Below are 107,500 nucleotides of genomic sequence, written 5' to 3' on the forward strand. Positions count from 1 at the left end.
ATCTAAAAGAAGACAAAAACATATCAAATATAATTTACACAATGGAAGCCTTTTGATTTAATAAATAAGCTCAAAATAAGTGTTACCGTTGAATATTTGTGGGAAAAATCTGATGCTACCCCAAGAATGCAAAGTCACACTGGAAACGATGACAGGCTTGCAGCCCTCTGTCTTCCTGGAGTGAGGTGCCTGATCAGTAGCAGTGAGTTGACAGAAGTTGGTGTCTGTTGGTGACACTGATACTCTGTCCACTTGAGTAGAGTCTAAGAAGCTGGAATGCAGGCACACTGGACGAGCTTGTTCTAAAAAATACAGAAAAAGGAACATTTTATTTGTGTTAAGGCCTAAAAACTACAAATAAGTTATACAATGAACAATATTGAAATACCTTATAGGTGCTGCAGGCCACATAACCAGAATCCAGAGCAATCTCACACTCGCATGATGGTGAGGAAAGACATGAGCTCTGCAATGAGGTTTGAATGTCCCAGTTGGGACACTGAAGAACTCAGAAGACAGCAATACCTGCACAGAGAGACAGAGTAGAAAAAGCATAGATTTGTAATCCATAATGTGAATTAAAACTCAAAAAGTGTCAACAAGTATAATCATTTGAGTGTGGAATTATTTATGCAATAAACAGGATTTTAATTAATTAATTGAATTAAAAACACTGACATTTTTTTTTATCAAAGATAAAGAATCATACCTCTCTCTGCTCTGAGGATCACTGAGCATCTCTGACAGGAAATACAGTTTCCTCAGTATGAGTCATCATTGATGGTCTCAGAGGTGTGTAGTGTGGTAGCATGATGATGGTCTCCAGATCAGGCAGGAGGTCAGGTGATGGGTGTGTCATCTTCTCCATTGAAGACACACTGGTATGGCAATTCATAACACAGCAGTCTCCTTGTGGCATGTAGTTATCTGTGCAGTCCAGCACTGATGGATCAGGTTTGGCTCAGCAGTTCATGAAGATGGTGTTAAGATGTTGTTGTTTCAGCTGAGGATGGTGAAGTTTGAAGGTTTTGCCACAAAGGAGACAGGACTGTGTGTGCCCTATCTGAAAAAAATACATCTACAAAACATAAAGTGCTTTTAACACCACCCACCCCCCCATACCCACCCAGCTCAGCCCCGCAAGTGTCTATGTAATGCTGGTATGGGGTGTCGGTTACTAAGTCTAATTAGTGCATCAGAAAGCGGGGGCTACACCTAAAGCCCACACTTTTTGATGTCTTTGTTTATTATCAGCTTTTTCCAGCTGCTCAGAGAATTCTGACTTGGCCTTTATCCACCCAAACCCAAACCCACCCAGATAAAGGCCAAGTCAGAAAATGGATGCAGAAACTTTCCATGTACTTCTAAATCAGTTTTTATACAAATTCTGTAAGCTGTAAAAATGTTTTTCTCTACATAATGTATAATTATAGACATCTCTGTTAGCCTGAAGATAGTTTAAAACTTTAAACATTTTTTACCTGTAAAACATGATAAGCAAAACCTCATTCATCCCAAAAACATTTGATTCTACAAAATTTACTATAATCAAGAAAATATAATTGTCTGTATTTATTCACGTGACCCATAATAAATACCTGCATTTATCTGGGATTTATTTATTTACTATTTCATATTTGAAAGCATCTTGGAGGGGAAGATCTCGTTTGTTGAGATACATACGTCAGAGTAAAAAAAGTATCAAAAAAGGAGATGACAATAAACATCCATGAAAAAATGTATAAGTAGATTTAGTCATTTAAAACATGAGAATAAAAAATAAATTATGTCCGTTTAATGCAGTATATTTCAGATCTGAGGTGCATGATAACAGAAAGCAGATCTCCCGGCTCTGCATGAAGTTCAGCAATGATTTGGTGAAATGATTAATAACATTGCAATAAGAAAGGGTCTTCTGACAGACAGAGTAGGGAAGACAATTTTTTCCAATGAAAAATATTTTTCATGCTCTACAATCAGTAAACTCTGTAACAAACATGATCTGTAATTGTTTCAAAACTCACCAGACGACTTCATGATTGGCTCGAGGACAGGACACAAAAGACAGGGTTGTGGTAACTGTAATATGATCTCAGAACACCTGAATACAGACATTTCTGTGGCTGAGAAATAAAAATGAGGTCAAGCAGGGTGTTCTTGTCTGTAGTGGCAGAAGTGATCAGCTGTGAATACCCTCTCGACTGAAACTGCTCCAGAATCTGTTTTCTTCCACTCTGCAACTGGTTCTCATTAAAATCTCCACACACAATGATTGGGTGACAGTCCATGATTTCAAGTGAATCTAAAAGACTTACCAGGTTTTGCATGAATGGTGTCAAACTGTAGTCAGGGGGTCTGTACACAACAGCAATGAGCGCAGGGAATGGAGCCTGAACCTTCAACACTAAAAACTCAAGATCAGTGACATTATGCAGATACTGTTTTACCTGAACCTGAAAATGATTCCTCAAATACACAACAACTCCCCCACCACTTCTGCTGGCCATGTGAGGAAAGTTTGTGTAGGACACATGTCTGTTGCGTTTGAACATGGTGTAGCCATCCAAATGAAGACTGTCTGCAACAAAGGAGCCTTGAAGGTGAGACTCAGTGAGACACAAAACATCTGCTAAACACATTTCATGATGACTCTTGATGTCACTGATGTGAGATGGCAAACCCTCCGTATTGTGATGGATCAGTGTAAGAGTGTCAAGTCTGCTGGCTGTTTCTCTGACCTGAAGAAGAGGCATCATTTCCTCAACGCTGGCTTGTCTCATGGTTTGGAGTGCTGCAGTTACCTCGGGATTGGAGTAAATCTTTTTCTCATCCAAGTCCTGCAAATAGAGTCCACTGAGAGACGTCACCCTGCTGAGAGCAACATAAGCCATACCTGGTTCAAAAATGTTCTTCATTGAAACTACAGCTGTCTGTGTTGTAAGACCCTGAGTTTTGTGAATTGTGCAAGCGAATGCTAGCTTTACAGGAAACTGTCTGCGTACTGCTCCTTTAAACTTCAGACTCTCCTCTGCTCTCTCAATGTAAACCAGATCATCAGATGCTGCATTAGCACTGCGGTTGTGTCTCATAGGCTGCCGGTTGTCCATCCTGAGCCCCAGTTTAATTATGTGTCCATCATTTTCAGATCTCACCACCTTTACCAGTATACCAAAAGCACCGTTGACCAAACCGTTTAGTGTGTCCAAGTTTCTGGTCAGCATGACTCGAGCTCCTTCAGCGACGTTCAGGGTGTCGGGTAAATCATTTCTCCCACCTGTAAATGGTTTGTCTCTTCGTTCCATTCTGCCTGTACGTTTATCCTTCTGGAAATCGTCTGCAGTGATGATTATGATGTTTGAATGAAGCTTCTTCAGGGTATCTGTGTTATGGGATTCCACATTCTTGTTGGTGGCATAAATGTGTAAGACCTCAGTTGGACATTCTTCTGGTGCAGTCACAGCCTGTGACAACAAATCTCTGTCGCACTGAGAAAGCTCATCTGTCTTTTCTTTGACTCTAATCCTGTTCAACATCTCTGCAAAGGCCACATCATCTTTCTGACGCATGATCTCGGTTAGAGTGATCATCTGAAAATGTTCCTGCCATAGGTCAATCTGTTCTGGATCGTAAACGCAGAGAGGTTTAGACTGTCGCACTGGTGGCAGCTGGTAAAAATCTCCAACAGCTAAAACTGACATTCCACCAAAAGGTCTCTGAGTGCCTTTGATTTGTTTCAGTCTTGCATCCACATAGGCAAAAAGGGGTTTTGAAACCATTGAAATCTCATCAATAACAATAATTTCTGCATTCATCAGCTCAGATCTGACTTCATCCAGTTGGTTACCAAGTCCTTGAATGGGTGGTTTCAGACTCCTGGGTAGTTTCAGTAGAGAATGTAATGTAGAGCCATTGATAGAAAAAGCTGCTGTCCCGGTAAATGAAGTAAGTAAAACAGTTGGATTTGATATGTCAGCTTCTTCTGCATTAGCAGGCAGTCTGCTCAGGATCTTTGATGCTTCAGAGTGAATACATTTAATCAGATGTGACTTTCCAGTTCCTGCACCACCGTTGATATAGAAGAAAAATGGATCTGGGTTCAAACCACAAACTCGCTGAATACACCAGTCTCTTATAGTATAGAACACGCAGGCCTGCTTCTGGTTCAGATTCTGATACATTACACGTACCACGGCTGGATCGACTGCAGGTTGTTCTCTGATGGCTCTGATCTCTGTTACAGCATCAGACTGACGACTGTAGTCGGGGACATTCTCCTGTTCGTTCTCATCATCAGAATGTCTCTCAGGAAGATTCTCATCACATTGCAGCCTCACAACTTCAGATTCAGGAGCCAGATTACACCATTCATCGATCACAACATCCCTATTTTGTTCAAACTCTTCCAGTGCACTCTCAATATCCTCAGAGTTCTTCTCATACTTGTCTTTATTTCTCTTCACAATCCGTTTCACAGACTCACTGTGGTCTGAACATGGAAGTCGCACAAAACCTGAGTTGTAGAAGGACTGATAGGTTTGGAAACATTGTGGTTTCAGTTCCTGCTCTGATCTGTGTGGAAGGTAAAGTCTCAACAGTCGACCATAATATTGCTCAGGATCTTTTTCCTGTGAACAGTGGTAATACCTGATTATAGCTGGTTTATCATTCTTACGCCTTTGTACAAATCCAAGCTGGTTTAGAAGAGGAAGCACATCTTTTCCTTCATTTGGACCACTCACCAACCGGCACAGGGCAGCAAAATCAGCCAGCGACATTTCCTCATATTCTGGGGTCTCAGGTCTGCATTTGTATTTATCACTCAAACTTGTCATCCAAATATTACAGCTGTCATGTGTTGTGCTTTCCAGGAAGCTCATGGGCCGACTCATTTTTACTGGGTTATCATCTGTTGGTACAAATACAACACTGCGGGAACATTTTTTCATTTTTAGGCCACAGACTCGAGTCACACACTCCTGTGCGCTGATCTCTCTCTTTTTTGAGTAAGCCTGCATCACAGCTCTCATTTCATCACATTCATTGACGGTGTTCTTATCAGAGTTATCGATAACTGTCTTCAGGTATTCAGAGAGGCCAGATTCTTTCTTCGTTATATATTTACAGAGGTATTCTACACATGAATAGGCATTCAAAATGAATGAGACATCTAAATTAGAGTTCCAGGCTTCAAGCAGGTCTGAGTTGTAATTGTTGATCCAACAGTCCTTTGGGTCACGTTTCAGAATCAGAGCTGTTTTCTTGTTTATGTTCTGGAGGCACTGTTCATACTCATTCATTGTCAAGTTGCATCGTGACAGAATCTGCTCTATGGTGAGCAAAGCAGCTTCAGGTTCCTTCAGCAGGTTCATCAAAGGTCTGAGTTTGGCTTTTGCAACTTCAGTGTCTGAATCCTCATCCTGTCTCACAATCATTGTTCTTGTGGCTGGTGGTTTGGGAAACCCAAATCTACAACCAGAGTTCACACTCTTAAAGCATGTTTTTGTGTGGTTTTTGCTGTGCTTTTGTAGTTCAGTGACTTTTTTGTGCAGTTCAGGTTGCTTTTCTGGATCAGGGAGTTGAGCTGAGATGTATCTGTCCACAAAGTCACAGACAGTTTGGTCGTCATCCACATCTACTTCTACCTTTTCTTGAATCCACAGCAACATGTGTATATGTGGACTACCTCTGTGCTGGAACTCAACTCTGTAAAAGTAATCAATGATCTCACCAAGGGGCTGTGCAGGAGAAAAAAGCAAATCTCTGAACAAAGCCTCAACACGTTTATCAAACATTCGCATGGTAGTTACTGGATTTGATCTTAGAATTTCACACTTTTCTGACCAGTCCAGGGCTTCAAAATCAACCTCTTCACCTTGCTGTCTCTTTATTGCTTGAATCACTTCAGGCCATCTCATCTCAGCAGCAGAGAAAGTGACAAAGAACTGAGGTGTTCCTATTTGACGAATCATACTGAATAAATCTTTGGTAGTTTTCTGCCAGTAAGCTGGAGTTCCTCTGAGTGGCTGCATAAATCTGATTGCATCTTTATTTCTTACCAGCTTCTCTACTTCTGTCTTACTTTGTAACATTCCTGATGTGATTTTGCGTCCATCTTTGGTCATAGTTTTACCTTTCCTTAGCTGTATTGTCATGCTGGAATTAGCCAAATGTATTTCAGTGACAAACTGTGAGAAAAACAGGTAATTTGTGTCTTTAGCAAATCTTGCATCAGTGTTGAAAAGCCTTGACTTGAAGTAAGCACTTGGTGTGAGTTTAAGAAGTCTCTTTTCATCCAGTGTATTCTGACCAGTAGGAAACTGCACAGGAAATGCCATGGCTTCCAAATGAGGAGTTCTGAAGAAGCTAACAGGATTGTTTCTTTCTGCAGGAGCCACACAATATGTGTTATCACTGAAACAGAGAATCTCTTCTGAAATGTCTAAAGGCTGCAGACAACTTTCTAGAGCAAAACCTCCATTGTTCAAATCACTTTCTGGTTCCTCTGGATTTTGTTCCTCTGGTTGTTCATCACAGGATGCCATATTAATATCTTGTTCTATTTCAGACTCGTTTTCGCACAAAAGGGCATCTTTTTCATAGTTGTCAATTTCCATTAAATCTTCTTCATTATAATCATCACTTGCCATGCTGGCTTCATCACTGCTGTCATCATCAGGTAACGTTGGATCACAAAGCAATGCATCATCTCTAATAACAATATCTGTGTACTGTGGGTGAATCTGTTTCAGTTTACGCAGGGCTTCAATGAGTTTAGACCAGGTGACAGTCTGGAACAGCTGATGGCCTTTGTAGCACAGTCGTCTTTTCAGCTTTATCCTGATTATCTGTGAATGGTTTCTGAGCCTCGGTAGAGAGTCAACTGTTTGTTGAACTTCAGATGGTACACACACCACATTACCACGTATGAGTCTCTGTCTGCCCTTTGGAAGTGGAATAATCTTAGCAAAAGGTATGCATTTGGCAATCAGATGTCTCTCCAGAATGTTGAGATCACAAAGTTCAGCTGGAATATCCTGCAGTTCTAAACCGTTAACAGCAGCAAGCCTGGGCATGCATCCACTTTTGAGGGAACTGTGACATGTGTGACAGATATACTCTTTTTTTCTCTCAACAGGAAAGCTGCAGTGATCATGACATGCTTCATCACACACATGAACAAATTTACCAGTTAGGCACTGATGAGCTACAGTTTGGTGTTTTGAGTAATTTTGTCTTTTGCAGATTTTCACCTGATTAGGAAAAGAAGCTTTTAGACAAACAGTACAAACATAAGATGGTGCTGACTTAATGTTTGATCTGAAACGAGATATGGCCTCATTCATTAAAGTGTTCTCTGGATGACACTGTAAAGTCTCAGCTGGTCGATGCATCTGGCGATATTTCCGTTTTATATTCATTGCACATCTGATATTATGCATCTGTCTGAAAGAAAAACCGTTCCAATATTTTACTCTCATTCGTTCTCTCATATTGTCCTTGTGTTGTTGCTGAAATTGTTTTTCTTCTCCATACCGCTTTGTCATATAAGATCGTTTTTTCTGTTTAAAATCTTCGCTTTTTTTATATAGGTTATATACATATGACCTCATGTAAGCTTTATGTTTTTCTCTGAATTCAACAGAAGTTCTATATGTTCTTCTTATACGTTCTTTCTGCTTTTCTCGGAATATAGAAGACTCTCTATATGTTCTTCTTATACGTTCTTTCTGCTTTTCTCGGAATATAGAAGACTCTCTATATGTTCTTCTTATACGTTCTTTCTGCTTTTCTCGGAATATAGAAGACTCTCTATATGTTCTTCTTATACGTTCTTTCTGCTTTTCTCGGAATATAGAAGACTCTCTATATGTTCTTCTTATACGTTCTTTCTGCTTTTCTCGGAATATAGAAGACTCTCTATATGTTCTTCTTATACGTTCTTTCTGCTTTTCTCGGAATATAGGATTGTCTTTGTATGTCCTTATGACACATTCCCTTTTTTTCTCTCTAATTTTAGCACTTTCTCTATACAGCCTTTTCATTTGCTCCTTCTGTTTTTCCTTAAAATCATCTCTTTCTTTATAGATCTTTCTCAAATGTTCTGTCTGTTTCTCTCTATATGTAGCATTTACTTTATACAGATTATTTTTGTATACTCTCTTTTTCTGTCTGTGATTTGGATCATTAGACTTTCTACTGGAATTTCTTTTCTTTGCCTTAAAGCTTTCATCAAAAGTGTACATCTCCCTTTCCTTCCTTTTCTGATTTTCCTTTCTTTGTGGTAATTTCTGTTGGGCCACTGACCTTCTCCTCATTTTTTGTGCTTCCTGTTTATTACGTTTCAAAATTTTATGTGGCACTTCCTGTGTGGCCTTAGTTGAACAGGAGGCAGTGTTTGAATCATTCTGAGGAACAGCATCTGATACTACCTGAGTTTCTCTCACAGAAGATGCAGATGTTTCTTTCTGTAAATAATCAGAAGCACGATTCTTGTTTTCAGTAGCAGCTGTCTCATCTGAAGAATCCACCCTGGATGATGTCACTTCAGTGATTACAGTCTCCGTAACAGTTTTCCGTGTCTGCTCAGTGGTTGTTTGGGAATTTAATTCATGGACAGGTTCATTTAAAGCTGCGGCTGGAACACTTGCAGCGGTTCGTCTGTATTCGGTGGTTTGATCAGCATCTCTTTGGTAAGGAGCGTTTTGACTGTGAAACTCGATTGGCTGTAGCTCATAGGTACAGGTTGGTGCGATGCTAAACTTTCGGTACAAGCATTTGATCCTGTCAATCATGTCGTTAAGACGTGTGAATTTTAACATAACTGCAGTTCCACCACTTACACTTAGCGACAATGGCATTCCTGTAGACTTACGTGGGTGAGGATCAAAATATGCGTATCCACCTGAAGTCAGCCTGGAAACTGCAATGGCTGTTCCTCCCATGACTAGCAAAGCATAGCAAATGTCTGAAGCCAAACACTGTAGTCCCTGTTCAAGGCTCGGAAGATGATCTGTACCGTCAAATGTGCCATAAAGAGCAAACTGAGACATGTCGACTTGATACTCGTGTCTGCGGCTGATGATCACAGTGGGAAGTTCATCACAGGCTAGAAACACGCTGTTCACAAACCTCTTTCTGGCATCTGAATACACGGCATGGCCTTTGTCCAACACACGGTTAAGATCTGCTCTGGTAATGAATTCATCCTCGTGTAAGAATGACAGGAAAACCAAACTGTTCGCCATGCATTGCTGATTCCGGTACTTTCCATACTTAGCATTGGCCTGGCTTCGGGATGCACAGATGCTACTCACTCGTGGACGACTTTCACTGTTTGTAACCTGTACATGAGACGGTCCTGCAGCTTCTCCATCATGCTGCGTTTGCACAGTTAGCTGGGGTTCAGTCTGGATTACCTGCTGTACTTTAGCATTTGGCACCGATGATGAGCAAACACCTCTCTTTACCACATCTGCATAAGACACTGCGGCTGTCTGAACGCTGAGCTGCACTTCTGGACTGGGAATACTTGTAACAGACACCTTTACCTGCTCACCGGTCTGAGAAAGATTTACCTGTTCCTTCTCCTTTTGCCATCTAAGCTTCTGGGACTGTGACCTTTGACCTTTCCTTGGCATTTTGTGCAAGTACAAACTGGACCTTATATGTATTTATACACAAATGTATACAAAAATCAACCTGTAAACACTGAAAAACTCCTCAAGTTTCTATTAAATGGATAAATGTAAAACTATACAAATGGTAAAGTGTTCTTATAACTGTTTAATTGATGTAAAAGGCTGACTTAAATACAAACTCAATATAAAAGTTATTGAAAGATCTTTAAAAAGTTTTATTGTAGCTTTTTCAAAAACTGTATATTATACTTTTTTTTTTTTAACCAGACTGGTTAATGAATAGGTCTATACTTCTGTGAAGTAATATGCAGAATAAATCTCAACAATCAATCAACAGGCTATAATAAAACTCTTAGTTTTAAAGTAGACTTTGTGTAAATCTTTCAGATATCTAAAATCTAAAGCAAATATAAGGAGCTGTGGTGGTGTAGTGATCAGATGACAGGCGATGAGGATTCTTCAGCTGGATGTTCTGCAGCAGTCAGGAAACAGGAAGTCTGGGTTCTCAGGGCAGCCTCTAGATGACAATTGTAACTGAATACTTACACTGAGTGACAAAAAAAGGGTTTGTCCTTAAATAATAATAGTTTAAACTTGTAGTCAAATGTTATAGCCAGTGAAACAGACTTGAAAAATGTATTTGAATCTAATTTAATATTTATCTAAATAGAGCAGTCTGAATGTATATATTACAAAATAACCAGATTGTCTTATTACAAATAAACCTTTAAGAGGTGTATATTTTATATAATTTCTCAAAGTAATTGCACCTGTAAGCCAAACTATCACTGTTTATTTCAAAGTGTAATGCAAAATTAAAATGACAAATGTAGGGCTCTGTAAGTAGTTTCTACAGTGAGTTCTACTGTACTGTATATTCAACTTTTTACTTGTAATTTCCAAAAAAATGAGTGGATATGAGAGAGTTTAACGACAGGAAAGATGGAGCAGTGAGAGCAGAGATCTCTCAGATTTCTGAAAACAGATCGTCGAAGTTGCGGTAACTTCAATTTCCAAAAACTTGGTTTGTTGTCAACCTTGGTTTGTTGTCAAACTTGGTTTCTTGTCAAACTAGGGCTTATGCTTGTCAAAATTAGATAGAGTTCATGGCGGAGAAATGATAGAAGATAGAATCCCTTGTCAAAAAAGATGGAGCAGGGAGAGGGAGAGTGATAGGACAGACTGAAATTGCTTGTTAATGGCTTGTCAAAGATAGAGGGAGAGGGTTTTCTGCAGCAGGTCACCTGTAAGACAAAAAGGGACTGGAATTAGGCATATTTCCAATAAACATGGCTTTCCAGTATTTTTCAAACTATAAGTCACACTTGAAATCCTTTAGTTTTCTCAAAAATCAACAGTTTACCTTATGTATTAATTCTGGCTGTGCTTACTGACCTCAACCCAATTTTATGTGCTACACGGCGCTCAAACATCTGTCAAAATGTTTTAGGTATGACTTTGGAAAGCTACAAAGCTGCAGCGCTTGATGGATTGTTGGAGCATTACAGCTACAGTAGTCAGGAGCCTCGCCGAGTAATTCGTATTGTCCTTAAACATAATATTATGGTGTGTGTATGAGGACCTGGCATCTGTTTACAAACATGCGTACGAAGCAGATTTCAAAACCGATCAATCCATGAAGAATTTGATAGATTTGTGGAAGAGGACTGAAAAGAGAAAGTGAGTGTACTGTTCTGTGTTACCAGTGAAAAATGTTGAGAGTTATTGTGAATGAGTTGAATAGTTTGAGTTGTCTGAATATTTGGTTAGCTGCATACACCTTATAATCCGAAAAATACAGTACATACAGGGCTTTACATATTGAAGAGTTCCACAGTACATTATTGGACTGAACTGATTGAAAATGCTCAAAAATGGTGGTGGAAGTGTTCTAAAGAAATTTTTACATTCTATTAACACAATAAAAACAAACAGTGTCTATAAACCAAGATGTGCTGCTACAATAACCTACTGTAAATATCATATGGTCCAACAAAACCCACACATTGAGGTTAGAGCAGACAGTTTCAGACCACCTGCTTAAAATTTATGCCACATCACAGGTTATTTAATCCCCAAAGTACCTGTGACAACAGTACATGATAATATCTGGGCACACAGAAACAGGGATTTGAGATCCGTTAACATAAAAGTAAACAATACTTTACTCAGAATGACTTTTGACAAAATGAGAAATTTGGAGATGGATGGTTCCTACAAAGCAGTTTCTACATATTTCAGTCACATGTTTAATGCACAGCCATAAGCACTCCACTAAATCTAGGACGCACTTATAATGGTCGATTTAAAGGCCTAATTAAAAATGTAGTATGACGATAATTTCTTTGTAGATCATTTAATCATAAAATACAGAAATGAGTGCTGTATCTGTGCTTTTGATTTTTTCCAGTCATCAACAAAATCTTTAATTAAAAGACTAATTCAAAGAGCAGTTTTCAGACAGTGACTTAATTTAATGAAGAGAAAGAAGCTTTGGAAATCCACAAGGCCCTACTTGAAGACTTAATTGTACCTAAACTGCTGTTCATGAGCTGCTCTAATGTGAAAAAATATGCGCTGCTACAATAACCTACCGACCTCTGTAGGTCTGGAAATGTTTACACAGACTTTTCTAGGATTTGATGACTTTTGATGATCACCAATAGCTGTGCTCACTCACAGCACTACACTGAATCTCCTATAATGAGAAACATTTCTCACCATTGCACCTCAGACACCTTTACTTACCAGACTTGAGACGATCAGATCAGCAGTCTAGAGAAAGGAAACAATTCATCAGATCACTGTTTGATGATTCAGACTGTTGAGCCTCTTCCCACACAATCCAATTTACTGTGACAAAAATTAACTAGTAAAATTCTTAATTTATTTAAGGCTTTATGAGCTTACTGTAGTCTAAAGAGGAGATAAATGAACTGCAGCGTCTCACATGGCTATAGCAAGTGTAATAAAGGCATTCATTACTACAGAAGTAAAAAGAATAGGCACCAATATTTGTTGGCACAAGTGCAGGATATACCAAATATTTCCTAAACAGAAGCTTTGTGGCTCCAACATTTTCTACAACAGGTCAGTACTAGTAAAGTGTGAAAGCCAAAACTTTTCAAAATGTTAGATACAAAGTAATTATATAAATCAGAAGCAACAGAAAACCTCATCATGTCTGATATGAATATACCTTTAAATATTGACATGTTACAATAGCAGAGGTGCACCATGTTTTGTAATTAAAATTAAATGTCTTAAATTTTTACACTAAAAAGCCCTTTCATTATACCTGTTGCTAGGAATATTTATGTATTTTGCAGTCACCTTTTTGGCAACTTTTCTATTAAATTTTAAAACACATATTCACCAAATAAGTGATAAACTAATTAGACACACTGGCTGTAATGTACCTAACAATGTCCACTCACACCTCTGGTTCTCTTAGTTTTTCATTATTGCTTAACTGTACAAAACACTTCTACAGTGTTCTGACTTTAATGTAACACATCAGCAGAATTTGAGAGACAATATGAATCAATCACTGTGCAGCTCTTAAGTGTTTGAGCAACCACTTATACCGACTCCCCTAAAACACTTTCATTGTTTTGTCTGCTACTTAAATCCACAAACATAAGGAGAAAATGAACAACTGACATTTAGCTGTATGTTTGGATTTGATAAGCCATAAGAAATTGAAATCATACATAAATGGGCTATTAAACTTCAGGGACATTTTCAGGGACAGTCAGAGGTCCCGTGTGAGGACTTTGCTGCTACGTGTAATAAATCCTGACTTTGTGTTTTTGCCAATCAGTAAATGGAAACATATCACAAAAAGTCAAACTACTGTATGTAAGTTGCCACATGTGCTACGCAATGCCAGGTTCATACTGCTTCAGTTACAATCACTGTTTACTTACCAGCAAAGGCAAAACCAAAGATCTCTTTCACTCTGTGTAACAAAAGACAAAGCACAAAAATACAGAATGAGACAACTCAAATCAGCATCACAGTCAATACTGCATCACTCTGTGTAGTCCAAAAGATTCAGTACACTTCTTTGTTTACCACAGCAACAAACAACTCACCTTTTTCTACACCTTATTAAAGATTACTGTCTTCATTAAGGTAAAATGTGGTTTCATCCATTTGTAATAAGCCACACACGTTTCTCAGTTATGTGATAGCTCTATTAGTTTGGTGCTATTAGATAACACAGTAGATTTAATAAGCAATGATTTGCTACACCTAGCTCTGCACACTTTATCAAATTCTGACATCACAATTTCAAAGCATGAACAATCATAAATGAAAGCTTGGATGTTATTTTTGTAGGCTTCAACATTTGAGTTCTTCTGCATTCAAATTCTGCTTCCTAAAAATATTATCACCTGCACACAGTATCATTTAATATGCTGTTGTTTTAAATATCTACATATCATATTTATAATATTAATGGTGCACTGCTGCATTTTATTTATTTGAAGGTGGACTTTTTTATATTTCGTTAGTTTTTCACAAAGTGAGAAGTTAAACAGAGCTGCAGGTGTAGGTTTCATTAAAAAAAAAAAAACAACCTGCACAAACAAGTGTTTGTTAAACAGTTCTTAAAATTTAACTAAAAAACTAAAATTAACTAATTAAAAAAAACTTCTTGTTAAGAGATGTTATTATTCTTATATTATGTGTTTCATCCTCACTCTCTCTCTCCCTTCTGTTAATTAACCCACAGCACAAAAACACACCGGTACAGGCACGTGACTCTTTTTCTCCCGGCTTTCAGTCAGAAGCTGTGTCCCAAAATGTCGGCTGCATCCTCCGGAGGCCGCATTTGAAGGCCGATTATGTCACAGCCAGTCGACGAAGGCTGTCTCAAATGCGGCCGACAAATGAGTCCTTCATTTCCCCGAATAAACTTTTAACATATTTTTAGGCGAGAAAGTAGCGGTGTAAATTACAAATATCTGCTTGGTTTATCAAGACATCGCATATTTGCAAAAGTGTGCCGACGTTTTCAGAGACGTCTGTCACCCACCGGCTCGATGGCAAGCCGGGAGGGGGGTTCAGACCCCCGCTCTTTCGCTACTCAGGTTAAACATGATATACAAGTCACTCTGATAACTTAAAAATGTAATTGTTTGCCTTTTTCTGTGTTTTATTTGTTCTGGAGTAAATCGGTTTGGCTGAGATCAAAGTTATTAGATTATTAGATTAAATAAAGCTTTATTAATCCATCCGGTGGGTCCTCCGGGATTTTCACACAGCTCAATAAACGTTAAACGGTCGAGAATTTACGCCAGTGTCCTGTTATATTTTAAATAGCAAGGAGCAGACGGCCGAGTTTATTAAACTCCAGCGAGACAGCGGTGACGCAAATCTGAAGGCTAGACCGTCCAGTTTCACAGCCTTCTCGGTCCACGTAGACCGCGAAAGCTGGGTCCTCCGAAAGATGCAGCCGACGTTTTGGGACACAGCTAATGGCGGTAAAATGGCTCCTTTGAAGTTGCCGACCCTGCTGCTTCAGCAGCTAATCAGTGGTTCTAAAATGACGGCTCATTACCTCACAACCGAAAGAATGAGGCCGTTTTTAACTGACTGATTTGTGAAGAGAACTAATTTCAGCTTCCCTAACAGACTCAGAAACACTAACACACCGAATGAACCAAATACAACACAATAACTGTAATAAACAATCAAATGAACCATATTAATTTCACACTGGGCCTATAGCAGCTAGGCTAGGCGTTAGCACTTAGGGCTAGCATACCAAACACTCCTTTTAAATAGTAAAATTACAACGTTTCACTAAAAAAGCAGCCATTGTGTTACTTTAACATGACTTATACTTCGACTGGCTTCATAAGTCACTAACAACAACTGGGTAAATCCCTCATACAGCTTATAGACATTTCATTTCAGATAAGAGAGACAGAGAAGCAGCACTTACCGGCACGGATTGAGCTGAGAGTGGACGGAGATTCAGGAGTCAGGCGGAGACGTAAAAAAGGAGGCATTCACGAGTAGTGGGAAAAGTGGGAAACTCCGCAATTACACAAAATTGGCATGGAAAACGTGAAAATATATGTAAATTTAAATATTATTATACTAGATTTTTTTGCAACAAAAAACAACTTTTAATTTAATTCTATAAGTTTAATAAATGTTTCAAATGGGATTCTTTGAATTTGAAATAATGGTTAAAAGACATAAATAAACACAAGGTCATTATGTTAAAATGTACTTTATTATGATAGATTTATTTAACTGACTGCAGTAATAAGAACAGTCTTCTTCTGAACACCAACACCAAGGAGCTGGTGTTGGTGATCGCCTAAGCATCCTCACAGTAGGAGCTGCAGAGGCTCATCTCACTCCACTGCAGGACTCAAGAGGTTCAGGAGGTCCCTTAACCCCACTGCCATGAGACTTTTTAACAGCGACTCCTGACATGTTCATTGCACATTTGTTTCTTTTACTCCAATACATATTGGTTGTAATCATATGAATTCTGAATTGCTTTAAAGCTGAAGCTGTCTGCTAAAACTAGCTGAAAAAGCTGAAAAGTTGCAGAAAAGGGTGGCCTTTTGTTGTGGGCAGTCTGAGGTACACCTGTGCACTACTCATGATGTCAGATCAGCATCCTGATGTGGCACACCTGTGAGGTGGGATGGATTACCTCAATATAGCAGATGTGCCCACTACCACACATTTGGACTGATTTGTGACCACTGTTTGGGAGGGATGGTTATATTGTGTATCTGGAATGAATTTTAGGTCTCTACGTCCATCCCATGAGGAATGGGAGCAGTAACAAAGGTGTTGCGTTTATATTTTTGTTGAGTGTATATTTGGCAGAAATACTATATTTGGCACAAATCTTATAAAATAGCAGAAATAGTATGATTTAGCACAATAGTAATAACTTAAACAGAAAAATTGGAAAAGCAAAATGGACAGGTGAAAAAATGCTGAACATGCTGAGGGTCCCTCAAATATACTTGTTAAATGAAAAAAATCAGCAAAAAAATCTATAACAGCCACACAATCACAAATATGTACACATAAGGAAACACACATGCACAGAGAGACACACACACAACATCCAATTCAGTCACCCAGTCTAAATATATTGAATTTGAATCTTAGAATGAGATCATCCCATCTCTCTCTCTCTCTCTCTCTCTCTCTCTCTCTCTCTCTCTGTCACACACACACACACACGCACACTCACACACACACAGGGAGAGAGAAGTAAGTTTCTAGGTCAGCCTGGGAGCTGCTGAATTTGAATCCACCAATCAGAGAGCCTATGGACTTTTTCCCGCCAAAACAGGTGCTTCTGTTTACACACGCAGCACAGAGAGGCACAGGATTATTGCAGTCTATTTCTCATAGTGACGACTCCCCTCAAACAAATGACCATAATTTCCTAACTGTAGGGGCTAGAAGGGTCATTCTTACACCGTTTTGTTCAGAAGAGATGGGGGAATCTTCAAGTGTTGACAATTTATCATTAAAATATGAATTTTTAGAGATATATGACATGGATGACTTGTTGACTTAGAAGCCACGAATTCCCCAATATGCAAATTTGAATGCCTGGAGCCCACATACATGATTGGCTGGCTGGGAAGCTGTGCAGGCCCTGATTTGTGGATTTGAATTCCTCAACCCTCAGATATGATTGGCTGGCTTAGAAGCCATGAAGGCCCCAATATGCAAATTTGAATGCCTCAGGACACATATGTGATTGGCTGGGAAACCGTGCAGGCCCTGATTTGAAAATTTGAATGTCTAAGTCCTCACAGAGGATTGGCTGCCTGGGGACCTGGCAGAAATATATAGAAATAGTATGATTAAGCATAAATACTACATTTAGTAGAAATACTATGTTTTAGCACAAATACTATAAAAAGCAAAAATACTATAATTTAGAAGAAAAACTATATTAGGCACAAATCTTATAAAAAGCAGAAATACTATAATTTAGCAGAAATACTATGTTAGGCACAAATCCTATAAAAAGCAGAAATACTATAATTTAGCAGAAATACTATATTAGGCATAAATTCTATGAAAAGCAGAAATAGTATGATTTAGCAGAAATACTGTATTTAGCACAAGTACCAAAAAGTACCAGATTTAGCAGAATAGTAATAACTTATTGAAACACAAATGCACAGAGGGACACACAAACACAGGCTCTAATCCAGTCAACCAGTCTAACTATATTCAATTTAAATCCTACAATGACATGCTGCCAAATAAGGGCAGGGTCCTCTCTCTCCCACTAAACACATACACACACACACACGCAACACACAGGGAGAGAGAAGTAAGTTTCTAGGTCAGCCTGGGAGCTGCTGAATTTGAATCCACCAATCAGAGAGCCTGTGGACTTTTTCCCGCCAAAACAGCTGCTTCTGTTTACACACGCAGCACAGAGAGGCACAGGATTATTGCAGTCTATTTCTCATAGTGACGACTCCCCTCAAACAAATGACCATAATTTCCTAACTGTAGGGGCTAGAAGGGTCATTCTTACACCGTTTTGTTCAGAAGAGATGGGGGAATCTTCAAGTGTTGACAATTTATCATTAAAATATGAATTTTTAGAGATATATGACATGGATGACTTGTTGACTTAGAAGCCACGAATTCCCCAATATGCAAATTTGAATGCCTGGAGCCCACATACATGATTGGCTGGCTGGGAAGCTGTGCAGGCCCTGATTTGTGGATTTGAATTCCTCAACCCTCAGATATGATTGGCTGGCTTAGAAGCCATGAAGGCCCCAATATGCAAATTTGAATGCCTCAGGACACATATGTGATTGGCTGGGAAACCGTGCAGGCCCTGATTTGAAAATTTGAATGTCTAAGTCCTCACAGAGGATTGGCTGCCTGGGGACCTGGCAGAAATATATAGAAATAGTATGATTAAGCATAAATACTACATTTAGTAGAAATACTATGTTTTAGCACAAATACTATAAAAAGCAGAAATACTATAATTTAGAAGAAAAACTATATTAGGCACAAATCTTATAAAAAGCAGAAATACTATAATTTAGCAGAAATACCATATTAAGCACAAATCATATAAAAAGCAGAAATACTATATTAAGCACAAATTCTATAAAAAGCAGAAATACTATATTAAGCACAAATCCTATTAAAAGCAGAAATACTATATTAAGCACAAATCTTATGAAATAGCAGAAACAGTATGATTTAGCACAATAGTAATAAGTTAAACAGAAAAATTGGAAAAGCAAAATGGACAGCTGAAAAAATGCTGAACATGCTGAGGGTCCCTCAAATATACTTGTTAAATGAAAAAATCAGCAAAAAAATGCACAGGGAGAGAGAAGTAAGTTTCTAGGTCAGCCTGGGAGCTGCTGAATTTGAATCCACCAATCAGAGAGCCTGTGTACTTTTTCCCGCCAAAACATGTGCCTCTTTTTACACACGCAGCACAGAGAGGCACAGGATTATTGCAGCCTATTTCTCATAGTGAGGACTCCCCTCAAACAAATGACCATAATTTCCGAACCGTAGGGGCTAGAAGGGTCATTCTTACACCGTTTTGTTCAGAAGAGATGGGGGAATCTTCCAGTGTTAACAATTTATCATTAAAATGTGAATTTTTAGAGATATACGACATGGATGACTTGTTGACTTAGAAGCCACGAATTCCCCCAATATGCAAATTTGAATGCCTGAGGCCACATATATGATTGGCTGCCTGGGAAGCCGTGCAGGCCCTGATTTGTGGATTTGAATTCCTCAGCCCTCAGATATGATTGGCTGGCTTAGAAGCCATGAAGGCCCCAATATGCAAATTTGAATGCCTCAGGACACATATATGATTGGCTGGGAAACCGTGCAGGCCCTGATTTGAAAATTTGAATGTCTAAGTCCTCACAGAGGATTGGCTGCCTGGGGACCTGGCAGAAATATATAGAAATACTATGATTAAGCATAAATACTACATTTAGTAGAAATACTATGTTTTAGCACAAATAGTATAAAAAGCAGAAATATTATAATTTAGCACAAATAGTATAAAAAGCAGAAATATTATAATTTAGCACAAATAGTATAAAAAGCAGAAATACTACATTTAGTAGAAATACTATGTTTTAGCACAAATAGTATAATAAAGCAGAAATACTATAATTTTGCAGAAATACTGTATTTAGCACAAGTACCGAAAAGTACCAGAAATACTATGATTTAGCAGAATAGCAATAACTTACAAAATTACGAATATGGAGGCATATTGAAACAGAAATGCAGAGAGGGACACACAAACACAGGCTCTAATCCAGTCAATCAGTCTAACTATATTCAATTTAAATCCTACAATGACATGCTGCCAAATAAGGGCAGGGTCCTCTCTCTCCCACTAAACACACACACACACACACACACACACACACACACACACACACACACACACACACACACACAGAGGGAGAGAGCTGCCGAATTTAAATCCACCAATCAGAGTGGCTGTTTACGTTTTCCCGCCAAAAAAGGTGCATCTTTTTACACACGCAGCAGAGAGAGGCACAGGATTATTGCAGTCTATTTCTCATAGTGACGACTCCCCTCAAACAAATGACCATAATTTCCTAACCGTAGGGGCTAGAACGGTCATTCTTACACCGTTTTGTTCAGAAGACATGGGGGAATCTTCCAGTGTTTACAATTTATCATTAAAATATGAATTATTAAAGATATTTGACTTCTAATGCACCATAACTGAGTAGAGCGAAGCAAAAACTGCCTTGACTTGCCCTTAAACAACGCTTTGTAACTTGAAATCTGTTTGGAGTATCAATATCATTCTTTCACCGTAAGAGACAGCAGGCTTTGGTGAACAATCATGGAAATTTTCAGGTCTCTGTGGAAATCCAACAAAAAGTTATGACGAGAGAAAAAAGTGGTTCATTTCCAGACTTTGAAATCTGAAGAAATCTGAGCGAAGGACGAATTTCCTACCCTCAAACAAGTCCAACTCATTTCAGAACGGTAATAGTTGAGAAAGAAATTCTTGAATTGTGAGCGTCAGGAGTGTCTGAAGATATGCCGGGACAAGCCTCATGTCTTAACTTTGCTTCGTTAAGGAGATATGACGATTCGAATATGCCTCTCATTCCAGAAATGCAGCGGTGATTTTGAACAAACTCTCCATTGACTTTATATGGAGAGTTTTCTGACATTGTGTTAGTCTGAGGAGATTTGCAAAAGTTCTATGAATACCACAACAATGATAGTGACATTTTCTGAAAGCCAGCAAAAATACCTACGTTTTGATGTATAATTTGTGGAAGTTGAGTGAAAATTGAGCAAGTAGCAAACAGTTGTTCGGACATGAAGAGAAGACTGCAAAACCTTCAGTGACACACTGGAAGCCAAGAGCATAGCAACCATAACAACGCATGTATTTTGTGAAAAATCACAATTTTGCAACTCAAAACTTTAAGAGGCATAAAAGTAAAACAGTAAAAGATTTGAAAAAGCTGAATCATACCTGAATAGCCCAATAATTTGTGAACATTTTAAAATTTGAATGGTTGTTCTAGGTGAAAGTATGAGGAAGTAGTTAAGTTTCAAAAACAAGCAAATTTTAGCAGAATTGCTGAAGTTTCCCATTCATTTCAATGGGACAAATTAAAGGAAAAAAGTGGAATATTTTAAAAAGTATAATAGTTAAAAATAGCAAAAGTCATAGCCGGAAAGAGCAAAAATAGCTGAATAGTTTAAAATTTGAACGGTGAAAATCGGCTGAAAATTGTGGAAGTAGTTCTACGGCAAAAAGTGTACGGAAGCAACTTGAAGAATAATAATAATAAAGATAATAAAGAATAAAGAGAAACAGGAACTCAATAGTGTGGATGCTTAAAGCATCCACACAATAATAAAGATTAGAAGAACAATACTGTGAATGCTTTTCAAGCATTCACACTAATAATAATAAAGATTAGAATAACAATACTGTGAATGCTTTTCAAGCATTCACACTAATAATAAAGATTAGAATAACAATACTGTGAATGCTTTTCAAGCATTCACACTAATAATAATAATAAAGATTCGAATAACAATACTGTGAATGCTTTTCAAGCATTCACACTAATAATAACCACTGCAGCCAAGAAGAGTGCCTGACGAGCCCAGTTGTAAGTAAGCTATTAAGACTCGACTGTACACCGTGTTCGTGTTTTCCTCCGAAAACAATAAGTTCCGTTGGAGCAGTCTTTCAACGCCTCTCTCTGTCTCTCGCAAGACCCACACAACAAAGTAAAGCTATTTTTCGGCTATGAGCCGACAGGGACCCCGCCGTATTAGTCAGAGGTCCCTTTACTACAGTTCGGAGTCGCGGACCTTCAGTAACAGTAATAAATCACACAGCAATAGTACATTCACGTTGTTGTAAAAAGCACGATAATATATTAAGTAATCCAAAGTATTCAGAATACGTTACTCTCATTGAGTAACGTAACGGAATACGTTACAGAATACATTTTGGGGCATGTATTCTGTATTCTGTAACGGAATACATTTTAAAAGTAACCTTCCCAACACTGTATGTATATATATATATATATATATATATATATATATATATATATATATATATATATATATATATATATATATATATGGGAAATAATAATATGGGAAATAAGGGAATATACTCAGGTGTGTTCTTCATTTTCTAATTTCCTAGCAGTCATAACGGACTGCCACTGTGTATGAATCTGAGCACTCTTCTGATAGTGAACAAAAAAGCTGATGTAAGTGGTCACACACTGCAGCAAAAATAATAAAGTGCAGCTGAAACACATTGTCAGCGCAACATTTATGTATTACCTTTTCGGTCAGTTTCAGTTTCGAATCTGTCAGTTATGGGAGAAATCAAAGTGAACCAAACTACTATATTTACAGGCAATTAAACCACCAAATGTTCAACAGAAGTGCGGGAAGAGCAGAGTTGGTGATAATTCTCTGTAAATCTTTTTTTGGTTTTTTTGCCTGTCCCTTTTGACACTGTAGCAATCAGAATTATTGTCTGAAGGCCAAGGAAAATGCCAAACAGATTTATTATCCCAAGTGGATCATTACGGATGCCAGGAAATGATTTTCCAGGCGACTCAATAATAATAAAAATAATAATAATAATAACAACATATATATATCAGACACAAACATCCTCCACTGGAACCACTAAGCATCCAAGGTATGGACATTGATGCTGTGGATAGCTACAGGTATCTTGGTGTTCATCTGAACAATAAAGTTGATTGGACTCACAATTCAGATACCCTCTACAGGAAAGGGCAGAGTAGGCTGTACCTGCTGCAGAGGTTCAGGTCACTTAGAGTGAAGGGCCCACTCCTGAAGACCTACTATAACGCTGTGGTGGCCTCGGCCATTTTTTACGGTGTGGTCTGCTGGGGTGGCAGCATCTTTGCTGGAGACAGGAGAAGACTGAACAGGCTGATCTGCAGCGCCAGCTCTGTTCTAGGATGCCCTCTGGACCCAATGGAGGTGGTGAGTGACAGGAGAATGGTGGCTGTCATCCCTGTTGGAAAAGATCTCCCACCCCATGCAGGAGACTCTGACAGCACTGAGCAGCTCCTTCAGTGGCAGGCTGCGGATCTGGGACAGAGAGATTTTGCATGTCTTTCCTCCCTGCTGCTGTCAGACTCTACAACATGGTCTCTACTAGAGCAGGGCGATATGGCCAAAAATATTTATCACGATATATATTTGAAAATTTGCGATAACGATATAACCGACGATATAATTGATGCGAGACAAAATACAACTCCACAACATTACTAGCGCAAAAAGACAACCTTCCATTTATTTTCACTTAAACAAGAAGCTGGTTTTTATGTACATTAAAGCTTTATAAAAATGTAACAGTGCAAATGCAAATTCCTTGCTGAAAGTTTAACCAAAAGGCATTTCCAGTAGAAATGGGCTGACACATCCTGAGCATAACCATGTATAATATCCACTGAAGTTAAAAAGAGGTGCTTTGCAACATTAAACTGCAGTGTGCAGTACGTATTTTTCGGACCATAAGGTGCACAGGATTATAAGGCACATTAAGCGAAACAAAGCAGTCAGATAAATCAAACTTTATTAAACTCATTCTTCTTGCTTCCTCCACTTCTGTACCATTGATTCATTAATGGTGAATTCTCTGGCAGCTGTTCTATTCCCATGTTGTTGCAGTATATTAATGACTAACCTCGTATTGTGGATGGATTATCTCAGTTGTTCTCCTGACTGAAGTTTGGTCCGTTTACAGCATCCTGCCATGCGATTGCATTTGTCTCTAACTATCAGGAACTTTAACGTTAACTTTTATAAGTGGAAAAGTGTTAGTGTTCGTCCTCCAGCTTCACTGTTTATGTTATGCTAACATAGCTGTGTCGCTAGCGATCAGGTAGCACATCATTATATACCAGCTAGCCCAACTTCAGTAACCTTACAAACGTCACTGCTGTTTAGTTTCCTGTCTTCATTTATGTTGGAAGTGATAGCAGAGCTGTACGTTTGATTTTTTTCAGAAATCTCTCAGTCAGAACATGCAATATCATGCTTAGGTAACTAGCGAAACTAGCGAGCTAACTTCCGCTAGCTTCCTGCTAACGTCTAACTCCGTTAAATGTAATAACTTTTGTTTTCATGGATGCCTGGAAGTTAAACTTTATAGTTACACCTGGTAAAGCAGCAATGCTGATCGTTTTATTAAAGATGAAAGAATTTAGACAGTTTTTAACTCTAAGTGATGCTGCAGTGTTGTTTGACCTGAAGCATACGGAGTTTAGGACCCAGATTACTCCCAGATTTAAGAGCATCTTAGTCCGACAAATATGACAATAACAACGGCCGCTTGCATGTTCTGCAAAAAAATGTGCTTTGTTGTGTATCTGACGGACAAACACCAAACCAGTTCCACATCACGGAAGTTTCACCATTTTTACAAACCAATTCTGGTTCATCTGTTTCACTCAACAATCGGCCATGTGCGTATGAAAACAAAGGCACTGCGCATGCGCGTTTTACTCCCATTCTATCGCGATATTTCATTTTCCTATCGTTGCCTAACATTATACCGGTATTACCGTGAACGGTATAATATGGCCCAGCCCTAGTCTCTACAGATGACCACACACGTGCAGACAGACACACATACACATCCAATACACAATAGTAACTTTTGCCCTGTCCTCCTGATGTGCAATAGTACCAAGTGCAATTTTCCCAATATAACAAAGTATTTTATTCAATTTGTATAGTACTGATTCTATTACATATAGTATTTTATTCTATTTTGTATAGTATATTATTTTATTTTATCTTATTCTACTGTATTTTTTTCTATTCTATTTTTTACTGCTCTTAACTTGTACTTTTTGCTGTGACCAAAACATTTCCCACACGTGGAACTAATAAAGGTTTATCTTATCTTATAACCCTATGGCAGTGCATATGGGAAATGACAACTCTGGAGTGAATAATGGCCCAATTTTATTGGCCAGGCATCTGCGCCGATATGCTCCGGTGGTGAGTGTCCTGCCCGGAGTGTCAGCTGGTTAACCAGCCATTCCAAAAGTGCTTTTATGCCTTTTACCATTAATGGATGTCCGGTTTTAGTGCATTGGCATGGACCTCATTGTGCCATTTCACCGGCGAGCACGTGGATATCACTTTGTATTAGTTCTGATGGATTATGGCTGTTTCAGGTCATCTCGTGAGTCGGCATCCCAAAAGAGATAATGCCTGACCAGAGCACATCGTTCATGCCGTGCACACTTAAACAGCTGTACGAATTATTGGGCATTAGATTTGTCGTACCAGCATCTGCCACCCTCAGACTGACTGGCTGGTGGAGGAGCTGAATCAGACATAATGTGTAAGTTCATTCACAAGGATGAACGCAATTGGGATCACTGGTTACACCCTCTGTTGTTTGCTGCGCGAGGTGCCCCAGCCCATCACATGATTTTCTCCCTTTAAATCCCTTAGTCCCACACTTCGGAGATTTTGTAGTCCTCTGCATTTAACCCATCCACTTAGTGAAGCAGTGGGCAGCTACCAATCCAGCACCTGGGGGAAAAAAAATTGGGCTCATCCAGGATTTGAACCCAGGACCTCTCACACCCAAGGCGACAATCATACCCCTAGACCAGCGAGCCAAGCTGCCATCTGGTTGACTTGTTGTTCAGCAGGAAGCCACAGTGGGTGTTGGACTCGAAAACTAGGCAGAAATTCTAAGCCCAGCTAAAACAAGAGAATCAATATGTTCTGGACCTGAAAGCAAAGCTGCACACTTTGGGGAGGTTGTAAAGAGAAAAGACGGGTGTGGCAACATAAGCATTTGTTCAATACGTGTCTTTGTGTCTCTGGTCCATGTCTGTGAAGGTTCAGAATCAGAAAGACTTTATTTATCCTCAAGTGGCAATTAACATACAACAGAGCAGCAGGACAGGGTATAAACAGGCAATAAGAATGAGATAATAAATACACAGAATATACAGTATATACACTGTTGGGGGAAAACTCTGTAAAAGACCCAGGAGAAATAAAGACACAATGAGACAAAGTTACTTTCTTTATCAAACGTGTACACGGGTGAGCTGCGAAGAACAACTCACCCCATGCACAGTGGCTTGGTAATTTTTATAGGCACAGAGCACAGAGACAGTGAGAACAGGATAACAAATAATAAACAGATAAAATAAAACAACTCCATATATGGTGCTAGTCTCGTCAGCAGAGAGCTAGGGAAGATAAAACAATCTAAAACAATATGTCCCAGAAACAAGATGTGTTTGCTGGGAAAGTCTAAAAAGATAATTCTAAACTAATCTAACCATAGGCAAAGGGCAGACAAAAGGCATCTTTGTACATTTAAAAGAAGGTAAAGAAACATAGAATCATTTTTCCTGTAACATACACAGTTTTAAAATTACACAGTTTTAAAATTAAAGTGACTCAAAGGTGAATAAATAACTGTAAGTGAGTAAAAGTGAGTCGGCAAAAGTGTCGGCAGTATAAAAAGAGTGTAGAGTAGTTTATGTTTATGGGTCTGGGAAAGGGCAGCATGGTGGTACAGTGGTTAGCACTGTTGCCGCACAGCAAGAAGGTCCTGAGTTCAATTCCACCATCAGGCCGGGGTCTTTCTGTGTGGAGTTTGCATGTTCTCCCCGTGTTTGCGTGGGTTCTCTCTGGGTACTCCGGCTTCCTCCCACTGTCCAAAGACATGCACTTAGTGGGGATAGGTTAATTGGATAATCCAAATTGCCCATAGGTGTGAATATGTGAGTGCGAATGGTTGTCTGTCTCTGTGTGTTAGCCCTGCGACAGACTGGCGACCTGTCCAGGGTGTACCCCGCCTCTCGCCCTATGACAGCTGGGATAGGCTCCAGCGCCCCCCGCGACCCTGAAAAGGATAAGCGGACGCGAATGGATGGATGGATGGATGGTATGGGAAATGTTCTTATCGGCTGGAGTTAAAAAGCAGAGTGGCTTTGGGGACAAAGGTGGCTCTCCTCTTCTCAGTCCTGCAGAAAATGCAGCAGAGGCGTAGCCCAGAGGGGAGCCATTGAAATGCGGGGTGAAAAATGTGAGAGGGGTCACTGATGATTTTGGCTGCCTGTCTAAGGCCCTGTTGGCTGAAAACCTGTGCCATAGTTCTGACAGTCCAATGATTTTAGAGCGCACTGATGCAGTGTGCTGCAGTCTGTTCCTGTTCTGAAGGCTGAGGGAGTGGAACCAGCAGGTGAGAGAGAAGGTCATGATGCTTTCCAGGAAGGCATAGTAAAAATCCAATCCAATCCAATCCAATTTTATTTATAAAGCACTTTAAAATACCCAGCACAGGAACAAAGTGCTGTACAGAAAATAAGTTAAAACAATAGAATAACAAAAAACAGCAAATTAAATAAATAAAACACATAAGACATAAAATTAAAACAGCCCTATGTTAAAGCAAAAACAAGATAAAACAGCATCGAATCACCTAAAAACAACTAAAATAAAAATAAAAAACCAACATCTCACGTGGTGTCAAAGGCCAAGGTAAAGAGGTGGGTTTTCAAGAGTGACTTAAAAACAGATAAAGAAGTGGCCTGTCTAATCTCTAAAGGAAGCTCGTTCCACCGTTTGGGAGCTGCTACAGCAAAAGCACGATCTCCTCTAAGTTTACGCCCAGTCCTGGGTATCTTCAGGAGCAGCTGATCAGCTGACCTGAGAGAGCGGGTGGGTGTATAAGGCTGTAGCAGCTCAGAGAGATAAGATGGAGCTAGGCCATGGAGAGCTTTAAAAGTAAATAAAAGAATTTTAAAATGAATCCTAAAAGAAATGGGCAGCCAGTGAAGTGAAGCTAAAACAGGGGAAATGTGCTCAAACTTTCGAGTGCCAGTTAAAAGACGAGCTGCTGCATTTTGCACCCTCTGTAGATGACTAATATATAATGCACTGACCCCTATATAAAGTGCATTACAGTAATCCAGCCGAGTGCTAACAAAGGCGTGGATCACTGTCTCAAAGTGCTGCCGTGAAAGAATTGGCTTTATTTTTGCCAGCTAAAAAGTCATCATGATGGGTGTGCTGACTCCAAAGGAGTTGAGTTTCCTAAGGAGGTATAGTCGTTGGTGGCACCTCCTGACAAGGCTGGACTGGGACAAAAAATCGGCCCGGGCATTTTGACTAGAGACCGGCCCACCAGGATAAAGATTGAAAATGTGACGTCATTCACCGCAAAGGATTCTGGGAACTTGTGGCAAGAGGTACTAGCGAACTCCGTTACACAGCGATAAAAAGAAACCCAAAAAATGGCAAGAAGCTGTTGTATTATTAACTGCCGGTTGCATGACAGCCACGGGAAGCCGACGGGTAAAGAGATCGTTTTTTTTAATCGGATTACGTCGTTGAAGAGAAATTTAAGCCATGTTTCCGAAGTAAGAGCCGACGGATGGTCTGGATATACCAAATATAACGTCCCAGAACACTCCAGCTCACAGGTTAGTCTGCTCCAAGCATTCCCACAAAGGTCAGAGTTTTGTAGTAGTTAATACGTCATTTTTCTTAACATAATTGGTGATATAGGTTACAAGCAAGTCTGGCGCTGAACAGAAATTGTCGCGCTATGCTCCTTTGTTTATTGTGCATAAATAGTGAATTGTCCTGACACAGTATTGCGTTTCGCTTCTGTTATTATGGCACATTGACAAAAACATATACTTTTATTCACAGGATAAAACAGTTGCTTTGTATCACTAATTGTCCAGTGCGATTACAACATACAATATTATTGTCACTGCTACATTTCTGTAATGAACCAGAAATTATTTCCACTACTAATTAATTACCGTTGAGCTCCAAGGTTATATTAATAAACTGTTAACGAATGTGTATTTATGACGACGATTTGTGAGACTGGTAAACTTACCTTTGTTCGTACGATGGTCTTTCGTTCTACACGGTGCATTTCAAGGTCCTGCACCCATCCGTCGGTAAACTGTACCTGGGCTTGTTGCAGTGACCTGAAGTTACTAAACTTCATGAGTGTATGCACTCACTCCAAGAAGCGTATAATTATAAATCTGAGCGTGGTGAAAGTTGGGCAGCACGCTAACGTCTTTTGTCCACTCTGTGTGCTCGTAAGGGTCTGACCCTTTCACTCCTTTGATTTTTCCTCGTATCTTTTCTTTGTCTTTTCGTCGAGTCTGTCTTTGTACGGACCGGCATTGTTCTCCTTTTGTTTTATACATTCCTTCTTTTGTGCGGCAAAGAAAAAACAAGAAGGTATTGGAACCGGAGAATGAACGTTTAGCGGTGCTGCAAATGCTTGCATTTGATGCGGTACTTGGATTGTTTTGCCACTAGTTCCCGGCATGCAATGCGCGAAAATCACGTGATTGCTAAACAAGGGGGAGGGTAAATCCGTCTCCTCGGCTGTAATTGGTCCAGCCCAGAGTCGATCATGACCAATTACCCAATCCAACACCTTTCATTATATATACCCTTCCTAAAAAAAAAAAATCCATCGGCCCATAAAAACAAAAAAATCGCCAGCGGCCCACCGGGCAAATGCCCGGTATGCCCGATGGCCAGTCCAGCTATGCCTCCTGAGAATCTTCTCTGTGTTGGCAGAGAATTTCAGGAGGTTGTCAAAGATGGTTCCCAGGTATTTGTACTCCTCAACTACCTCCACTGGCTTCCCATGGATGGTGGTGGTGACTGAAGCAGCCAGATCCCTCTGCCTATACCGGAGAAGATCACCACCATCTCTTTGGTTTTGCTCACATTCAGTTCAAGTTTGGAGCTGTCACCACTCTACAAACTCCTGCAGAGCGGGCCCGTGGTGTTGTGAGGGGCCTGACAGCAGTGACAGCATATTTCATCAGCATATTTCTCAGTCATCCAGGTCATTGTGGTTTAAGGAGCTTGGAAAGAAAAAAGCGTATGGACTTAAGTCTTTAAGACTTAAGACTTTAAGTTGCTTGAAGACGTCTCACCTCTCATCCAAGAAGCTTCTTCAGTTCTAGCGTCACATGGTGGAGAGTCCCAGATTTAAGACCTGTGGGAGTATACCCCCAAGAGGGACATGGACCCCCTATTGATCCTCTACCTCTACCTAATCACACAAGCCAAAATGTGAATAGATGATCTATAATCCAGATCATTATAGATCTGGATAAATAGATCTATAAACCTATATATTCTATATAACCTATGTAGCATAATATGTATGCGTTATATATTATATATTAATATATAACGCATATCAATATATAATATGCGTTATATATTGATTTCATAAATCAATTATAGTTCATAAACTGCTACGTCAGCAGCATTTTAAAGTCACCGATGGCCCAGATTTGAACTGCTTTTCCAGAGTATCAAGAGTCAAAAGAGAAACTAAGAGTGCTCTCATGTGTGTACTTTGTTCTACCAAATCTAATCAGTTGAGTTTATAAAGTCAGTGAACTTTTCTGTTGTTTCAGCATTTCACCTAGAATGTGGCGATAAGTAGCTAATTTGTCTGATATGAAATATTATCATAAGACCCTTATGAAAAGGACACCGAGGGAACAGTTTACCCTGCCCGGGATAGGGTTACCAGGGCCCCGCCCTGGAGCCAGGCCCGGGGAGGGTGCCCGAGGGCGAGCGTCTGGTGGCCGGGCCTTAGTCCATGGGGCCCGGCCGGGCACAGCCCGAAGAGGAGACATGGGCCCATCCTCCCGCAGGCCCACCACCCGCAGGAGGCGCCATAGGGGTCGGGTGCATTGTGTGCCGGGTGGCGGCCAGGAGCGGAGGCCCTGGCGGACTGACCCCCGGCTGCCAAGACTGGCAATAGGGACATGGAATGTCACCTCTCTGGTGGGGAAGGAGCCTGAGTTAGTGCGTGAGGTTGAGAGGTACCGGTTAGATATAGTCGAGCTCACCTCTACGCATGGCTTGGGCTCTGGAACCAGTCTCCTGGAGAGGGGCTGGACTCTGTCTCAGTCTGGAGTTGCCCCTGGTGAGAGGCGGCGGGCTGGGGTGGGTATTCTAATATCCCCTCGGCTTGCTGCCGGTACGTTGGGGTTTTTCCCGGTGGACGAGAGGGTTTGTTCCCTGCGCCTTAGGGTCGGGGAACGGGTCCTGACTGTCATCTGCGCTTATGCGCCGAGTGGCAGTTCAGAGTACCCAGCCTTCTTAGAGTCCCTGGGGGGGGGTGCTGGAGGGTGCTCCACCTGGAGACTCTGTTGTCCTGCTGGGAGACTTCAATGCTCACGTGGGTAACGACAGCGAGACCTGGAGGGGCGTGATTGGGAGGAACGGCCTCCCTGATCTGAACCCGAGCGGTGCTTTGTTATTGGACTTCTGTGCTAATCACAGTTTGGCCATAACGAACACCCTGTTCGAACATAAGAGTGTCCATAAGTGCACGTGGCACCAGGACGCTCTAGGCTGTAGGTCGATGATCGATTTTGTAATCGTATCAGCAGACCTGCGACCATATGTTCTGGACACTCGGGTAAAGAGAGGGGCTGAGCTGTCAACTGATCACCACCTGGTGGTGAGTTGGATCAGGTGGCGGGGGAGGACGCTGGACAGACCTGGTGCACCTAAACGCGTAGTGAGGGTGTGCTGGGAACGTCTAGCAGAGGCCCCAGTCCGCGAGATCTTCAACGCACACCTCCGGCAGAGCTTCAACAGCATTCCGAGGGAGACTGGGGACATTGAGTCCGAACGGACCATGTTCAGCGTCTCCATAGCCGAAGCTGCTGCATTGAGCTGCGGCCGCAAGGTGGTTGGTGCCTGCCGTGGTGGTAATCCCCGAACCAAATGGTGGACACCAGAGGTGAAGGGAGCCACCAGGCTGAAGAAGGAGTCCTATCGGGCTTGGTTAGCCTGTGGGACTCCGGAGGCAGCCGACAGGTATCGACAGGCCAAGCAGAATGCGGCTCGGGCAGTGGCTGAAGCAAAAACTCGGGTGTGGGAGGAGTTCGGAGAGGCCATGGAAAAAGACTTTCGGACTGCCTCGAAGAGATTCTGGCAAACCGTCAGGCGTCTCAGGAGGGGAAAGCGGTGCTCTACCTGCACTGTGTATAGTGCTGGCGGAGCGCTGCTGACGTCGACTGAGAAAATTGTCAGGCGGTGGAAGGAATACTTCGAGGACCTCCTTAATCCCACTGACACGTCTTCCGAGGAGGAAGCAGAGTCTGGGGATGAGGGGAATGACCCGCCAATTTCCGGGGGCGAGGTCACTGAGGCAGTTAAACAACTCCTTGGTGGCAGAGCCCCTGGTGTTGATGAGGTCCGCCCCGAGTTCCTGAAGGCTCTGGACGTTGTAGGGCTGTCCTGGTTGACACGCCTCTGCAATGTTGCGTGGAGATCAGGGGCAGTACCTGTGGACTGGCAGACCGGGGTGGTGGTCCCCATCTTTAAGAAGGGGGACCGGAGGGTGTGTTCCAACTACAGGGGGATCACACTCCTCAGCCTCCCTGGGAAAGTCTATGCCAGGGTGCTGGAAAGGAGAGTTCGTCCGTTAGTCGAACCTCGGATACAGGAGGAACAATGCGGTTTTCGTCCTGGTCGCGGAACACTGGACCAGCTCTTTATCCTCTCCAGGATACTTGAGGGTGCATGGGAGTTTGCCCAACCAGTCTACATGTGTTTTGTGGACTTGGAGAAGGCATTCGACCGTGTCCCTCGGGGTGTCCTGTGGGAGGTGTTGCGGGAATATGGGGTGTCTGGCCCATTGCTACGGGCCATTCGATCCCTATACAACCGTTGCAAGAGCTTGGTTCGCATTGCCGGCAATAAGTCGGACTCGTTCCCGGTGGGTGATGGGCTCCGCCAGGGCTGCCCTTTGTCTCCGGTTCTGTTCATAATTTTTATGGACAGGATTTCTAGGCGCAGCCAAGTGGCGGAGGGCTTTCGCTTTGGTGGCCTCAGAATCTCATCTCTGATTTTTGCAGATGATGTGGTTCTGTTGGCTTCATCGGGTGAGGGCCTCCAGCTCGCACTGGAACGGTTCGCAGCCGAGTGTGAAGCAGCGGGAATGAGGATCAGCACCTCCAAATCTGAGGCCATGGTTCTCAGCCGGAAAAGGGTGGAGTGCCCACTCCGGGTCGGGGATGAGTTCCTGCCCCAAGTGGAGGAGTTCAAGTATCTCGGGGTCTTGTTCGCGAGTGATGGGAGAAGGGAGCCGGAGATCGACAGACGGATTGGGGCTGCAGCTGCAGTAATGCGGACGCTGCACCGGTCCGTCGTGGTGAAGAGGGAGCTGAGTGTAAAAGCGAAGCTCTCAATTTACCGGTCGATCTACATCCCTACCCTCACCTATGGCCACGAGCTGTGGGTAGTGACCGAAAGAACGAGATTGGGGATACAAGCGGCAGAAATGAGCTTCCTCCGAAGGGTGGCTGGCGTCTCCCTTAGAGACAGGGTGAGAAGTTCGGCCATCCGGGAGGGGCTCAGAGTAGAGCAGCTGCTGCTCCACATCGAAAGGAGCCAGCTGAGGTGGTTCGGGCATCTGACAAGGATGCCCCCTGGGCGCCTCCTGGGTGAGGTGTTCCAGGCATGTCCCACCGGGAGGAGGCCCCGGGGCAGACCCAGGACACGCTGGAGAGATTATATCTCTCGGCTGGCCTGGGAACGCCTTGGTATTCCCCCGGATAAGCTGGAGGAGGTGGCTGGGGAGAGGGAGGTCTGGGCCTCTTTGCTTAGGCTGCTGCCCCCGCGACCCGGCCCCGGATAAAGCGGATGAAGATGGATGGATGGATGAAATATTATCTTATGAAACAGTTAAGGTTGTCGTCAATTTGTGTAAATCTAAAGGGTCTAACTCATGATTTTGCGTCTTTAACTCAGTGTTTTTTGTTTGTGAACTTTTGAATCTTGGTTAATCCTTGTTGTAGTATTCCTAGAGTGAATTATGTTTCCTAGTTTAGTTTTCTTACATTTATGTGTTTTCTGATTATTGCGCTTATCTCTGTGGTTTTGGTTTAGTTCCCTTAGTGTTTCCTGATTTATTTTCACAGCACCTTGTTTCATGTGCATCATATTTAGTTTTGCTTCCTTGGTCAGATTTGTTCCAGCTCCGTTTCCACCTGTTACCCATCCTCTCATTATCCTGTGTATTTAAGTCATCAGTCTTTCTCTGTTTCCTGTCATGTCATTGTCATCTGGCTTTGTATGCATGCTCCTTGTGCCTTAATGTTCCCTAGTACATGTATGTCCAAGTTACCATGTTTCTGAGTTTTCAGATCATGCCAAGGTGTTAAGTTTGGGAGTTTCAACTGTCAATAACGATGCCGTTTAAGTTTAGCAGCTGAGCAGCAGATTACGTTTAATTATGCCATCACTCTTTTTTCCTGCCCTGGACCTGGAAATCACAGGGACACATCGCACATCAATGCCTGTCTGTTGTGGCACCTCAAGTATTTCTTGCACAATTTCCTTTAAGCCTTTAGTCTAATAAGTTTCTATATTTATTTACAAAGCTTAATAGTGTTTGCAAAAAGACTAGCAAGAACAATGGCAGGTGGTTAGATCTATGGTTATTAGTAAAATAACTATTCAATGTTTCAATAAAGAAAAACTTGAATAAAATAGTGTGAGTCATCATGAAAATTCAGAGCCAACACGGTGCGTCTCTGAACAAATGCATTTTTTATAACTCATCTGTTTTGATGAAAAAATACAAAACTTTATCCTTGCAAGAATTAATCGATAACACTCCACCCAAGAAAGCAATGGGGATTGTCAAGGGGGTTATCGCAATTTTTATATAGGGTCTATGGTATTCACACAGCATCAAATCCAAGTAAACGAAAAGCTACCACTACACACAGCATCATACTGGTTATATGTGTCTGAGGTGGGAGCAAGAAAGTAAAAACAGGAAGAAAACACTTTGCAATCTAAGAGTGGAGTGACAGGAAACATGCTGCATTGCTTTACACTGAGCGAAGAAAAAATTCTAAGCAGAGCACAGGGTTAATACCAAGCATGGACTTAAAAGGTAGCGTGTGTCAGAAGGTCAATTGTCTTCCCGATACAGCACTTGTTTTGGTTTCAGTGGTTCTGGACCACACCACAGTGAAATTACAATTCCACTGCAACTTGTTGTGCAGCACCAAACTCTCCTTTTTTTGAAAGATTTTCAAAGCACCACATCCACATCTGTGATAGAATTTTTCAACACAAGACCAAAACAATATAATTTAATAATTTTAAAAAAGGAATCTCTTGGAGAAATGACTCACAAAGAGTAAAGTTACAAAGCAAACTGTTCATTTCATTGTCTTTATTCATATATAAACTGCTTACTTTAAATACAGACTGAGTGATCAAAAATCGAACAAATGTATTTTTGGTGACTTGTGAATTTCCATATGAAGAGTCAAAAAGCTTCTGTGTTGCCGTGGGAGGAACACTCGCCATCTCCAAAGGTCTCTGCTGGATGTGGATGTGGATGGATGACAGGACAATAGAAAAAAAATCAAAGACAAGATGGTCAGAATAGCAAAGATGATGTGAAACAAAGAGTAACATGTAACACATACACTATCTGGGCCTGTAGTTATCAACCACCTCTGAAGTTGAAATGGGACTAAAAATACTATAAGCTCAGATATTTATGAGTCATGCTACGCCCACTCCCCACAGGGAGCTCTCATTTGAAAGAAAATGATGTTACTGTTTTACAATTTTCAGAGCAATAAGATGAAATTAATGACAATGTCTAGTAGGTTTTCCTCTGTGGTGCCAGTATGAAATCACATCTGAAATAATGGAGGCCCCGTTCCCTGATAATGACCTTGGAAGTTAAGAGCATATTTTATTCTTGGGCACTTCTATGAAAACTCATAAAAACCTGCATGTTTCTCAAGGCAGCAATTACGTGCAAGTGCATAGAAATGCTAGAGGCATCTTAATGTTAGATCTGCAAAAAGAAATGTCATGTGTCATTTGACATGATCACAAGATGGCGGGCGTGATCACAGCAGGATTGGCGTCCTCGCGGTGGTGCGGTGATGTTTGATGTTAAAACTCCAAACAATTTCAATTATAGACCTTGTTTGGGCAAATAAATAAACTAAGGTTGACATTTATAAGAGACGAAATGGCAAAGATGAAGAAAGTTGAAGAAGATCTGGAGGAGATTAAACATTCACTTAACTCGCTGACGTCGGAAATTGAAAAAGTAAATAAGCAACAAGGAATACTAATGTCGATGATGGACCAAATCAAAGAACTAAAAAACCCAATTAAGGAGAAAGACAAGACAATCCAGTTTTTGGAAAGGAAGGTGGACGATCTAGAACAGCAGGCTCGACTTGAGGAAGTGATTATTACGGGTCTGGAAACTAAACACAGGAGTTATGCGAGAGTCACCGAGTCTGGGACCGGTGCAAAAAGAGGAGAAGACGAGCCCTCGACGGAGGAGCTACAGTCGTTGGAACGGGAGGTTGTGGAATTCTTTTCGAATAAAAAACTTCCCCTGCATAGTAATAATATATCTGCATGCTATACCCTTCCTAGGAGGCACACTAATGCTCCTCCAGCAATTGTAGTGAGATTTGTAAACCGTAAACACAAAGTTGACTTGCTGAGGCAGTCCAGCCTTTTGAGAGGAAGCGGAGTATATTTGAATGAACATCTTATAAAAAGAAATGCAGATATTGCTAGACAAGCTCGCATTTTACGGAAGGAGCAAAAGATTCAAGCAACCTGGACCAGGAACTGTAAGGTGATGATCAAACTGAATGGAACGCCAGAAGAAGCCAAGGTTATAACGATTAAGGATCTTGGGGAATTGGACATTTATACGAGATAACATTACCAAGATAGGCAGACGGTTACGACCAATCATGACTATGAGCTTAAAAACAATTAGTTCATCCTTTACAAGAACAGATGCTACTTCGGGTGGAAAAGGACAAAAGGAAATTGTAAATTGTACATAGAGATCAACGGACTTTAAAATTTGTCGATAAATGAATGTGCGATTGCTAAGGATCCCTTTCTTTTTTTCTTTTTTTTTGAGGGTAATATGTAGCCCAGCTAGAAAAAAAGAGCAGTGGAAAGTAGTTTTTTTTCGTGTATAATGTAAACAATTTAGTCATTTCTTTTTTCTTTTAAGTTTAAAGGAAGATGTGGACAAATAAGATTATCTGTTGTCATTTAACTTGGCCAATCAGCAATGAGCTCCCAGTGACCCTTGCTGTTGACCTTGATCACATGATTTCCTGTGTTGCCATTTTGTTCCTGTTCATACAATGCCATGTGCCAGAGAAACTAATGTTCCCGAAGTCGAATCGCTAGGAGTTAAAAGCAAGTCTGCTGCAGTTGATTTTGGTTGTTCAGAGTTTCACCCTGTCAATGGTCAGGTTTTTTTGTTATCTGGTAAAAGGATGACTCGACAGATGGACCCAGTCTGAAGCAAGCCCCGTCGAGGAGCAGTGATTCCACAGTTCCAGTTAACTGGATGGCGAGCCAACCAGAAATTGAATAGGATTTGCCAAGGTTTTATTGAAGCCAAAGTTTCGTTCCCATTGAAGCTTCAGATACCTGCAGGACTACAAACTTTCTTCCTTCATCGGAGTGTGGTAGGACAAACATTAAACAAACTGAACGGGCCCCAACGATCCATCAGTGACCAGACATTATCCACTCATACAATTGACTCAGAGAAAGCTGTATGCGCGCACTTTTATTTAGTTTGTTATTTTGGGGGAAATATTTTGTATTTTATTTTATTGCTTTCATTACATTGTTGCAGCTGCTGTGTGTCAAATATAACAAATTTGTGAACAGTCTATTGTGATGTGGTCTCTCCTTATTGGTGTTTATACCTTGGGCTCCTGCCGATCCTAGTCGTAAGTCCGGTTACAAATAGATAGTTTTAGAATAATTATGCATAATGCTTGACGACTCAGATCATAAATCATATGATTTTTAAGTAGGTATTGACCCTGAAAGGAATGTGCTTAATACAATTAATGTCACATGTGACTATTATACAGAGGAGCAATTCAAGGATACGGTTGAAATAGTTAATACATTTTCTTTAACTCATATTAATTGCAGAAGTCTTTATAGAAGTTTTGCTTCGATTAAAGATTTCCTGTATAGTCTGAGAGGCAGGTTTCAAATAATTGCTCTGTCTGAAACATGGTTAGATGAGAAGAGGGGTTGTCATTTCTGTATCGAAGGGTACGATTTATACTTTGTAAATAGAATTAAGAAAAAGGCAGGAAGAATGGCACTTTTTCTTAATTGTGATTTGAAATGTAAAAAAGTTGAATGTGTGTCTGTGGCTATAGACGATTTAATGGAATCTGTGACAGTGGAATTGGATATAGAAAGAAGTAGTAATATAATTGTAACGTGTATATATAGGAAACCGGGGTCACAGATTGAGTTATTTACAGAGGCAGTAGAAGACTAATTGAGTAAAGCTAAGGGAAATAAGACTATGTTTGTGTGGTGATTAGAATATTGATCTTTGTAAAGAGGCAAATGATAAGGCTGCGTTAGATTTTTTTGAATTATTACTTGGTAAAGGATTTTATCCTTTAATTATAAAGCCGAGTAGAATAACAGATAAATCAGAAACACTAATTGATCATATTTTCATTAATAGCTTGGAGAGTAATATTATGAGTGGCCTCATCATAAATGATATAAGTGATCATCTACCAGTCTTTTTTACTTTTGATTTAAATATGAAAAGAAAGGAAGAAGTTGGTTTCGTGAGTCATAGAAGGTTAAGAAATAACGAGGCAATCAACAAGTTTAGACAAGATCTCATGGAAGTGGACTGGAAGGAAGTTTATGTTAATGAGGTCAACGTTGCATATGGAGCTTTTTTAAATACTTACTTGGCCTTGTATGATAAACATTGTCCATTGGTATCATTTAAGTATAAGAAAAAGAATAAGAATTTGAAACCTTGGATAACTAAGGGTCTTGCAAATGCATGTAAAAAGAAAAATAATTTATATAGGGATTATATAACACAGAGAACTAAGAATGCGGAAATTAAATATAAAGTTTATAAAAATAAGTTGGTATTAATATTGAGGAAAGCTAAGAAAGACTACTATAATAAACTTTTTCAGGAAAACAAGAATAATATTAAGGGCATTTGGAATATTTTTAAAGAAGTATTGGGTAACAAGAACACACCCTTAGATCGACCTAATTATTTCATTAAGAATAATCAAGTTGTCGAAGACGAGACTGAAATAGTAAACTAATTCAATTCCATCCATCCATCCATTCGCTTCCACTTATCCTTTTCAGGGTCGCGGGGGGCGCTGGAGCCTATCCCAGCTGTCATAGGGCGAGAGGCAGGGTACACCCTGGACAGGTCGCCAGTCTGTCGCAGGGCCAACACACAGGGACAGACAACCATTTGCACTCACATTCATTCGCACATTCACACCTAGTGACAATTTGGATTATCCAGTTAACCTATCCCCACAATTCAATTCTTTTTTTGTAAATGTTGGACCCACTTTAGCAAATTTAATTAGAAAAAATGACGATCCAGAATATGAGGAAGCCTGGAAAGGAGAAAGTAGAGTGTTTAATTCTATATTCTTGGCTGATACTTCCATAAAAGAAATAGTAGCAATTGTAGAAAATTGTAAAACTAAAAAAAAATCTACTGACTGTGATGGTATAGACATGGTTGTAATTAAAAAGACTTTAGATTGTATAATTATTCCTCTTTGCTATATTTTTAATCTTTCGTTACAATCAGGAGTATTTCCTGATCGAATGAAAGTGGCAAAAGTGATACCCTTATATAAATCAGGAGATAAGCATAGTTTTAACAATTATAGGCCAGTGTCTCTTTTTTCAGTTTTCAAAAGTGCTTGAAAAACTTTTTGCGCAAAGACTTGATAGTTTTATTGAAAAATATCAACTAATAAATGAAAATCAATTTGGATTTCGTAAAAATAGATCAACGGCATTAGCATTGTTGACTTTCATTGACGATTCATCTGCAACCAATAATAATAAATATAAAGTGGGGGTATTTGTTGATTTAAAAAAAGCTTTTGATACGTTACAACATTCTATTTTGATTTCTAAATTGTATAATTATGGTGTGAGAGGAGTGGCATTGACTTGGTTAAGGAGTTATTTAGAAAATAGGTCGCAATATGTACATTATCTCGGTAACACCTCTGAAAGATTGAAGATTGTATTTGGCGTTCCTCAAGTTTCTATTTTGGGACCTAAACTTTTAAATTTATATATTAATGATATCTGTGACGTATCAAAAAGGTTAAATTCTATTTTATTTGCAGATGACACAAATTTTTATTGCTCTGGAGAGAATTTGAAAGATTTGGTTGAAATTATGATTTCTGAGATGTTAAGATTAAAAATATGGTTTGATGTAAATAAATTATCTTTGAATCTGACAAAAACGAAATTCATGATATTCGGCGGAAGAAGTTATTATGTCCATTGATGGAGAATTGATTGAAAGAGTTACTGATTTTCGCTTTTTGGGTGTAATAGTACATGAAAATTTGACGTGGAAATCGCATATTGAGTATATTAGAAAGAAGATGGTTAAAAACATTTATATTTTGGGAAATGTAAGAGATTTATTAGACTATAAAACAATGCACATTTTATATTTCTCATTGTTTTTCTCATATTTTAGTTACTGTATTGAAGTCTGGGGGAATACATATGAGAATACTATAAAACCTCTAAACTTATTAAAGAAGAAAGTGATACGAATGATTCATAATGTTAAATATAGAGAACATACAAATAAATTATTTATAAAATCGAAATTATTAAAATTAGGAGATTTAGTGAAATTACGGACACTATTAATTATGTTTAAGGCTAAAAAGAATATTTTGCCCTTTAAGTTACAAAGAGTATTTTTATTGTGCTCAGGGGGAGAAGATAGCAGAAGGAAATTTTATTTTAAGCATCAGCTAGCTAGGACTACACAAAGATTAATGAGTCCAACGGTTAGGGGTATACGACTGTGGAACTCACTTCATTATAATTTAAAGAATTGTATAAATTTACATTATTTTAAAAAGTGTTACATGCTTAAAACGATAACTCGATATGAAGAATGTGAATGAAATTGGAGTTCATTGAAAAAGGATCCATTATAATTTTTTGTTTTATTTATTTTAATTTTATTTTTCTCCTTGTTACTATGTGGAGTGGTATATTCTGATTGTAAATTTGTTGTTTGGTTTGAGTTAGGACTGGAGATAAATGTTAATCTTAGTTTGTTCCCTGATTTTTGGTGCCCACTTGTAATATAAGTTGGATTGTAGATAGGGGGCAGGGTTTAATAAGAGTATTTTCTTCTTCCTGCTCCTTTTCACACATGGTTGTAGTGCTTTATTGATAGAAAGTGTGGTTGGTTTGTTTGAACTGTTGTACCAAGTGTGAAATAAATAAATAAATGAAAAAAATGAAATGAAATGTAAAGCGCTTTGAGGGCCCCGAAAAGCGCTATATAAATGCAATCCCTTATGTTTGTCATCTTGGCCCCTGACACAGTTGCACACTGACACCTACTAAAAAGGTATTTAGCAGCTGTCAGCAGGTGTAATGGTTGCCACATTTACCATTTTAGGGCTAGATTTACTAACCAACTGCGGCACCACAAACGGGTCTAAAAGAAGTATTGACAGTATTTACAAAGATAGCACAGTGACAAGATTTTGTGAAAGAGGTGTTTGTAACTGACCCTGCTTTAGATCTATTTCTGGGAGTTCCTCTCAAAACATACAAAATATAGCAGTAGACTATTTAAATAAAACACACAAACGGATTTACTAACATTGATACATACAACACAGCACAAAATGTACTGCTAGTTACGCTATTATTGCTCAGTGGTGCATTTTCAATAAAAAATGTGACCTGCTGTTTCGTTAAAAACCTTCCTTGAAGAAAATTGGTCTTGAGGTTTGCTGGTAAACATTGTAGCATTTTCTTAATTAGCAGAAGTTGAAGAAGTTAGAAGTTGTCTGTGTTTGTGCATGTAGCAATACAGTTTATGCACGCAGCATTCACTATTATACAAATTTGGCAACTTGTGGCTCCATAAATCAAGATCATGAGCACCAACCACTGTTAAGAAGGCTTTGCTTTGACCAAGTCCATCTTGTATTTACAGTCTGTGTTGTTAAAAAGTAAGGTTTTGTTACATATGCATTGCTCAGAAGCTCCACCTGCTTGCTGTTCAAATCTTTTGGTTGTAAGGTGTTTACAGTCAGCTGTCTGTAAGAAAAACTAACTCAGCTTCTTAACTGAAGGGTTGCACCAAGTCCAAGTATGAGACTAAAAACAGGATTATTTTGAACTGTGAATCACAAAAAACTACTTTCAGAAAATAAAATATAAGAAAATAAAATGACATTTCAAATAAGCATAACAGAACCGCTTTAAAAAGGTTTCTACGATGGATTTGACTAACATGCATGTGGAAAAAAATGGCTCTGATATCAAAACAATGTGATGCAACTACTGTTTACTATTTCAAATGTTCCCCCAGTTCCTACATGTAGCTGTCCATCTACACACCTGAGACTGCCGCACATCTGCTTCAGTCAGTCTCCTTTTTCAGGTATTTCTTCATGAGTGAAGCCACGTCTCCCCCCTCGCTGCCCTCTGCTTCCAATCTCTCACCCTGCGGCCTCTCAAACCTGCGTCTTGGCCCACCACCCTGGGAGCTTCGTCCTGATCCACCTGAGCTAGAGGACTCCGATTCAGAGCTTTTCCTGCTGTGGCTCGAGGGAGGCAGCTCTCCAAAGTGGACGCTTAGTGCTCTCCTACCTCCTCTGACTGAGCTGGCCAGGCTGCTGGTTGACTGAGCTCTCCTGATTGCAGGCAAGATGTCTGAGGCCGCGTCGTCACGGTCCAAAGGCAGACGCCGATTTTGGAAGACCATGGGTTCTGAACCTAGGGATCCTTCACCTACGTCCTCTGGAATGAGGCTCCCCACCATGCACTGCCGTGCTGCCAGAGGGGAGCGCTGGATGGGAGTTGTGACAGAGTGCAGCGACTTCTCTTCCTCTGGGATGGAGACGGAAGGAGCATGATGACGAGCAGCAAGTGAGGAGAGGTGTGGCAATGAGGGAAGCGATGAGAGAGAATCACCTGAGTTAAAGCGAGAGACTTTGCCTCCAGCTGCAGAGAGAGTTTTGGTAGAACGTGGCAGGAGTGGGGAGGATGGTTTCAGGATGCTGGGACCAGGTCTGGGCTCCTGGACATCTTCTGGACTGAGAGAGAGGGCCGAGGCTCTCCGTCTGAGAGTCGATGCGCCGGTTGTTTGATAAATTGCCAAAGAGACAGTACTGCCAGTTTCATCTCCTGCATCACCGCCAGCTCTGCGTTTACGAAGTCCTTCCAACAATTCAGACAGAGCTGTGGAGGATGGGGCTCGACCAAGAGATCTGCTAGCAACGCCTCCAGCCTCAGAGCCCTCATCATCAGGATTCACACAAGAACTAGAGAGTGATAAAAGAAGCAGTTTAAACCACAAACCAGCCCATACGTTTGGCTAACATACACATACACATAGAACTAAATATTGTCTCATTTCATCTATTGGGTGTTTATTATCAAAAACATTCTCTGTCCAACTAAACAGCCTAAACAGGGCTGAGCATTATATCAAATCAATTTGATCCATTCAACATTTTTGCTTTTTGAAAAACTCTGAGCACAACATGAAAGCATTAAGCTGAATGTCCACACATCATCTTTGTGATTCTGAAGAATTCAAATATTTTCTGTGGTAGAGCACAAATCAGGAGATTTCAAAGGTACTTTTTGTAATTGACCAAAACTGTAAGAAACAATATATTTGATTGAAATGTTACTTCATAAGATGTGCAGTTAGTGGGGATAGGTTAATTGGAAACCCTAAATTGCTCATAGGTGTGAATGAGAGTGCGAATGGTTGTCTATGTCCAGGGTGTACCCTGCCTCTCGCTTTAAGACAGCTGGGATAGGCTCCAGACAACCACCAGCACTCTTCAGTGGGAGAAACATTTCCTCATTCATCCAAGTGACTTCAACTTTTTGGGATTTACTTACTTGAATGATGGAGCATGCATCAAGACAGTAGTTAATAGTAGTGTCACACAGTACTTGAAACACTTATCGTAGCTAGTTAGCTCATCAAAATCAAGCTAAGTGATTTATCATTGCAGCTTGAAGTACCTTGTGTTAGCAGACTTACTGTAAGCTGTAGGTGCTGATGGTGTCAGCAACAGACTGACGGCCCCCCTGGCTGCTGTGAAGTGAGCTTCCACCGCGGGAGCCTCCTCTAGACACTCCTGACCATGTGTGAATGCCTTCTCCCCCAACAGAGCCGACACTGGACACAGAGTCACTGCAGGACCAAAGCAAACCTCAGAAATCTGCTACAGCCAAATTGAATGAAATTAGATCTTTACCTTTTCAGCTGCTATAAACATGCAAGCACAATAAAAAAGGAAATATGCGACTGCAGCTCCATAAACAGCTGATGATTCCACTGTAAGCCAAGATAGCATTACAGCAGGGGTGGAGCAGCAAGTAATGACTCATAAGATTGGCACACTGCAAACTTTCATGGCGCACTTTATCACAGGACTGTTTTTTGCTTACATGCTTACAAAAGGAAATGAAAAATTCTCATTGGTCTATGGTAAAAACATGCTCTAAGGCATGCCATCAGTTAAGTTAGTGTCCTGTGGATTTTGGATGTTAGTAGTCATGTACAAAACCCTTCTGTCATGGCCTTGAGTCAGAGACCCAAAGTTTATGTTTTGGACATTCAGCAATATTCTCAAGTTAACTCCCTGGTTTTGGTTCGTATTGTTGTGATCCTTTCCTGTGTGGTATTTGTCATGGTCTTGGGTCGGTGACCCAGTGTTTTTTTTCTTGTTTTTATTTATATTTTTTGATTTAGTATTATTCATGGTTCTGTTTTTGCTTCCCCTGTGTCCTTGTTCCTTGGATAGTCTGTCATGTCTCTCGTGCATGTTAAGTTCTGTCTCCGTGTTTATTAATTTGTTCCCCTGTCGTGTCTCACGCGCCGTCTTGCTCCTCCTGTGTTCCTTGTCTTCAGTCAGGCCACATCTTAGTATGTGTCTCTTGCTTCCTGTTTTAGTTTGATAGTCCGTTGTCCTGTGTTCAGTGTATTCAGTTTTGATTCCTCTCTGTCTGATTAGTCCCAGCTGTCTTCTCACCCGTTTCCCATCCCGTGGTTATCCTGTGTGTGTGTATTTAAGTCTTCAGTTTTGCCCTGTTTATTCTGGTGTTCTCCACCTTGGCTGTGTTTTTCTCGTGTGTTTTCCATGTTCCCTAGTTATGTCTAGTTGTGAGTTTCCAGTGAGTTGCCAGTTTCTTAGTACTAGTTTATCTTTTGTTTCTTTTTGTGTTTCTTTGTACTTTGATTTTTAGTTCGCTTTCTCAGCTAAATAAAAAAAAGTCTGTTTTGGAGTCCTGTGTTTCAGTCCTACCGTTGCCTGCCAATGAGCCCAACATGACACTTTCATATCTCAATCGCCTTGAAGGATAACTAAATACTTTTGACTATTATAAGTATCAATAACAATACTATACTCACCAAATGTAACGTACGGTTACATTGTAACCTTGGTTCTCTGAGTGAGAGACTATCTCTCCACTCCATTACATATTCCATATGTATGGGGTATGATACATAGAAGTATGGATACTTCTTGAAGACACTCCGGCTAGCCGGGCCACGCCCCACAGATTACATGTAAAGCAAGCTGTGCAGGCGTGAAACCAGTGATAGTTTGATAAGATAAGATAACCTTTATTAGTCCCACACGTGGGAAATTTGTCAGAATGCTTCTCCGAGCGGCCTACAAAAATAGAAGAATCTGAAGAAAGCGTGTTGCTAGGACTGATCGGAGGCAAATTTAATTTCAAAAGACTACCCAACCCTTCATAAAAGTGTGATTTTGTGCAAACTGTGCAAAAAGGAGTTTGCATACCACCAAAGCACCTCAACCTTACCATCTAAATGCAAAACATGTTGCAGCGAGCACGGAAACTGTGGGAGCTGTTAGCACTAGCAGTCCCAGTTCGAGTACCAACAAAAGGTGTCGGCCCAACCTAAGTTTAGACTGAAGACCAGAGGCGATTGTGCCTTTGCTTCAGCTGCACCCAACCTTTGGAATAGCCTTCCTGCTTCTATTCGTGCCACAGACTCTATCCAATCCTTTAAATCAAGATTGAAAGCATACTTATTTAACCTGGCTTTTCTGACCAGTTAATACCCTTTTTAAACTTTTTATTAAATGTATTATTTTATTATTAATTTTACTGCTGTTTTTATCTTCTTAGTAGATATTTTGTATTCACGATCTGACCTTCCTCCTGTATTGAGGTTTGATACCTATTCTACTTAACTCTTCCGGTCTATTAGTGCCTCCATTCTGCCTGTGCTAGTGCCCGATCTGTACTCTGTTATTGACTTATGTTGTTTCTCCATATTACTGTGAAGCACTTTGGTGTGCCTTCGGGTTTTAAAATGTGCTATATAAATAAAACTATATTGGATTGGATTCTGTTAGTAATTCTAATTATCTCGGAGTCACTGCACATATTCTTGATGTCACTGATGGGACATGGAATCTACAGGCTTTTGCCCTGACTGTGCAGAAGACAAACATCAGAAACTATTCCAAAAACTGCGCTGAGTAGTTTCTCTCTTTTGCAAAAGAATGGGGAATTCAACAAAAGGTAACCACAATTGGGACAGAGAGTGCACGAACCATGGTGGCTGCAGCACCTCCCATTCCATCACATGCTTTGTGTTGCTCACATATTGCAAACAACCCTCACTGTTAGCCCTGCTGATAGTGGTTTTAGTGATGCATTAGCAAAATGTTGCAAGATAGTGGGTCACTTTAAACACAGCCCTGCTGATACAGAGGAATTACACCAGGAGGAAACAAGACTTGGGCAACAGAAAGAACCACTCATACAACATGTTTCCACAGGGTGGAATTAAATGCTGGATATGTTTTCTCGTCTTCTAAAGAATCAAGAGGCTGTTTTTGCTGTTTTAGACAAACAAAAGCACAAGCTAGTCATTTTAACTCCATCAAAGCTGGTAAAACTCCAAAAGCTGGCTACTGTCATTGAGCCATGCAGTTAAATAAAAATATTTTTTAACTTATTGTTACTCTTTCTTCAAAAAGCTCTTTAGTTGACAGTTATTGTGTAGATTAAAAATTACTTTCTTGAACTGTCTACTACAGGTTTGTGACTCAGCTTCTTGGAGATGAGACATATGTCTCATATTCAATTGTTTTAACTTCTTTCTGCCACCTGCATCACACCATGGAGGTCTCTGATCATGACTCAAACTACATGGTGACTGCCTTCACAAAGGACCTATCCCAACGTGTAGCTACACTCAACCACCAGTGGCTCAAGACAGCTACTGTGCTTGACCCACGCTTTAAGAATTTAAAGTGTCTTGCGAGGGGCGAGCGAGAAGAGGTTTGGACCAGCCTTGAGGCCCTGTTGCAGGAACAGTGTAAAGATGCCACCACAAAGGCGCCAGTAAAGACAAAGAGCCTCCTCTTGTCTTCATTGGCTTCAGATTCTGATTCAGATGAGGAAGCCCTGTGTAACAGGGGCCCTGAGTTTGTACAGAGCAGAACCCACCATCAGCGAGCAAACTGCAGTTGTGGTCCAGCCGAGCAGGCACCCACCCACAACTGTCTGTCCTGGCCCGCAAGTATTAAACTAGTCCTGCCACTTCTGTCCCATGTGACAGACTGTTATCACTTGCAGGTCACATAGTAACATAGTAACAAAAAAAGAGAGCTGCCTTGAGCTCTGAAAATGTGAACAGGCTAGTTTGTCTAAGTAACTGGCTGAAAGAGATGGACAATAAATAAGCATGGAGGTATTGTGAGTCCAATGGGTTTGTTATTTTTTGCACTAAAATGTTCCATGATCACATTGTTTTAGCCTAATGTACAAAATAATTTTGGCTAAGGTTACTCAGAGTTTAAAGGTGAAGCTGGTCAAATGACCTTTTATCTTTCTGCCTTATTTTTCTAACAAGAAAAACTGCACTTTATGTAGACTTTTTATTATTTTTATTTAAAGACAATACCATTCTGAAAATGTACTTAAAGTACTTAAAATAGCACTTTATTTTGAAGTCTTCCCAGTTTTGGCCAGGGATATTATTTTTGCTTCTCTGTCTTGAATTGAAATGCAGTTTAAATGCTCACCCCCCCCCCGAATGATGGCTACTGCTGATGGGCACCCAGAACCTGCTCCGGGAAAGAGGGGCTGGCTGCCATGTTCAAGCGGGAAAACCACATGAAGGTGGCAGTTGGGGACCATGTCACTGCCGCACAAATGGCAGAGAGGGAGGCACCCCTCCACCCTCACTGGTTGAGTGGGCCCGCACACCTGAGGGGAGAGGAACTTCTACTGAGGCATAAACCTGCTGGATTGCCTGTACCTCACAGTGGGACAACTGGGACTTGGACAGGGGCCTGCCCGAGATCCCGGGATGCAAAGAAATGAACAGTTGGTCCATTGCCGAATCGGCCGGGTACATGTGATGTACAGCGCCAGAGTTCAAATCATTTTAGAGGCAGCAGATGCTGAGCTGCCTCTCGGTCCAAGCCTTCCATCAGAACTGAGTGCAGCTTAACCGACTGGGAGAGGTGGAAGTCCATTTTCCAGTCATGGATTGGCCTTCCCAGAACACAGATCTCAACATTATTAAAGCAACGTAGGATTATCTCAACAGAGAATGGACAAAAGGAAGCCAAAATCCAAACAACCACTTTAAATATCCTTCAAGATGTCTGGAAAACTATTCCTCAAGATATCTTAAACAAAGTAGTGAAAGCTGCCTAAGAGAGTTGTACAATTGTTCAAACTCTGTCTTTTCCTTACATGCTTTACTTTCACGTCTCTTTCAATACACAGCTAATACACAGCTTTTGTAAACTAGGGGACAGGTCCTTGAGCTCGAGTCCTCTATCAGAGCCTATGACTCAATGCCTTGCACAAGGATTCGGGAATGTTGTATGATATTAACAGGACCCTAAGAGCCTCGTTTAGGAATCCAATGGAGGTGAAGGAAAACACAAGAGGCAAACTTCAAGCCAAATGCACAAGTCATAATCAAGTGAGGGGTTCACCAAGGAGAGATGCTCTGTCCCCATTGCAACCCCCTCAGCCAGATCATTAACAAGACTGGCTATGTATACTGACTATGAAATACAGCAATCATTAGCCTACTTTAGTAATCTCAGAGGGAAAATTCGTTGTCATAGAAGCATATATACAAGACACAACAAAGAAATCGCATAAAATGAAGGTTCCCCTGGGGGACTTGTGTTTTGTTATTGTACTTCTGTACTAACCACAGTTTGTCAATGACAAACATCATGTTAGAGCATAAAGGTGTTTATAAGCACATAAGGCATCTGAGGTTGCAGGTTGATGATTGATTTTATAATTGTAACATCAGATCTGCAGCCATCTGTCTTGGGCACTTGGGTGAAGAGAGGTGCTGAGCTGACAACTGATTCTGGTGGTAATGCCAGAACCAGATGGTGGACACCACAGATGAAGAGAGGTTTCAGGCTAAAGGAGTCACCACGAGTAGGAAGGGAATTCCACACACACCGTCTACAGCTTTGGTGGAACACTGCTTACCTCAACTGAGGCTATATTCAGGCAGTGAAAAGTACACACAAAGTGAGGAGGATCTCCTCAATACCATAGTTGTGCCTTCTATTGTGGAAGCAGAGTAGTCCGCAGTGATGCAAATGCACCAATCTGTTGGGGTGAAGAGAGAGCTGAGCATAAAAGCAAAGTTGTCAATTAAAGAGTTAATTAACATCCCTACGCTCACCTATAGTCATGACCTTTGGGCAGTGAGCGAAAGAATGAAGTCACAGACACAAGTAGCCTTCGAAGAGTGGCTGGACTGTCCCTTAGAGAGAGGGTGAGGAGCTTGGTCATACGAGAGGGACTCGGAGTAGAGCCGCTGCTCCTTCATATCAAAAGGAGTAAGATGAGGTATTTTGGGCATCTGACTAAGATAGACGCCTCATAGGTGAGTTATTCTGAGCATGTCCGGTAGTGGGCCCCTGGGGGAAACCAGAATTTGCACGAGAGAGATTATATCTCATAGCTGGCTTGGGAACTTCTTGGTGTCCCCATAGATGAGCAGGAGAAGGTAGCTGGGGTGAGGGAAGTCTGGGCTTCTCTGCTTAGACTGCTTCCCCCCACCATCCAGATAAGCAGCAGAAAATGGATGGACACACACACACACACACACACACACACACGCACACACACACACACACACACGCACACACACACACACACACACACACACACACACGCACACACACACACACACACACACACACACACACACACAAACAGCTAAAACAAAACTCAACCCTAACCTTGGTGACCTGATGGTCGTTAGTAAATTAATATCCAATTTACACATCTATGTAATGACTTTCATCATTTGGGTTAAGGTGTAGCTGACTTAATTGTGCATTGACTTTGGTGATATGCATGGATATGATGGAAATCAAGGCCAAAGCTAGTTGAAGTCTATGTCTTTTTTATCCTGTTATTTATTATCACAACAATATGCATAATAAGAACACTTCAAGCTCGGATATTTTTAGGTCATACACATATACACAGCCACACACACAGCCAAGAGTTTCTTACAGGTCTTTCTTTTGAGTAAAGGACTCCACAGCAGTGTGAACACTGGATTGAAGGGCAGATTGGTGAAAGTTGAGTTCAGACATACAAATATCATCACTGAACCTGAGAGGAGCTACCTCAGTGAGGGCAAATTACCTTTCAGTGTCGCTGTCATCACTCGATTCTACTTCCTCTAGGGCAGCCTGAAGATCAACGATGCGCCGGATGGACGTCTCCAGGTCCGCCTGTAATGCCTGTCTGACAGTGCTGAGCTCTTCAACCTTCATTTCCTGTACAGAAAAAGAGGAAGATGCAGGGATGAATAAGATGGTCATCTTCTAACAGACCTGTTTGCTGTGCCCCAGCACACATCAGCAGTATTTATTAGCAAACTATTACATATGCAAGCTGACATCCAGAGAAAAAAAGTGATTTCTTAAATCGTTCCATCATTTTCTTACTGACTCTGTCTCTCATATCCTGTCACATATGTATGCACCTACACACAACCAAAAGCTTTCAGGCTTTTGCCTTTGTTGGTTTTGAGCCACAACTGTCATAGAAACACATAAGCATGTACGAGTGTGTGTATGTGTGCACCCCCATAACCTTGAAGAGACAATGAGGATTAATCACAGTCAGAGAGAGGAAGCCGAATGAGGGAGAGATGACGTTGGGTATGGTAATGGAGAAGTGTGTGTCTGTCTGTGTACATGCACATGTGTGTGTGCCTGTGTGCATGCTGTTGTGTGTATGATTAAATCCATTTATATGGGGCTGTGTCTAAGTCTCCATTGCTGGTTGGTAGGTTGTTTAAGGGCATTCTTGTGTCTGTCTGTGTGTGTGTGAATGTGTTGCTTTGTGCGAATAACTTAAGTCCTGGAGCTCCTTCTCATTTTCTTGGCTCAGCTCAGAGGTCACAAAGAAATGTGCAGTTAGTGAGAACAAGAACATGACTGAATGTGTAACTGTAAGTAGCAGCTTTAAAGTCTGCTCGGCTGCTCAGATCTTCATCTAACTCAATTGTGCATTCACACTAGAGTAGAAATAGGAAAGCTCCTCCCTTCCCCCCCCCCCCCCCCCCCCCCCCCCCCCATGTAAAGCTTTTATTAGTTCTTTAACATTTTTAGTTTTTTCAGTCATCTGTGACACCGACTCCGCCGTGACATACGTCATATTCTGAGTTGAGGGTCCATTTGCTTGTCATTGCTCCTCGGAGTCGCTGAGTGGCAAGAGTTCTCCTATGGGTGACTGAGGATGAAATTGTGAAATTTCCAGTGCCATTACTAAAAACTAATGTCTTCCTAGTTCCTTTCTCTCTGTTTGAGGCATTGGCTGAGTCCATCTCATTTGCAATGAATGGGTTGCTTATTAAGTCCGCCTTGCACGCATTTAGAGATGGAGACATCAGCTCCAATTTTAATACTTTGTTCACTGTCGCTACCAAGTTCTCCAATTTTGCCATCATTTTCTCCAATTTTGTTTTTCCAGCTGGACTTTGTGGAGCTGCTATGGAGTTTGTTTCTGCGAAGGCTTCAGTTTTCAGACCTGGAGGCTATATCTGTCATGGTCCTGAGTCTATGACCCAGCATTTTGAGTCTCTGTTAGATTTAAGAGATATTTATGTTTAAGTTTGAGTTTAGTACTTCCTAGTGCCTCTGAGTTTTATTATCTATATTTTTGGTTCTTGGTTACTGTTTGATTTCGTTCATGTCCTAGTGTTGTTTCTGTGTCTTGCTGTCTGGGTCTCCAGTGCCAGTCAGTCTTGTCTCCATGTTTGTTTACCTTTTTGTCTACATTCAGCTCGTATGTCTCAGTCCTGAGCTGTGTCCCAATTCAGGGTCTGCACGCTTGAAGTACGCACACTACGCGTACTACGTACGGTGCGTACTATAAGTACGAGAAGTGCGGAAGTGAGAGGCTTGTGAAATGGGACGGTATACGCTTCGTCGCGCTGATGATACTAACTGCGAGACACGTTACATACAGCTTTGTTTGACAGAAATGAAGGAGAAAAATGTTTTGTTGGTCATTCATTTTTGTCATGACATCACTTTGATTAGTTGAGTATCTGAGGCTGAGACCAGAGGACTGTAAAACATGATTGTTGGGCTTCATTTCTGTGCTGAACAGTCATTTAAGATTAGTTAGTAAATAAGAATTAGTTAATGTTGTTCATGAGACTAAAGTCATCTCACTGTGGTAATGTAAATATAATATGGCCAATATTATAGTATTGTCAGATTATTATGATATATATGTATATATATATATATATACACACACACACATATATCACTGACTTTCAGCTTGTTGTGTTTGTGGATATATGACTGACTTTAATTATTAAACATTCGCACATAAATAAGTGACGTCATATTCAGTACTTTTGACAGTTCACTCTTCGGCCGCTCCATCTTATTAGGGAAATTCCACATACATAAATGTAAATTTCAAAACTCGACCCCATCATTTAATTTGTTTTTGATTGAAATTGAATATTACTTAAACTCTCTTAAATTAACTTCCAATAAAAAAGGTTTATCATTGATTGAAATTCATTCAGAAATGTTTAACGAATGAGCTGTCACAACTTTCAAGTACAAAGTTGTTATGAAGTCTGTCACATTCCCCCCCTTTTTTTCTTTTCTATCCTTTATTTATTTATCCTTCTTATTTCATTGTACTGTATATTGTTACTCTTATTTGCCTTGTATGTCTACTGTACAAACTGAACTGGAATGACTGACTGTTCGCTTTATAAGTTCAAGTTTTATATACTATATTAGTGTTTCTAATTTCCTCAGGTACTTTACTTTTCACCATAATGTATTTTGCTCATCAGCCTAATTAAACATTTTTCCTTTTGTTTACCACAATCCACATCTGTGTGTCTGCATTTGGGTCCTCATGCTCCTATTCACTACACATGATAATGTCCCCCTTTCATACAGACAGTGAAAAGGCTATTGAGAAATCACCAGCCTTTGACGTGATAATCATTCAGCCTTTTGAACAGACTAATTCTGTTGCTTGCTTTGTTATTTTCTTCAGTGGTTTGAGGGTCTGATCCTATCTAAGCTGTCTAAGAACTCTGAATCAAGAAAATGCAAATCGAATTCCAAGTTGTTACATTATTTCAAGCCCACAGAGCCCAAAAGCCTGAGAACAAAGTTCAATGTAATCAACAAACTCTGATTACATTGATTTAATTAATTTGATGTGTCCATAACCTAAAATATATTTTTGTTTGTTTGCTTTGGCCCCTTTTTCTGTTCAGTTTTTCTTCCCACCTCTGTATCTAGATGTGGACAGTAACAAAGTACAAATACCTTGTTACTGTACTTAAGTACAATTTTTAAGAATCTTTACTTTCCTTGAGTAGTTATTTTTTGTGTACTTTTTACTTTTACTCCCTACATTTTTAAACAAATATCTGTACTTTCTACTTCTTACATTTTCAAAACAGGCTCATTACTTCTGGTTAAATGCATTTGGGTTGAATTATTATTTCGTCACTGTGACGAGACATCAAACCCATGTAAGCTCAAACAGTAACACAGGAAAGGGATTCCTGTTTGTTTATTAATCACCAGGATGATGCATAAAAAGAGATTACATGTGCCAAAGGGGTTAAAAGTGGGACAGTGTTTTGTTTTTGTTTTGTTTTTTTGTTTATTTACTGACACAACACTGGAATGACTGCAAGTTTCCATAAGTTGCGGTTGCGGTACCTTGGCAACTAGCTCGCCCTACTGAAGAGAAGAGAGCATAAAGGGAGTGACTTTTTTTTAAGTGGCATGTTTGTTTAAATAAATTGTTTCTATCTGTTCAACAAACATCAGCAAACACACAAACTGTGTGCAGTTTGTCAAAGAGTGTGTTGCTAGCTAAAGCTTCAGAGCTAACTTCGCTCAGAGATGGAGTGTACATTTGTACATGTGACATTATGTTCTTTCATATTGTGAAATATGCTGCAAAACAAAATGAGGTAGACTAACTGCTATGTAAAGGCTGCATAAGAATACTCTGGAGTTTAGTGCAGGATAAACAGGTTAGTTTACTGTACTGTGATGGATTTAAAGTAAAGAACAGTGTGACTGGTGCACAGTGGCTATGGTTTCATGGTCAGAGTGTAGCAGAGATAGGATGGGGCCTAATTATTTAAGACCTTGTATGTGACAAGCAGGATTTTGACTTCAATACTGAATTTAACATAGTGCCAATGAAGGAAAGTCAACATAGAAGAAATATGCTCTCTCTTTCTAGTCCCTGTCAGTACTCTTGCTGGAGCATTTTGTATTAACTGAAGGCCTTTCAGGGAGTTTTTAGGACATCCTGATAATAACAAATTACTGTAGTCTAAAGTAGAAGCAATAAATGCATATTGAGTAACTCCAGTTAGTATTGCCCGGCTCTGTAGAATTCTGTTGTTTTCCAGCCTTGCTTTGGAGTAACCCTCGTCTCTGTGATTAGGTTTTCTGGATCTGCCTGTATCGTGACCCCTGAATTAAGAAGCAGAAGGTTAGAGGCCATCAAGGTCTTTATGTCTTTAAGACATTCCTGCAGTTTAACTAATTGGTGTGTTTTATCTGGCTTCATGGATAGATAAAGTTGTGTCATTTGCATAGCAATAAAAAATTATGCTATGTCTTCTAATGATGCTGCCTAAGGGAAGCATGTATAGTGTAAATAGAATTGGTCCTAGCACTGAACCCTGTGGAACTCCATAATTAACCTCAGTGTGTGAAGAGGACTCTCCATTTACATGAACAAATTGGAGTCTATTAGATAGATATGATACAAACCACTGCAGTGCAGTACCTGTAATACCTACAGCATGTTCTAATCGCTCTAATAGGATATTATGGTCAACAGTATCGAATGCTGCACTGAGGTCTAGCAGGACAAGCACAGAGATGAGTCCACTGTCAGAGGCCATAAGAAGATCATTTGTAACCTTCACTAAAGCGGTTTCTGTGCTGTGATGAGCTCTGAAACCTGACTGAAACTCTTCAAATAAACCATTCCTCTGCAGATGATCTGTTAGCTGTGTGACAACTACTCTTTCAAGGATTTTTGATATGAAAGGAAGGTTGGAGATTGGCCTATAATTAGAGATAGGTTGATCATTTTCAAGATTCAAGCATTAATTAATAGTAGGACTTTTTTGAGCAGTCTTGTAGGAATGGGTCCAAAAAGACATGTTGATGGTTTGGAGGAAAAAGACTAAATGAATATCCATGGTACTGAAAGTAGCTCAGAATCAGAATCAGATTCTGTAGATAATGTTAATATTAAATCTGTGAGATAATTATGAGTGATTTTTTCTCTAATGGCTAAAATTTTATTTCGCAAGGTCATTACTAGTTAAGGTTCAAGAAATAGTTGGCTCAACAGAGCTTTGACTTTTTGTCAGCCTGGCTACAGTGCTAAAGAGAAACCTAAAGTTGTTCTCATTTCTTCAATCAGTGATGAAAAGTAAGAGGTTCTGGCTTTACGGAGGGCTTTCTTATAAAGCAACACGCTGTTTTTTTTGTGGTTGTGGTGTTTGCTCACACTTTTATTCCACAGCATTGTGCCGAAATCCCAGTGCTGTCCAAACCGTGCTGCTATGATTGCACTCTGTAGTAATGACACTGTATGTCAATGTTGTAGCCTGGAGGAAGTGTTTCCTGCCAGGACTTTAAAATCATGTGTCACAGCCTGTGTTGTGAAACTCCTGTTGAGGTTTATATTTAGCAGCCTACGTGCTGTCCATGTAGTCGTGATCTATCTGCAAGCAGCAGGGATACCAGAGAAATCTATGGAAATATGCTTTTATTAGCTATTCTTTTATCTTCCTTTGTTTTAATGAAACAGAGTTCACATTAACACAATCTGAAAGAATACGATACATAGAATCAGACCAGGAGTGACATGTTTAGCCGCATGTTCTCCTTAAATTGCTGGCTGTCTGAGTGGTGTCCCAGAAACGATGTGGGCTTCATAGATAATTGGCAAACCTTCTGGAGGAAACCTGGTCTTGTTAGGAGAGACGGCATCCATCCCACTTTGGATGGAGCGGCTCTCATTTCTCGAAATATGGACAAATTTATTAAACCCCCCAAAATATGACTATCCAGAGTTGGGACCAGGAAGCAGAGTTGCAGTCTTACACACCTCTCTGCAGCTTCTCTCCTCCTGCTACCCCCCCAAAAACCCATCTCCATAGAGACTGTGTCAGCTTCCAAAAAGACAAAAAACAAACTAAAAACCAGCAACAAAAATCACAAAGAAAGAACAATACAGTATCCACATGTGAACCAAAGAGTAAAACAGTGAAATGTGGATTATTAAATATTAGGTCTCTCTCCTCCAAGTCTCTGTTAGTACATGACTTAATAATTGATCAACAAATCAATTTACTCTGCCTTACAGAAACCTGGTTGCAGCAGGATGATTATGTTAGTTTAAATGAATCAACACCCCCGAGTCATTCTAACTACCAGAAATCTCGAAGTACAGGCCGAGGGGGAGGTGTGGCAGCAATTTTTCACACCAGCCTATTAATTAACGAAAGACCAAGACAGACTTTTAATTCATTTGAAAGCCTGATGCTTAACCTCGTCCACCCCAGCTGTAAAACTCAGAAACCAGTCTTACTTGTTATCATCTATCGTCCACCTGGGCCTTACACAGAGTTTGTCTGATTTCTCAGACTTTATATCTAATTTAGTGCTCAGCTCAGATAAAATAATTATTGTGGGTGATTTTAACATCCATGTAGATGCTAAAAATGACAGCCTCAACATGGCATTTAATCTGTTATTAGACTCAATTGGCTTCTCTCAAAATGCAAAAGAACCCACCCACCACTTTAATCACTCTCTAGATCTTGTTTTAACATATGGCATAGAAACTGAACATTTAACAGTGTTTCCTGAAAACCCTCTCCTGTCTGATCATTTCCTGATAACATTTACATTTACAGTAATTGATTACACAGCAGTGGAGAGTAGACTTTATCACAGTAGATGTCTTTCTGAAAGCACTGTAACTAAGTTTAAGAATATAATCCACCCACTGTTATCATCTTCAATGCCCTGTACCAACATAGAGCAGAGCAGCTATCTGAACGCTACTCCAACAGAGGTCGATTATCTTGTTAATAATTTCACCTCCTCACTGCGTACGACTCTGGATACTGTAGCTCCTGTGAAAACTAAGGTCTCTAATCAGAAGTACCTGACTCCATGGTATAATTCTCAAACACGTAGCCTAAAGCAGATGACTCGTAAGCTGGAGAGGAAATGGCGTGTCACAAATTTAGAGGATCATCATTTAGCCTGGAGAAATAGTTTGTTGCTTTATAAGAAAGTCCTCCGCAAAGCCAGAACATCTTACTATTCATCACTGATTGAAGAAAATAAGAACAACCCCAGGTTTCTCTTCAGCACTGTAGCCAGGCTGACAAAAAGTCAGAGCTCTTTTGAGCCAACCATCCCTCTAACGTTAACTAGTAATGACTTCATGAACTTCTTCACAAATAAAATTTTTATCATTAGAGAAAAAATTACCAATAATCATCCCACAGATGTAATACTATCTACAGCTACTCTTAGTACCATCGATGTTAAGTTAGACTCTTTTTCTCTAATTGATCTTTCTGAGTTAACTTCAATAATTACTTCCTCCAAACCATCAACGTGTCTTTTAGACCCCATTCCTACAAAACTGCTCAAAGAAGTCCTGCCATTAATTAATTCTTCGATCTTAAATATGATCAACCTATCTCTAATGATCGGCTATGTACCACAGGCCTTCAAGCTGGCTGTAGTTAAACCTTTACTCAAAAAGCCATCTCTAGACCCAGCAGTCTTAGCTAATTATAGGCCAATCTCCAACCTTCCTTTCATATCAAAAATCCTTGAAAGAGTAGTTGTCAAACAGCTAACAGATCATCTGCAGAGGAATGGTTTATTTGAAGAGTTTCAGTCAGGTTTCAGAGCTCATCACAGCACAGAAACAGCTTTAGTGAAGGTTACAAATGATCTTCTTATGGCCTCTGACAGTGGACTCATCTCTGTGCTTGTCCTGCTAGACCTTAGTGCAGCATTCGATACTGTTGACCATAATATTCTATTAGAGCGATTAGAACATGCTGTAGGTATTACAGGTACTGCACTGCAGTGGTTTGTATCATATCTATCTAATAGACTCCAATTTGTGCATGTAAATGGAGAGTCCTCTTCACACACTGAGGTTAATTATGGAGTTCCACAGGGTTCAGTGCTAGGACCAATTCTGTTTACATTATACATGCTTCCCTTAGGCAGCATCATTAGAAGACATAGAATAAATTTTCACTGCTATGCAGATGACACCCAGCTCTATCTGTCCATGAAGCCAGATAACACACACCAATTAGTTAAAGTGCAGGAATGTCTTAAAGACATAAAGACCTGGATGGCCACTAACTTTCTGCTTCTTAATTCAGATAAAACTGAGGTTATTGTACTCGGCCCAGATTCTTACTCTGGATGGCATTGCCTTGGCCTCCAGTCAGTGTTGCCAACTCCTCAGTAAGGAAAATCGCTATTGGCTGTCCTAGAAGTCGCTAAATGACGTCATCGCCTAATTTGCATAATTGGTCATGCTAATCTAATTGTAACCTATGTTGTTGGAGAGAGAAATAACATCGTGGAAGAGACATAAAGTGAGTAAAAAACGTCCTAAATGCATTTAGAGTTTATTTAGAACTACAAATTAAATTTCTTTTAGCAATTATTGTTTTTTTTTAATGTCATAATTCCAACCCTGCTCCTTTACCCGGGCTTGGACCGGCACTCTGGTGGAGTTACTTTGTGTGTGTGTGTTTATAAGTAGTTTTAAACCTTGTGATCCACAAAACAGCATAAGAGAAAAAGAGTAAAAGAAGAACTGACTGCGTTACAGCACCCGCTGCTTGTTGAGAGTAAAAGCGATACGTGTTTTCACGTCTTTTTTAGCGACTTTTTTCCCATCCATCCATCCATCCATCCATCCATCCATCCAAATCGCTAAGGGGTCTGAAAACTCGCTAAATATAGCGACAAAGTCGCTAAGTTGGCAACACTGCCTCCAGTAACTCTGTGAGGAACCTTGGAGTCATTTGTGACCAGGACATGTCCTTCAACACACATATTAAACAAATATGTAAGACTGCGTTCTTCCATTTGCGCAACATCTCTAAAGTTAGAAATATCCTGTCTCAGAGTGACGCTGAAAAACTAGTTCATGCATTTATTACTTCCAGGCTGGACTACTGTAATTCATTATTATCAGGATGTCCTAAAAACTCGCTGAAAAGCCTTCAGCTAATCCAAAATGCTGCAGCAAGAGTCCTGACAGGGACTAGAAAGAGAGAGCATATTTCTCCTGTTTTGGCTTCCCTTCATTGGCTTCCTGTTAAATCCAGAATTGAATTCAAAATCCTGCTCCTCACATACAAGGTCTTAAATAATCAGGCCCCATCTTATCTTAATGACCTTGTAGTACCATATCACCCTATTAGAGCACTTCGCTCTCGCTCTGCAGGCCTACTTGTTGTTCCTAGAGTATTTAAAAGTAGAATGGGAGGGAGAACCTTCAGTTTTCAGGCCCCTCTTCTGTGGAACCAGCTTCCAGTTTGGATTCGGGAGACAGACACTATCTCTACTTTCAAGATTAGGCTTAAAACTTTCCTTTTTGCTAAAGCATGTAGTTAGGGCTGGACCAGGTGACCCTGAATCCTCTCTTAGTTATGCTGCAATAGACATAGGCTGCCGGGGATTCCCATGATGCATTGAGTTTTTCCTTTCCAGTCACCTTTCTCACTCACTATGTGTTAATAGACCTCTCTGCATTGAATCATATCTGTTATTAACCTCTGTGTCTCTTCCACAGCATGTCTTTCATCCTGTCTTCCTTCTCTCACCCGCAGCAGATGGCCGCCCCTCCCTGAGCCTGGTTCTGCCGGGGGTTTCTTCCTTTTAAAAGGGAGTTTTTCCTTCCCACTGTCGCCAAAGTGCTTGCTCATAGGGGGTCACATGATTGTTGGGTTTTTCTCTGAATCTATGAAGCGCCTTGAGGCAACTTTTGTTGTGATTTGGCGCTATATAAATAAAATTGAATTGAATAGAATAGGATACGTGTTTAAATGTGCTATATGAATAAAATCACTAGACCTGCACATTTAACTCTGCCAAGAAGGGTATGCTTTTGGTAGCATTTTGTCCACCAGTGTCATTCTGTCTGTAAACACAACAGCTCGAAAAGTTCCATTAAAATTTTCTTCCATACACCGATGACTTCAAGGTCAACATGATTTATTCATGGAAAACTGTCAAAAAGCCTTTTAAGTTAGAATCTACAATTCTTACAAGTGTGATGTGTATTCTCAATGTATAGAAAATACCCTATAAAGTTTAAATTTCATGTCACGTTTGACTTTTGACCTCACTTTTACATTTCAACACTTTTCTTTGAAGCTGACCCCAAAATGTGTTATATCTCTAAAGAAAGTATTGTCCACACTGACAATGAGCTGCGTAGTTAGTTAGAAATACACTACAGCATAATATTATATAATAAGCTAAGTTATTCATGTCTGTTTATTTACATATCCATACATTTTATCCATTACCTGCTCCTACATAATGTTTCTGTACACAAACCTCTGTCATGCTATCCTTATCTGATTTTTACAGCAATACAAACTTCTTGAAGTACATTTAAAAATAACAGAGAAGCCTAAATGAATAAATGCAAAATGCAATACTGTTCCTTTAACCGGGGATGCTGCTCAGAGAATGAGCTGCCCTAGTGGAGGTTTGCACTTTGGTGGTGCTTCTTGTTTATTTTTATTTTCAGGTTAGTTACACCAAAATTTCAGACTTGGCATTAATAACACGTCCTTCACAGTCCCAAACAAACACAGTCTTTGCCCCAGATTTAGTTTGCTGCAAAAATTGCTCACTCAATTTCTGATACAGGATTAGTCAGCAGACAATACAAGGAAACTTTTTATGATAACTGATATGGTGACATGTTGTAATAACCATTGCTAATAAACAGAAAACTGAATATGTTGTGAACTAATAATATGTTGGCACTCACTAATGATTATTGTACATTAATGTGTTTAAATGCAGTGGTCAAACACATGTAGATATACATGGTGAGTGTTAAACCTGAAATGAATTATTTCATTAAAGTGAAAAAGAGTCTTACTAAAATCAGCTTCGACTTTACATACTACTGGACCGATTATTATTTTATTGCTTGCCAACAGTAAAATAACCATCGCTCATGATATCGGTTATTACAAGGTGTGATTACCAGCTCCATGCGTCTGCGGCTGCTCTCCTGCTCTGCCTGGCTCAGCTCCTCCATCTCCAGTCTCATGTCCTGCACACGCTGCTGGTAATAGCGGGCATTCTCTCTCTCCCGAGCCTCGGCCTGTGCGCTCTGCTCCAGCTCCTCTCCCAGACGAACCACGCTGTCCCTCAACCGCAGCACCAGCACCTAAGGGAGACGTAGGAGCTGCAGGCATGTTCTCGCATGGTAACAAGTGTAGATGAATCATCCGAGCTTACCTCAAACCTCTTCACTTGCCCTCTCTGAAACTCTAATTTATTTTCCAGGTCACGTACACGTGCCTCTTGTTTACTGACAATGCTGCGCCCCACAGTGGACGATTCCAGGAACTGCACCCTCGATACACACTGCTGGAGCTGAGTTGCAAGCCAAAAACATTTAGAGGATCAACGTGCAGATATATCAGAAAGCGTGAACGTGCTCCACCTGAAGCTGGCATGTGTATTCAGACTTGCAACAAGCAGGTTAAATGTTCCATGAATCCATCACAACCTCATCCCAGCTAATTTCAAAAGCACAATTGGTTCATAAACCCCCGAGTAATCCTTTTCATTTCTGACTGTCAAAGCAAAGATACCTCTTCTTGGAGAGACTGTTTCTGTTTCTTCACCTCCTCCAGTTCAGCTTGCAGTTCTCTGATCTGAGCAATATCACTGGAGGACTGAAGGGGACAAAGCAAGAGGAAGTCACCTGAAGTGAATCATGACTTAGGTCATCAACAGGATTTGAAAGATTTCAGCTAAAAAGCAGTACCTGCGCAATGAGCGCTTTGTGTTTCTTCATAAGTTCATTTAGGTCTTCCTGATCCTCTTCGAGCCTCTTCAACAGGTCCACCTTCTCCTGCTGCAGCAGAGCTAAGTTTTCATCCACCTGCACTCAGGAAGACAAAAACATAAGTGGAAGACTACTCCACACTCTTCATTTTTACTATTTAATCTAAAGAGTGTTTTCTGTACCCAAAATAAGAAGACAGAAAGTGATGAAATCACAAGTGACCCTGTCAAGTTTGCTTAGAATTAGTTATGTTTTTATTTAATTTCAAGTAATGTGCAGTTTTAGTATTATGTAAACGAAGTTAAGACAAGAAGACAAACAGTCTGTGTCTAAAGTTATGATGTCTGATTAAATATGCAATATTTACATTCAGGACCGTAAGTATCAAGCACATCAGAACACACTCACATCACCATGTTTTATTTTCCAGTTGCAAACACACACAGAGTGTGCAAAGCAAGTGAGATCACTAGAGTTGTACATTGTTTTTTCAGAGCTTAACAAGTCAGTAGACACAACAAAGAGTGCTTTCGCTTCTTTACCTTCCATGGGTCGCATGCCTGCCAATGCACAATAAAATAAAACTCTCACCACACTCTTCTGCTTGCAGATGTTTTCTAGCTCAGCCTGATTGTTGTCCAGCTCCTGGGAGAGAGTCGCCTGAATGCTCTCAGCCTCAAGTCGCCTTGCTTCGCTCTCCTCAAGCTAAATGGAGACATGGGAAGTGTTTCTCCAGCAGAGCAGCAGGTGACACTAGAGGTTTGTCAAGGTAAAGGTGAATGTAAAAGTGGATGTACCTGGAAGTGCAGATGCTCTATCTGGTCTTTACTGCTGTTGGGTAGGTTCTGCCCTGAGCTTTCCATAGTAGCAAGAAGAAGCTGGGCATCAGCCAGGAGGGCGTGAGTTCTCTTCAGATCTCTCCTTAGCTTCTTCTCTACATCAAAGTCTCTGTGCCCCACCTGTAAAGTGTGACACCTTAGAATAAAGCTCTTCTAAATGAATAACTGAATTAGTAAAAGTAACTCTATCCTATCTTTGATAGGTTCCAGGCACACATTCATTGAAGTCACAGGACATCACCGTGAACTCAAAATTAGAAGTGACATTCAGATTATTCAAATAGGGTGATTTTTACTAGTTTTGCACACTCACAAGTAGTTTTCATTGGGCATCATTCATATTCTATGTGTGTTTTTGTGCTTCTCTTTCAATCAGGGTCACTGCGAGTTGATCCTTCGGTTTCCTCTGTTTTAATTCAAATCTGCTTAATGTCTTAATACTACTATGCTGGTGATGCACTGTTTAACTTTTCATTTAACAACCTTAAATAACCTTAGAAAGTATCAAGTACAACTGCAATTGTAAGAATGTTCCAATGTTCCCTCTAAGCTGCGCGTGCAATTGCGCACTGCTGGCACGTCTCTGTGCACAGAAAATCTGTGTTGTGCACACACACACACAAAAAAAATCTAACCTGAATTGAAATTAAAATTAATACGTTAACAATTCTGTTTTGCAGTGTTAGTCAGTAAGTGACTGGCTGCTCCAGTATGGGATTAGAACGATGCCACCTAATCCCATAGTCCAGCCAATGATGCGATTCACACTCGTATATACGCAGCTAATCAACGTGGTTGACAGGCTATGACAGCATCCTTATGTGCCGACACCGGTGTTTTAGCGAGCAAAGCGGCGTGGCTGATGTGGAGTGAAGCCACTTAATGACAACGTGTACAACCACTGGAGATGTGAGCAGGACAGACGGAACAATTGACGGGAAAAGTGTGGACTTTATACCAGTTTTTAAATTGTGTTGATAGGCCACGTAAAACCAGAGTTGTCAAATCTTGTGTAGTTAGTGTGTAGCGTAGTCAATAGTTTTGTTGTGTGTGTCAGAACAATGAGGCGACTGCTGAATGTTACAGGTGTTACAGCAGTGATACATCTCCTGTTGTCAGGCCTGCAGGTATCAGGCTGTTGTTCTCCTTCATCTCATAGTGGACAGAAATTATTTTTTTGAGTGGCACAAATAATTTGTGTGGCATCAAATTTGATGCAGAACAGCTGATTGTTCTGTAAATAGTTTTAAATATTTAATTTAAAAAAACGCCTTGGCTGCATTTTTAGGTAAACAGCTGCAAAAAACTTTGTTGTTTGCATAACTCAGTTACTTTTTTGAAGAAGTAACTATATAATTAATTGCCCAACATTGGTGATTATATACTGTATTTTGCATGCAGAGAGTTACAGGACTCTCTCCCAGACCACAGACTCATACACATAATACAAGTCAGAGCAAAAAATAAATAAATACTACACAGGTCATGAACAAGATTTTTTTTACATTTTCATTGTAAGTGGGTTAAAGCATTTAATTAAAAGTAGTCTAACATAAATGTAAACGCTGTAATTTGATTATTTTAATAAACAATGTAACTTGGATGAATTCGATGCTGGCGTGACCACAGTGCACACATCTGCTGTTGCTCACAGTGGTCCAAGTGTCCGCTCAGGGAGTTTGTGTGTTCGCTCAGACACATGAAAAATTAGAGGGAACATTGATTGGGACACTGTAAAATATAAATATTGCAATGCAATGTCTGGATGCATGCTCAATCATCCAGGTAAAGAAATCCCAAAAATGATTCTGTTCATCTCGACATTATGTTTTCAATGGGAGAAATCTTTAGTCACATTTTACATATATGTTAAAAGGTAGATTTTCTCAAACTGAGAAAATTTAAGAAAAATGTAAGAAAAATATGAACTCCTTATGAAGTTGATGGCAGTAACACATCTCAAAAAAGTTTGGAAAGGAAATGGATGTGGTACTAAAGCAAAACAGCTGGAGGACGATTTTGCAACTAATCGGGTTGACTGGCAGCAGCTCAGTAACATGACTGGGTATAAAAAGAACATCTTAGTGAGGCAGAGTTACTTAGAAGTAAGCTTGGGAAGAGGCTCACCAGTCTGCAAAAAAAGTGCACACACAGTGCATACAAACAGTGGAACAAACAACCTGTGGCTTCTTCTCTGCATTTGGACAGCACAGTGAGCTATGTTCACAGACAGTGATTTCTCCAAGTCTTCCTGAGCTATGCACTATTTTCTATCACAGAATTGTGCCGCTTTTGTGATGGAAAGTAGTGCATGGCTCAGGCCTCAGCGCCATCTCCCATTAAGAATGACTGAAGTTGGGTAACCTAAGAGGCTAGCAACTTTTTTCTTTTTTCTCGTGGTTTGGGCATGCGCATCATGTATAAACCACCTTGGCCAAAATGTGTGATGTAGAGAAGATGGAGTGTAAAAAAGGTGTAACTCATTTAGTACATTAGCAAGGAAAAATGTAACCATGATGATCTCAATTTGTCTGCTCTAATAAAAGAGGCAACTGGACCAGATGCAGGCTCAGCAGCACTTTCAGATTCACACATTCTATGAGACACTCATTCCCACATTCAGAGACCAATTCCACTGTAGATATTAACAGTAAGCCATGTCGCACACTGCTCAAGTCTTTCGATTCAGCTAGTTATTTTTTATGGATATTTTTAATATACTTTTAAAAAAAATCAAGATTTAGGCCTGTGTTTCTGAGGTCATGAACAATTGTTTATTTTAGGTTTTTTTTCCAGAGATATATGGTCCTCACACGACAGCCAGTGCAAACATATGACTTTTAAAATACAATGCTGGACATTAAACAGAATACAAAGTATTCCAAATAAGCTCAACCTTAAACATATGCAGCAGTAATATTAATCATTTCACACTGATGGGTAACATTATTATTTTTACTTTTGATCTCTGCACAATTTTCCAGTAATAGAGCTGTATGTGTACATGTAGTTGTTACCATGATGTCTGTAAATTTTTTTTTTTTTTGGAATGTATTAGATATTTGTTTAACCATAGTAGTAATAATATTTTACAATTCTTCAGCCAGGAAGGAATGCAGAAAGGTGAAGATGTCAATGTAGAGTGCAGACAAGCAGTGTGTGTGTGTGTGTGTGTGTGTGTGTGTGTGTGTGTGTGTGTGTGTGTGTGTGTGTGTGTGTGCGTGTGTTTTACCTGGTCACACAGAGTTGCAATGAGTCCTTCCAAGTCGTGCTTCTCATGAATCACCATCTGTTTCTCCTCATACTCCTGCTCCAGTTGCATTTCCAGCTGCCTCAGCTACACACACAGACACACGATGAATTTGTAAGTGTCAGGCGGTTCTGATTCAGTTTGTGATATTCATGGGGAGCTTGTTGGGATTAAGTAGCATCCCTGCTTTTTGTAGATGATTTGTTGGCTTCATCAGAGCATGGCCTTAGGCATACAGTGGTGCAGTTTATAGCCAAGTGTGATGTTTTGTGACTTTAGTATACCTTACAGTTTCCAGGAGCAACTAGTGATCCTGTAATAAAGGGTATCTATGATAAATGTTTAGCCACTAAGAGCTTTGTTTACTCGCTTTTAAAGCTAATGCTGCTGGAATAGGGCTTACAAAAATTTCAGAAGCTTCTTCTGCCCTGCCTATAGGAGCTGAGTTTAGTTTGTGTGGAAGAAGTTTTTATCATCTCTCCCAAAAGTCTTAATATGATGCTGAGGATAAGGCTTTTCTTACCAGGAATGATGATGTCAGCGCCTAAAGCAGAATTACTGCTCTGTAATATTTATGTGATAATCTTTCCCATGTGACTTGACTAATACTATACCGGCTGCCACAGAAACTGTGGCATCTGTTGGGATTTTCCCACACAAACATCTTTAGGGTTTACAGAGAATTTGTAAAAAAAAAAAAAAAATCCCGTGAGCAGCAGTTCTCTATATGAAAATGTCTTGATGATGTCAGAAATCAGAGGAGAATGGTCAGACATTTTAACTACTTCACTTTGCACAGCATGATCAGTAATCAGGGAATGTCACAGTCCCGCGTTAGCGAGGAGGGAAAACCACTGGTGTCTGCAGTGCATTATAACTGCTGTTGTACAACTCTAGTGATCTCACTGAAAGAGCCTGTTTCTGTGGAAAACGTTCATTTTAAAGAATCTCTCATTTTAAGATCTGCTGGCAAAACTTCAACAAACTGTCTTGTATGTGATGAGCTTTATCCAACCTTAAAGTCATGTGGTTTTGCTGTTATTAAAAAATAAAACAAATTAAAAAATATGTGTTTTTTAAGCATGTACAGTGGGGCAAAAAAGTATTTAGTCAGCCACCGATTGTGCAAGTTCCCCCACCTAAAATGATGACAGAGGTCAGTAATTTGCACCAGAGGTACACTTCAACTGTGAGAGACAGAATGTGAAAAAAAAATCCATGAATCCACATGGTAGGATTTGTAAAGAATTTATTCGTAAATTAGGGTGGAAAATAAGTATTTGGTCAATAACAAAAATACAACTCAATACTTTGTAACATAACCTTTGTTGGCAATAACAGAGGTCAAACGTTTACTATAGGTCTTTACCAGGTTTGCACACACAGTAGCTGGTATTTTGGCCCATTCCTCCATGCAGATCTTCTCGAGAGCAGTGATGTTTTGGGGCTGTCGCCGAGCAACACGGACTTCCAACTCCCGCCACAGATTTTCTATGGGGTTGAGGTCTGGAGACTGGCTAGGCCACTCCAGGACTTTCAAATGCTTCTTACGGAGCCACTCCTTTGTTGCCCGGGCGGTGTGTTTTGGATCATTGTCATGTTGGAAGACCCAGCCTCGTTTCATCTTCAAAGTTCTCACTGATGGAAGGAGGTTTTGGCTCAAAATCTCACGATACATGGCCCCATTCATTCTGTCCTTAACACGGTCGTCCTGTCCCCTTGGCAGAAAAACAGCCCCATAGCATGATGTTTCCACCCCCATGCTTCACAGTAGGTATGGTGTTCTTGGGATGCAACTCAGTATTCTTCTTCCTCCAAACACGACGAGTTGAGTTTATACCAAAAAGTTCTACTTTGGTTTCATCTGACCACATGACATTCTCCCAATCCTCTGCTGTATCATCCATGTGCTCTCTGGCAAACTTCAGACGGGCCTGGACATGCACTGGCTTCAGCAGCGGAACACGTCTGGCACTGCGGGATTTGATTCCCTGCCGTTGTAGTGTGTTACTGATGGTGACCTTTGTTACTTTGGTCCCAGCTCTCTGCAGGTCATTCACCAGGTCCCCCCGTGTGGTTCTGGGATCTTTGCTCACCGTTCTCATGATCATTTTGACCCCACGGGATGAGATCTTGCGTGGAGCCCCAGATCGAGGGAGATTATCAGTGGTCTTGTATGTCTTCCATTTTCTGATGATTGCTCCCACAGTTGATTTTTTTCACACCAAGCTGCTTGCCTATTGTAGATTCACTCTTCCCAGTCTGGTGCAGGTCTACAATACTTTTCCTGGTGTCCTTCGAAAGCTCTTTTGTCTTGGCCTTGGCGGAGTTTGGAGTCTGACTGTTTGAGGCTGTGGACAGGTGTCTTTTATACAGATGATGAGTTCAAACAGGTGCCATTCATACAGGTAACGAGTGGGGGACAGAAAAGCGTCTTACAGAAGACGTTACAGGTCTGTGAGAGCCAGAGATTTTCCTTGTTTGAGGTGACCAAATACTTATTTTCCACCCTGATTTACGAATAACTTCTTTACAAATCCTACCATGTGGATTCATGGATTTTTTTTTCACATTCTGTCTCTCACAGTTGAAGTGTACCTCTGGTGCAAATTACTGACCTCTGTCATCATTTTAAGTGGGGGAACTTGCACAATCGGTGGCTGACTAAATACTTTTTTGCCCCACTGTATGTTAAAATGATTGGTTGTGAAACAGTCAGTTTGTAAGTGTATTTGTTAAACCCACTCGTCTCTGAGAGGACTTGTGGACATCCTCTAACTCCTCGTCTTTATCTTCCAACTCCTTTTGATGGATCTGCTTCATCCTTTCCACCTCTATCTCAAACCGCATGTGGCTCTAAAGGACACGGACAAAGACAATGGTGAGGGAAGAAGCAGCAGGGACAGCAATATATTCTGTGTGTGCTGTATCACCTGTTGCTGCTGCTGTATTTTGGCAGTGAGCTTGGTGATTTCCTCTGCTTTCTCATTGACCTGGCTCTCCAGGAGGCGAAGCTGCTTCTTGAGGGCAGGCAGTGACTCTGAGGCAAGGTCAACAGGTAGGCTGAGGTCACGGATCTGAGCACACAGGTCCTCCTTCTGCTTCTGCAGACGGCTAACCTCTGCCTGGCTTTCCTGCACACATCCACACAACACTGGAGTTTCTCACTTTAAGACATTTCATTCTCATGCTCCTTTACAGATTTCATCTTTGTCCACTGGTCAGTGCAGCATCTTGGAAGTTGGCACAGGTTAGTCAGCATGAGCTAGCTCAAGGAGGTTTGGTAGGTTTTGCAATTTGGGATATGATCCAGAACACAATATCATGTAGGAACACAAACACGAAAAATCAAAATGCTGCTAAACCAACTAAACTAAACTATTTCTAACCTTTGGGACCGATGTAACTTTTCTTTGCCACAGCATAGTGATATCACCCTGAAAGTGAGAGTCAGATGCTTTGTAACTTTATCCTTAATCATTTGTTCTTTACTTTTATTTACATGTTCATAATGAAGACAGACATATACATGACAAGCTAATTGTTTCCTCAGCAGCAGGTCAGCCTTCATTCTGTACACATGTAGTGTCCAGGATCAACATTTGGGTCAGATGTGACGTTAACTCCACACAGTTCCTGTAACATAGCTGTCTCAGAGTCATCAACCTACAGTATGGTCTGTCTGATTTGATCAGAGCAACAGCCTATCATGAATTACATGTGACAGCTGTCATTTCCACATTACATTTGAGACTCTGTTCCAGGTTAACCTGTTGAATCAGTCTGTTTTTCTGTTGCACACTTTTGGATACTACTCCATAAAATCACATGTAAATCCACTAAATAATTCTGAAGACTATTTAATATTACATAGAGTCTACAGGTGTATGCAACAAAAGTGGCATCACCATCTGTTTGTGTATTTTGAATCTTCAGTGTAAGCACAGCTGATGCCATTATTTTTTAATGTTGCTTTGTGTTGTTTGTTAAGTCACAAACAACACAGTCCAGAGGTCGGTTTTAGAGGCTATCCAGTCAGGTGAGTTATTAAAAAGCTTAATTGGATTTTAGAGCTGTATAAAAGGGGCGACAAAGACCAAATCAGGATGATTTTTAATGTTGTTAAGCTTTTTAATATGGTACATTTGAGGTTTGATGCTTTTGGCATCTGCACAATTACTGAAGTAACCACAAACACATCATTACATGACATTACTGTGAAATAGCAGAAATCTTTTAATCAGTTCATATAAAAATCTACACACAGTCAACACAGAAGCCAACCCACCTGTTGGCTGCAGCGCAATTTGTATATTTCAGCTCCCAGCGCTGTGTTTTCCTGAAAGGCTTTGTCCTTCTGCTCTCGCTCACACTCAGCTTCCTCCAGAGCCTGAGTCAGCTTGTTATCAAACCTGTATGAACGCATACAAACAGCAGGAGGATTTTGTATTCACTATGATTACACATCATATTTGTAAAGAAGTATATATCGACAATTTTTGGCAGTGTATCACTTTTTGACACATCTCATTTGTTTGATGGCGGGAAAAGTGAAATTAACTTTATTAATTGAACAGGGGGATGTTCTGTGTTCTAGTAGTTGCAATTTCAGCAGAAAAGAAAAGAGACAAAGTCTTGATTCATAGTTAAATCTCCCTAGAATATTAAAGAAAAAGGGGGGAAAGCTAGAAGTTTTTTCCAACAGAAGAAAATAAAACAATAACAATAATATCAGAGGGTCAGAGGAAAATATTTTCTTGGAAGATATAATTATTATTAGTAATAGTAGTAGTAGTAAATAAACTCAGACAAATAATTCCACACAGGCACTCGAAGGAACCGACATTCAGAAACACACGACACAAGATAAAACTAAGGATTATACCAGAAATGCAGAAAAATACAAAGATACACAGCTGCATATTGATATGACAAATCATAATCTTAGCTGATATGAAAGAAAGTTATACAGCGTGGGGTTAAAACAAACCTTCTCTGCTTGCGGTCCAATTCATGTATGCGGCTCTGCAGACTGTCGGTAAGGACCCGGGCATCCTGAAGGTCAGAGGTCAAATGACGACAGTGACGTTTCACCTCTGTCACACTCCTCCTGGACTGCTCCAGCTGGGCCTGCAATGTCGCCACCTTCACAAAAACAGAGTAACATTACAAATCATAACTTTAGTAATAATAAGTAACTTCAGAAACTAATCACCCATCAGTGCTCTGTTCACCTTTCAGCATCCTGTCTCACCTTGGCATCGAGCTCTTGTCGAGTTTGTCTTTCTGTCTCAAGTTTTTCCTCTGTCTGTTTCAGTCGTCTGCAAACAAATTCCATCTCTGTCTGGCAACACTCCAGCTGCATGACCAGTTCAGTTTCTGCAAGATGTGGAGGAATGGATATGACTTTGTTGGAGTCACTTTATACGTTGTGACATTTCTCTATTTTAACACTAGATTTCATGTGTGATAAAATAAGATATTTATGAATAATTTGATTCATTTTTTGAGTTTTGCAGATTGTTCTTTTGGTGAGTTCAAATCAAATGGTAAATGGAATGGTACTTATATAACACCTGTTAGTCAATATGAACACTCAAACTCCTTTCTACTATACAGTGGGGCAAAAAAGTATTTAGTCAGCCACCGATTGTGCAAATTCCCCCACTTAAAATGATGACAGAGGTCAGTAATTTGCACCAGAGGTACACTTCAACTGTGAGAGACAGAATATGAAAAAAAAATCCATGAATTCACATGGTAGGATTTGTAAAGAATTTACAAATCCTACCATGGACAACTCTTTACCTGTCACTGCTCCTCTCTGACTCTCCTTAGCCTGAGCTTTCTGCTTCTCCTCCTCCAGCTGCTTCTGCAGGGTCTCCGTGGTCACTTTACACTGATCTAGGCGAGCCTATAGTTAAAAAAGTACCGAGGTAAGTAACAGGACTTGTAAACTGAGTAACAAGTAACAGGATTTTTTTGTCTTACCTGCAGGTCTTTGTTCTCCCTGCTGAGTCGAAGTCTCTCTGCCCTCTCCACATCCAGAGCCTGGCCCACGGCATCGCCGCGGAAACGTTCATCACTCAGTTCAGATGTCACAGCTGTAACCTGCACATAGATCACAACATGAGTTTGTTTGTGTGCATGTGTGTGTGTGTGTGTGTGTGTGTGTGTGTGTGTGTGTGTGTGTGTGTGTGTGTGTGTGTATAGGTGTGTCTGTGTGAGAATACAAACCTTGGTTTCCAGGCTGTCTGCAGTCTGCCTCAGCTCATTTCTCTCCTTCTCTGATTTCTCTAGGCGTCGTCTCAGAACTGATATTTCATCCTGACAAAAATGGCAAAATAGAAAACTCACTGTGACTGAAACATCATTGTGATTATTATCACTGTACACTCGTTCACTGAAACCAAAATCCACCTATTAGATGCTGGCACTGCTACAGCTCACTGAACTTCCATTATGAACACTACGCAGCCTTATAATTGTTCTTCTTGTCTCGAGTGCACAAAAATATAGCTTCAAAAACAATTCAGACAACGTTGGTACTTTGTCATTTAAGATGGACTGCTTAATTACTTTGCATGAAATTAAAACCACAGGCATGTACGTTTAAGTCAACGATTATAGCAATAGAAGCTCGAGTTATAAATTGTTGCGTCTATTCTAACTAAGAGAGAACCCACAGCAATTTTTGCTCACAACGACAAGATGTAATTATGTTTACTGAGCCTTGAGGCACGGCTAGGCAGTTTTCATATGTAAAATTGATAAATGTACACATTTATAAGACTGGAATAATCAACCAGCCTATGAGTGTTGCAGTTTCTCAATCATAACCACCACTTGCTTGAGGCTTCATAAGAGGACTTCACTAACCAGCAGTGTTGGGACTAACGCGTTATTAAGTAACGCGTTACAGTAACTACGTTATTATTGTGGTAACGAGCACGGTAACTAGTTATTATGCCAAAATCAGGAACGCGTTAGTCGTTACTGGGATTTAGATAGGGTCGTTACTCGTTACTTCGTGTGGTGGCTATCCGGTTGTTCAGTCTGACGTCACTAGCCGTGTCTGGGTCTAAAATCCCCTGCAGGTCCATATATCAAACGATCACTATGGCATTACTGAGAGTTGAAAAACTGTCTAAAGTCTTTCATCTTTAATAAAATGATCAGCGTTCTGCTCTACCAGGTGTAACAATTGAGTTTAACATCCAGGCATCCATGAAAACGGAATTTATGACATTTAACGGAGTTAGAAGTTAGCAAGGAGTTAGCTCGCTAGCTTCTATCTAAATACAATATAGCATGTCCTGACTGCGGGGTTTTGGAAACAAATTAAAACGTACAGCTCTGCTATCACTTCCAACATAAATGAAGACAGAAAACTAAACAGCAGTGACGTTTGTAGGGTTACTGAAGTTGGGCTAGCTGGTATATAATGATGTGCTACGTGACCGCTAGCGACACAGCTATGTTAGCATAATATAAACAAACTAACTTTTTTCCACTCGATAAAAGTTAACGTGAGTGTTCTCGGTGGTCAGGAACAAATGTAATCGCATGGCAGGATGCTGTAAAAGGACCAAACTTCAGCCAGGAGAACAACTGAGATAATCCATCCACAATACGAGGTTAGTCATTCATTTACTGCTGCATGGGCTGGGCTGTAGTTACATCCTAAGGTTTTAAAAACTGAGCTTAAATAAATGATTAGCGGTAATAAAAGCCGAGGGAGGTCAACAGTGATCCCTGACTGTTTTAGGAGCTTTTTGAGATCAAATAGAAGAAAATACGTAACATTAAACATGTTAACAACACAAAAGCCATATTAAACGCAGACTACTTTAGACCCGGAAGTAGGATTCGTCGCGTCATCACTGAACAACCAGATCGCGGAGCTTCCACAGATTCAGTAACATTAGCAAGTGGTGGAAGCCAGCAGGTGGATGAAGGAAAGGGGACGCAGAAGGAAAAGAGACCCGAGGCGGCCGCCGGTCCAAGTGTGAACTGAACTTCAGGTAAGAAGTTATGACCTGCAGTCTCTCTGGGTCAGATATGAACCAAGTTTAGGTGGAGTTTATTTTCGTTATTCTGACTTTTTCCGTACTGCGTGCTAGCTAGCATGACGGAGTTTCTATACAGCTGGGTGGTGCTATGAAGTTAATGATGTTTAACTTATTTTGTTCATAAGTTATTAGAGTTGTCAACCGTCCTGTCTGGTATTCAGAGAAAATATTACGTGTTTCTTATTGAGGTGAAAAGAAACAGTTTGTCCCGTAATTCAGCTACAACGAAAAAGGCACAAAGCTGGAGTTATTCTGTGTCTTTGCTGCACAGCTGCCTCTTCTTCTCTCATTCTCCCCCTCCCTCTCCCGTTTCTACTTCAATCATGAAAACTGATCAATGATCAGCTGATCGGCTCTCTTGTTTGTTTATCGCTCACTTTGCGCCGAAAGAGGAAACCAGCGGATGTTGCGCTAAACAACAGCTGCACTTTTAAGCTTGATCAGCTGTTGTTAGAATTTATTTAATATTACTTTCTACTATCAGCTGATGCTTGCTGGAGCCACAGCTGCAAAAAAGCTGCTGGTCATGATATGGTTTGGTTATCTGGTGAGAGGGAAACATGAAGATGAAACCAGGAGATGTCCTTACTGGATCATCAGAGCTGAACAGGTGATGGAGAAACAGGTTTACCTTTTAGGTGACATGAATGAGTTGAAGGGAAGTTATGAACTGTTTCTGAGAGACAAATAACCCCAGGATCCTTTTTTAGGTAGCTGACAGCTGGTAACTGTGCAGGGGCGGGTCTAGCAAAGTTTTGCCAGGGGGGCATGTAGGGCATTAACAGGGAGAGGTGGGCGCAAAGAAATACTTTTCTTTCTTATTCTCATTTCAAATGTCTAGCTTTTAAAAAATAATTATCTGAATCTTACAACAAACGATTGATAGATTGATGCATATATACCATCAAAACAGTGTACATCACTGTCACAATAGTGTTTATTTTCATTCAAAGGCTTTATGATTTTTCCTATAATGGTGGGCTAGTCAAAATGCCCGGGCCAATTTTCTGTCCCAGTCCAGCTCTGTGTGCAGCTCATCTGCAGTCTGGTGTTACCTACATCTTCCTATTCAGAAGGCAGAATTTCCGAGTTCTGAGTACAATCGAAAGCACCACGACTGCAGTTTTTGTGTTGGATGTAAAAGGCGCACATGACGCTGTGACGTAGGCTAGAATCATGGAAGCAGTCAATGACGGTCCAGGCGTGGGATTTCTCTTGTGGAAATATGCACATTATCGTTTCCTTTCTATTGGTAGGTGGCACAGTGCACTGTGGCAAGTAAGCAAGCTAGAAGACTGCAAAGTTATGGAAGAAACACATTAACAAGAGAATTCTGAGTAAAACCAAAGTTACTTTCCCTAGTAACTAGTTACTTTGAAAGTAACGAGTAACTTGAAGTAACTGAGTTACTTTTGAGAGAAGTAACTAGTAATGTAACTAAGTTACTATTTTAAAGTAACTTACCCAACACTGCTAACCAGTGACTCCAAAGTGGCAATGTTCATCATTACATACAGTCTGTACAGACCCTGGATATTTCACTTTACTCTCACAGTGGTGTGTACCTTTTACTAGGCCAAATGGTCATGGCACTTTATGCTGAAAATATAATCTGCTCCTGGGCAGTGACGATGAAGACAAAAGTCCGACATGGCAAAAAGCACCACCTACTGATCAGTCCTGGAAATTGCTGGGAAAAGTCGATTCACCCACACAGAGCAGGACATGACTTTACCTTGTGTAATCTTCTCTTAATGTTCTCAAAAACATTGTTTTGGTCTCATATACTATATTTCAATGTATGTTTGCACATGTTTCAATACATTGGTGCACTCCTTCCCCTTTTTTTCCTATCAAAATATAAAATAATTAATAGTGAGGCAAGATTTTTGCAAGTACTTTCTGCTCACTTGCCATTTCATTGCATTACAGTTAAATAAGACTAACATATAAGAAAAAATACAATAACACATTAACACAGCTCTAAGCAAATCCACAGTGGTGTTAAGGACATCGCCTTGTAAGAGTCCCACATAGTTTCCACCTTGTGGTATTCTGCGAACATTTAGTGAAGCACCGATACAGTGTATAGGATATTCCATCCAGGACGCTACAATACATGAAGACATTTGTCACTTTGTGCATTACAGTGTCATCTGAATGTTGCCAAAAAATGCTTTGCTACCTTCCAACAAACGCATTATCTAACCCTCTGTCTTTCCCTGATAAGAATGAGCTAGAAAGTTTACAGCAGAAACTATTGTACTTTGCAATGTTAATAAGTTGATATTCTAAGATTTGTAAGCTATTTACCAGATTAAGATGCTTTTATATTTGTCCATTTAACTCCTAAAGCTAAAAGATTAATGCTAATACATATATATACATTTAAGAAACATATTACTAAAATACACATGTATACGTTTGCCTTAATTTGGAGACATTGAGCAAGAAAATCAATCACTCAGTCTTCATTTGTTTCATCTAAATCTCTGCAAAAAAGCAAATACATTTTTTCACAAAGTGTTTGAACACCTTCTGATAATTGTGATCATGTACCTCTTTGGCCCTGAGCCTCTCATTATCCATGTTGACATCAAGGAGAGGACGCACACTGCAGAAAAGTTTCCACCAACTCCACTTGGACACGACCCTGAGAGCCCGAAGGTTCCTCTGCAGACAACTCAATGCCATCTGCTGCACCTGGAGACAGACGGGCACATGCACACGCACACACACACACACAAACACACACACACACACACAATGTGTGAGTTTAACCTACAGCTGAGCTCAGTCTCCTTTTAAAGCGACAGATAAAACCATTAAATGCCATTGCAACAAAATGTAAAAAAATATAAATAAAAAAGTTTCATTGAGACCTGAATCAACACATTCATTTTAAAGTGATATTACCTTAAACTGAAATACTATTATACTAGTACAATAATTTATGCAATAACTAGTGAAAATGTATGATTACTTGCTAAGGTCAAAGGTCAAGGAGTGCAAAGCATCCATAAAAAAAGAAACACATAAAAACTGTAAAAGATAAAGCAGACACAAAGAGACTCAAAGTGATCACAAGGAGATGCAAAACAACCACACAAATCATAAAACACTTCCAGTAATGCAAAATGACCGACAAGACACACAAACAGCTACTAAAAAAGGAAAAAACACCAAGAGAGATAAAAAAAAATTAAAACACATGAAGAGCAAAGAAAACAAATAAACAGCTCCCATCTAAAACCACCATGCAAAGCATAACACCGCTACATAAATGCAAAATGACCACAAAGAAGTACAACCTATGAAAAGAAAAAACACAAAAAGAAAGTGCAAAAAAAGGCACCACAAAAAGTTTGAAAACAACAAAAGTTGTAAAGTTAAAGGAAATGCTAACAGCTGCATTTAAAATACATGATGTACAATTTTTTCTACTGGTAAAGTCAAAGCTCCTGTTTGTGTTCATGTATATATTAAAAATATCTCACTGGGCACTTATGGCTACCAATTGGAAATTTGGCGGTTCGATTAGTCAGTAGTAGGAATCGAGAACCTGTTCTTATAGAGAACAGTAGTCCAGTTCTTTGGAATTGTTAGTCAGCTTACTTATTGATGACACTTATTGGTTCTTGCGCTCGCACTACAATCAGTTGATTTAAGTTCATGAGTCGGAGGAAGAAAATAGTGCCGCAGTCTACACTGTAGATAAGGACATTACTTTTATTTATATTGCACAAAAGGACAAGCGTGCAATGTTCAAACTGCATCCAGGACAGAAACAGACACATTATGTTTGCGCTATAAGCGCTTTGGGGTCCTTGGGGACTGAGTAAAGCGCTATACAAATACAGGCCAGGCCATGTTGCTAAGTGCTAACATGCGCAGACAGCATACTAACACTAAGTTAGCCAAGAGCCCAGAATGATATTAAAGCTGAGTGAATGCCAACCCAAGCCCAGCACCCAGTCCTGTTGGCTTTGTGTTCTACTCAGAGAGGTTTTGTGTAATTTCTTTGATATGCTCTTTAGCGATGGTGGTGACACTCAAAGGGGAGCCAATGAGAAATTCGTATCAATTCCATCAATTCCCAGTCAGCAGTGCAGAAGGCAAGCTCACAGAGACATAAGTACCTTGAGTTTGCGATATTTCTGACGGGCAAGATGTCCCAAACAGGCAGCCTGTAGGTGGACCAGCCAACCAGTGACCTGCTTCTCCCTCTGCTGCTCCAGATAGCACAACACACCTCGCTTCATAAACACCTAACGCACAACGGGGGGAAAAAATGTATGAGCCATATCAGCACGAAATAAATTCAGCTGTTCGAGTACAAACATGTTCTTACCCGGCTGGCACCCACGAGGATGCTCTTTTTATCCACATCCAATTCAACCAGCAGCTCTTCCACTGCCTGACACATAAGCAAACACAAAAAAGATGTTTACATGACATGATGCTGAACAAGAAAGGGAGCTGCTGCCATGTGCCATCTGACCTTTCTCTCATCGTGGCTGACAAACACTGAAGCGTAACGTTTCATGACTGAAGGAGCGAGAGCCTGGAAATGACACCTGAAATCCCCCAGAGTCATGTGCTCTGAATAACCTGCAGACAAACATGGCCACAGATTGATTTTTTAATTTGCATCAGGAATATTTGGAAAAAGGGCGAGAACATACATATATATATATATATATATATATATACAGGTATGTGTGTGTGTCTCTGTGTGTGAAAAAAAACCCACTCGGGGGGTCTTGATCCTTCAAGTTTTACTCTCTCTCTCAGCTATGATCCTATCTCTCAGGTCAGTCACTCTCGCACTCAACACCTTCAACGCACCTGTTGTTCTTGGGTACCAAGCCCCAAGAACAACAGTTGTGTGGGGATAATGACTTCTCCCCCCTGACGTGATGTCAGGTTTTGTGTTCACCTTGTCAGTCTCTAGTTGTGATAGGAGTTGTTTCTTCCAGATATCGGAATACCAAGCTGCTAGTTGTTTTGCCATTAATGTATATGTTGGGTGTCATAGATTCCAAATAATAGATGTGATTTACTCTGAAAGATAACATATTTTACTTGCAGAATATTTGCCTTTTAAACATGTACAACAGAACAATAACCCTAACCCTAGAATGGTCACTAATAGCTTTGTACTTGGTTTACACACAGTGTTACAGCTTGAAATATTAATGCATGAGCATGCATACCTATGCGGTATAGCTGCAGAGCTGACAGGATCTGTGTGGAGTGCAGTTGCACCCTGAGGGCTGGGATGTCAAAACTTCCATTGTCAGTCTTTGCACTGACACACTGCAGAAACACTGGCCTGGCTCGACGGATCAGATTGATAAGAGCATCCTGCATGGTGGGAAAAGCAGCAAAGAGGGAAGGAATCCAGTTACACTACAGAAATAGATGAGGATTTGATAGTGAATGCTCTGGAAACTTACTGCCTGGAGTTTTACTGCAATACACTGGGAGTGTCTGCGTATCGCTGCCATTCCCCCACTGAATGTCTTCCTGATGGTGCCATTCCTCTGCAAAGAGCGCTGGCTGCCACCCTCTAGTCCCCCCAGAGCCCGACACAGGGGGGGCAGAGAAATTCTTGGGGTGAACATGGCTTTCACAACCCCTCTGGGGAGGGCAGAGACACACTATCACAGGATGTCAAAAACATGTTTTTAACATCACTACAAGTGTGTAGCTGGTATGTGCTGTGAGTAAATGAATCATGCATGGATGAACCACACTTGTTCATACCTACTAATTAACAGTTGTTAATTACTTCATCAACGGTATATGGGCAGTCTGTTCCATGAAGTCATATAAAAACTTTCTGGGCAAGGAATTCCCAAAGTCCTGGAGCAGTGCTTCATGCTTCCTGAGATGAATATCTGTGCTCACTGCTACTTTTTAAAATGGTTTCTTAGCAAGAAAGTGTCCAGATGGAGAAGTTATTAAAAACATTCCCCTTCTCTAGATTTTCTTTCTTCTGTGCTGCCAAAACACCTGAATTTGTTTCCCTAAGGTTAATAAAAACTTTTCTTATCTCAGTTTAATCTAATTTAAACACAGTACAACTATGTGCATATGTTCAGTTTAAACACCAATATTAAAAGGAGACAGTAGCTTCTGAAAGAGGAAAGGAAACCTGTTCCTTTTACAGGGTCACAATAATTAGTTTTAGTTGGATATACAGACTTTTGACCATTTAATGACATCTAACACACCCTTTAACTGTTTGTAAGGCTTTCACCACTCTTTTAGTAAAATATTTTCCCAGGGCCATTTGCCAACTGGAGCCTACTAGAAGATATTCATTTAGACACGGCATCCTTGTGGGGCAGCCCCCAGGCCTCTGACTTACACAGTGGAGTTTTGGAGCAGACAGATGGTGTTCAGAGCAGATGGGTTGTTCTGGATGAGGCTGAACCATCCAGCCAGATCGTATCGGACAGGATCAGACCCCATCAGGTGCTTCACCTCACACTGCAGCAGCTGCTCACACTGTCGCACTGCAAGGACAAACAAACACAATTAATTCATCTTCTTTAAGTTATATGGCGCTCAAGTTTTCACTAGCAGTGTATTTTTTTACCCATGTTGCTGTAATACTGGCACACTCTTTCCACGGCCCTGTTTTCACAAGAGGCTGGCGTCACCATCTCCTCATCCAGAACCCATAAAAGACCTCTGCGGTCTTCATCTGCTGCGCGGACCTGAAACAAACACACACACACACGTACGTTTCAAGCATACATTGGGTTAAAGCATGATGATTTTCTATTGGTCAGATGGAGGATACAATGAAAAGTGAAGTATTTTTATGCTAAAAGTCACAGTACATGTCATTTCTTGAACAAGATAAATGCTGGCAAACGAGCACTGTTCTTCTGGCTTCTTTTAAGGGGAGTAGTAAGGACAGACTGTAATAATAATGACAAGGAGGAAAAGTATTGGTGCGCCTCTCAGGCTACATAACCTCCAGTTGTAGGTGCTGCTGGTGAAACTATTCCCTCTGTTAATAATCGAACCCAACTCAGACAAGTTTGTCAACTTTTGATAAACTGTTATTTGGGTTGTTGCAGCAGGGCAGGGGATGATTTTAAGTAAAACTAGAAGTCTCACAAGCCTCGTAGTCTCATGCGTTCAAGACAGAAGTTATTTCTGGAGTCTCTAGAGCTGTTATCATATAACATTATACGTCAGAAATTTAAATGAGACAACTTTAAGATTCCTGCGTAAAGTTGGAAACATCAAACTCCTGGTAAGATGTCATGGCTGTTATCCTCATGCTCACATTTACGTCTTTTTACGTCACATTGCTGCGTACCTGTGGAGGTGGCTGGTCAATGGCAGAGACCACCTCAGCCGGGCTGGTCTCTGGACATTCAAACTCCACGTGGATCTTCTCCTGCAGCAGACAAAACAAAGTCGTTCCGGCAAATGTATTTTTCTCACCTATGTACTTTTCTCACTCAGTAATAATCGGTTTAACTCATTTTTGTGTGTCATTTTCATCAAATCGGAACATATTTGTTGTAGATCTAACAATTGTATTGGTTTAATCTCAGTGAAATTGCCTCTTTTGTTAATCTTTCATCTTTGACAGACATGCATCACGACTGTGAAGATATCCCAAAGATATTAGCATACTCAGTGAAAACCAGTTAGGGCTTAAGTTCAGGGGGTAAAACTGGTACTCTTTTGTTAAAGCTGGTTTTAGTAAAGGCTGAGCAGAAAGGATCCTGGACACATTCCAGTGTGGCTGACATTTTAAAATTGCTGTGTGTGAATCCCATTCTGGCCACTTGCACATGTGAGAAACAGATCTCTTCTGGTCTGCAATTCTGTTTTTTAATGTGTGTAATTGTTATACAGATTGTTATTTTATTGATTTTCTTGTGTTTTAAAGCTCCAAAGAGGGATTGGCTATGAAAACTCTCACTCGGACCGTAAGTGCTGTTGCCTGTAAGCTGAACATGAACCAGTGCTGTATACTGGTACACAAGAGAGGGCAGCAAAACAGAGGCAAAAGTTATGGCATCAGGTTCTCAAACACAATAATTGGGTCACAAGATAACAGACTAAAACATAAACAAGTAAAACAAAGATGACAGAGTCTGTTAAAGGCAGAGAGTCTGTTCCAGTTAAGGATGGGAATCGTAGTAAGTTTGCCTGCCTGTCGATACATCTTATCGGTTCTTGCACTCTTGGTACAATCAGCTGATTTCAGCTTGTGTGTCGGAGTAGGAAAATAGTGGTGCACTTTTATTTTTAAATACGGTGCTGTTTGGTCTGTGTAGAATAATAACTTGGTAATCAACGCCTGTATTTACAGTATTTTATCTGAAAATTTTTTTTTTTTTTTGCGAATTTTTCAAAGGAAAGGCCCATGTGATTTCTGTCATCATTTGCTGTATTTTCCTTTATTGTTTTAGATGAGTTATTGATTAAACTGAATCTCTTTAAGGTTTTGTCAATAGAATGATTCATTGAAAAACTTGAAACTTGAAAAACAGTGCATGTGATTCAACGTTCTGATCGGTGTCTCAATGTTAGAGTCAAAACCAGCAATTCCAACCTCATGACCTCAATAAAGAAGTCAGAGGGATATTATAAGCAATTAGGATCTTCCTGGGATCATGAATGTCTACATAAAACTTTATTTATCCTGTATGTACTCATTATTTTTACAGCATCGATCTTCTTTCAAGTCCTTCCTTTTGGGAAGCACCTTCAGCAGATCATCTGCCTCCATCTCACCCTGTCCCAGCGTCCTCTATCACACCGAACCTCTGTATGTCCTCTTTCACTACGTCCATGGATCTTCTCTGTCATCTTCCTCTTTTGCTCCTGCCTAGCAGCTCCATCTTCATCATCCTTTGTCTAATATATCCACTATCTCTCATCAGCATATGCTCCATTCATCTCAGCCTCACCTCTCTGAATCTGAACTCCTGATTTTTAGTCCTGTCCATCTCACTCCCTTCCAATGAACTGAACATCTTCAGCTCTGCCACCTCATTTGCAAACCATACATCACAGCAGGTCTCACTACCATCTACCATCTCACTACTACAAACTTTCCATTTAGCTCTTGCTGCTATCCTTCTGTCACAAATCATCCCTGACACTTGCCTTCACCCATTCCACCCTGCTTGGGCTCTTCACCTTTCTTGTGCACTGTTTGTTGCTTTGGGTGGTTGATCTCACATATTTAAACTCATCTGCCTTCAGTATCTCTGCTTCTTGCATTTTCACCTGTCCGTCTGTCTCCCTCTCATTCACACACACATATTCTGTCTTCCTTTAACTGACTTTCATTACTCTTCTCTCCAGAGCATACCTCCACCTCTTCAGGCTCTCTTCCACCTGCTCCTTACTCTTGCTGGAGATGCTAATGTCATCTGCAGACATTATAGGTCACAGATACCTGTCGCCACCTTGAACCCATCTGTCACTTGTACCAGGCACCTCATCACTGCCTCTCCATCCTCATACATGTCCTGGACCACCCTCACATACTTGTCTGTACCTCCTGACTTCCTCACATTGTCACAGTTCCTCTATCATGTCTGATATCCTCTGTACTTCATCAATGCTCTCAAAGCAAACATCACATCTGTAGTGTTTTTTCTCAGCATGAGGTCATACTGCTGCTCACTGACCATCACCTCTCTTGTTGACCTAGCTTCAACAAGTCTTTACTACATCTTCATGGTATGGCTCATCAACTTTATCCCTCTGCAGTTACTACAACTCTGCACACTAGTCTTGTTCTTCACAATCTGTACTAGTACACCTCTTCTCCACTCCCCAGGCATCCCCTCACTCTTCACGATTTTGTTAAACAGACTAGTCAAAAAGTCCACTGCCCTCTCTCCCAGACATCCCTATACCTGCACAGGTATGTCATTTGGACCAACCTATTCTCTTCACATTTTCCCAAACGTCCTTCTTACTAATCGTCTGCACTTCCTGATTCACTAACTGTCCCCATCAATCCTCCTGTCTCGTTTTCTACATTCATCAGCACCTAAAAGTGCTCCGTCCATCTTCTCAATACTCTTTTCAGGCTTTAGAAACTGAGTTTTTATGTGTAAGTGTGCATTACTCACAGAAGATGATCACTCAGCTTGAAAGATGTAACTGTACACTGAGTTACCTGAGCGTATCTCTCGAGTGTATGTGTGAACGTATGTGAGTGGTAATGCTCCAGCAGCCTCTCTTGTAGGTAATTGTGGCAGAACTCGGACCAGCTGGCTCCTCTCTCCTCTGCTGAGTGTCGTGGGTTCCTCAGGCCTGGCGTGTCCACCACCATCACAGAGGCTAGCATCAGCTGCTGACTGCTCAGCGCCCTGCCCACAAAACACAGCCTGATTGAGTTTTACAGTTCTTTATATGTTTGTTCTTCATTCACATATCTGATGCATGAATATACAGTAGAGGGAAGGATGATCATGTGATAAGGCCCCCCTCAGTAGCGTGGTAATTACACAAAACAACAGGCGGCTGCTATAAGCACATGAAGCTGGAAACAGAAGTACAGATCAATGCGTCAGACTGTCTGCAAACCTTGTAAATGGTACACACAGATGTAGCTTGAGAAAAAGAAAGCAACATTAGCTCCTCTTATTTATTTCCCCTCATTTTCAACTCCAGGTGTTCAAACATTTGGACTTCTGTGTTCGAAGCCTTCCTTATAATCTCATATCGAGCCATTAGGCAACCCCTCAATGAAACGAGCAGTCAGTTTTAATGTTCTTTAAAAGCCAGCTGTCTTCTTACTGGCTGCTCTCAAAAATAGAAGGTTTTGAACAGTGGGCATTAGTGGTCCTGAGCCTGAAATCATCATATTAGGGATATCCCTTCGTTGTCACATCATACAGAGTAGAAGAGTAGAAAAGTGATCAGAAATTGAGTTTTCAGACTCAGATTGATTGCAGGGTAATTTGGGCCATGTTTAATATAGTCTTCAATCACTGTAGCAGAAAATATATTAAAGATAATAAGAAAAAGCACAGTAAGCCATCGTAAAGCAAAGTCTAAAGTCATGAAGCCTTGTTAGGCAGCAGTTATGAAGGCAGACTGAGAGCTTGTGATGAGGCTGTGGATCGTGTATTTAATGAGATGCATCCAGACCTGTTGATGAGTGACACGATGGCAGTGAAGAGCTCTTCATAAAGTCCAGCAGCCATTCCATTGAGGCACTGAGCAGCTGTTAGCCTCGGACCTGCGCACAACAAAGTGAATAAGGACACACTTTTCTACTCGCGTTGTTTAATGTTCTCCTTTATCCTTAAAGGCTTTATCAGGATAAATCCACTCCTACAGCACGTTGTCCTTTCTCTAAAAATGCAACTCAAAGAAAATCTGGAACCTCTGAGAGGTTAAAGCAGGTATCTTTTATCCCTGCTTTTTGGGGCCTCTGAGCTTTTTTTTAGAAGTTAAGCAGGGCTATGATAGCCCTTTGGCTAAGTCTTGAGAGGCTTCGTGTCAGCTCTCACACTAGAAAGTCAACCAAATGCTACAAGTAAAATATAGGTAGGCACCCATTCAAAATTCAGAGCAACTGAATGTGACTTCAGCTCTGTGCGTCTCCAATATCACAGGTCACCACTTCATTTAATTTTATTTGTCACTGATGACCTTTTGGTGACATTTGTCACAGTCTGAGCAACAAACTGCTCCTGTGTTGTTGGGTAGATTATTCACGGACTAATCAGCTCTGCTGATCGTATCTTTTGGCTGAAGGAAAGATGCTTGGGTGGTGGAAAGGCAATGAGGCTTACATGAGTAGCTTTAATTCTGTGAATTCTTTGCAGTGCTGATTTGTTATATTGTACTGACCACCAAAGATCCCATTCTATAAACACCAGTTCATATGCCAGATGGTGCCACACATTAGCTCTTGTAACAAGATGCTTGAAGTTGTCACTGGATCAGAAAATGGTAAAGTTCCCTCTAAACAATCAAAACTGTTGGAGAATAGTGAGCTGTGTTTAGTTGGAGTCCGCACTGATGGCCTTTATTGTTCAACATAGCAGTAAGCTGAATAATGAAATATCAAACAAATTATAAATGAAAAATTGTAACCACTAAAATATATTAATGAAGCAATCTCCCTATTCACTTCCATGAGCTTTGTTTTGTTTTTTTTGTAATGATCAGCAGAGATTGAAAGCACTGATAGTGTGCAACAGGATCCTCAAACACTCTCTAAACTTTCCGCTGCTGTTTTTCACATGCTGGCTTTAGTGTGTGCGCATCTCACCTTCCTCCGATTCTGCGGCACCGCTCCTCTCTCTGCTGCCCCCGGTGGCCCTCTGCAGAAGCTGTTGAAGGTGATGTTTGAATACTGCTGTGTGCAGATCATCACCTTCACATCCAAGCACACTGCTTGCCCTCTCAGCACTGTCAAAGTTCATAAACTGCCTCCTGCCCACTGCACAACCAAAGGGAAAACTCAAAGAGGATGTGATTATGACAGCATGCACTGAACATTAGTGATGGTCGGCTCAGCAATGAGTGAGAAATTTAAAGTAACTGGATCGGAGGTGGAGTGTTAGCTCGACACTATCAGGCTTTCCTAAAGAGAATCACTCTGTGTCTTGGGGTCAGTGTCTTGTCCAAGCCAGGGATCGAACGAGCAACCTTCCCATGGTTCTACCTCCTGAGCTACAGACAGGAGGTGTGTGTGTATGAGAGTGTGTAGTAACACTGTGTGACTCACAGTGAATCACTATGTTACCTTTACAGGCCCCAGCAGCTCCCAGATGGTAAATACCAGCCAGAACATGCCATATCGCCTTCTGCTCGCCGGGTGAGAAGCCCAGTGTTTCCATGGCACTCAGCAGCTTTGTGAAAGCAATGGATGCACGCTGTTTCTCCTCCACCTAAGAACAGTAAGAAAGGGAGAGGGGACAGTCTGTCTTTTCTGTTTTTGACAGCCAGATAATTAAATGAGGTGAGGGAACAGCTGAGTCACATCTTTCCATCTTATCTCCAATCACAGTCTAACTCTTTTCCCATGTGGTTTGACCACTTCACTTTCTATGTTTTGGCTCATTTTTCCATTTATATTACCTCAGAGCCTCATACTCACACAAGCATGCTGGGCAAAGGGACACCCAGAACTTTGAACTGAAGCAGAAGTGTTGGTCAATCTTCTAAATTAGAATTGTTCATTCACTGACTTCTGTCATTGTGTCAAATGCAGCGACCCCATCCAAATACGGTTAGTGAATGCTTGTGTCCCTATTTAGTTTTTCTCAGCTACCACACAAAGTACAGATTTATGATCTACAGGGATACAAAAGGGTTAGTTTTGTTGACTACCTTTGTGTTCCTCAGCAGCATTATCATATAGTACGAGTAGACATGAGCAGCCACATTGTGAGTGGGTGAAACCCCCAGCTGGGGCTATTCGCCAGCACTCATTTCAACTAGAATGATTATTAATAGAACCACGGTTCTCTCAGGAGAGCTATTTCTCACTCTGTGCAGTCTACGCAAGCACAACACCGCCCAGAGCCGGTGAGTTCCAAGCTGCAAGCTCAGCCTCAGGATATTTGTGGAGAAATAAAATTAATATTATTTATTATAATTATTGGTTTGATTTACTTTACTTGTTTTCCCATCTAGACAGTGCTGCACTTTATTTATTTGTTTTCTGTAGGAGGGGAAGGAATATTTATGATTTCTTATTTCATGTTGAAGAACTTTGTTTCAGAAATTTAAACCTTTTTGAGGAAAATGCTGCATCTGCATCTCTTTGCCTTCTATTAACATTTCCTGTAGGTTTAAATATCTTGGGTAAATTCAGTACTTTCTCTTTCCTTTAATATCCACAGAGCAGTTCTTTACAGTTTATTAAACAGGGACTGGACCAGCACGCTAATGGTTCCCAATGCAAAGCAACACAAAGTAGTTCCATACATCAGAACACTTTCTGAACAGTAGCTGTCTCTGAGGCTGTGACCACAGCTGCAGCTGTGCTGTGACTATTCTGGCTCTGGCTGTTACACAGTGTACAGAACAGGTCACAGAAAAGCCCCCAAAAAGTGCAAAATATACAACATTTAAATTAGTTACTCGCTCTGCTGTAAAGACTTGATGGCATTAATGAAAAACACATGTTTGAAGCAGCATTCACGCAGCAGTGCCATCAGTTGTCATATATTACAGCGGTTCCAGAAAAATTCGGTCTAAAGTCTGAAAGTGATTTCCATTTTAGAGGAAAAGGGAAAAACACAACTTTCTCCTGACTTCCTTTGTTTCTTCTTCTGATAATCAGCAAATACGCAAGGTCACTGTGAACGCTCCTCTTCCACAGAACATCGTAAAATGTGAAGCTTAGGGAAGAAAACCTTACCCACGTTATTCATTTTCATTGAGTTTTCCTAGCCAGATATTACAAATGAATATTTCCCAGTTGCCACTGAATATAGCATTACACCTGTGTTCATGCAAAACAGAACTGCCCTGTGCTGGACTTCTCCACTTACGGTTATGTTGCCTGTTATACCATGACGTGTGATATAGTGGTAAAAAGAGGCCCTTCTGATGCACTTACTGTACCTTGGCGGGATGAACAATACCAAAGGAGTTGAATTCAGAGAGCTGGTGTAGCTGCAGTTCGATCCTAATATAGAATCAGAAATGGGAAAATAGGTTGTTATGTGGCAAATCAGTAGCTCTATAAAGGAAGAATCTGCAACAAACACCTTCAGCTGCTGCTGCTTCAGCAGGACCACAACTAGAACATAAGAAGTTATGAGGGCTTAAAGATTTGGGGAAAATGTGGACAAATTTAAAAAGTGACAGATTTGAGTCCAACCCTACGATATCTACTTTGAGGGCCAGTAACGTTTCATAATGTGAAGGTAAATTTCCTGTTGCGTCATTAAATATGTTGAATAAATAGTGCATTTCTTAAACAAATCTGCCTATTAACCTTTACTGGAGATTACCTCATCTCTGCGCTGAGTCCTGCCAGCATCTGAGAGAAGACCAGGAAGTTACTTTCTCCCTGAATTTTCTGGCACACTTTCCATTTGTCCAACATCAAGGTCTGAATGATGGAGAAGCAGGACAAAAAGGAGGAAAAGGAACAGAAGTCACGAATCCCAATTTACACAGCCATGTTTGACTAACTTACATGGGTTTGTGTCTGGGCTACATGCCTGTAGGTGTCCAGCGGCGGCTTGTCCAGCATGGTTAAAATCCAATGAGAAAACCATAGCAAATCGAGACGACGCATCACTGTGCTTAGAGCTCACGCAGCCAAAAGACCTCAGGATAGTGAACATAGCCTGAACACGCTCCACTAGTGAAAGAAATAGCAATAATCACAGTAGGGAAGTGTGGAAAGCTGAGGAAAACAAGCTGAAGCAAACATTTCAGCAAAATGAACCTACAGGCTCGCTAAAAACAGGACACCCTCTATTACATCGAAGGTTTTACTTCTCAGGACAGACTAAAAATAATCCTTCCTCGGCAGATTTTAAAATTACTTGAATGAGAGTAACACATGACATATCGCACATAGTTATAGTCATAGTTTATTTAACAAAACACTACTTGCACCTCACAATTTAATAGCTTACATTAGCCGTATTAACTTGAAGTAATCTTTATTGTGTGATACCGTCAGTCTCTCACAGAGAAATTTTGATCCACAAACTCCCTGAAAGGTTATTTTTCATCATTTTTCTTACATGTTGATGTGTATAACGTTCATTGAATATAGTTTTGGGATTCATTTAAGATTCATAGTTGTAGCGACTCACTCACAGTCACTGAAATGACAGACTAGTACCAGTTTCAAGTTTTAGTGCTGATCATTAACACTTTAAAAACCTAAACAGTTTTCATTTTTACAACGCACGCTCACCACTCATGTTCTCTCCTGCTGTGCCAGCTTGTTTGATAAGAGCATGTGTGAAGGTCTGACATGCCGTGGTCTTGCCCGTCCCGCTGCGTCCCAATGCACACACACTGTGATCCCTTCTGGTGCCAACCATAGACATGTAGACCCGTTTGACCAGGGCAGCCAGGGCAGGAGGAGCATCCCACACAGACTCCCCTCGCCGTGACTTTGGGGTCTAATAGAGAAAAAAAGAAGATAAACATAAAATGTTGCACATACTTAATAAGCTTTGTAGTTTCATAGGGTTACTGATCTGTAAATGTGTGTAAATTTTACCTTGCTGTGGGTCTGTAACGGGGGCCAGAAGTTGACCAGGTTTGGTCCTGCATGTGTCAGTGGAAGATTTGCTTTAGCTCGACTGGTCAGAGTGTGCAGAGCTCCACATTCATTCACGCTCTGCAGGTCACTCAGATCCTCACACAGGTCGAGCTCTGGTGGATTACACTGTGGAGGAACAGCATCTCCATTAATTGGTTCAAATGTGAAAGAGTTAGTCTCAGATTTCACACAGATTACACCCTGGGAAAACAGTTTTCTTCTGTCTTAGTGGAGATGCTTTATAGAGTTATTAAAAAATGCTGCCTTTTTAAAACTTTGATATCACTAATGTTATTGTTCTGGATTAAGATAAGATGACAAACCAAAATATGTTTATGTCTATACAAATTCCCAAACTATTTCAATTCAGCATCCTGAATGAAACAAAATGCTAATTAACCAAAAACTAAGATCATTTCAGTTTTTCAGTTTTGTTTATATAAATTAAATTATTATTTGAAATTATTCTTTCTTTCTCAGGATGTACCAAACTGTAGATTTTGCCGCTCCTAACATTGTAGCAGTTTCTTGGATGGGTTTTTTTTGTTTTTCGGTTTTCACCTGCATGGAGAGCTCCTTTTGTGCTGGTCCTGAGTCCTGTGACTCAGTGGTTTTGGTTTTTAATATTCTTTGATTCAGTTAGTGTCTGGTTGTATTTTAGTGATTTTTAGATCTTGGATTTTGTTTCTTTGCCTCCCCTGTGTTACATGTTTTCTTGTCTAGTCTCCCCGGTCTCTATGTCGTGCATCTCCTGGTCAAGTCTACATCTCCATGCCAGTCTTGTGTCTCATGTCCTGTGTTCAGTGTTTTGAGTTTTGCTTCCCCTTTGTCTCGTCATGTTTGGTTGCTCTCCTGCTGTTTCTCATTTCCTCGTTTGTTTTTCATAAATTTAGTTTATGGATTATTTCCCAGCAACTAAAGCTGCCACTTTAAGTATAAAGTGTCACACAGCCACACATGACAACTTTGGACACATGTTGTCTGTTTCACAGCAAAATCTTCCAAATGCAAGCACCACACCTCAAATCAACCCCAGCACTATTATCTGTTTAATTAAAAATGACATAACAAAGGAATTGCCCACACCTGCCCATGAAATAGGCTTTGACTCAATTGTCCAATTTTGGTCCTTTTCAAAAGTGGCACATGTTAAGGAGCTGAAACTCCAAAACTCTTCATCCAATTTGAATAAATTGTAATCTTATGTCCCTTGAGACCTCCAGTAATTCTCCAGAACCACAAACTTCACTTGGTTCTTTTCAGGAACACCGTCTGAACCTCATCATGCTGAACGTATTCTAGTTCTCATTGGATTTGTGTTTTGGCTGCGGGAAATTGTTTCTTTACTGATCTTTTCCTGCCTTATGTCACTAGACTTGATATGACTGCGCTATGCTGTTGCTGCTGACTCCAGTAAATTCCACAAGACATGCTGTGTAAGTAAATACAAACAACAACAGTTTAGATGCACCTCTGCAAAGCACAGATGTGCTCTCTTATGTATATGTATTTAGGGAGAAGAGGTTTTTTTAACCTCTTACCTTAACATTCAAGACTGGTGAATGTCTTGAATGTTTTCCACTAGTTTTCCATTTGTGAGTAACATAAAATTATTTTTGTCAATGTAGAATGATGGACACCAGACTGTTTGGATATGACCTTATAACCCTTCCAAGAAGCCTTTTCTGTCTTACCACAAATGTGAGTAGCAAACTGTTAAATGAATGATGACAAGGTCCTGTCATATGTCATATGTCCTGTGTTTTAGTTCATCTGAGGTTGCATGTACCCCAATTTAAAACCTACTGAGGACCAGATGATTTTGTATTCTTCCTGATATAATAATAATGGATTGCATTTATGTAGCACTTTTCTAGACACTCAAAGCACATTATAATTCCACTCTCACATTCACACACTGGTAGAGGCAAGCTACAGTTGTAGCCACAGCTGCCATATCGCAGGTGAAGTGTCTTGCCCAAGGACACAACGACCAGGACGGACAAAGCTGGGGATCGAGCCGGCAACCTTCCGGTTACAAGATGAGCTTCCCAAACCAAAAAAAGGGCACAATGAAAAGTGCTTCATATAATGTTTGCAGTTTTTTTTTTAAATCATATCCCTAAAAGACCTTATCCTTAAATTTCACATCACTGTAACATCACTGTAACAGGACTGGTATAAAAAGCTTTAACTTTAAGAAAATGTGTGCTAAATCTCCAAAATTTAATGGAGATTTATGCATTACTCTGTGCTGATACGTTTAAATGTTGACCTTTTTGTCATATGAAATTCTCATCTGGTTTGTTTCTTAAAGAAAGGGTTGTTGAAAGGTTTGCATTAGAAACAAAGGACAAGTTGATGTGCAAACTCTTACATGATTTGGACAGTAATAGAACCAGAAGGACACTTCTAGTCTGATCTACCTTCTCAACTTCATACTCGGAGACATCATGCACTGAGCCGTCCGTCTCAAGCCGGACCCTCACCCGGCCCTCGGACAGCTCTGGTGTGCCTTCATCTGGCTTCAGCTGAGTAGCTGAAAAGAGGAGAAATGAAGTTATGTCTTTGAAAGCACACATACAGACACCCTGTGAACTGAGGTGTGGAAATATCAAGGATCTTCAAGGCTACAATCAAGACTTGTTTTTTGTGTGAATGAGTCAGCAGTTATAGATCCATCCATGTGTAACTGTGGTTTCTGTTAGGGGTTAAATGTTCTTCAAAATGTACTTATAGCTAGCATGCATACTGTAGTGTGTGCGTGTGTGTTGTTTTCAATGCATACCACGGATGAAATCATCCTTGTCGACGTACCACACAGTTCCAGCTTCATACCACACATCCCTAACCTGAGAGAAAGCAGCATGAGAGGAACAAAGAGAAGAACAGTAACTACTTTTTGGCTGCACAGTTTCTATAATGCATGATCATTTAGTGTGCCACAGCATTGAATACCATTGTTTTCAGAGTTTACTTCTAGTGAAGTCACATTTAAAGTGTTGTGTTTTTCTTTATTTTCTGCTACATTTTCAAATAATCCCTGTGAGCTCAAAGCTCAGCTTTCAGACATAGAAACAGAAGACTATAGAATAAATGGGGACAACAATAAAACATATAAGTGTAAATAAGGAAAATTATCCATCCGTCTTCTTCCACTTATCTGGGGCCGGGTCCCAGGGGCAGCAGACTAAGCAGAGAAACCCAGATCTCCCTCTCCCTGGCCACCTCATCCAGCATGTCCAGGGGAACACCAAGGGGTTCCCAGGCCAGCCAAGAGATATAATCTCTCCAGCGTGTCCTGAGTCTGCCCCGGGTCCTCACACAGGAGGTGCCCAGGAGGCATCCCTGTCAGAAGCCCGAACCACCTCAACCTGCTCCTTTCAATGTGGAGGAGCAGCGGCTCTACTCTGAGCCCCTCTCAGATGGCCGAATTCCTCACCATATCTCCTGGGAGAAGCCAGCAACCTTTCTGAGGAAGTTTATTTCATCCATTTGTATCCGCGATCTCGTTCTTTCCGTCACTACCATAGTTTGTAACCATAGTTAAAGTAGATCACCTGGTAAATTGAGAGCTTTGCTTTTCCATTCAGCTCTCTTCATCACGACGGATCAACCATATGTACATTTTTTATAATTACTTATATAACTGTCACACTAGTTTCTTTCCTTTTGTTTAGGCTTTTCATCATATGTTGGACAGAACGACAGTGGATTAGGTAGTGAATTGTATTGTCTGAGATTTAAAGATCTTAAAATGACTTAAATGTAACTTTTGTTTGTCTCCGTAAACATTTTGATTCCCACTATGCACATAGGTCAAACTACTAAAGTATGCAAATACAAAAAACCCCTAAAAGAACCTTTAGTTTTGGATTACTTTGTTGTTTCTCTATTGAATGGAATGGTAATATTTAATATCTACATAAATGGGTACTGTCACACCAGACAGTACGAAAGGTGGACGTAGCTACCACGACGTCACCTGTTGGTTTCAAATACTGTTCTGAAGATTTAAGATGAATGTTTATGCTGTTGCCATCATGGTTGCAAGAATCCAGTGGTGAGCTCCAATGATCCATTTTGCTTTTAATGGTTCTTAGCTGAGAGACGTGACCCAGAAATATCCATGTGGCAGCCATAAGAAGATCTAATCAAATTCTCTGAATACTAAGGAAAGGAGCTTCAATGCTTCCTTTATTGCTTCCTTTAGCTAAGGAGGACCATTCGTTATGAAAGGAGATTAAAAATCACCGCCTCATAATTCATTGTGATGGATCATCCCACAATTCACAAAAACCATCGAAATAATGACCAAAATGTTAATTGTAACTGCATTTTCCATTTTATGCCATAACTGATGTAGTTTGAGTTTTTAACAACAGTTTGTTACACTCACATCTGAAATCTGATCATCACACTGCTGGAATAAAAACTACTTCTTGTTGAGTCTTTGCTTTGCATGAACAATATATTATATAATAATTATTATTATGGAGGGCATATTATTTTGTTCATAGAAATAAACAGTTTGAAGGAAAGCAGCTGCACTGGATCACAGCAGGTAAATATAAGAAAATCTGATCTTTTCATTTCATATGCTACTAGATATTATTGTGATTATTGCGATAGCAGGGTGATCTGCAAACAATGTGCTGTATGTCAATAGGGGAGCACTGCAGGATTACTAAGGAAAAATAATGCAGCATTAACTCAGGTTTCTCTTTAAAAACACCACAACAATTCAGATAAATTTGAGGAGACTAGCGCTTTTGTAGAGATGTGGCAAAGAAAAGTCACTCGCTGTGTGCACACTGCTGAGAAAAAGATGCTTGCAACTGACAAGTCATTAGCCACTGAGCAAACTGAAAACATCACAGCTAATCCTCCTGTGTCAAACACAGTATCATCAAAAACATATAAACTAAAACCCTACAAATTAGGTTTATTTTTATTCAGTATGATCCACAACGAGTAGAACAATGAACTAATCGCCATAGGTGTCGCCATCTAATGGCCTCCAGACAGAATGCAAGTTTAAGGCACTTCCCCGCTGGCTTTACTTTTCCAACCACAAAGCTACATCCACTTTTTTCACTGTCTATGTCTCGTGAATGTCTCAACTAAGGCAGATGAGGGATCTGAATGCAGGGCATAAAGTAGATACGTTTTTATTGGAATTTAAATGTTAGTTTTAAAAGGAAACGGTGTCACAAAAAGGGGAAAAAATCCATTAAAAATATTATTTTAATGTAGAAGAGTTTCCAAGTATTCTGCAGGCCTCAGACTATCTGTAAGACCGGATGACAAAAGCATACATACCTCCTTCCTGGCATTCTCTGTCACAGTTGTCTCTGTTTGCATTCCCTCTGGCTCCTGCCTCTCCTCCATCCCCTTCTCTTTCTCCTTCCCTTGCCCAAATTCCTCTATCCTCTCCTTCTTTGTATGCTCCTCCATATTTTTGCTCTTCTTTTCAGTCCTTCTGTCCCACTGTTGCAGCTGCTGCTTTGGGGGCTCTGGTGTTACGTCTGGTCTGGTTTCAGGTTTACCCCTGGAGTCAGGAGTCACTATGTGGCACTGAGATGAGGACCTGCCATCTGGCTGTGCTGAGTTACGTCCTTGAGGTTGGCTGTTGTCGCTGTTGTCGCTGAATTGCTCTGTCCGCAGGGACATTTCTGCCTCGAGGATTGGAGGAGTCTGATCTGGGAGTAGAAACTGTTGCACCAGGTTGTCACTCAGTTTGTTTGGCTGTAGTGGGAAGAAAAAAGTAACAGGCCTCCTTTGACTGTTAACTGAAGGTTATGCATGCGTTGTACTTGTGTGTAGTAGTGCTACTGGAAATAGTGGGTGATGTGTCACAGTCTGCTGGTGCTTTTGTTGTGTCTTCTGTTTATGTTGTTACTTTCTTTTATTTCTTCTGTTAGACTGTTCCATAATTTCACTCCCGCTATTGAGATAGACATACTTTTTAAAGTTGTTCTAGCACTTTGTATTTTAAAAGTATAATGTGTGGTTTCCAACAGACCTTTTGGTCAATGATCACACCAAGAATTTTTTTTTGATACTTTTCTTTTGGTTTCCAAATAACATAAATTTGGTTTTATCTAGATTCAATGATAACTTATTTATATCAAACCACTTTAATATCGTTAATTCCTGTGTGATCATCTCCAAAACCTGTGGCAACTTCACTCCTGAACAAAATATATTTGTGTCATCTGCAAATATTACAAACTTTAGAATCTGCGATACTCTGCAAATATCATTTATGTACATAATAAACATTTTTGGAGCCAATACTGAACCTTGATGTACTCCACAAGCAATATCCATCAAATTAGATTTATATTCATTTATTTGTACATATTGTTGCCTATTCCCTACATAGCTTTTTAACTAGTCCAAACCACTCCCCTAAACCTGTACCTTTCCAGTTTTTTTAATCATGAAATTTTTAATAGAATTTCATGATTAACAGTATCAAATGCCTTCTTTAGATCTAAGAAAACTCCAAGTGTGTACCTCTTATTATCCATACATTCTGTTATCTCTTCCATTAAATCTCTCAATGCCAAAGCTAGCAATAGATAGAGAAAATCAGTTTTATCCAAAGAAGCCCATCTGGCCCTTCTCTGGCTGTCATTACATTACTGACATTGTTTTCTCCAGCCTAGAGAAGGCCATTCCAGAGGCATCTGAGTGAGAGGGTGCCACTTTATTAGGCACACCTGTGGCCTAATTAAATGACTAGTCACGTTTTTAGTTGCAGACCAACTCTGGTATTGGCAACACTAAGATCTTTAAGATTCAATAAGATATTGAGAGATGGAAATGAATGACTTACTGGCCTTTCTTCTTTGACCTCTGGCTCTTTATGTTTGGTCTCTTTCTCTGAATCTCTGACGAGCTGCTTGAGGAAACCACCTGGCAGAACTGACAGAGGCGGATGTGGTACCGTTGTGACAATTGGCTTGTTTTCCTCCTTTATCTGTAGTTTGGTCCATTGATGATTCAGGCAGAACAAACAAAATAGAAAGTCATTGTATGGTTTGGATGCAGTGTGCAGTCCATTGGGCATGCACATCAGGCATGCACTGCATGCTCAGCGGAGAGTTAAACAAGTCAGATGCATACGTTGACAATGTATGACAAATGTGTTGGAAAGCGAAAGAGATTTCTTACAGTTCTTATCAAACACTTTATTTTGACCAACACTCAAACATGAGTTCATCAAAACTGCTCCACAGGGTTTAGAATAAGTCCAAAAAGGGGAGGCAGTGTGTGGCACAGTGGACATAAATGAATGTGAGTCCTTTAAAGGCCTTTTTGTAATTAGCTTCCTTCAGCACTTTTAGCACCATGCAGGGTCATAAACAGCTATGAGGTACCAGAGGCGTTGGAGGGTTTTTCAAATAAGAGAATGTGTGACAATCTAAACGGCTGTTAATTTGAGTAGGATAGAATAGAATAGGCCTTTATTGTCATTGTACATGTACGACAAAATTGTGGGTGCTCCGCACCAACTGTATGGAATAAAAATAGAAATAGTAAGACAGCAGGAATAAATAACAGACAAGAGGAGTATATACAAAAAGAGGAATAAAAACAAAACTGGAGGAAAACACACAATAGGAAAGTACACATCAGAGGACAGGTGCTTGAAAGTAGTGAAAAGACTGGAATTCTAAAAAAGTTATGGCCTACTGGACTTGTGATTGGGATTTGTTTACAGAGTTAGATTGATGCCTGAGATGTGAGGATTTGGAATTGGTGTAGAGATGAGGAGTGAACCCGAGGCACAGAGAGGCAGGGCCTTCGAGTACGCTGTTTTTTCCCTCGTGCTATTTTCATGTAGGTGAAGCAATCATTCTGTAATTTATAGACAGGTGCTCTGCAAAAGAGGGAAGCTGTATGTCTGGTCTCACACCAAAGGCATTTTGGTAAACGTGGTGCCACTATGCTGAATTGTTAAACTCCACAAATCTGTCAAAAACATATTAATTGCAAAATTTAGACTGGGATACACATTAGTGTGCTTGACAAAGCTTTTTATGAGATTCAAAATTGGACGACTAACCAGTGAAAATGTGCCAGCTTTGTAAAACCCTGCAGTTGGCATGAACTTGTGACTGCATTAGAATAGATTTGAGCAGAGGTTCCATGGATGGTTTAAACCTAAATCTTCTCTTTAAAGATAAGAAACCCTCTAGTTCTACTTCTAAACTAAATAAAACTCAATATTAGCTTCATGTCAAGCTAATCCAAGAGTAAAACCCCCCAGACAGTTACAGTAAGTTCAGAAGATGTCACAACTGTTTCTCTGTCTGAAATAATACAGCTACATTCAGCTACAATAATAGAGGTACAGTTTATGAGCTTCAACAGAAAAGCCGAGCATCAGCTGCTCAGGCATTAGAGTGATTTTGTACACTTGTTCCTGTTTTGGGGGTTTATTTGACACAGAAGCATGGACAAGTAAATGGTCATTTCTTTATTAAACCTTTAAGAAATTAAGCAGGTAAAAGGCCTCAAGTTGATTTCAAATGCAGCTTTTAAAAGTTTTTCCTGCATGGAGCAAGAACATTAGGAGGGACAGAATCTGAGAAAAAATTTATTTTGATGTTGCCCAGTATTCAATATCATTTGCAAACTTGCACAGTAATTAAGGGACTGTGCTTAAAATGACAGCGATTCTTAATCTAATTATGTATACTGTAATAACATATCAGTCACATGAAACATGTTACTGTGTAAGAATATTTGCTTTGGTTAAAACCCTTGTGTATGCAATGCAGTGTCAGTTAACCAATACTGTAATCAGTTTGAAATCTGATGCTTTCCATTTGTGTTGCTGTGCTCCACAATGTAGCTACATTAAAAGTATTTTCCCAGTGACAGTCTGAAAATCCACTAGCATGTATGAATCTCTTCAGAGATTTGACATCCTATGAGATGGTATCATGTGTATGACCAGGTGTACGAGGGGCCACATCAAAAGGACAGCATGTATTTTCTTTACCCAGCAGAAGAATACTCTGCTTCTGTGTTTTTGCCAGGATAGTGTAACACATTTAAAATCCAGTCTGAAAAACAGTTTCCAGTTATCACTGTCTCCTACTTTCCTTTTGTATGAACTGTGGGGAAAGACTTTGTAGCTTGTCGGTCAGCTGGGACATACAATTTCGTTTTTTTCTGTAAGGATTTCCACTAATGGTGTTGTAAGCTGGAGTCACTGAGCATAAAAATATCTTTACAATCAACCTGAAAAAGGCTGAAAAATGGAGGCTAATCTCGAGGCTTCAAAATGGATAAAAAAAAAAACAACCCCAAAAAACCTAAACTTAAGCATGACCATCTTTTCGGTAGCGTGTGATAAGCAGAATGAACTGAGTGATGAAACTGCCATATAAGGCTGGGTGTTCTGCTCCCATTTGTGGAAAACTTCAATATTTTGTATCTCAACAGAAATATCAGTATCAGCAGATTCAGATCGCAAATGTCAAGTGACAGCATGGGGCTGTAAAAAGCTCAAACACTGAACATGCAAGATGATTAATACACCAACCACAGCAGTGGCATGCTACGATGACTCAGGGTTAGAACAGAGGAGCACTCACTATGTGATCAGTGCACCACACACACCCACACACACACATGCGTGCAGTCACAACCAGCTATTAGAGTTAATGCAGCACACAGCATTTCTGCACCTCCCTTCTTCTCCCAGAGTTTTAAGCGTGAGGACAGTGCCATGGTTTCACAGTAGGGAGAGGGTTAAGGGGAGTGAGGTGGCTGTGGAGGTGGAGGGTCACGCGTCTGTCAGCAAGATGTGATGGTGGCAATGTGCGTGTGCACAGAGGGAGAAGAACAATCTGACAAGAAAGAAAGAAAACTGAGGTAAATTAGATAATCTTCAGTAAAAGACAGTTATCACACACACACACCATCATGATCCACTTTTCCATTATTGACATACTTCACTGCCACTTTGTGTCTATTGAGACGTCATTATTTTTTAAGAAACTGTCTCGTCGTGCTCCTGCTCAGAGGTTCTGTTGTCAGTCAGCTCACACCGACTCTGTATGATGTGTTGGCGTTAATCAATCTTGTCATTATCCACCTTTTTTTACAACACTGCATTGAAGGCAAGGGTCTGCTGTGATTAATAGGGTCATAAACACACATATTGTTAAAGCGTAAATCTGTGTGAAAAGTTTTACTAATCAGTAGCTACACTGTGAAAAAAGTTGTGCCTTCCCATTGCCCTTGGCCTCAAACACTCCTGATGTCTTTTTGCGGTTCTGTTTTGTCATGACCCCATTTCCATCGGGTTGAAGTCTGGACTTTGACTGGGCCACAGCACTGATTCTTTCCTTTTTCAGCAGCTGTGCTCGGGATTATTGTTCTGTTGATGACCCAGTTTCATTCAGGCTTTAACTGTCAGACAGACGGCTTCACATTTGACTCTAGAACACTTTGGTATACAGAGCAGTTCATGTTCTGCTCAGTGACTGTAAGGTGCCCAAATCTTCATCGCTCCACCACCATGCTGGCAGTTGGTCTGAGATGTTTGCTATGAACTTGTAGAGTCTGCGGTGGAGTTCTTGAGTTTTTTGCAGTTTCTCAGAGCATGGATGGCCTAAGCTTGGGGTAAATTTGCTGGGGCGCCCACTCCTGGGAAGACTTTGGTATACAACATACATTCGAGTGCGCCACAGAAACAAACTGTCAAAACCTCAGTTTTTACAAAAGTGCTCACACTTACTGCTGATCAGATAATCAAGTGTATTTGATTAGCACAGGGGTGGGCAACTCCAGGCCTCGAGGGCCGGTGTCCTGCAGGTTTTAGATGTGTCCTTGATCCAACACAGCTGATATAAATGGCTAAACGATCTCCTCAACGTGTCTTGAAGTTCTCCAGAGGCCTGGTAATGAACTAATCCTTTGATTCAGGTGTGTTGACCCAGGGTGAGATCTAAAACCTGTAGGATATCGGCCCTCAAGGCCTGGAGTTGCCCACCCCTGGATTAGCAGGACCTGGACGCTAGCTACACTCTTCATTCCTACAGCGGTAAAGGTGTATTTAGTTTCTTACAGGACTGCATTGATTGTGCACTTCTCACTGCTGATGATTAGAACTTTGTGTCAGTGTGGTCATCAGATTGTTCAAGGACCCAGATGCGTGTTTGTCTGAGGTGCCAGCACTCTGTACAAAACTAAAAATCATCAGTCCAACTGATTTTCAACCTGTTGACTTCTTAAAAAGGTTTCAAAGGGAGGAGGTTGAGAAGAGCGAAGCTAGATCACAACTAATCACCAATCCAGACTACCAACACAAGCTAACCCAAACATAACCCAAAATGTGGTCTAATTCCAAAGAGTAGTGGATGAAAATCATCCTGTCAAACATGGTTTCATCTGAAAGCAAAATCAAACAAGTGTCAGAGGTCTCATGTTTGTTTTTTTTCTCCGAACTTCCCCTCTAAGGAAGATCCAGCCTCAGAGGCAAGATAGAAAATCAGAAACATGTCTGTCATTATGTGCCATGTACCTCGCTCCAGTAGCCTTGTGGTGTGGATCATACAGTATGAGATCCTGCTCTCTGCCTGTAAGCAGCATACTAGGGGCAGGTTTAGTCAGTCCCTGTAAACAACTCAACAGCTAGTTTTAGAAGGACCAGGCATTGTGCCAATCACATAAAAACTACCAACCAACTTTCTAAATGATTTTAAAACTGTCCTAAAAGTCTGTTTTGACATAGAAATGCATCCAACAGGTTCTCGGGTGGCATGCTAAACCTTCTTTTCAACTGTAGGACCCTTGCTTGACAAGACGAGTTTATGACCTCAACAGAAAACTTCTCCTAACAAGACACCAGAGACAGAAACATGCTTGACAATAAAAATCGAGCCAACAGTAAAAACCAGTCCTCTGGTGAAGTAGACAGCGGCGTCTGAACCAGTGTTATCTAAATGTAACAATGTCAAATCTCAGCCCGGCTGTATTACAGAATGTAGGCCCCTGAAGCCCCGCTCTCTCTAACCCAGCTCCAATCTATGAATAAAACCCATGACAGGAACTTTATAAGTGGACAGCGAATAGGATAGAACAAAACGCAGCCATACCTTCCAAAACTGTAGAGAAGCAGCTAAAGGCTCCAGATTTTTAATGGCAAATCCAGCGAGCCAAAATGAGACTCCCCCTGTCACACACTCACAGTCGCACAGACTGGGCAAGACTGACTGAGGGGGTATGCAGCAATAGTCAGAAATAGAGCGACACACAGACCAGCAGCATGGCTTCACTGACAGACGACTCCTCTATAAATATCTGGAGTCACAGGGTGGAGGAAGGGTCTCTAAACGACCCTGTTTGGAGACCTGCATGAGACACAAAGAAGCTTGTTGTCAGGTGAAGCCACTGCTTGTAACATGATCCGCTTTTCCTTTTCTTTTTAGCCATTCACCTGTCCTTCACCAGACGCCACAAGTACAGTAATCTGGATCTACAGCACTGGGAAACATTATCATCCTCTGTAAACATAGTAACAGCATGAAAACGTGTTTTTTTTTTTTTTTTTTAAAGCTGCGTGAACACCAGGGGGAGGGGTATAATGAGTGCAGGCCGCAAATGCACATGTTCAGAGCTGCAGTGCATCAGCTGCTTGAGTTGATTGACAACTACAGCTGAAGAAGACTGAGCAGTGAGGAGAAGGCGCCTCCTGATGACTTTGGGGACGGTGTGGTACGAGCAACCCTCCTCTTAGACATGTTGTATGATTCTTTGCTAATAAAGCACATCGTGCTGTGGTGGCCAAAGATCACTCATTCCTCCACATGTACCCCTTTCTAATCACGGTGCCCATAATAAATCCTGAACATCGCGGATTCTGTGTTTTAAGTTTTGCATTTTTACTTGTTATCTATGGTGTATATTTCTCTATCCATTCACACTCACCACCATACCAACACCAGGTTGGACCTCTTACTGTCAACACTGCCTTATCCTTCCGTGGTACAGATTCAACAAGTGGCTCGAAACATTCCTATGGGATTTGGGTCCACACTAACATGACATCACACAGAGGCTTGTCAGCTATGACAGGTTTCTCCCATTCAAACCATTCCTAGCAGTGCTTTGTTGGACTGAGCTGGTGACTTCAGAGGAAATAGAGTACAGTGAACTCATCTCAAGTTTTGAGATGATCTGGTGCTCAATGAGTTCTGCTCCATTTCTAAAGTTACGCTCGAAGTAATTGTCAATCTGTAGGTAGCTGAGACTCATATATATATATATATATATATATATATATATATATATATATATATATATATATATATACACACACACATATATATTAGGGGTGCAACGATACACAAAATTCACGGTTCGGTTCGGTTCGATACTTTGGTGTCACGGTTCGATATTTTTTCGATACAAAAAAAGTTCATGCCTTTTTAATTTGTCATTTATTAAAATTATAAATATATATTTTAACTCAAAAGTACAGTTTTTAAATGTAATGTTGTTGAAACAAAAGTAATTAAAAAAATAAATATATCTCAGGGCTCTCAAAATTTCAAAATCCCTGGTAGCCCTTCGGGCAGGGACTCTTCAGTTTTTGGTAGCCCAAAATAAATGTAAGTAGCCCAAATAAAAAAGAGAGCAATTTTTTGATTGATGTTTTGTTTCCTGTTTTGTTTCCTTTACAATATTATACATTAAAGTATAATATTGTAAAGGAAACAAAACATTAATCAAAAAATTGTTGAAAAACAAATTAGAACATTGTATAAAAATTACAATCATCAACTCAAATACTTGGTTCTAATTGAACAGAAATTTCTATGAACTTGTAAGAACTGTGTAGGACATGAATCAGTCTGTGTCAGATCCTGAATTTGAAATTTCCGCTGAAGTCACGGGTAAGAGACAAGTGGAACCAAGATCGAGGCCATTTGCTTTTTGAACCTTGCAAAGACTGCTAAATTTTGCCAGTGGTAGTTCACTCTTTGCAACATAGTACGCTGTTCTAAACAGATTTTTCAGGTTTATTTTTAGTATGTTAATTGCAATTGGTGTTTGTTCTGGGAAAGATATTGCAGACTGAGCAATAATGCATTTCTTGCATTTCTCATGGATTCTAATGGGGGCCTTTCTTAAAATGACTGGTCCCAGTAACAAAGGCGCTTGTCGACACAGAAATCGAGAGAAAACCAACAACAATCGAGAGAAAACCAACAACACACCCGGCAGAACATTATGTTATTTACACGGGTGCACATAAGTGGTCGCATGTGCGCATTCGCTGTCAAAATAAAAGACACCAGATAAGAAGTTGCAACGCGCGTTTGCGTCCATATAAAAAGCACTGTTTTTGTCCGCTAGAGTGGGATTTTCACGGCACATTCCGCACCACATCTCTGTGCGTTCATCATTTGTTTGAAGCCAGCTCACCTCCTGCAACCACTTTTCCGAGAATACGCGCTTCTTTTGTGGTTCGGACTCCTTCTGACATTTCTTTGGAGGTAGAGGAACACCAAAGTAATTGCTTAAAGGAGCTTCTTCGACATCTTTAAGAGTTTTAAACAAATTTCTGTCCTCCTCCAGAAAATCGTATGTATGCAAACACGCGTTGCAACTTCATATCTTGTGCGCGTTTTTTTGTTTTTTGTTTTGACAGCGAATGCGCACCTGCGGACCACTTATGTGCAGCCCCGGTTATATAGCTCGTCATATTGCAGCCACAGAAATTCTTTTGTCCATGAAACCATAAAGCTGCACTTTCTTTTTGCCTTATAGTCTGATTTGTCATAACTTTTCCGTTTTGTGGTGAGCTTTTCTTTGGCTGGCATCTTTGGAAAAGAGAGTTTATTACAGAGAAACGGCTCTTTCCAAAATAAAAGCTATACTATACACTTCTTCTGGGCTATATTCTCAGCAGCATATTGTAGTGGGTCAGGGCTGTTCGGGGTTCTGTTTGTACAGTTATGTTTTGTTTATGTTGCCATAGTGACGGGTGACGCCCTCTCGCTGCGACGGTGTGTCCTTCCGGGGTCAGAGGGCGCCCTGTGTGTTGTTGTTGTTGTTGCTGTGCGGTTGCCGCGCTGAGCACTTAGCTAGCGGCAGTGTTCTTCTGCAGATGTCAATAAACGGCTGTGCTCCCTGGCTAGCTCACGGGAAGCAAGACCAAACGACACCTCCGTCTCCTCGTTGTCTGAGCTCGCCACATTGGTGTCAGAAGTGGGATGATGGTGGCACCCCATGTTCTGACCCAAGTGACTTTTCCCCCGCCGGTCGTGACCGGCCGGTGCGCCAAAAGAAGGCACCTGGACATTTGCAGGACTTTGTGTGGGGTAGTTGGGGACGACTGACCCCTTAGGTGGGGGCTATGTAGCGGGTCAGGGCTGTTCGGGGTTCTGTTTGTACAGTTATGTTTTGTTTATGTTGCCATAGTGACGGGTGAGGCCTTCTCGCTGCGACGGTGTGTCCTTCCGGGGTCAGAGGGCGCTCTGTGTGTTGTTGTTGCTGTGCGGTTGCCGCACTGAGCAGTTGGCTAGCGGCAGTGTTCTTCTGCAGATGTCAATAAACGGCTGTGCTCCCTGGCTAGCTCACGGGAAGCAAGACCAAACGACACCTCCGTCTCCACCTTGTCTGAGCTCGCCACAATATTAAACATATCAGGTGCCCATAAGGAGAATCATGAGCTAACGGCTGTCTAAATGACTCGGGTAAAGTTTGTAGCATGCATGCTTGTTGTTTTTGTCTGCTTCCACTTGTCTTTGCACTAGGATGATGTAGGAGTAAATGTGCAGTCATATTCGTTGTGTTCCCACTAGTGCTGTCAGCGTTAATCTCGTTGAAATGACGTTAACGCCACAACACGGCAAATCTCCGTTAACGAGCTACCCCTGCATGGGGCTAGACGGCCAACACGTTAAGGAGCGCTAACACACTAGTTCCCACCCATGTAATTGAGCATTGCG

The 107,500-nt window shown here is 40.6% G+C and overlaps 2 protein-coding genes and 1 long non-coding RNA gene across 7 annotated transcripts; all 3 read right to left on the minus strand.

The window, feature by feature from the left end:
* Positions 1 to 37: 37 nt before the first annotated feature.
* Positions 38 to 1,038, minus strand: LOC113027230 (uncharacterized). Its single transcript, XR_003273003.1, has 3 exons — positions 710 to 1,038; positions 389 to 525; positions 38 to 302 (listed from the first exon to the last, which is right to left on the minus strand). It is a non-coding gene; the product is annotated as an uncharacterized LOC113027230 (long non-coding RNA).
* Positions 1,039 to 1,850: 812 nt separating this feature from the next.
* Positions 1,851 to 7,647, minus strand: LOC113025178 (uncharacterized). 2 transcript variants are annotated; one of them, XM_026172659.1, is made up of 2 exons: positions 2,492 to 7,647; positions 1,851 to 2,404 (listed from the first exon to the last, which is right to left on the minus strand). In XM_026172659.1, the coding sequence occupies exons 1-2, from the start codon at positions 7,608 to 7,610 to the stop codon at positions 2,034 to 2,036; spliced, it is 5,490 nt and encodes a 1,829-aa protein (XP_026028444.1). In that variant the 5' UTR covers positions 7,611 to 7,647; the 3' UTR covers positions 1,851 to 2,033. The 2 variants fall into 2 exon arrangements, with proteins under 2 accessions (XP_026028444.1, XP_026028446.1); XM_026172661.1 differs by having other exon boundaries at positions 2,292 to 2,355; positions 2,448 to 7,647.
* A 27,826-nt stretch (positions 7,648 to 35,473) lies between these two features.
* On the minus strand, positions 35,474 to 103,779 carry myo18b (myosin XVIIIB). 4 transcript variants are annotated; one of them, XM_026172665.1, is made up of 45 exons: positions 103,640 to 103,779; positions 101,229 to 101,386; positions 98,359 to 98,502; positions 96,837 to 97,262; positions 94,303 to 94,366; positions 93,941 to 94,053; positions 91,473 to 91,640; positions 91,161 to 91,371; positions 90,451 to 90,593; positions 90,238 to 90,338; positions 89,846 to 89,909; positions 88,017 to 88,161; positions 87,540 to 87,710; positions 86,408 to 86,498; positions 85,431 to 85,623; positions 82,596 to 82,676; positions 81,861 to 81,981; positions 81,630 to 81,777; positions 80,713 to 80,896; positions 80,470 to 80,620; positions 79,755 to 79,864; positions 79,605 to 79,670; positions 79,393 to 79,521; positions 77,813 to 77,956; positions 73,419 to 73,508; positions 73,173 to 73,292; positions 72,990 to 73,095; positions 72,436 to 72,560; positions 72,172 to 72,326; positions 71,470 to 71,593; positions 70,115 to 70,315; positions 69,927 to 70,037; positions 67,164 to 67,268; positions 63,890 to 64,051; positions 63,684 to 63,797; positions 63,072 to 63,188; positions 62,896 to 62,979; positions 62,537 to 62,674; positions 62,280 to 62,465; positions 51,096 to 51,229; positions 50,961 to 51,002; positions 44,440 to 44,592; positions 43,353 to 43,702; positions 42,777 to 43,268; positions 35,474 to 35,642 (listed from the first exon to the last, which is right to left on the minus strand). In XM_026172665.1, exons 2-44 carry the CDS (start codon positions 101,265 to 101,267, stop codon positions 42,799 to 42,801), a joined length of 6,294 nt encoding a protein of 2,097 aa, XP_026028450.1. In that variant the 5' UTR covers positions 101,268 to 101,386; positions 103,640 to 103,779; the 3' UTR covers positions 35,474 to 35,642; positions 42,777 to 42,798. The 4 variants fall into 4 exon arrangements, with proteins under 4 accessions (XP_026028450.1, XP_026028448.1, XP_026028447.1 ...); XM_026172663.1 differs by having other exon boundaries at positions 35,474 to 35,639; positions 42,777 to 43,702; XM_026172662.1 differs by having other exon boundaries at positions 42,777 to 43,702.
* Positions 103,780 to 107,500: the final 3,721 nt, after the last annotated feature.

The sequence above is a fragment of the Astatotilapia calliptera genome, chromosome 7 (assembly GCF_900246225.1).
Source record: "Astatotilapia calliptera chromosome 7, fAstCal1.2, whole genome shotgun sequence".
Lineage (NCBI taxonomy): Eukaryota > Metazoa > Chordata > Actinopteri > Cichliformes > Cichlidae > Astatotilapia > Astatotilapia calliptera.

What these genes read in the sequence shown, in the direction of transcription:
- LOC113025178 (XM_026172659.1), bottom strand. Translation starts at nt 7,610, where the DNA reads ATGAGGTCATATGTATATAACCTATATAAAAAAAGCGAAGATTTTAAA. An exon ending in TCACATGGCCAGCAGAAGTG is followed by an intron (nt 2,405 to 2,491) that starts GTGGGGGAGTTG and finishes TTGAGTTTTTAG; the next exon opens with TGTTGAAGGTTCAGGCTCCA.
- myo18b (XM_026172663.1), bottom strand. Translation starts at nt 101,267, where the DNA reads ATGGCACTGTCCTCACGCTTAAAACTCTGGGAGAAGAAG. An exon ending in CCGCCGCTGGACACCTACAG is followed by an intron (nt 90,339 to 90,450) that starts GCATGTAGCCCA and finishes TCCATCATTCAG; the next exon opens with ACCTTGATGTTGGACAAATG. An exon ending in AAATACAGCAGCAGCAACAG is followed by an intron (nt 70,038 to 70,114) that starts GTGATACAGCAC and finishes CGTGTCCTTTAG; the next exon opens with AGCCACATGCGGTTTGAGAT.